This window comes from Pagrus pagrus, assembly GCF_965226575.1.
Source record: "Pagrus pagrus genome assembly, chromosome: 8".
NCBI classification, from domain to species: domain Eukaryota; kingdom Metazoa; phylum Chordata; class Actinopteri; order Spariformes; family Sparidae; genus Pagrus; species Pagrus pagrus.
In genome coordinates, this window is record NC_140192.1 from 28,791,630 (window position 1) to 28,935,808 (window position 144,179).

Here is a 144,179-nt window from a genome sequence, read left to right on the forward strand (position 1 = left end):
GTGTTAAGCCCTGTTGACACTATGCACAAAAAGCTGTACAAATATTTACAAGTATGACATTAATGTCAAGGAAAATAGCTTTTTCAGTCATTTTCATTCACAGCTCAGGTATGGTGAGCTATAGTAATATAGGAATGCACACAAATAGAAATGCCTCTCTGGGAAGATTGACTCCTGAAAGGAAACACAATCTATAAGATTATTCCTCTAAAGCCTGATTATCAGAGTGTTAGTATAAGACAAGTTTGTAAGTGCACATTCTAGGGAGAAAATAAAAAAAACTTTCTCGTAGTGACTGTCTCAAATAAAGGCCTGTTTCTCTTTGTGGTCCTGTTAAATAAAGGCACCAGCAACTGAAATACTACACAAGACTACACTTGAAAACAGCTTACAGTGACTACAATACTAAATCTGCAGTGTTGTACAAAATTACAAAAAACAAGGGAATAATAGCTCAGGATCTGATGGCAGCCAAGGACAGGCATTTGGAATTAAAGGGCAAATCCCATGAAAAGACCAAAGCCAACAGTGTGCTAGTCTGTCTCTCTCTATACCTTCTGATTTCTTTTAAAAACACTGCGGCTCATTGATGCATTTTTCATAGTTTTTGGACAACAGTGGAGTTCTATGGCAGAGAAAAAAGATGTATCAGGTTTTGGATACACACACATTACTTGTTTTTAAGGAGATCTTTTGACATGAAGAGAAATATAGAACATGTCCTATAGCTGATCCTATATGGCACACATGATTTTCAGTCAGAAACTCATGAATTGGATGTTTGATGACTTGATTCCATCCCAAAGAGGGACACATAAAAGCAACTTAAAAGATGGACAACTTCTTAGCTCAGGGAGGTCATGGCTCATCCTCATTGGGCTTTAAGAGTGAGAACTGGAAAACTGTTATGGAATTAAAAAGGGTGAAACAAATATTTTTTGCACTTTGGTGCACAGTGGCACTGGGCCTTGAGTAGTTTGTTGGGAGGAAACAAAATACACAAAGCACACATGGACACAACACCATGAAAACATTAAGAATCTGCAATATGGGTGAGCGATCTCGCCAAAAGACTAATGTCACTATCTACTTAATCATAATCACAATTAAACATTTAAACTGCAATCTTTTTTTCACAATTTTGAATTTCCCTATAGACTTCAGCCATCTGCACCATTCAAACACAATATTGTATTAAAAGGGGTTTTTTCCCCCTTGTTGTGATACGTCACTCAAGAAAGAGCCGCATGAAGTCATTTGTCCAACCAGCCATCTAGTCGGCTGAATCACTCACTATTATTATTAGATTATTCATATAGCACAGATGAGCTTGTCAATAAAATTATGTGAGGTTTGGAAACAGAAGCGTACATTAAATATCAAGATCTCTGAGTCATCTGAAAAGTAGATTGTGAAAAGTTTCAATGACACGACTGCAAAATAATCCTTTGGGACAATTCCGTCGGTCATAGTTATGTTCCCTAAAAGTGCTTGTTTTTGCCACCGACAGGCTGAGGTTGTTATTCTAAGTGTCTGAGAATGTGACGGAAATGATTTCAAAGTCTCGCCCTGAAATCTCAAAGTGAGTGATTACAGTTGTTGCCTCATTTAGATCAAAATCAGTTGAATAGTCAGCCATGTAATAATTCCTGCTGGCAGTTGCTCTGGGTAAACTTCAAACTCCTCTCTCCAACTCTGACTCACATTTCCGCCGTCTCGGCTCACCGGTGCCAGCAACAATGATAGTGTGCCCGTACACACCACAAATATAGTACGACCAAACATAAGCGGCAAACATATTCGTCATTATAGTCATCTTCCTGCAACATCTCACACGTCGTGAGACTTGTGTTTCTGGTTACAAACGGGAGCTTATATTGAACTAAAAGGTCTCTGTAGGAATCGTTGCCTTAGTGTTGACACTAGAATTAGAATCAGCCTGTCAGTGGCAAAAACATGCATTTTAGTGAATGGAGCTGCCCCTCATGTTTACATTTGCAGCCGCATCGTGGTCGCCAGCTTTGGCGATCTACTGGACTGATTACAAAACTTTTGGTCAGCATGTCAATATAGGGTTTAAAAATACCAGAATTTCCCTTTAAGAAATAAGCTCTTAAAGGTCTTGAAACCCTGTGTTTGTAATAATTCTGTAACTTAGGCTTTCACTGTTGCACTGTTTGTTCATTAGTTCTGTTCTGTATATATTTGTTTCTTGTATGAGATATTTGAATTAGAAATGCTTTAAGAGATGGAGATGCTTCACTATGGACAGGTTTCAAGTTTGAATGCCAATACATACGCTTCTGCTGATATTTCTTACACATCTCATCTCAGAATATAACCAAGGTTGTTTTAGTTATTTTTGATCAGATCTCACATAATAATTTCACCACCCCTGATCAAAGCTCATATAGATTTTGGTCACTTTTTTTGAGGAATCCTGTGTCATTTGTACATTGGTGTGTTTTCAAGGCTTGGATTCAGTAAGGTGCTGGAAACCTTCCCTAAAAGGTTGGATCCATGCAGACACATTAGCATCATATAGTTCTAGCAGTTTCTTTTAGCTACACATGTTAAATATATGAGTGCTCAGCTGTGCATATACTTTAGATGTACACCATTGTTGAGCTTTCATTCTACCCTGGTCTTCCTGTTTAGCCTGATAACAAACTGAGTTACCATTTTGATTCAATTCCTGAGAAAATCAGATATTAGGGCAAGGATTCAGAGGCAGCTTCTCTACTGGCCTCTTGATTCAGATTTTCTTGTTTATGTCACTATTCTGTTAACTCTGGACACTATAGTGCATGAACCTGTCATGACTGTTTCTGGAGCCTCCATGTTAGACAATAAACATAAATCACTGTTGCCATTTAAATAATCATTTCCAGTTACTACAGCTTGTCATAAGTTATTATCTGTATGATAGCCATGATCATGTTCACCTAAATGGGAACACAGTAACTTGGCCTTAACAGTTTTGGTAATAATATTAACATTCACCTTCTCTTTCTCTTACATTTGTTGTTGTTGTTGTTTTGTTTTTGTTTCATAGTAAGTAGGTCATCATTAATGGCTACAAATAGTGTAGAGTTTTTTTTTTTATTACCCTCAAATGAACACAATAATTATTCCAAAATGTTTTGTAATTTACTCCAATATTATTACATAATAATATTCTGTACCTCAATGTACTGATCTGAAGAAGTTGGACAGAAACTACTTAGAAATTAAGCTGCAACAACTCACTTCAGTTTAGTGGCCCGCCGGGGGGAAGTTAGACAGAAACTAGTGAAAAATTAAAATTGTATGATCAGCAGAAGGTTAGTAGAAACCAGTTGAAAGTTTCCTGGAAATCTATTAGACAGAGTATTATTATGAATTAAAGTTGGGGTAATTTTCAGTCAATTTTGATGTAATTATTGTGCTATTTTTGGAGTAATTTCACAGAAATTTTAAAAATACATTGCATGGTAATTACCACCTCACCATGAAATTTGCAGACCTGTAACATGTAGTGTGCAAGATGCAGCATATTAAGTGCTTTTCAAATCATTTAACAGCCCTCCCCACATAAGTCGAAAATTTTCACTGTATTCGAGGCATATTACAGACTTTTAAAAAACAAACACATCTGGGTTCATGGAATGATTAGGGTTAGGACTTTGGCTTTACTAAATTCCTTAAAAGTCGTTGGCGGAAGTATACAAGCATGAGGTGGAAGCATTACCGACTGTATCACTATAAATCTGTTAAAGGGGCCCTGTGGAAGGTCTGTGTTGTGGCCAATGATAAGGACCTCAGTCTTATCTGAGTTTAGTTGTAGGAAGTTATTTGCCATCCGGTCCTTCACAGCCATCAGACAATTATTCAAAATGATGAGTCTCATTAGGTTTGAAAGAGACATACAGTACAACTGTATATCCTCAGCATAGCAGTGGTAGGAAATGTCTTTAAATTTGCCAATAACATCTGAAAAACAGGAGGAGAACCAGTCCAGAGTGCTACTAAAGACACCTACCCACTGCCTAAGTCTCTCAAGCAAAATGCTGTGATCCACAATGTAAAAAGCTGGGGTAAGATCCAGCAAAACCAAAACAGACATGAGGACGACATTATGTCATTAGTTACTCTGAGTAGAGCTGTTTCAAGATCCTATGTTCAGTTGAGACATTGGTAAACTGTTTGGCAACTATTTGTTCAAGAATCTTTGATAAAAATGGCAGGTTAGATATTGGCCTGTGGTTATCGAGAAGTGATGGATCAAGAATACTTTTCTTTAAAGGCAGATGAACAACGGCCTGTTCAAAATGAGCAGGGACACAACCAGATTTCAGGGACATAATAATAATGGAAACCAGGCTTGGTCCAATGGCCCCAAGTAATATCTACAAGGCTTGAGGAGGGCTTCATACTGCCCACCAGATTAATGAGGTCTTGCAATGAGACTAGGGTCTGATGGCTGAGATGGACAGTCACACATGGAAGTGGAGGATGGGACTTTGCTAGTCCTGACATTTCCAATCTTCTCCAGAAAGAAGTAGAGGAATGTACACGTTTCCTCGGCAGAGAATCTAAATTAAAAGACAAGTTGAACAAAACCTATTTATGGTCAATGACATGGAGCTCTTCAGAGCTAATATTTAAACCCAGCGTAAAAACAAGGTCCAAAGTATGTCCCCTGTTGTGTGTGGGACCAGATACATGTTGAATAAAACTGAAAGACTGAAAAACATTCTGCAGCAAAAGGTGTAGGAATAATCATCAACATGAATATTAAAATCACCAATTATGATGGCTCTGTCCAACTTTATAATTGAGTATAAAAATGCACTAAAATCAGACCTAGAAGAACTGTTAAAACCAGGGGGTTGATAAATTAATATAGAATAAGATTGATTTGAACAACCAACTTTGATTATTTGCAGTTCGAACGAGAAAGTCACTCTGTTTGAAAAGCAGCTCCTATAAAGTTGGGTGGACGTACACAACTGTATCATGCAAAATGAAAGACTTATTTGCGATGGACCGAGCATTTGACAGTGCCATCCAAAGAGGCACGGACCCCCACTAATAACAGCTGTGGTCCATGCCAAGGAGCCCCAGTAACAGGATCTTCTCCAGGATGGATGAGGCCGTGGTGCCAGGAAAACGGTGTGTGACTGTGTTGCAGAAACGCACATTCCTGATTATGGAATCACCAACAATCACTGTTGTGGGGGAGAAAAGCAGCCAAGGGGACAACACACTATCAGCTTCAGTGAGGTGGCAGCTTCCTCCCTAGCATCGGGGTTCCCTGCTGTCTCGGGACAAATGGGACATCCAGAGCTTCTCATCATCATGGCCTCCCTCAGCAACCAGAGGAAACTGTTTGACTGGATGTCAAACTGGTTGGCCAGCAGGAGTTCCCAAGGTGGAGCAGGTGGAGATGGGCGCTTTGCACCCTTGCAGGCAACAGACCACTGCTCTGGTTGACATGGAGTTGAACTCACCAGAACCTTCCATCTACCTCCGCTGATGAGGGACCATGTGACATGGAGAGGGTTGCTCCCATTGTGATCCACTACTCTTCAGGCTAAAACACTGTCAGACTCTGCAACTCCTGAGATGGTGTAAACAGGCCATGGAAGAGTGGTGTCATTGTCCACGCCTGGAAATGGGCAGTCCAGCGAATGAGATAAGCCGGTAGTACCCAGGTAGCCACAACCAGAGAAATGCAGGGCTGCGGTGGGTTTTGCCTGGGTCGTTGCGGCAGTGGAAAACTCCAGGATGAGCTTGTCTTTCTCCCTGGGCTCGGCTTTTAAGCCAGCGATGCTTTCCTTCAGCTTTGAAACAATAAGGTGGCAAGATTCACACTGTAAACCACACACAGCCATAACAGCTGCTTTTAGTCCATAAAAGAAAAGCTTAAAATCAGTAAGTAAAAGCCTGCTTAAGACTTAAAATCAGTCCAGAAAGCCTCATCAGTTGGCCGTACCAAGATGGTGGCCAACTTATAACATAAAACTAAAGATCTACTAAAGAGGTCTGATTGCAAAAAACCTTTATCTGATTAAAACATATACACTCACCGGCCACTTTATTAGGTACACCTTGCTAGTACCGGGTTGGACCCCCTTTTGCCTTCAGAACTGCTTTAATCCTTCGTGGCATAGATTCAACAAGGTACTGGAAACATTCCTCAGAGAGTTTGGTCCATATTGACATGATAGCATCACGCAGTTGCTGCAGATTTGTCGGCTGCACATCCATGATGCGAATCTCCCGTTCCACCACATCCCAAAGGTGCTCTATTGGATTGAGATCTGGTGACTGTGGAGGCCATTTGAGTACAGTGAACTCATTGTCATGTTCATCAAACCAGTCTGAGATGATTCGCGCTTTATGACATGGCGCGTTATCCTGCTGGAAGTAGCCATCAGAAGATGGGTACACTGTGGTCATAAAGGGATGGACATGGTCAGCAACAATACTCAGGTAGGCTGTGGCGTTGACACGATGCTCAATTGGTACTAATGGGCCCAAAGTGTGCCAAGAAAATATCCCCCACACCATTACACCACCACCACCAGCCTGAACCGTTGATACAAGGCAGGATGGATCCATGCTCTCATGTTGTTGACGCCAAATTCTGACCCTACCATCCGAATGTCGCAGCAGAAATCGAGACTCATCAGACCAGGCAACGTTTTTCCAATCTTCTATTGTCCAATTTTGGTGAGCCTGTGCGAATTGTAGCCTCAGTTTCCTGTTCTTAGCTGACAGGAGTGGCACCCGGTGTGGTCTTCTGCTGCTGTAGCCCATCCGCCTCAAGGTTCGACGTGTTGTGCGTTCAGAGATGCTCTTCTGCATACCTCGGTTGTAACGAGTGGTTATTTGAGTTACTGTTGCCTTTCTATCAGCTCGAACCAGTCTGGCCATTCTCCTCTGACCTCTGGCATCAACAAGGCATTTGCGCCCACAGAACTGCCGCTCACTGGATATTTTCTCTTTTTCGGACCATTCTCTGTAAACCCTAGAGATGGTTGTGCGTGAAAATCCCAGTAGATCAGCAGTTTCTGAAATACTCAGACCAGCCCGTCTGGCACCAACAACCATGCCACGTTCAAAGTCACTTAAATCACCTTTCTTCCCCATTCTGATGCTCGGTTTGAACTGCAGCAGATCATCTTGACCATGTCTACATGCCTAAATGCATTGAGTTGCTGCCATGTGATTGGCTGATTAGAAATTTGCGTTAACGAGCAGTTGGACAGGTGTACCTAATAAAGTGGCCGGTGAGTGTAGGTAAAACAACCAGGGTCTAAAAGTGAGGCAAAAAATGATGGCTTAAAAACTGATAAAAATGTCAGTTCAAGACAGTTTAAGACAGAGCTTCTAGCAGACAGGCTAGATGCCAACGCATGCGCCGGGGACCGAATGTCTGAAAGTGTGCACTGTTATCCCCTTTTGTACAATTCATCATGTCTTTCTCCTCTCTATGATGGCAGGCTTTTCAACCTCCCTCTGAGTGTGGCTGTTTGGGACAGCTATAAACACTGTTGGCGGTTCATTTGAAGCTTAAACATAAGTATGTCATTTCTGTTCCTAGTTGGTGTTTTGTGGGGATGGAGCCCTGCTCAGAGCCAGCTAGAGAGTTGGGGCAAGGCCAGACATGAGGAATAAACACATTGAGTCACATCTGATTCTGTCCGGATCCACAGCCGTTGAGATTAAGTTTTAACTTTTGGTATTAAAAGGAGTTTTCATCTTAACTCCTGTCTACCAACCACAAGCTACGATCCGTGGAGGAGACCTCCTTTGTTGGGTGTTTAATTTCTGTCATGTTGGCTGCTGACTGAAGCTGGATGGGTGACTTAACTTCATGAAGACACTCGAGTATTTGCATTATCTGAAGAAACTGCGTGAGATTGCAGGTGATCTGCTCTGATCTGCTGCCATCGCTTGACATCCTGTAGATGAATGTGTCACAAAATTCTGCACTCAGACAGATTTGCTACCAAAGTCAACCAAATTTGTGCTGCAGCATCATCTAGAGCTGAATGACATCATCTTTCACAGCAGTGTTGGTGATAGATGTCGGGGGGTACCACCTGAATTTGGTTCTAATTCAATCATGTGCAAAAAAAACCCACATGGTGGCGCTGTTATTTATGCACATGCTCAGGGAGAACTTGTGTACCAAGTTTCATCTTCTCAAAGGCAACAGAACTGCAGGAATATCATGTTATGTTGTTACTGTAGTGTTCCTTGAGGGTAGAATTATAAGAAATAGAACAGACTGATGCAATGTGGCTCTGTGTGCGACATTCACCGATCTGCTCCTAATCAGATTAAGCATTGAAGAGTTACAGCCTGTCAAGTGCAACATGCCGTGCCCTCTAACATTTGATAACTCAATATAGACAAACGGTGATATCAAAAAACAGGTGCACGTTTTGTTTCAGCTCATGTATATATGATATGAACCAACCAGCAAAAAAACAAGTTTCCCAAAAAAATTAAAATGCTGAGAAATTTCCCGTGTCCAAATGGGTGTGGCCTATATCAATGGTTTATCCAGGGAACCGAATGTACAATAATGTTTTCTTTTTTTGTTTTTCTTTTAAAAGTAACTCATTATGTTACAAGATTACTGCCATTAAAAAGTAACTTGTTACGTTACTGTTATCTACTGAGAAAAGTTGTGTTAGAGTACTTTAGAGTTACTAAAAAGACAGTTAAACCCCTTTGTGACTCGTTGTGTATGTCGGTTATATTGTCCAGACTGTGTGTAGCCAACTGTACATGTACCTCTGAATGTATTGACTCTACCAACATTATGTAGCCTTCTTTACGGCCCACAATCAGTAACCTAATAATAGGAATGAAAGACACAATATAACATTTACAGCTCTGTACTTTGCTAACAGTCTGACTGTGAACTGGGCAGAGACATTCAGTGTTAGGCACAGCTGTTTACATGAAAACAATACAACAGAGGCTCTTATAGCCGAGTATATGATGTTTAAAAATGCAACTAATGAACCTGTAAACTGTGAGAGCTTACATAGAAACGATCAAAGCACAAATACGATGAAAGTGCATCTGCATTTTTTTTTTTCCGAAACACATACCTACATACAAATGATGAAACCATGATGTTGTTCTTGGGAATATTTCTACAAAGTTGAAGCTGTCCTTTCTTCCATCTCACTACATTGAATTAGTGAGCTACACATGCACACAGACATAACTGTAGGTTTACCTTCTGCTGGCACGCAGCCAACCGGACAGACAGAGACAGAGACAGAGACAATGCTTCAGGGAGTTTATTTTATTTTCTGGACCAAAGGAAAGGACAAGACAGAAATGTTCTTCCAGTAACAGATTACTTTTATGAAAAACTAACTAAATAACAGATTACTTGAATTGCAGAAAGAATCCATTACGTTACTCATTACAACACAAATGTAATCCGAGTACTCTATTACTAAAACTGGTGCCAAGTATGATGAGTTGAGCACATAGAGTACACGCACTTTGAGATATTTATGACTTAACACCACTCCCACCGAAATCCATCCAAAAAGTCCATATCTAAATGACTGTAACAAAGATTGCCATGTAAAGTTATGGCCGCTATGAGACAATTTTCCTACATACTGTGAAATAAATTGGCTGAAATATCATTAAACTAAAATGCATGGCGCCACACAGCTGACAGATCTAAAAGTCAAAAGTCGAACTACATTAGCTCGTACCTGCATTAGCTGGAAGGTAAGAGATGAACAAGCATAGCTAGAAAAGCTGGGAGGTAACTGTTATACTGTCAAAACTGTAAGTTATTCAATACTGTAATGAAGAAAGACAACAAGTTAAGCTTCATATTCTAAAGAACATAAAAGGTAGAACAAGGTGTAGAAGCTAGGTGCCCTTAAGAGCATGTTCAACATTTGAATGTTTTCTTTAAAATACTTTCTATGTGGAGTAGGTTTATAGTTTAAACAGTACAAAACCATGAATGTTCTTAAAGAGCTGAACGTGAATGTGTTTCTAATCTCAAAATACAAAAAATAGACAGCAAGTTTAAATCTGTATCTAATGTGATTCAGAACTTTTGTGTTCCCTCACCGCGTTACTATGGATCTGCCACATCGACTACAGCCTCTCGGACTCACTCATCCTCTGGAGCTGCTTTTCACTGACCCGGTCTGCTATACCTGGGTTCAGCAGGTCAGGTAGAGCAAACTGGGGTGGCAGAGCAGTGGGAGGAGCCAAAGTGCAGCTGTGTTCTAGTCTGCTTCTGGATCTGAGGGATTTTTAAACGACATCTAAAGACATATCTTTTTAGCCTGGCTTTTACTTAGGGTGCCTCGTTATTTAGTTTTTTTTATGTTATTTATTTTATGTCACTCAGTTCTTATGTCCTGACTCTTAGCTTTATATATATTTATTTCTTACTCCATGCTTGTACTTACTTAATTCATTATTTTATTTTTTATTTAGCCACTAGCCTTTTCTATCACTTTTATAGTTGCTGTTATTTCTATGCATTTGTATTTATTAATCTGTGCTTTTTTTCGACACACCCCATTGACCCATTGAATTATTGTTGTCTATCTGTTTTATTTTATTGTTTATAATTTTGCTCTGTGAAGCACTTTGGGCTGCATTCATGTATGAAAGGTGCTGTATAAATGAATAAAGTTGAAGTTGAAGTTGTTCACCGCCTGGGCAACGGCTCACGGCCCGGCATCAGCTCAGGCTGGTTTTTACAAACCAACCGCAGGAAAACCACAAGCGACAACCACTAACACCAGACAAGGACGCAGCTGGAAACAGCACGCTTGTCTCTTTTATGGTGTGATTGAACAGTAAATCCATCATGGCTCTCCTCTCTCTCCATCTGCTTGCACAGCGGGACTATGAGGTAACGCAAAAGTATTTCGAAAAAAAAATAAATTCTCGCTGTGACCCAAAGGGGGCTCAGATATATTGTTGCTCTCCGAGCCTCAGCCCTTCTCCTTTCAGTCAGGCTGCTAACTTCTGCTGTCATGTATGAGAAGCCGTCTAGGCTAAAAATACATACTTCACTTGCACATCCATATATACTGCTACTAAGCACTTGCACATACATGCATATTGTCAGTAGTGTATATGTGTAGGAGAATGCATATATGTGCAAGTTGAGTATTGATATATATTTGAGTGAGAATGTATGTATGTTCGAACTGATTAGGCTCCAAGTCCATCTCTTAATGCCAACAGAGATGCTGTTATTACGTTTGATGGTGTTCAGAACAGAAGACGCAGCCAGCACGTAGCTATCTTTAAATCCACCAGCTGAGGCCGACCTAAAAGGATCTTTACGTTCCAAGTCATCGTGATGCCAATACAAGATAATGTGACTATAGAAGGAAGGAGAGGGGGTTTGACCTCAGCTAGTTGGAATTCGCGTGACTTGAGTTATCCGATAAAGAGAGGGACAGTTTTTGCTCATCATAATCTTAATCACTGGATATAATATTTTTTACAAGAAACTTATTGAAAAACTGACTCTCATATCAGACTGAGATGGAAATTGACAGGAAATATTTGTCATTCATCCTCCCAATCCTAGATAACTTAGGACAGCTGTCTTTGTGTATACTTTATGTGTATACCCCTATTGTAAGCAACTTTATTATTATGCTTTATTATTGATCTTGTTACTATTTCCACAATATTTAATATTACCTTATTTCCCACGACAATGAAATGCGGTTTTATGAGCTATGGGTTGTGGTTAGTATGGAGGGGGGAGTGTTGTTGATGACATGTATGTTTGTATGTTCTTATGTGTGTTCCTGAATTAGAAAACAAAAAAATAACAAATTTGAAAATAACCTTGCTTTTATTCCTACAATTGTCACTCTACATACATAAGTTATAAATCAAAATGCAGTATAATTTGTGCTGGTCGCAGACATGCAACTACAGAAGGAAACAGACTCACACATCAGGCTCCTTGAACTTCCAACCTCCAACTGCCACCACCCTGCTTTCCATTTAACTGAGAGGTCACATTTCAGGAGGGTAAATAAATACACACTTAACTGCTCCAGTTCTGCTCTCTCGTATAAAGGAAAATATGTTCACCTGCTCCACCTGAGCCCCACCTCAGCGCCACTGATGGAGACAGGTGTGTGTGTCTCCTTCTTTCTAAAATCAACAATCAGCTCCTTGGTTTTATTGATGTTAAACAGTAGGTTGGTCCTCTTTGTCCCTCTGTGTGCCTGCAAGATTGTTAATTTCCTCCTGATATGAACTCTCATCACTGTTTGGTATCAGGCTGATGATGTTTTTTTTCGTCTGCATACTACACTATGGAGTTCTCTCCATGTCTGGGACTGCAGTCATGGGTGTGGAAGCATTACATGGAGGGGGCTGCAGCCACAAAGAGAACATTGTGTAGGCCTTGTAATGTCATATAATGTCCTTAGCACAATTATTGAGGTAAGTAAATGGAGGTCAATTGTGTATTGTAAAAGATATTCTGAAAATGTATTTAAAACATCAGTTATCACATCAAAACAATAAAAGTCACTTGCTCGAACACTATATCTGAGTCCTTAAGGGGAATTATAACTGGCTAATAATTTAATAATAAATGTTTATTATAATAATATTCATACTGAAATAGTCTTAGTAATGTTAATAAGCATCTTATGAGGACTCATAAGGGTCTTATTACCAATTAACTACGCTTATTACAAGGACCTTAAAATAAAGTCTTACTGAATGGGTTAAGTTAGCTGAGCATGATTTAGTTTATTGTTGCTTTCCCATGAAATGAAATACAGCACAGTCCACCACAAAGTCATTGTTTTTGCTGATATTGAGCTTCTTGTGATTGTCGTTGCACCATGTGATGAAGCACTTCACTCAGTTCTATCAGATTAGTGTTCACAGAGACCATACATGTCAATATACTGATAACTTCCATTTTGCCAAAAAGTACACTTCATACTTTAAATTACATTTCTTGAAAGTCTTTCCTACATTTATGACTCTGCACAGAAATGGACGTACGTAAACTGCTACTTGACTGGTTAGCATAGGTATCCTTGAGGTCGTAGCTTCACTTACGGAACAAAACGAGAAATTGGACTTCACTGTGGTTCCCTGCAGTATGGCATACATACATACATGTTTGTCTTTTTTAGACGTCAGTAGTCAGTCAGAGGTCTTTGAAGGCACAGAGCTGCACACTTTTCTGGCTGTAGAGTGCCAGCAGGGATGGGTCTCTGAGCATGGTCAGCTCATGCTGTCTGTCAGCTGACTGGGAGAAGTCGTCAGGGCCCTCTCCACAGCCTCCCACCTGGGGATGACTGGGGTAACCTGGGTGGACCATGAGCTCTCCTGTAATCACAGGCTGATTACAGTTTGATGCACTGCTGGAGGTAGTGCCTGACGGCCATGAAGCCAAGGCATGACTGAGGGCTCTCTGCAGGTTGGGGACGGACATGTTCTGGCCCATGGTGGTAAGTCCCAGGTACACATCAGGCCACCTGTGGAAATGGTTTAGACCTTGATTAGTGTTTGTCAGCCATTCATTATAGCAGCTGACTGACAAGCAATAACATAGTAGATGAACATTTAATAAAACACATACCAAAACACTGACGCACTATCACACTAAATCACAGTCAGAATCCTGTTTCATTTATTTTTCATTTTTACAGCAAACACACTTCCTAAAACAGCACTACAAAAATATACACGTTCCATAAATGTGAATATCACACATTATAAAACAACACAATACATAGAAGTCCACCACTATAAAAAAGTATAATCAGTATAATAGACAATATAGGCAATACAATCATTGGTAATTTTTGTTGCTATGGCATCAAAATAAGGGGGCACATGAAGATTATGCTACAATTTTGTTTTTTTAACTGCAATTTTTAGTGTTTCCCAGGTGTTGAACTTTTGATATGAAGATGCAGAACACATTATGCACTATGTGTTTATGTATTGCTGTATTAATAAAGTATAAAGCTGTATATATGTTCTGTAATTTGTGTAGCATGAAGGCGTTTACAAACTTTCACTTTGTTATACAACCCTGTGTTGTATGAACACGAATAATTAACTTGTAGCTTTTGTGTTGATTTCAGCAGTTAGTTTTAAAACTCGAGCCTGGTTTTAAACGCTGCAGAACATCCCAAGTCTCTGATGTTTGTAGGTATGGAGATCCAATTCCGACCACTGTATTTGAAAAAGCAGATTGACCAGAGTCTGTCCTTCTGAACTGTAATACCCTGACAACCTAGTAGATGCTCTAGTCCTACTAACTCTGCTGCAGCTTATTTAAGTAGGATTCACACCAGGTCAAGGCATTGACGGATAAATTAAAGATTTTTTAAAAGTAAATATGATGGTTCACAACAGTGGCAGCTGATCAATAGAAGATAATGGTGCACTGACACACCTGTCTTCAAATGAAGAAGGATCACTTAGATCTTCATTGAATAAGACCTTAAAAAATTGGTATATGTGAATTAAAAAATGTTCTACGTTATCTAAAGTTAGTGATATACCACATCGTTCCGGCCCTTGGAGCAAATACCTTTGCCCATTGACTCTTGTTGTAAGTTGTACTTGTACCAGACAATACAATACACTCTGTCTTTTTCAAACAGGTGGTTTAACAAGTCTTAGCTGCATGCATCAACTGCATGCAGTGATGCCACAGTTTTATTTTGCTTTCCCTGCCTCCTTTTTCAAACATCCGGATCACAAAAGGTATGACTTAAAGCATTTTTCATAAAAAGTATCACACTAAAGGTTGTTTTCAGTCCTGGTCCAGTACTCAACTTACACAGCAATCCAAACACCAGAATAAATGTTGGCTAATGTCTCTGCAAACCATGGATATGTTGAAACTTGACAAACACTTAGTGAGGGGTAGGAAACCATGATGTTTTGACTTAAAATACCTGTTTTGGTCGAAACAAACATGGCTGGAGGTTTCCCAACGACTTGCTGAAAACACCTTGTTTTGTCGCCACAAACACGCAAGAGATGTTCCCAACCTCCCTAAAAAATAGACATTTGTCTTCGCAACCTCAGCTCGAATTATGGGTTTTAAGGGCCAAAACTAAACATATAAAAATATATGTAAACAGTGTTGTTAAAAAAAAATGCATCAGATTACTTTTTTGTTGTAATGAGTAATGTAACACTTTAGTCCTGCAATTCAAGTAATCTGTTATTTAGTTAGTTTTTCATAAAAAAAAAAGTCTTGTCCTTTCCTTTGGTCGCCACAAAAATAAAATAAACTCTGTGAAGCATTGTCTCTGTCTCTGTCTCTGTCCAGTTGGCTGCGTGCCAGCAGAAGGTAAACCGACTGTGTGCATGTGTAGCTCGCTAATTCAATGTAGTGAGATGGAAGAAAGGACAGCTTCAACTTTGTAGAAATATTCCCAAGAACAACATCATGGTTTCATCATTTGTATGTAGGTATGTGTTTTGGAAAAAAAAACATGCCCATGCACTTTCATCGTATTTGTGCTTTGATCGTTTCTATGTAAGCTCTCACAGTTTACAGGTTCATTAGTTGCATTTTTAAACTTCATATACTCGGCTATAAGAGCCTCTGTTGTATTGTTTTCATGTAAACAGCTGTGCCTAACACTGAATGACTCTGCCCAGTTCACAGTCAGATTGTTAGCAAACTACAGAGCTGTAAATGTTATATTGTGTCTTTCATTCCTATTATTAGGTTACTGATTGTGGGCTGTAAAGAAGGCTACATAATGTTGGTAGAGTCAATACATTCAGAGGTACATGTACAGTTGGCTACACAAAGTCTGGACAATATAACCGACATACACAACGAGTCACAAAGGGGTTTAACTGTCATTTTTGGCAACTCTGAAGTACTCTAACATAACTTTTCTCAGTAGATAACAGTAACACAACAAGTTTATTTATTTATTTTTTCCTGGCAGCTGGGCTGTGCACAGGTGTGATGAAGAAACCTGAAGAAGCTGAGAAGACTGACTGAAGGGTTTACAAAAACCAAACTATGGTTGAGTTCTTTTGTGTTACATCTTATCTCAGAAAATGTGTTGGAGTGTTGATGATGAACTGAGGAGTCTCAGCCTGGGGAGTGGAGCTGCTCTGCAGTCTGGTGGTATGGCAGCAGATATCCCTGTATCTTTTTCCAGATGGCAGCAGGATGAACAGACTGTGGCTGGGTGGGTGTTGTCTTTCACTGTCCTTTGGGCTCTGTGAAGACATCTCACTTTACTGATTCCACTGATGCTCTGTAGATGGTACCAGTGATGTTCTAGGCAGTTTTAATCACCTACTGTAGAGCCTTCCTGTCAGTGGCCATGATGAACCATGCCAGTTTGTGAGATTTACATTCAGGATGCTTTCTATTGCTCCTCTGTAAAAGCTGTCCAGAATCTTGCTCAGGAATTTATCTTCGATCCCGTCCTGCGGACTCTTGCTGCATGTCATCACCCTGGCTCCCGTCATCTCCCAAGCCACTCCAAAAGAACTGAAACATTCTCCCCTCACGGGCTTGTTTTGCAGTTTCATCAGTTTCTTTTAGCCCCCGTTTTCATAGTACATAAACGAAATGGCAGGGACTTCCGGTTCACAGGCTTTTTCTATTTCAGCTAAGTTGTACAAAAGATAATCAAACTCCCCCACAGCAATGGTGGCTGTGGGGGAGCCAGTAATTCATAAGAACTACTGGCTTATGATTCTGACCGTGGGTTCGTTTCCCCACACCGGCAACAGTCAAGTCAGGATAGCCACAGTCAGCTAATCCTTTATTTCATAAGTACTACAGGAAAACTGTTCCTCATAGCATATTAGGGGATGAATAGGCAGGTTAGTAACAGATTCTTGCTTTATGTGTTATCATCACAGCCAGGATTATACAGTTTGATCAGAGTTTAGAGAGCGTGTGCGGCAGCTCTCACTCGCCAGATCTGTCTGAGCTCTTTGTGTCTGTGGATGGATGCTGACAAAATGTGGGACAAAATTCTCTGGTTGATTCAACAGCCCTGCAGCCACCAGATGAGTGTTGGGGCTGGGAGACCTGTTGGGGTGTCCACTGAACAAGAACAAAGAGATGCACTGTAATTCTATTGATGTTGATGATGGTTCTCAGTCATCCAGGTCATGGTAAATCTAGGTGCTGTATCGTAGGCAGCTGGACTTGTTTCAGTTTCTTATTTTTTTGCAAGTCACGTTTTTATTGCCTTTTGAATTTAACATTTACAACAACAACACAAACATCCACAAAGACACACAAAATAAAACAAACAAACAAGCTAAGATAAGACAATACAAAACAAATAAAAATAAAAGTAAACACAGGTAAGCATTTTTAATGTCCATCCATCTCAATCACTCATACAGTATTATGACAGTGTCCCCTTCATCCTAGTTAGCCACTCAGCACTGTGTTCATGTAGGGCCCCCACATTTTCCAAAACACATTTTGTTTGTTGTTCACTTTAAAAATCAACTGTTCATAATTGGCTATCTTGGTCATCTCTGTTAACCATTTATTAAATGGGATAATGTTTTTTGTTTTCTAGTGTCTTAGTACAAACCTGCAACCTGTGGAAAGGGCCAGTGTGCACCGTAGAGTCTGTTGAGCTGGTAGATCCACCCCCTCTGTTAATATACCTAATATGCGGAGTGCAGGGCTCTGTAGTAACTCTGTCCTGACTACATTATTTAGAAATGTTATTATATTTTCCCATAAATTCCATGTCATCTGGCATTCATATAGCATATGTATGAGTGTGCCTCTGCTCCTATCACATCTCCAGCCTATATCTGAGTCCCATATTTTCAATCGTGCCATCTTACAGGGAGGGATGTCTTATACCAGCACCCAACAATTTCCTCCCATGTCTCCATAGCTTTTCCCCCTCCTGTATCCTCCTCCCAAGCTCTCCTGAGACCGTCAAGTTGTGGTGGGTGAGATCGTCTCATAAGACTGTAAAATCTAGATGCACGGCCCTTAACCAACTGGCTACCTTGAAATAGTTCCTGTATCGCTGTTTGAGACATAAGTGGAAGGTTCTTCTTTGTAAACATTATACAGTTTCTTAATTGAAGATATTTCCAAAAGTCCTTTTTTGGAACTTTGTATTTGGCCAATATCTGTTCAAAAAACATAAAAACATCGCCCTCAAAAACATCCTCAATAAAGACAATTCCCACCTCCACCCATGTCTTCCAATAGACAATTTTTTTTACCCACTTTCAAGAGCATATTATGCCAAAGACATGTCTTAGTAAAAGAGGGCTTCAGCCCAATATAGTACTATGCAATATAGTTGATCTGTGGAATGGTTATCATTTTAAGGATGTTAATTTTACCCGACAGAGATAACCCTAATTCAGACCAGTTTTGTAACGTGCTCTCGAGTTTCTGTATAGTGGCGAGGAGGTTTTCTGTCATCATGTTTTTAAGGTCTGGGGTAAGCTTGATGCCCAAATACACTAAACCTGAAGGAAGCCAATTAAACTGCCAGTTTTTTCTAATATCTGGTGGACACATCCTTGACAAGGGCATTGCCTCTGATTTTCCCCAATTTACTTCGTACCCTGAGATAACAGAGAATGCGTCAATCGATGCCAGAATATGAGGTACAGCTCTTTCTGGATTTGTGGTCAGTATTAATAAGTCGTCGGCGTATAACAATAGTTTGTGTTCTGTTTTTCCTGCTTGAATGCCCTTGATGTTTCCATTATTTCTAATAGCAGCTGCTAAAAGCTCCAGGGCCAATGCAAAAATTAGTGGACTCCAGGGGACATCCCTGCTTTGTGCCCCTATAAAGAGAAAAACACGAGGATAACCTGCCATTTGTTAACACTGAGCCCCGGGTTACAATACAACAATTTGACCCAATTAATAAATGGGGAGCCTAATCCAAACCTGTGTAGCGTCCTGAACAAATATCCCCAATCTACTCTATCAATCGTTTCTCAGCGAGAGAGAAAGCGATCATGGGTTCAGTGCTATTTCTAGTCTGCCAGATCAAATGTAATAACCTACGTACATTATCTGCCGAGGACCTTCCTTTAATAAAACCCACTTGGTCCGGATGAATAAGACTGGGTAAATGTGCCTCCAGCCTTGTAGCCAAAACCTTGGCCAATATTTTGGCATCCACGTTTATTAAAGAGACCGGGGTGATAATTTCCACACTGCTGTGGGTTCTTGCCTTTTTTATGTATAAGTGTTATAACAGCAGATTGCATGCTTTCTGGCAGCCAACCCCTCTCCAGTGCATCCCAAAAGACTATAAGTAATCTTGGTGCTATTATATCAGAGAACTCTTTATAAAAATCTGTAGGGAAACCATCATCTCCTGGTGACTTCCAGAGCTCAATCTTTTTATAGCTTGCTGGACCTCCTCTAATGTGATATCACCCCCAATCTCCTTTTGTTTTTCCTCGGACAAATCCGCTGCAATCCAAGTGTCCTGAAGTGGACACTCGCACTACGGAAGCCGCGCCAGACAAGATCAACGAGAACTCGCGAAAGATACATACCGGTATTTACATCCAGCTGTGAGCGACCGAGCGACACACACACACACACACGAAGGATCTGCCTGCACTAGTGATTTGAAACTTTGAAAGCAGAAAGAAAAATGTCCGAGGACTACGGCTTCCGTAGTGCGAGCGGCTGTGAGGGAGCGAACGAGCAGTATGGAGGAATATTACAAAGTTCTTGTGTAGTTTTATGGACCTTTCGTCTCGGGCACCATTGACGCCCGTTATATAGATTTTTGCTGCAGGAGGGTATCCCCGTGGGTCTCCAGCTGCACTTTGTGGAATAAAATACTACACCGGATTACTCATCAGCATGTGGGTGAGTCGATAACGTTTGCTCTCAGACTCCTGCACACACCTGACGGCGTGGTCCAACAGTAATCTAACAGCATGAGAAATTACAATTATGAAACTACAATAACAAACAATAAAACGGCTCTTACACTATAACAGTTTGTCCCGGTACCACTGCAGATGCAGTTTTTTCCTTCCTGTTAAATCACTAATTCCCCATATTACTTTCACTTTCATGCAGTACTGTTGAAAAACAAAAAGCTGGAGCATAATATTGATGACCTCATCATATGGTAGCCTAATTATCATTACATATGCTCTGTGTGGGAATCACACACTCTCACACACGTCAAATACTGTAGCCCATGATACAGTAAGAACAGCTGATTTCAGCTTAAGTAATGCTTCAGCTTCCATCATCACTGCTCCTCCTGGTGGATAGATAAACCACTGCAACTGGTTTCCACACATGGCAGGGGCGTTACGATTTGGCCCTGCGTTCACTATGTCATCGCAGGGATCTCATTACGGTCCCTCTCAAGTCTCTGCTGATGTCTTCTCTTTGCCTCCTTGATTGCCAAAGAGCGCATACATGCATCCTTGTCACCTGATCAAGAGGCAGCTTTTTGGCTCTGGATAGAGTCCTCACCTGGCATTCTGGCTGGGGAATGATCTTACTGTGATCACCCGTCATCAACACATTTGCTGATACATGATGTCACTGAAGATGTATCTTCCTCAAGACTGATGTTGTTATCCTGAGCATCTCTGAACATTTGCCGGTCTGTGCACTCAAAACAGTCCTGTAGGGCTGCTGTACCTACATCTTTCTACACTTTAACAGTTTAAACTGATGGTTTGACCCTCTTTATCAGATGGGAGTAAGTAGGCAGAAGAAGCAGAGAAATATGATCTGATAGGCCAAAGTGAGGACGTGGGAGGGTTTTGTAGCTGCCAGGAATATTTGTATGTACCTTCCTCCGGTGGGGATGTGAACATGTTGGTGAAATTCAGGTCAAACAGTTCTGAGGTGTGATTAAAATCACCAGCTACTATGAAAATTCCATCTGGTTGTTTGTTTGTCATCTGGTGAACACTGGCCATCCACTTTAACTGCGTCTGAGCACCAGGCATTATTGATGTAGACCCAGAGCCGTCCTTTTGGCCTCCTACTGGAGTTCTGTGTCCTGTTGGCTCTGAACAAGGCCCGCCCATCAAGTGCAATAGCTCGATCCAGGATGTTGGGGGGTAAAGGAGCTATTTGTAATTTCCAGCCACCTGCCTCAAACAAAGAGGGTGCAGTATTGTGCAATGTCTACTTGCGCAACGCAAATAAAAAAAACGTGTGGCACCCAGCTCGGTGAATTTCAGCGTCTGGAGCTGTGTGCGGATGACTGCAGCTTCCAGCGCTACCTGAGGCTGACCGGTGCCCAGTTCTTAGCTGCAGAGCGTCTGTCCATCTGTCTCCAGTGAGGGGCAGTTTCTTAATTGGTGTTATAAAATCAATGAATAGTAACTGTGACCAGCAAGTAGACATAGACTGAATTAATCTGTTTTACAGTATTTGTATGAACCTAGAACAAAGAGATTTCTCTGTGATCCGACTCAATAAATGGATCAAAAGGACGCCGAAATAACAACATCATAGTGTCGCCTTGTAAAATGGCTGAATTCAAGCTTCGTCAGGTCGACGAGCAAACAATTTTTAAAAAGCTTGTTCCCTGAATGGATCAGAGCTGTGCTGTGCTGTGCTGTGCTGAGTCATATCTCCAAAACGTACCAGGTAGTGTTATCGTACAGCTCTGGGTCGGTCACGATTAGTGATTATTATCTTCTTCTCCATTGTTGTTCATGTTCAATGTCTGGACATCAGTGGCGCAAACGTCATGACTTCAGTGTGAACGTTCATGGCAATAGGGTTTTGCGACACAGCGTCACATGAAAATTTCGCCTGTGTTCAATATTTTCAGCTCCCGCGATGGCACGCTTGAAGCGATTTTCGCATCACCGCCTCAATTGCGTGGCATCATTCGAGCTGCCCAGAGCAATTGGACGTGAATTTGTTTAAATCTATATCACAATCGGCTCCAGTGGATATTTGACATTAGCTAATGTTAGCTGTGGTTGCTCACAGATAGTTAACGTCAAACCTTGTTCCCGCAGACCAGAGTAATACTTGTAATGGCCTCAATGTTAATAAAAAAAGAATGATGAATCATGATGAAAAATGTAAATGTAAAAAAAAAACATGTCATCATTTTACTGTTTTTTTTTAAACACACACACACACACACACACACACACACACACACACACACGCGCGCGCGCGCACACACACACACACACACACACACACACACAAACATAAACACGACACACACATACCTGATTCCATAGCGTGTGAAGACAGGGATGGAGTCAGTAGCATCCTTCTCCACCTGTGTGTAGAACCTTTGAAGGTGTGCTGGCAGCCATGGGCAGCTGTGTAAACCTGCTTCCATTGGAACACGAGTATATGGAATCCTGAGATCTGACATGACTTGTGCAAACACCTCACGCACCTCTGCAACACACAGTAAAACAATGTCAATTCTCCCACCTCACCACAAGTCATGATTTTGATGTTAAATATAGATGTCAAAATAATCAGTCAACCAATGGAAAATGATATTATACACAGTCATGGTCAAAAGTCTACATACACTTGTAAAGAACATGTTCATCATGTCAGTCTTCAGTTCCAATGATTTCTACAGCTCTACTTTGTCACAAAAACATTCATGAAGTTTGGTTCAATAATGAATTTATTATAGGTCTTCTGAAAATGAGACCAGATCTGCTGGGTCAAAAATATACATACAGTAATTCTAATATTTGGTTAAATGTCCCTTGGCCATTTTCACTTCAATTAGGTGCTTTTGATAGCCACCCACAAGCTTCTGGTAGTCCTCTGGCTGAACTTCCTGGTATGGATTATTTTCTTCAGCACAGTCCACATGTGCTCAATGTTATTCAAGTCAGGACTATGGGAGGGCTATTTCAAAACCTCAATTTTAGTCTGATTTAGCCATTCCTTGGATGTCAGAAAACTTCCTGATCCTGAATTCGGATAAAACTGAGATGCTGACAGAGACACCACTTTGATCAGGTGACGGTAACCCACAACTGTGATATTTCTCAAAGTTCAACTGTCAAGATTCTTGGTGTTACATTTGATTCTACCCTCTCTTTTCATCAGCACATCAAAAAAATTACCAAGATCGCTTTTTACCACCTGCGCAACATAGTTAAAATTAGGTCCTTCCTGTCCACGGCTGACGCAGAGATCCTGATTCATGCCTCTGTTTCGTCTAGGCCAGATTATTGCAATGCATTATTTATATATATTTATATTTCTTCCCCATGACAGCACTGAAAGTCTTCAGATGGTTCAGAATGCTGCAGCTAGAGTCTTAACATGTACAAGAAAAGATTTTAAGATCAGACTTTAAGGTGCTGCTGATGACATACAAAACTGTACACGGCCTCGCCCTGTTATACATGTCAGATCTTATTATACCATATATTCCACCTTGTGCATTATGCTCTCAGACTTCAGGGCTCCTGACTGTTCCCAGAAGAAATCTGAAAATCAGACAATCTGGCTCTACTGATGCCTTTAAATCTAAACTCAAAACTCACTTCTTTGACTTGACCTTTAATCAGTCCTTGACTTGGATTGCTAGCTTCTTCAGTGGGTCGGTCTCAGTCTCAATGAGTTACTAATAGTATTAGAATTGACATCATGTCCTGCCGGCGAGAAACAATCTGTTTATTCTGATTAACATCAGATTTCTATAACTTTTCTTTTTGTTTTCTGTCCCCACAAGCTGCAAGCTGTGTCGCTCTCTCACTCTCCATAACTTCCTCCTCCTCTTCCTCTTTCTCCTCCTCCTCTCTTTTCATTCAGGCTCCCTTCTGATGGACCACGGGGCCCCTGGGACCATCTACTTCTCCTGGCTCCTGCTGCCTCACATCATTCAGCTCTGCTGGATCATTGCTCTTCTTTGTTTTACTATCTCCTTATATCTGTATTTCTATACAATGTGATGCCTCTTCACTGTGATCTTTTCTGTTTTACTGCTAATTATCTTGTGTGTCCTGCCCTCTTCCAGGTCATCATGGTAGAGAGGAGGTCATGTGGCTCGGGAACCACTTGGTGATGCCTCATCTTGCATTGATTTGATATACATACAAGTGTATGTAAAGTTTTGACCGTGACTGTGTAAAAACTTAACCATATTACAGGATTACCAGCCACATGCAAATTTGGATTTGACTGGGAAACCTCAGCCCCGTGTCTTCAGGACACTCAGGGAGAGTCTTAAAATGACTCCAAGTACACCAGGACATGGTCATCAAAGAAGTTTCTCTGATAAACTGTCACCAATTCCACCTCTTCAGACATGGCCCAGATTTTACAAAGAAGTGTGAACTGTTCTCTCAGGACCACAGGACCCCGGACCCCAGGGTGCCTTGGCCTGTGGAGATGCTTATTGACATGCCTCTAATGCCTGTTAACTCACACTACAGCCTTTCTCATCCAAGAGAAGAAGGAACAATCACTGGACAACAGTACCCCATATGTACCCGCTGACTTTTTATAATCATATGGATGCTGTTATAATGTGTTGTGATTGAGATCCTGACCCACCAAACATCCTGGAAAGTGACAAATTTATGTTTTTCGCTCTAAATTACATAATTGCCATCAGTAAACAGGACGCTGTCTGACTCCCTCACTCGCGGGGAGGGATGCTGTTTTCTGGGGGAAAGTTCACTGAAGTCTCGGTCGGGAGGGCTGACTGTCACAGTGATTTTTCTTTTCAATACAAGTTTCCAGAGACAGTTACTACAACAACACAACAGTGGAAGGTGAGTTAAAGTTTTTTGCTCTGAATCACTTCACATAATCACCGCCATTCAACTGTGGGAGCCGCCTGGCTCTGCTGCCGTGGACAGACGCTGTTTTTTGGGCAGAAATGTGACAAAAAGTCGATAGGACAGACAGGATGACAGACAGGATGACAGACAGGATGACAGAGGCTTTTCCACGTAAAACTGTGGTATTTTTTCCCTCATAAGAGGCCAAAGACACTACCAGTTACCACATTTGGTCCTGTAACATTGCTTTGTGGGACATTTCTCTTTTATTTGATGAGTGAAGGATCTGTTTATCTGTCAGACTGTAAACACCAACAGATCGACAAGCCCCTGATCCACACCTCCGGCTTTTTAATTCACACAGATGCCAGGTCGCCTCTTCTGCAGCTCTGATACTACCTCTGGAGGCGCATCAGAGCCGCAGCGAAACTGTCCCCCCTCTTGGCGCATGATTCCCTCACTGAAAGGGCAGTGTGAATGGGGCTAGTGTGTTGATTTTATTTCCCAGTTCATTTCACTGTGCCCGTTTAAAGATGTCAATGTCTCAATATACTGTACAGCGGGGAAAATAAGTATTGAACGCATCAACATTTATCTCAGAAAATGTATTTTTCATGTGGCTATTGACATGAAATTGTCACAAGATGTCGGTAACAGCCAAAGTAATCCACACATACAAAGAAATCAAAACATATATGTGCATAATTTAAGTTATGTGTAATAAAGTGAAATGACACAGGGAAAAAGTATTGAACACATGAAGAAAAGGAGATGCAAAAAGGCATGGAAAGCCAAGAAACCAGCTGAAAATCTGTATTTCACAGTACAGTACAGTACAGTACAGTCAGTATTTAGAAAGCAATCCTGCCCCCTATCGGGAAAATTTATATCAGCTGGTTTAGTCCTAATTGATGGCCTATAAAAAGGTTTCTCATTACCAAGGTGTCACACAATGGGCATCTCATGATGGGTAGAAGCAAAGAGCTTTCTCAAGCCCTTGCAACCTTATCGTTGCAAAACATACTGATGACATTGGTTACACGTATTTCTAAACTTCTGAATGTTCCAGTGAGTATTGTTGGGGCCATTATCCAGAAGTGGAAAGAAAATCATTTCACCATAAACCGACCACGACCAGGTGCTCCTTGCAAGATTTCTGACAGAGGAATCAAAAGAATAATCAGAAGAGTCGTCCAAGAGCCAAGACCTGGAATAAGCAGTACAGTTGTTTCAAAGAAAACAATAAGTATTGCACTCAACCGCCTTGGCCTCTATGCACGCTCACTGTGCAAGACTCCATTGTTGAAGAAAAAGCATGTTGAAGCTTGTTTAAAGTTTGCTGCACAACATTTGGACAAGCCTATGAAATACTGTCAAAAACACTATACCAACAGTGAGGGTTTGGAGGTGGGAACATCATGGTGTGGGGCTGTTTTTCAGCATATGGTACTGGCAGACTTCATATAGTTGAAGAAAGGATGAATGGATGTACCGAGACATTCTTGATAAGAATCTGCTGCTATCTACCAGGATGCTGAAGATGAAACAAGGCTGGACATTTCAGCAAGACAATGATCCCAAACACACAGCCAAGGAAACTCAATTGGTTTCAGAGAAAGAAAATAAAGCTGCTAGAATAGCCCAGTCAATCACCCGATTGAATCCAATTGAAAATCTATGGATAGAACTGAAGATCAGAGTTCATAGAAGAGACCCCCGGAACCTTCAAGATTTGAAGACAGTTTGTGTGGAAGAATGGGCAAAAAATCACACCTGAGCAATGCATGCAACTAGTTTCTCATTACCAACAAAGGCTTTTCTACTAAGTATTAAATACATTTCAGTAAACGTGTTCAATACTTTTTCCCTGTGTCATTCCACTTTATTATACAAAACTTAATTTATGGACTTATATGTTTTGATTTCTTTGTATGTGTGGATAACTTGGGTTGTTACCAACATCTGGTGACAATTTCATGTCAATAGCCCCATCAGAAATATATTTACTGAAAAAAATGTTGACACGGTCAATACTTATTTTCCTCGCTGTACAGTATGTAATGCTTTTGAGATGATCGCCACTGGCACTGGCCCCCGCCCGGACCTTGGCTGAATGCTGGCAACTGAAGAATACTTGGAAAAAAGCCAGAGGCCTGCTACACATAAGTCAGGGCTGAAGAAACTGAAGATGGCCAGCGCACTTTCCCAAAAGGTGCATGACATGAGGAGAAAGAGAGATATGCAGGACCCTTCGCCAAACAAAGCCCTATTAGAGGATTGACGCAACGCCTTCCCCTGCAGCCTCGTCAGGTATAACAAACTTTCCAAGGGTTGAATAATATGGTCCATGGTTTACAGGTTCAGTAAGTATAGGCTACGATAATAAAACATTAAGTTCAAACTTAGATTTCCTGGTTTCTTTCAGATTACTCTGAACACCCTCAGCTTTGAACGATGCAAGCACAGTCTGTTCTAAGGTTCCTCCATTCAGAGTTCTATCGTGTTGCTGAATACAGCTCCATTTACACCTACCTGGTCAAAACTCCCGAACCCCTTTGTTCTCTGTTAAATGTCTTGTCACCATAGTTTAGTTTGTGTTTTGTTGTTGTCACTTCTTTGTAGATTAGTGAATAAATATTTGAGTATAAAGTCCTTGTTAATGGTTTCTGTACACTAGACAGTTCAATCACTGAACACAATTTTGCTAATGCTTTACTTTGAATTACAATGAATTATTTCCCCTAAATTAAAATGCATGTTAATAGACCCAGTCTTGCCTAATCTGGAACAGGCTTCACTGTGTTACTGTACTGACTATAAAGTCATATCGCTGGTCGAGAGAATAACAGTAGTCTGTATAATAACTTTCATTAACACCATATTATTAGCAATATTTTGAGCTATAATTTTAATCTTACAGTATATAGACAGAAATAACTAATTACACGTCAAAGGACTAAACACATTGTTTCAATTCATAAAACAGATAATAACTTGGTATATTTCAGAGAAAAAACATGGGATCCCTAATCCCTGTTGAGATTTGAAATCATAATGGCATTCTGTAATGGCGAGTATCATAGATCTATTTAATATGAAAAACACATTTAACCCTACATACATCATTCTTGGAAAGTCACCCCCAGGGCTAACGCGGGAAACAGACAAGTACCTTTATAGAATACTCAAAATTGCAGCCATGAGGCAAATAACAGTATTTGGCTGAAACCGACCAGTCCATCCGTTCAAAGATGGAAAATAATGACACAGAAAATAATAAAAATAGAGAGAATAACCTTATAAAGTTAGAAAGGAGAAGACCAATCACAAAAAACGTTAAGCAGTTGAGATGAGGCCATGACCTAATTTATGATACTACTTATACTCGAACAGTTCTTAGTTTATCTGTACATAGACATGAATGCAAACATGTAACGTAACGTATGGTGTTGTAGAAGTTAGAATGCAGTCTAAGTATTATCAACTGGGCTTGATTGTTGACAGATCCCACACACATTACATGACAACAACATTTAAAAACCTTAAACATTTCAACTTTTCTAGCATTGTCTTTGTCATTGAAAAAGTGTAGCTAGTTGGGTCATGTACGGGGCATCTGTGGTTGAGTACAATAGCAGTTAAAGTTCACTTTTTGTTTGTTTGTTTGCTTTCATCATGGACTTTTCATACCTGGCAGTACATGGACATGTTGATGTCCGTCCATGTGGTGGGGCAGCTGACCTGTGAGTTCCCTGAACAGCCTGACCTGGGCTCTCAACTCCAACTCCACCTGGTAAGGAAAAACACACCTGGTGGTTAGGTAGTAGAAAAAAGTCGGTTCTAAGTTGGGTGTGCATTTATGGACAATACAGCAAGGGACTTTTACTATTATGACTATGATTCTAATGAAGCTACAGATCAAATACACAATCAAGTGAACACGGCTCACATATGTAGCAGAGATCCAACCTCAAACACAGTGCTAATTTCATATGACTGAAGGCTGTTTATCCACTCAATAATTGAGCAATTACCCGGTCTTTCAGTGGCGAAATACAAACCTATGTTTGGTGGTTGGTAATGGGATGTGCCCATAGAGTTCCAGTTAAATTTTTTGCATTTTTATTTAGCATTGTTTGGCAGCACAGATGCACTGGGATCATTTTGTGGCAGCCCAGGCACAAAGGCAAATACAACGTTTGTTTCTTTGCATTTCACAAGTATTTATACGACATTTCTAAATTAATCCAGCTATCACAATACAAAAATAACAGGATATAACAGGATTCCAAAGAGGAAGCAAAACAATTCCACAACCTCGGTCCAGCAGATAAACTGGAACGAGTTGTTATTGGGAATTAATCTGGAACAAGATTGTCTGACTTTCTCAAGCAAAATACAGAACATTATCACACAATTTACCCGCAAAATTAAACAAAGGGCTGAAAAGAATAGTCCAGCTTGGTTAAATGATAACATCTTGAAATTGATGGAAAAAGCACAAGCTTGCTCTACAAACTGCCATGAAAACAAAACTACAACATGATAAGTATCACTATGCCATGTTAAGGAAAAGGTAGTGAAGGAGATTAAAAAAGATAAGGCAAACTTTACATTAACATGTATTCATTTATGTATTTGCATTATTTTTTATTGTTAACAACTTGCTTCTAAGCACTTGGCTTGTATATAGACTTTTACTTGTGTTGTTAAGTCATTGGCAAGTTGTGATTTTTCCTTATATACTTTTGTACATTACAGTTACATTGTACATTACAATTCTTTAATCTTTACCATTCTTTACCTTTATTTGTTTAGCTTTGAACCTTTAGCTCCTTGTTCATAGCTGTATGTCTATTCCTGTGTAAGTACAATGAGAGCAGTGAAAAACCAGAGTCAATTTCCCTGCATGTATAAAGATATTTGGTCAATGAAGTTGATTCTGAAGCAATCAGTTAAGTAATGTAGTTATCTTTAATGAGATAACTAACTGCAACAAATTACTATTTTTCAGTAAGTAGGCACCACACTGGTCAGCACACATATGTCCTCACAAAAGCTGATATGTCAGGACATGCACAATGTATCAAGCCTATTTGTGGCTTGGGAAGCTAAATATGAAGACATCAGTCACAAACTTGTCTTATAGTGTGTGAACCTGTGTCATTAACCTAACCAAGTACTTACTGGTCTGTTGAGAATGGGGCAAACAACACTTTGGGATCAAAGGTTTCAAGATGTTCTATCTGTCTGATACCTGTTGAGCCTGTTTTTCATTGGGTTTGAAAATATGCAAGTGACATCTTGTAATGGTTTGGTTTGTTGCATACTAGATGATGTCATCTTGTTCTGTGTGTCTGGATACATATTAATCTTAACTCCTTACATAAACAATACCCACAATACACACATAGTATTTCACAATTTTAAACTCTGAGCTAATTTCTAAATTCAAGTTGCATTGAAACCAATAAAGCAGATCGGGCATAATCCCACCTCAAACAGGTTTGTGTGGGTTACTGCAAAATGGATTGCAATAAAACCAGAATTATTTAGAAAGGACAATCATCATTTATTTCATCATTAAGCAGTTTGATGTTATAGTGAGATCATGGAGCCCTGCTGAACTGGAAAATCCTAGAGGCAGAAGCCAACTGGAGAAGTTGATTTTTTGAAGTTTGGCCAGACATACAGAACAGGATGACACCTGGTATGCAATGAACGCTGGTATGCAATGATTGGTATGCATTTCCAGCTATAACGTGAACATTTCCAGAACCCAATGAAAAACAGGCTCAACACCTATCAGAGACAGATAGAAAACCTTGAAGTCAACACAGTACAGATATCTACTGATGAAATAAAAACACTTGATGTAATATTACAGGCAGTGAAAAGTACAAAAGAATAGCTCATTTAAAAAAAATAATGAAGGAGTAATATAACATCTTTGAATTTATATATGTATGCAATGAACATCAACACTTTAATATACTAAAGTTAGGATATTAGAATAATCCTTCTTGGGAAAATCTACAATCAAAACCTGACTTCCTGTTATTAACTTGATTACTGTAACCATTCAGCAACAACTATTTAAATTAATGAATGTTGTCAAGTTTGCTCACAGTCTCTTGGAAGTTCAGATTTCAACTCAATCCAGTGAAAACAGAGCAATTGGTGAGGTTTACAATAATCATACTAGGAATCACTAAAATGCAGAAATTTAGCTCAGAGGGCCAAACTTCAAAAATTCAAAACTTAAAAAGTATTTGGAGTACAGCTATAGACATAGAAGTTTCAAGTTTTTTAAGAAAATCCATGACATGCACTGGGAAAAGTTGTGGATTTTGAGTGAGTTCCAAAACACACAAATAATCCAAAATGATTACTACTGTAGTTACATTATTATAACTGTAAATAAAACTGCACCTTACTCTCTTGAACCTTATGTTCCACTTTACTCCTCGATACCTCAGCATTTTATTTTATTTACCTCAGAATTTTATTCTATTTAAACATTTTATTGTATATAGTACTTCATTGTTTTTTTGTATATTGTATATAGTACTTGTATTTGTATTGTTATTGTATTTGTACTTGAATGTACCAGCTGCTATGATAACCCAATTTCCCCTCGGGGAGTAATAAAGTTATCTACCTATCTATGGAATTACCCATATTTGTAGATTATACTAATTTCTGTTTTTTTTGTTTATTGTAATATTTCTGTTGCATTTCTTTACAAATAAACATAAGCATAAACATTTTTTTTTTCAGAATCTGGATGAATCAGGTGTAGCTCTATGGCCTCATTTAATACATGCACACAACACGACTAAGACTTTGGATTAGTATACCTGTTTCATGCTGAGCTGACCCCTCTCCAGGGCCTGACGGAAGCCCATCTTCCCTTGGAAGACGCCTCGCTGGTTTATCAGTGTAGAAACTTGCTGGAGGCTTTGACATACTGGAACGCCCTCTGACAGGTTGGCATGGAGGCCAATGGGGATGTCGTGCCTGACAGGGGAAAAAAAGTTTCTGTAATATCATGTGATGGTGGCTGAAAATGTCTGGGTTTTTTTTTTGTGAAAAACCCTGGGAAGCCTTTGCAACCACCTCAAACTACTTTTCAACCAAATAATAATGCTTTAACAAACACCTAGAACAATTTTAGCAATTGCCAAGCACACATTTTCATTGTTTAATAACAGTCAGAAAATACTTAAATAAACAACCAAGGAGAGTAATTCCATTATCAGCAAAGTCATACTTGTTCAAGGTATTGCACGTCTTTAGTGACTTGCTACTAACTGTTCCATCATTTCAGTTATCCAAGATATTTTCCCAGGTTTTTTAAAAACTTTTATACTTCTGATTACTTTATTAAGCATTTCAGGATTTTTCCATAAAAAATATAGATTTCCATTGAGTAAAATGCTGTTCTTTGTCACATTTAAGCTGGGACCAACAGTAGAATTTAATAGAAATCATCAAACCCTCCAAGCAGAGCATCCACAACCACTTTATATTCTTTATGTGTAATTACAAAATCACATTTTATGTAAAGTAACTGTCTGCAATCAAAAGCAGCTCAACTGGTGCAATTCCAAATAATGTTTAAGACCAAATTAAAATTAAGACCAAGGGTTAGAAAATATGGGTCAATGTTAAATCTGTCCCGGGGTAACGTTAGACATTGGAACAGCTGATTTTACCCGAGGCTGTCAAGTGTGGCATTCAAGTCATATCTATTCTCCCCTTGCCAGACCTCTCTCATCTGACCCATTTTCAGTTTATCAGTCTCAAATTTATAACGCAACACCATCACCCTTTCCAAGATAGGAACAGGACACTGAAGGCAGCCAGGCAGGCAGGCAGGAACAGAAACCATTCTGTTGATGTTACGTTACTTAATACTGTACTTACCAACATGGCGTTCTCTCTTTCAAATAATCCATCCACGCAACTATCCATCAATTCATGAATAAATAAAATCGCACACTTCAGGATCCTTCTTACCCCGGGGAAATGCATGAACGTTAATGAGTAAGAGGGGCATTTAACAATGTAACAGGACGTGCAACAGTAATCCTGGTCAGTTCAGCCACAGAACATACACACGTTTTAGGCAGTTGATCAAAATGAAAATAATGAAAAGTGTCTTAACTTAAATACATATCGATTTTGAATCAACACTTACCTTTTCTTAACAATAGAAAACGATTGAGTTCGCGCAACTTGTCTATCTACTGAGAGGTACTAACTGTATCAGCACACAGAATTAGTTTTCACAAACTAAAATTAAAGTTGTAGCTTGTCCTAAGCTAATTCACTGAGTTCGAGAGTTTGCATAGTTTAAGCTAACTAACGTCTTAAGAGCACCATGTTTCAGAGCAGTCTTTTGTATCTTTTGTTTGCAGTGGTAGCTGAACACTGTTAATTGGCACTGAACCTCTGTAGCGGTAGTTGTGACACTGCAACGGTAAGAGAAAACGTGTTTTGTTCTGTACTAATTCAAAGTTGGCACTACGTCGATGAAGATTTGGTCAGCAAGAGCTGCATGGGTGGGCCGCTTGACATTCACTACTTTACCTGTGACAAATGTTGAGTTACTGCAAATATTTTGCTTTTAAATCCATGGATGTTGATGTTTAAGCACTATGCTTACTTTTGAGTGAGATTTAAGTTGGTTAATTGAGCCACAGCAAAAGAAAATTCTGTCCAAGTGGAATTTGCAAACGTGGACTGTGGAACCAACACCACATATCCTTATATAGGAAAAGACTAGTTATTTTAATCACATTACATAACATAAGCACATAAAATATACTCATATTGCCATTGTTTGTGTGCCATTTCTATCTGCTGATACTTAAGTTTTCACAAAATGGGAAAAATGGGTCTGTAGTCACCACAACATTGATCATTATTGATCATAATGTTACTGTACTTTGTGCTACTCTTGATTTTAAATATGATGACTAAAACACTGACATTGATTCTGACTTAGTTATGCCAGGATGGTGGGGATATTGTCAATGAAGTGATGAAGATTGTCATATCCAGAGGTGCCACCATGTCTGATCCAACCAGCGCGAGTATCTTGAGTGAGGGAACAGAAGTCCTGCAAGACCTGGACGTACCCAGAGCCTGTGCCTTGCTAATAGGGCTGATATACAGACTCAACCTCAGTTACCCAAAAGAACTGAAAAATACTTTCATAGTATTTCAAAAGATATTCCCTGAGCTGGATGGTCTGACAGCCAGTCCGAAGGTAATGTCTTTAAAAAATAAACTAGCTGTGCTAAAAATGTGTTAGACTGTCCTCAAATTCAACAGGATATGTTGCACTGTTATGTTTGTCAAGTTTTTTTGTGCAACAAACAGCACCTGTACTGTTGACAGTTGGCAGTCGTCTTTAACATGCACAGAGAATAAAGCACTGGATTCAGCGGATTGGTCCTACAAAATTTACATGAATAGTTTGCATGTTCCTTTTTTAAGGGCAACTTCCTTGTAAAAGCCGGCGGCCGAAAAACAAGCTAAAACGTAGTTCTTGTGTGAAGGGTAAGAGAAACGCTTTCCATATTGTTGTCAGGACTTAGAGTAACCACCTGAGCCTGTCGGAGGGAAAAAAGAGTACTCCTTGTGAACACACTTTGACGGTGCGCATTTGCGCCTAAGAACTACGTTTTAGCTTGTTTTGCGGCCGCTGGCTGATGCGCTCTCCCTCAATACTGGACCAATTAAAGATATTCTTCTCTCCATCAGTCTCGCACACACACATCGGGAATTAGGGCCCAGGTTGAAAAATACTGCAGTTCCCCTTTAAAACTGATTTGGGTGTGAATTTATTTATTAATTTTTTGTCTAAGTAGGCATTGTTTATTTTGTTTATAAGTTCTAAAATAGTAATTTAATAATATAGTTGATAAGTTTACTTTGGTTTTACCATAAAAGGTTTGATCACAAAAAAGGAATTGCTATGTGTAATTCATTCTGGCTAAAGTGAATTAAGTTACTAATACAAAGTAAAAAATATACTGGCTCAACTTAAAAAAATTAAGGTAACAATTTGCATGGACATTTCTGAGTAGAATGGAAGTAAAATAAATAAGTTAAAATAGCTTAAATTAAGTAATTTGACAAGTTAATATTACCTAAACTTTTTCATGAAAATTAAGTAGGTTTACTTTAATAACAATGGGATTTACTCAATAATGGCTGAGTTGAAACTACTTTAAAAGATCCATGCAAATTGTTACCTTAATTTTTTTAAGTTGAGCCAGTATTTTTTTTTTAGATTGTAGTTTTTCAACTCAAATTAGACTAACTACTAGAGAGAGAAAGAGAGAGAGAGAGAGAGAGACAGAGAGAGAGAGAGGGCCCTAATGTTCAGTTCAACAGTTCTAATGAAGTTAATACCAAAGATTGTTTAATTTTTTAATTTCGATTCAATTTCAGTTATTTAAAATAAGAAATTATATATATATATATTATACACACATATACATACATATACTATATATACATATATATATATATAGGTCCCGAGCACCAATGGTGCCAGGGCCACCGGTACCGGTTATGTAGAAATGATTACTGTTGTTGTTGTTGAAGATGAACCTGATCAGGTTGGGTCAGTGCTCTGTGGCCAGCTCGACATCCTCTCCTGTGTACACTACACAATCACCTCTCGCAGCAGGTGCTGGTATATTAAGAACGGACGGCTTGTCCTGGCTGCTTTGCAGTGGATTCTCTGCAATAAAATACATGGGCATTTTGGGCAGAACTGTTACTTCTTCATAGTCTGTTGATAAGATTAGTTCATTTTCTGAATGTTTTAAATTAAAATTCTGTCCAGATCTTTCAAAATACATCTTAACTGCTTTTTAGTTTCTCAATATTTTGGCATAAGATCACTATAAGCCGTACGATTCAGTGGGCGTTTGTGCTGTGAAATGATGAATGAGTTGCGCATCTCTGATGTGGTCCATAGAACTAAAATATATTGAAGGCGATCCATCAGACAGACGGACAGACAGACAGACCATGTCACTTAGTTTGGTTTCTTAGCCTGCTGCTTTTTTGTCGTTGTTAATAGATCTTTCTGACCTAATTCCATTTCCCTCCATTGTAGTAGTCCACGAACAGAGGGGAGACGAGTTGACAGGGCGGTGAAGGGACAGTCAAGAAGAGAGAGAGAGGAAAAGAGGGGAGAGAGTGTCTGCTAAGAGTAGCGTTAAACAGCTGTTATTACACACCTCTCCCTGCAGGTTTTTAGTGATTATTGTGAATGCTCTGCTCAATAAATGTGTTGTGATGATAGTTTTATTTTTTTTATCTTGTTTTCTTTGCTAGCCCTCGAGCTTTGTCTGCTGTGCCCCCGGCACATTTGACTTGGGATTTCTGAAGTGTTCTGTGACTTTTTGCTCCCCCTGACCTGCTGGAGTAGCACCCTGGCTGTGCTCTGGGACCTCCTGATTTACAAATTAAGCACTGGCTGGAGGTGTCTAAATGTCACATCAAATGAGACATCGTGCTACAGCTGTTTTGCTAGTTATGTTAGGGAGTAAGAAAAATACCAAACAACCAATGCACACAGATTCAGGTATATCACTACTACCTTTTTAAGGAGATCTGAAGTGTGTCAGGATTTTACATCGGAAGTACAACAGCATTTTATGAGAACCTGCACTACCTTTTAGCCAGATCTGCTGCCTCTTTTGCAGCAGATGCGTTAACCAGGAGTGACACATTGGAAATGCCTCCAGCCTGGAAGCACTCCACAATCCCCTGGTTCCTTCTGGGACAGTAGCCGAAATCATCTCCCGTCACCACCAGCATCATTCTGGGCTGTGGCATTCTTGCTGTTCTCTGTGGAGGACACACAGAAGATGGAACACTAATCATAAGGGCGGCAATGGCTCAGAAGGTAGTGTGGGTTATCCATTAATCAATAAATGAATACGTGGTATGATCCCCAGCTCCTCCTGTCCACATGTCGAAGTGTCCTTGCTCAAGTAGCTTGCTGCTATCAGTGTGTTTGTGTGAATGAGAGGCATACTGTATGGGGCTTTGGATAAAAGCACAGTATAAATCAATAACGTTCCATTCATTACTACAGAAAACACCAACCGACATATGGGGCATACGCACATCCAACAACATATCAAAATGTTGGCCACAGCTAATCAACAAAATCAGTACAATTGTATTAAAATCAGCCAAAAATGTGATGAAATAAGCTGCTGCCTCAGCTGGTAACACATGCACCATACATTTGAATCACTCCACACTGCACACTGGATTGTTACAAGAATGATACAGAACTATGACAGAAATATGTCATACTGTAGCTGTTTTTCCACTATGTGAATTATGTATATAATATTTTTTTGATACAAGCCATCTTAAATTTGCACCAAATATTGTCACTTTTCTTCAATATTCAAAATTATAATCGATATCTGCCTAGACTTTTATTTCTACCTAACATTTCAATGTGGCCTATTGAAGGTGAAACAGTTCATTGTCAAAATAATTCTTTATTAATACACACATTATTTACAAACATCATAACATTATAACAGCAGCAATCAACTGTGATAATAATCAACAGATTTTTGGTACCTAGAACAAAGTGGCTGATATGCAGTAGCTTAGGTCATTCTCCATCAATAATAACTAGGGCTGTCAATCCATTAAAACATGTAATCGCATTTAATCGCATCATGGTCCATAGTTAACTCGTGATTAATCACAAATTAATGGCACATTTTTTATCTGTTCTAGATGTACCTTAAAGGGATATTTTTCAAGTTTGTAATACTCTTCAACATGGGAGTAGACAAATATGCTTTATGCAAATGTGTGTTTATTATTATGCAGCAATCCAAAACACTGACAGATACTGTCCAGAATATTCTCCAGAATAACCAAAGAGGTACTGCATGCTCCAAAAATATGCTGAAAGTAAGACATGACTAACTCAAGTCCAACAAGCAACAACAGATGGACACACTGACCTGAATGTAACACTCCTCAGTAATACTAACACAATGTAGTGTCCAACTGTACACTGGTAAAGGTTCACTGGACGATGTTAATCAACCTGCAAGCTGCAGCCACACATTTAGCGATCACTGTTGACAGTTTCTCTCATGTAGAGCTGTTCAGGCGTCTCTGTTGCAAACTATCAGCGTGGTTGGCACTTGCATTTCATCCTTCCGAAGACTTGCTCAACTAGCACCCTACCGTCAAGGAGTTCTGCAGCTCGTCTGCTTCTGTGAGAACCCCACTGTCACGTTTGGGAGTGATGACAAATGAAAAGGCCTGCCCAATGTAGGCACTGTCACCCAGCATGCTGTACTTGCCTATTTTCTCCTTCCAAGTGGTGTAAAAGTTGGAGGCTCACAACATGAACCCTGCCTGGTGGTCCAGCCGAAATGTCGATAAATCCCTCTCACCGACAATCCCCTGAAGAAGGATGGAGTAGAATGACTTTCTGTTCAAGTAGTCTACTTCTCTTATGTGCAGCCTCTGCACCCTGATGTGACACCCATCAACTGCAACGATGACGCCACTGAGGCCAGAGAGCCAGTGGAAAGCAGCAGCAGAAGCGGCGTTCTCACAGTGATTAGGCCAGGGGGTGAAGTACGGGTAACTGGGGGATTGTGATCTAATGAGGCAGGTCTGACCAAATGTTGCTGCTGAGGCTGCAGTTACTGCCAACAGGAGCCTTAAACAAACCAAATCAACAACCAACAACATGTCGATACTAAAAAACAAAAGAAGCTGTTAACCTAGAGAACTTGAAGAAATCTGTTCCTTCATTTTCTGGAGGCATTTCTTCATCAGGAGTCATATGACATGTATAAGTTTGGTGTTAGTGAGACTGACCCAGCTGTCACCAGTCAGTCACAAAGCAACTTCCTCTGGTACATTGAACGCACCATCACCGCCTTGATGTGATGAACACAGTAATGAGACATGGTTAGTTGGTTGTTTAGTATTGGACTGTTTCTATTGTAAAGTTTAAAGACACGGAGGAATGAGTGTGACAGACAGCGAAGTAATAATAATGGAACCACAGCACCAAAGCCTCCGGGAGGACCGGTACCACACTGCCTGCGGGAGGACCGGTACCACACTGCCTCCAGGAGGACCGGTATATGTACAACACTGGCGAATATTCACGTCCCGTTCACTTCCACATTATGTGAGCGGGGGGGGGGGGGGCAAACAGAACCGCCTCCCGGCTGTTCGGAGTTCAACTTGTTGAACCGGTGAAGTCTCAGTCACGACCTTCAGCACCGGACAACACCGAACACACGGACTACATCCCAGCACGCTGACTTCCGTGTCGCTCATCCTGCTCTGACACACTCAGCGCTGATGGTCACCCGCTCACATTCCGGTATGTGACCGAGCCGTTCATCAGAAACTTCTGAGTCAGGCCGACAGCCCGGTTCGGCTCAGTCCGCCTCCTGTTGTTCCGTGTCTGAGTCGGCCGACCCACAGTAACACATCAGACAGCGTCACAGACCCGCACATATCTTTTCAAATAGAATTCAAGCTTACCCATTATATCACACGCGTCCGTCCATGTACGTCAAGAACCTCTTACAAGTAATCCTCCTCCTCCTCCTCCTCTTCTTCTTCTTCGCTCACTGGCAGATCGTAAAACAACTTTAAAAGTGCTTATGCTGCCGCCACCTACTGTCTTGGATAAATACTGTCTTGTCAGTACTGATCGGTCCATACCAACTTTCAGACCCATCTGCTTTGCAGCCTTTCCGGTGTTCCGTCCAGAACCTCTCAGTAACGTTAGTATTCTCACTCACAGCTTCCTCTCCACATCACTTCAGTCAGAGCCAGTGATTGTTCTGATGGTTTCTGGTGTCTGTGATGTAATGACAACTTAATAACTTCTAGCACGGCATTCATTAGGTCCCGAGCACCAATGGTGCCAGGGCCACCGGTACCGGTTATGTAGAAATGATTACTGTTGTTGTTGAAGATGAACCTGATCAGGTTGGGTCAGTGCTCCGTGAACACCTGAACAATGGAAAGGTTTTTAAACCTTCGAGGCTTCAACATTAAACTGCTGGTGAAAATAAGACTGCTGTTTAATAATCTTTACGTGTGGTGTTTGTGCTCAAGTTTGCATTAGCGCTTACTGAGCTCAGTTTAACACCTCCACAATAACAAGAAGGTGGCAGCCATTCCCTCCAGCAGCTGGACATCCTTCCTGTGGTACACTAGAGTTTGTTGTTAAGATTAGTTCATTTTTTGAATGATTTAAATTAAAATTCTGCCCAGATCTTTCAAAATACATCTTAACTGCTTTTTAGTTTCTCAATATTTTGGCATATGATCACTGTAAGCCCTACGATTCAGTGGGCGTTTGTGCTGTGAAATGATGAATGAGCTGCACATCTCTGATGCTGTCCATAGAACTGACTAGACAGACCATGTCACTTAGTTTGGTTTCTTAGCCTGCTGCTTTTTTGTCATTGTTAATAGATCTTTCTGACCTAATTCCATTTTCCATTGTAGTAGTCCACGAACAGAGGGGAGACGAGTTGACAGGGTGGTGAAGGGACAGCCAAGAAGAGAGAGAGAGGAATAGAGGGGAGAGAGTGTCTGCTAAGAGTAGCGTTAAACAGCTGTTATTACACACCTCTCCCTGTGGATCATTACTCCACCTGCTTTGGGACTGGTCCAGCAGTTAAAACACTCTGATTAGCAGTAATATCCCTAATGTCGAACTTTATTTATTGTTAATTTCTCAGTTTGTCCCATTGCAGGCCTGCTGGGTCAAAACCAGATGCTGTGGCCACTCGAGGCTGTGGACTTTGGGTTGCTTATCAACTAAAAGATTCATTCCTCTAAACTGGAAGGTAGTAAACCAGCCTGCTTCTCTCGAGACTCTTGGCTTGAGGAATAGCTGGATCTGTTGAACATGGAATGGTCAGCCTGCCTGTTGAAAGACTTTGATAAGAGGTGGTGGTGGCACTGCTCCACATGTATTATCAGACCTGGATACTGTACCCACAGTCAAAGTGTGATGTAATTAACACTAAGACATGGTAGTCATTTATTTATAAAATATCATGACATGAGTGCAGCACTGCACATGCTTTGACTTGACCCAAATGTTGTATTAGGTTAAAACAATTTGATGCAGAACTAGAGGCAGGTAGAACAGCTCCATGAAGAAAGTGATTATACTTCAAACATCTTAAAAAAAAAATCTATGAAAATAAATGCAGATTTCAAAAAATAACCACAATGCATTTTTATTTATACAAAAACCTTTAGTTGACAGTCTTGCCAGTGGAACCCTGCCGGCAGGGTTCAGGTTCTAGTTATGGTCCTTCATCCACTGCTCAGTCCACTGTGCTATCTGCTCCAGGTTTTTCTCAAGGTCCTCAGGAGTGTTGCTGGGCAGCTGGTGGACTATATCCTCATTGTACGCCTCCATGGCCTCCTCATAGATGGTCTGGAAGATTTCACACTGCACGTTGTCCTGCAGCTTCTTCCCTGTGTAACCTCTGTCAGTCACACAGGACAGGAGGAGGGAGACAGACAAACAACAAAACAACTTAACCATGCAGCCTTCTTAACAGCAGTAGAAGCACAAAAATCAAGGAAAAATGACAAAATACACACAATCTGAGCAAGTCAACAATAGCAGGTAGGCATGATGCTCTGCTCCTGACACGCTCCTGCTTTGGAGTATGAAGCCACGTGGAAGACGACAAAACACTTCAGTAACAGACCTGCCCAGTGGAATCACGGGGTTAAACATTTACCATGTAAAACTAGCTTAAAATGTAACACTGGAAGATAACCACTTGTTGGGGCAGCACTTCCTGATGAACACTGATAGAGAGGTGAAGTCTTGTGTGCCTCATGGGAAAAAATGGGTACAGCAGTCATTGACGAGACACAATTATTTTGATCCCCTTTGAATTGTGCCATGAATTACAGAACTGACATCAATTGTCAATTTAAAAGATACATTGTGCAAGTCAAGTAAGTCGCAGTTTGTTCTGAAGATAGTAAAATGCATTTTAGTTTTGTGTCAAATTGCTCAGTGATCTACATTGTCTTGCTCAATATAAGTCACCAACATGGCTGTCACCTCAGCACAGAAAAATGATTGAAAAAGGTGAAAATCACAATAAAACAATATTGACAGCTGCAGTTATGTAAAAGGAGAGTTAGTCAGTTCTGTGAGCTAACTAATACACAGACCAACTCCACATGGTTTGAGTTTTGGTGACTTGGGTGTGTCGTCTTTCTAATTATGTACTTTCACAGTCTTACATTGATCAGTTTTATGACAAACTGAGCTGAGAGTGGCATACCATTAGCCACTTTTTGATCTTGGCTTCTGCACAAGGTTTGAATTGTTCAAAAGATGTAAACCAAAATCTGAAATTCACTAGCTCAATGGTCCATGGACTTAAAGTCAAGTAGCCATAGCCATACATGTATTGAGGTTCAGCATACATGAGAAATGTAGTGTTAATTACCTGCTCTCTAACCGTGTGTACAGCTGGGTGTTGTCTGTGCGGAGGACGAAGACGATGTGAAACCAGCGTTTAGGGAACAGGTCACAGCCATGATAGTCAACAATTGCACCACCTTCTGTCATCTTTTCTTCCAGCTCATCCACCACCTGCACAATCACATCAAGTCACAATATTGACATTCAACCAACCTAATACAATCTCTAGTGATGGTTTACTTCATATTGGTTCAACAGTTTCAAATTAAAACACTCCTCAGCTCACAGAATGACTAAGATTCCCCTACAATCCCTCAAATGTGGTGATAATTTAGCCTATAATTTGTCTTCATATAGTAAGAGATTTCCTCTGTGCAGTAAGTAAACACATGGCACCGTCTTAACCAACATTGAAAAGCTTCAACTATATAACTGAAAGCTATAATAAACTGGAGTTTATTATGTTTATGTTTATTTAAGGATCCCCATTAGAAGCACATGGATATGCCTCTAGACTTCCTGGGGTCCCAAACATAAAAATACAATACAGACATGCAATAAGAAGTACTGAGTAGACTGTACTGTACTGCTGTTCATTCTGCACTGGTTGTTCTAAATTTTGACACGAAGATTTTCATTTTTTTTTATTACTGGGAATGAATATCGTTACAAATATCAGATATTGGTCTTCTTGATTTCTAATAACCAGTATTGGCCTTTCAAAAGCCATATTGTTCGACCCCTAGCAATACAAGCAATGCAATTATTTATAGGATCAGAAAAAACAAAACTAACAGAAATATAACAGGGTATATGCAGGAAGTTGCATTGTATACCTTTTGAGACCTTTTTTAAGACCCTTTCATACATTCTAAGAGCCATCGCCACTTCGAGGTCTAACTGGTTACATCAGCGATACACTTTAACTTACATTTACCATATATTGATCGTAAGATAGCACAACTAAACAGTCATAGTTTGTGGTAATTCCTCATCAAAACAACATCATTTAAATAGACTGCGTGGGAACAAAGCACAAGAGAATGAACTGAGTGACTAACCCAATGCAAGGTTTATTAGAAAGAAACCATTAGAAACCAGTATTTGACCAATAAACAAAATAATTGACAAAACTAAAAATGAAATAGATTAAACTTTGGTGAGCTTCAGGAGGGTCAGGCCATGTAGGAACTCCCTCACAAATACCCAGTGGTGGAAGAAGTATTAAAATCCTTTACTCAAGTCAAAGTAGCAATACAACAATGTACAAATACTCAACAGGTAAAAATCCTGCATACTACTTTAATAAAAGTACAGTATTATGAGCTAAAGGAATCAAAAGTAAAACTTGTTCTGTAGAAAAATGGCCCTGTAACTGATATGTTATTAGATCATTTATAATATTAACAACATTTATATTATATTGTAATTACTTTATATACTATTAGGTATTTTCATCCAGTGGTTCCCAACCTAGGGGACAGGCCCCTCCAAAGGTTCACAAGATAAATCTAAAGGGGTGCTGAGATTATTAATAGGGTAAAAAATATCATTTACTTGAATGAGGAAAAATGGAAATATTTATAAAAATTAAATATTTTGGTAGTATGAATGATAGGAATGAGAAATGCTGTTGCGAAACATTCCAGACTGAGCTGAGTATTTTAAAGTAGTAAACTGCAAAAAAAAGTAGGCTGACGAATAATAAGAAAGAACATGTCAATTAACGTTGAGGATATTTTGACCTCTGCTGCTTCCATTTCAAATTGTTCGCTGATCTAACACAGGGAATCAAAGTGTAACACCGACGAACATTAAGGAAGCAGAGTTTTGCAGTGGTTCCAAATCAGTTGTTTTGTGCAGTATAGACCGGCAGGTCATAACCAGGCTCAAAGCTTGCATGTGGAATTTAGCTCACCCTGTCCTCATCCAAGATGGGGCACTGATACTCCTCGTCGTAGCCATCATAAAGTTGTCCTGAGGAAAGAGCATCAGGATAATTAGAACAGCCTCAGAATGACTCTGCCATCATATTGCATTTACTTTCTTATATGTTGTTTGTCCACTTCCGTGTTTAAGTACAGTTGCTTTCACACCTGATACGAACTGTACTCAAGACCACCTTTTCAAGCAGACCCGGGCAAGGGTACAGTACACTTGTAATCAAATGACCTGGCCTTTGAGGTCAAGTGTACTTGGATCCAGGCCCAGGTCCCTGATGTCAAACCCTAAGGTCGCACAATGACAATGCAACAAAAGGAGGAAGGATGCTCCATGCTCTAAGAATTTCGTTCAGTGTCAGGTTTTGTTTCAGTCTTTGGTATCCATTTGTTGTGAAAGTTGGTTAAGGTTCTTACCTTCCTGGGCCAGGTCTCCAATGTTAACATAGGTCAGCCCTGTCCGCTGGGCCAGTTCCTTTCCTAAAGTGGTCTTTCCAACACCAGGGGTTCCTGTCAGAGAGACGATTAACATTTGAGATTTCATTGATCAAACATGGCGCTGACGAGATTGCCAGCCTCTCCGGTAGCTCGATCTGTTTAATGTGTATTTTTGCTCTTTTTTCCAACTTTGTTACACTTGTTAACTTGTTCTACAGCAGGTATTGTGTTAATATATCTATCTCCTATGGATATGGCTTTTTCCTTTTCTGCAAGAAGGAGGGTGTTGGGACCTTCACCACATGGTAACGTGTTCTCTCTCTGTCTCTCTCTCTCTATCAGGTGATGTAACTGAAGGAGACAAGATGCAGATGTGACATTGAGCTGCTAGTGGTGAGTCTCTGATGATATTACATGCCCTCCATGTGTGCATGCAGAGACGGTGTGTGACGTCATCCACATCACTATTGTGAGGCTACAAACACAACACCCTGAAGCCTTCATCGTTATTTCTGGAGACTTTAATCAAGTCACACTATGCCCCACCAGGAAGAACAGGACAATACACCTTCTGTATACTAATATGAGAGATGCATACAGTGCCGCCCCGGCCTGTTGCAGGACTTTGTGTCATAGTGCAGGTCAAACAGTCTACTGCTGGACACCTTCAAGACCATAGAAATGGTGATGGATTTCCAGAGACACAGACCCCATTTGCTACCGGTGCATGTTAAGGGGGTCAATGTGGAGGTGGTCAGCACCTACAGGTACCTGGGGCTGCAGCTGGAAGACAAACTGGACTGGTCAGCAAACACTGACATTATTCACAGAAGAGGGCAGAGTCGGCTCCATTTCCTGAGGAGGCTTGGCTCATTTAACATCTGTAAGAAACTGCTGCTGATTTTCTACCAGTCTGTTTTTGCTAGCATTCTCTTCTATGCTGTGGTGTGCGGGGGAAGCAGCATTAAGAAGAGGCCTGCTAAGCAGCTGGACAGGCTGGTGAGGAGAGCTGGCTCCGTGGTTGGGATGGAGCTGGACTTACTTATGTCAGTGGCAGAGAGACGGGCTCTCGACAAACTGTTGGTCAATCATGGAGAATGCCACCCTCTACTAAAGTATGTGTGCATCCATCTACCTATCTATCTATCTGAAAATGTTCACATTCACTGGTGTGCAGTTTTAAAGTGAGGTCATTCATACCACATTATCTGGTGAGATGTGATCAGGTTGTTAAAGTGGACCAATGACTTTATTAACTCGTCAATCAACCGACTAATGATTTCACCGAATGTAGTAAGTTACTTTAAATACATTGGGCGGGTGGTTACAGTAACTGTATATCTAACGACGACATGTAGAGAGGGAGACACGTCCATCCATTGATACATGTTGAATATACCCTCATTGAATAAACTCTCCTGTACAAACCGCTATAGCACACTTCTGTAGTTTAAACAAAGTCCACAAAAGTCCCAATGACTGAGCGCAACTCTAACATGGTTTTAAGTTTCATTTAATAGACTCATGTTATCTAAACTGAACGTGTCTAGCCAACAGAAACGTTTTATCACCGACCTGTTAACAGAATATTTGGTTGCTTCCTCATCTTCATCGCTTGCTAGAAGCCAACACGTGTTTTGATGACGGTAACCTGAAAGACAGAACAGTCCTGTTATCTCTTCATGCGGAGAGAAATCATTCTCTTCGTGCAATTCTGGACACATGAGTTCATCTCTACGCTATGTGTCAAGACAGACACCTGAAAAAGGCGAAGCAGGCCGAGTGGAAGTCGTCGGTAGCTAGCTTGCTGGATGTTTCTTCTCCTGGCAGCCTGGCTGCTTCTTTTTCTTCTTCGGTGTTTGTTGTTGTTCTTCTTCTTCTCTAATTTAATGGGGGATCGCACACCAACGTGTAAGGGTGCACACCGCCACCTACTGTACCGGAGTGTGTAGCCTCAGGGCTTCATGTATTTCAGGTTACATTCTGCAAATAAATGATTGATAATAATAGTACTCCCCCTAAAATAAAACAAACATGCACATACACATATACATGTTATTATATCTTACAATTTAAACCTGTATCTTTCAGAAAAATAATGAGAACCTTGTAACATTCCCTCATTTTGTCACTAATCCCTAAACTCCCTTCCAAACTCCATCTCCGCCCTAGTTCATATATCCTACTACGTAACTCACTGCGCTCTACATCATATTTGCTACATTTCATAACAACATTTTCAGCAACCTTACCAACATCACATTTATTCTTTGTTGTTTCATAGCAGTTAGCACCCTTTGTATTCCATTACTGCCTCCCTCTGACTGAGTTCATCCCTGGATCTTCACTTGTTCTATATTCTTTTTATTAGTCCAGTTGTTTTCAGAAAGCCAATGGTCGCTTTTCTTACATGTCTCCATATCCAAGCAGATCCCTAACCCCTGTCCCTGTTCTCCCCAATCTCTGTGAGCTGATGTACATATTTCCTACACGAAATCAGGACATGCTCCACTGTTTTTGCTTCCTTACATGGCTCACTATGTCCAGTTGGGTTCTTTCCTATAATAAAAATAGGAATTCTTAAATCATTTCGCTCATAATAAATTGTTCTCGTCAGTTGGCTCCACTGTATCTTGTTGGCCCTACTTTGTTCTGTATTTGGTGTACATGTCTGCCCTTAGTTGCACTATCCCAGTATTGTTGTCATTGTTTAATTACTCCTTGTTTTGTTGTGTACTTGTTTTGAAGAAGCAGGCTTTTCCCCTCTGATTTTTAAAGTTTAACTCTGATGTCTATATTTTCCTTCTTGATTGCTTCCTTTGCCGGTTGCTCTTGTTCCTGAGTGCGCTGGTATCCACATGAACTTTATGTTTCCCCCTTCCTGATAATCCATGAATTAAAGAAGATAACTCATACTGTATATCTTGATGGTTATTGCTTGATCCCGTTTTATTTCTGGTTAATGCAGAAACTGAGTCACTGCTGGTTAGTATAGTTTGCTGTTATATGTTCTGCCCACTTCAGTGCTAATGCAATAAACTCAGTTGCGTATACACAGAGATAGTCTGAGATTCTCAGTGTATATACCACGACAGCCCCTGTCTTCAAAAGACATATGTGGATATGGAAATACTAACAGGCTAGTATTTCCATATCCACATATGTCTTTTGAAGAGTCCAGACTGGTTTCATGGTCCACAACTCAGTGGGTCCAAAGTTTATTTTGTCAACTTTGTTCTGCTATGTTCTCTCCTCCCCATCCGAAGCTTTATTTCTATGCTTTCTTTCCCAACTTTCTTCCAAGACCCTCTTAGCTGGTTGACTTTCTTTATGACCCTTTAGATGAAGCCAGTAATTTACCATCAGGTGTTTCCTGCGGATCCACCGTGCTGCCCCTCAAAGCTCGGCTCTATCAACAGCCTCAACACACTTCCGTAAACAAACACTGCAGAGAACTGAGGCCTCACGTCAGTTTTACGTCATTGGACAATCAGTTTACGGCACTCCGTACACTCGTTTTGAATCGTGTCTCCATGCGCAGCTCCTTCGCCTTTAACTCTGTCGTAACACAAACGTTAACCCTGTGTGACTCTGAAAGTAGTTCACATCATCTCTGAACAACAGCCCGAGGTGACGGAAACACCGAAGTCTGCTCAGGACACATGAAATGGTCAAACAAGGTAAGTGTAAGTGTGCAGAGTTATCATATTAGCTTAACATAAACTTACGGCAGTTTACGTTAACCCAAACTTCAAAATGTTGGGGGAACGTTAGCAGCAATCAAGCTAAATAAAATGCAGTGTTAAATGTCCACTGACCCTTTGTTTCTGCAGGATACGATGTTTGTTTTATATACTTGGAGAACTGTGCTCTTGTGTTAGTTACATCCATCACCAGTAACTTTTCCAAATGCTTTCCGGGTTGCCAGTTTTTCCTTGAATCCATGTGAAGCACCGCGGTGAGGGATGAGCAGGCTCTCTGTGGGAGATAAAGCTGCTTCAAGCAGGGTGAGTTCTTCAAGAGGTCTACATGACAAGTGCATTAGCAGTATGGTTTGTGTGTGTGTGTGTGTGTGTGTGTGTGTGTGTGTGTGTGTGTGTGTGTGTGTGTGTATCTTTGTGCTTAGATTTGTAGAGGCAATATGTCATCAACTATCTGATGTTTGAAAAGTATTTATGAATGCATACAAAGTATATTTGCTAAAGTTGGATTGTATTTATGTACAATTATTATGGTGGTATTTAAGGGTAACTATTTATACTCATGTACTCATGATAACCATTCATATGCATACTCATTCACCAATGGAACAGCCAATGGGAGCATTTTGGGGTTCACTGTAGACTGCAGGGGCTGGGGATTAAACGACTGACCTTCTGATTAGTGGGAGACCACTAGACCTCCTGAGCAGCAGCTCAGCCCATATGTGGTAATACAGTTTGTAAAAGGCCTTATCTAGAATAATTTGCTTTAATTTGATTAAAAAGTAATTTAATACTCTACCATTGATCTACCTTAATATTTTTTTTTCTTATGCTCCTCAATTTTCTTTTTTTCTCAGTCATAGTACACATTTTATCACGTATAATATATGCGCCACATTCCTTTTATTTCTGCCGACATCATTTGGCAGTGGTAAGGTCCCAGCTCTTCAGGACCTCAGCCTCGTCATGTAAATTATTTTTGGCTGCTGGTTCTGTCTAGTAGTTGTTTTTTGGCTGTAATTTATAAACATTGACTTATTGTAGTTAACCTCTTTCAGTTATTCCTTATGAATCTATAATCATTTTTGCTTGACTGTATTTCTAATAGCTGAACCGCTGGGTGGACCCTTCCTTCACTGATTTTCCTGGGGAAAACTTTTCTCTCTCTGGAATGGGTAAGGGCAGCCAGGTTTTGTGTTCCAAGGCTGAGCCCAAGAGGTCTGGGAAGAGAAAAGTAAAGGTTGGCAGCTCAGACCCTCTCACGCCCTACCTGCTAAATAAGTCAGCCCAGAGGGACCAGGATGAACCCTGGGTGGACAAATACTCCCCACGTTCACAGGTGAGCTTCATCTTCATCGGTATCTATTAATAGATTTGCATTCAGCCAACGACTGGCTCAGACTGAGTTTGTCTGTCATAAGTTCAAAAGTACTGTGATGTGTCTGCAGTGTTCTCTCATCACATTAAGGCATTGAGGGCCTGATGTTTAATGCAAAACATTGCATGCATTAGCCTAATACATCCAGAAATATTAATGCATGGCTATCTTGGTATGACAAAGTCTCTGATTGTTGATGCATTCCTGTTGTCTTAGCGCATATATATCATCAATCACCCAACGGCATTTCGAATAAATCTAGTTCATTTGTATATTTCACTTTTGTCGTCTGTGCACAATAGTTTGCCACATTTTATTATTACTGGCCGTGAAGTGATACCTTTTGTAGCACAACTCTAATGTAAGAGATGTGGTCAAAATCAACATCTCTAATTCTAATCTCTAAATTCTGCTTTAGCCAAAGTGGGCCAGCAATCACTTAGTCAAATTAAACAGGTATCCTTCAATGTTTATAGCCTTTAAGTTTGTAGTTTCCTCATTAGAATTGCACTGAGGGACTTACTTTATTGCCAGTGTAGCAAGGAATATTGATGGCCACTGCCACTAACTCAGTGTACATATTAGGCATGCAAGTGTTTTTTGAGACGGACTTGGAAAAAATCTGAACCTGTCCTTCAGGGTACCGCATGCATTTATGCGGTGGCCACAGAAATGGGAAGTAATCCCCCACCCACCTCCAGTGACCAGGGCTGTAAGTGTATTTGATTTGAAAACTGAACCTTCTATTCTCTTGTTTAATGGTAACTGTGTGTGTTTGTGTAGGCTGAGCTAGCTGTCCACAAGAAGAAGATAGAAGAAGTGGAGAACTGGATAAGAGTTCACACAAACACACCACAGGTACATGAACTTTAATTTTTGATTCTGATCATTCATGACTTCAATGACTAAACCTTGGCTCCCATCTTTGTACCCTAATATTGTCTATGAGTGACTGTTGCCTCTGACATTTTCTTTAGTGATGTAACAGGACATCCAATGAGCTTTGCTGTCAGGAGTGGTAGTCATACAAGACGTACTGTTTTGAGACCAAGATATGTGAAGAAGAACTGATCCTGTAGTGTGTTATGATCTTAAACTATTATAATGTTGTCTGTGGAGGTTTTAAGTGAAGCTGGCGGTTCAGGTTTAGCCATGCTTTTGTCATCTTCAGAGTGGCATCTTGCTGCTGACGGGACCATCCGGCTGTGGAAAGACTGCCACAGTCCAGGTTTTGTCTAAGGAGTTGGGCCTCAGGGTCCACGAGTGGACCAACCCCACCAACCATGAGCCATACAGTAACAGCCAGCATGGTGAGGATAAATCCTTAATGCCCTACCTGCTATCAGTGCTTCTGTCAAACTGAGAATAAGCGTAACGTTATTATTAATACAAATGAAAATGACCTTGTTCATGTTCACATGCTTTTGTTTAGACTAGGGATTCACAATATTGGAACACTAAATTATCAGCCTGATACCGGAAAATGTATATTATAGGCTATTTATCGTATCAATGAAATTCTAGCTGACAAAGTCGTGGTCAAAAGTTTACATACACTCGTAAAGAACATGTTCATCATGTCAGCCTTCAGCTCCAATGATTCTACGGCTCTCATGTTTCTGTGATGAATGAGTGAAACACAAACTACTTTGTCACAAAAACATTCATGAAGTTTAGTTCAATAATGAATTTATTATAGGTCTTCTGAACATGTGAACAAATCTGCTGGATCTTTATTTCGAGGTATCCTGTCAACAGTTTGACAGAAGACTCTATCATGGTGGTCTATGGGAAAATTATTTTTGGGCTGCAGGGAATTGTTTTACTGCAGTACCACAAGGGGCCACAAGGCAGCAATGGAAGCAATGCTGATTGGCACCACCAGATCCATACCTTTGTTATTATAGAATGGAATAACATGCATGATAAAATGTAGTAAATGGCACTGGCAAATAGGCTGAGGCGGACAATAAGGACAGTCTGCCCTGTGTGGTTGAACTCATGGATATTACAGCAACAGGCTTAAGTGGCTTTCCCTTTATTTTTTCTGTTTCTCTTCTTGTGCACTGATTCACTGAGCTGAACTGCCAATCATAATGATTTCTTTCATGGAAAGGGGTCGGTATGCTCAGTTGGCCAAAAAGCCGCCGACAAGGCCTCACTAGTGTAAATACACCGCTACAGATGGGCCACAGATGCTCACTGATGGCCAGTTCATTGACCGATGCCTACCGTCAGCCTACTGTGTCAGGGCCCTTGCAGTTGCAATGTGATAAATAATCACTGATACCTACACTACTTTCATGTGTCAGTACACAGGCTTCTCAATGCTGTTTCTGTCATTGCATGTGTTATTCTCTGTCTTTTGTTAGAGTGGAGGACAAACGGCTTCTCCTGCAGCTCCCAGTTAGCCCAGTTTCAGGACTTCCTGCTTAGAGCCAATAAGTACAACTGTCTGAAAATGGTGGGTGATGGAGGAGCAACAGACAGGAAGCTCATACTGGTGGAGGTATGTACTACACCTTCAGCTGAAACTGTAGTCCCAGTTATTACTCCATTATATGACTATTAATTTCAGTAGCCCGGTACAATGGTAAGGAAGATTGTCATGATGTATGACTGCGCAGCTGTGTTGTTCTCATATTTCGTTTGATCTCAGTAACATATAGTAAGATTTATTCAACAGATTGGCGTAGTGCCCATGTCTGTACGATTGCTTGACCTCTGGTATTGCTGCTTGTAGCTTTCTTGAGAACTGCTTATCCAAAATACTTCACACTCCACTCTTAATGTAGGATTATCAAAACAAACCTAAACCACCTAACAATAATAATTTTTTTCTATCAGTTAGTCTCATTATTTTTTTTCCGACTAGTTGATTAATCTATCAGCTAAGTTATCGATTATTGTTAAGATTGTTTTTGAATTGCTGACCTTTAGTTTACCCACAATAAATATCAAAAACGTTCCTCATTAATATTTCAATATTTTATTTAATCACCTGTTCATCATCTCCTAATTTCCACATCACTGCTATGTTATGATATTAATAATAACCATAGACCCTCTGTGCCAGATGCCCAATCAGAAAAGTACTGAACATCATATTAAAAAGATTGCACATACACATAAATTAATTGAATCACTGAATGTCATAGAAACCCTTTCCCTGAACTAGAGAATTAGTTTTTTTGCTAAAGTACTTGACTTAAGCTTGAAATGGTTATGACATGAATCTATTTCAACACAGGAGATTAGATGGAGCAAGGTGTGACATCAACCTTGCATTACCAACAGCAGCGATGCAGAAATTAATTTAACATGGGGGTAGTGGCAGTGGCTTTGGGTTTAACAATTGGGACACAAAAATGTTGCTAATGTTAAATGACATCCCGTCATGAGGAAACAGCATGCCCCAGCATTGTTTGGGCTGTTTTGAGTAGTTGTTATAGTAGCCAGCAGGTGCAGGAAGGTTTTGTTGTTTTGCAACACGAGAAAAATATAATCACAAAAGAAACCAACATATTCTGTGATCAATTATCTGTTCCAATGATTAACATGATTGCATGTTACCTCTCCAGAGCCGGAGCTCTGAACAGTAATCGGTAGACCTCTAGTTTTACACAGTTGTAGCCTGGCTCAGAACTGCAAACTCAGTTTCACTTTCAGCTGTTTTGGGAGTCTTGTTAAGTTACTGCTGGTGAAAACACGACGTTTGCTGATTTGGCTGCTTCAAAATAAAATCTTTTAGATAACTACATAAAGGGGAACTTTAATCTTGAGGGATTTATTGGATAGTGTATCCAGACCAACTCTGCTATGAAGACTGCTGGAAAATGTCGTAGTAATAGGGACTTTTAATTTCTCTTCTCAGTAACTACACACTGTTTCCCATAAAAGTTTTATGAGACTATGGTGGGATGACCTCAGACCTCTAGGGGGTTCTGGGGACATGCTCCACTGGAAGAAATCTGGTACATTTTAAAGTTAAATGCATCAATCTGGTTCACTTTGAGGGCAACATTTTTTTTTCTTCATATATCTTCTCTGCTTATGTCATTGTATTTGTCACATTTTAAAAGGAAGTGCGTCTTGATCTCTACCTTACCTGTCATGCAGTGACCACAGACTCTTTGTTGCTAGCTAGGACTTCTTCTGCCATCTGTTCTCTATGGCTAAAGTGTGGTCACCACATGGTTGATTGATTACACATTTAGCAGTGTCTGATTGGTTTTAACATGTGTTAAGCTATTAGAACTTATCTTCTTTATAACTGCTAATTTTTATATTTTGCAGGGTGAGTGGTAGTTGCGTCTTTAGAGTACAGGTTGTGACACTTACTACACTTGTGGCTGTGTGGTTCGAGAATATAACCCATCCACTTTGTTTGGACAGCAAGTTTTCCAGTTCCAATCCTGATGATCAACCGTGAAATGCATTAAGGCATTCAGGCAATTCATTTCACCGTGATTGATTTCACCTGTGTGATTATAAACACGTTTTCATTAGTAACAATGATTTCACCACTGCTGTGCTGCTTTGTTTAGATACATTTGGATACACACTTAAGTTAACGCTTGATCATCACTTGTCCCTTCTCAGGATTTCCCAAACCAATTCTACAGGCAGCCTGGCAGCCTGCATGATATTCTGAGGTGAGATCACATTGGCCTTCACACTACATTTCCTATCATACTTAGGAAAACAGGATAAGTTGCTATCATGACAAATGGCTCTGAAACCACTATGTAAAACTGACCAGTACAGCACTGATGGTTTCATTTTGTAACTTTCAGTCTCTCTTTTTTAAGCCCAGCATCAGTAATTGAGATTGTCATTCTACAATGTATTGATGAGATTCATTATTATATGTAAAATGGCTATAAAAAGTATTCACCCCCTTGGATGTTTTCCCATTTTATTGCTTTTATAAATAGAATCATGGTCAATATAATTTGGCTTTTTTGAGAAAAAATTTACAAAAGAAAACTATTTAATGTCAAAGTGAAAACAGATTTCTACAAAGTAATGTCGATTAATTAAAAATACATAATGTAAAAAAAAAGTGATTGCATAAGTATTCACCCCCTTTAAAGTGACTGACCTAATTCAACAGAGGTCCAGCCAATTGGTGCTAGTAGTCTTACAATTAGTGAAATGGAGATCACCTGAGTTCAGTGAATGTGTCTCAAGTGATTGTAGTGTAAAGACACCTGTGTCTGAAGGTCCAGTCACTGGTTGATCAGTACTCCTGGAGACAATTACACCATGAAGACAAAAGAACAACAAGGAACTCTGTGAAAAGGTTGTTGAAAAGTATAAGTCAGGGGATGGATACAAAAACATGTTTAAGTCACTGAACATCCCCTGGAGTTCAGTTAAATCCATCATTAAGAAATGGAAGGAATATGGCACATATGTAAATCTGCCGGCAGGCCGTTCTCACAAACTGAGTGACCATGGGAGAAGGAGACCAGTGAGGGAGGCCACCAAGACACCTATGACTACTCTGAAGGAGTTAAATGCTTCAGCAGCTGAGAGTGGCAAACAGGAAAAAGAGAGACTGTTGAAGAAAGCTCATTAAATCTGAACTAGAGTTCACCCAAAGGCATGTGGGAGACTCCAGGGTCAACTGGAAGAAGGTTCTTTGGTCTGATGAGGCCAGAATGGAGCTTTTTGGCCATCAGACTAGACGCTATGTTTGGTGGATACAAACACTGCACATCACCACACAACACACTATCCCCACTGTGAAGCATGGTGGTGACAGCATCATGCTGCGGGGATGCTTCTCCGCAGCAGGCCCTGGAAGGCTTGTAAAGGTAGAGGGTAAAATGAATGCAGCAATATATAGGGAAATCCTGGAGGACAACCTGATTCAGTCTGCAAGAGAACTACGACTTGGGAGAAGATTTATTTTCCAGCAAGACAATGGTTCTAAGCATAGAGCGAAAACTACATTACACACAAATGTTAAAAAACAACAAGATGAATGTTCTGGATTGGCTGGGTCAAAGCCCAGACCTCAATCCAATAGAGAATTTATGTCTGGACTTGAAAAGGGCTGTTGCGGCCAAAGGTGCATCTACTAAATATTGACTTGAAGAGGTGAATACTTACGCAATCACTTATTTTACATTGCATATTTTTTATTAATTGACATTACTTTGTAAAAAAAAATCAGATTTCACTTTGATATTAAAGAGGTTTTTTTGTACATTTTAAGGGGGGGTGAATACTTTTTTATAGGAACTGTATCTAATCTGTACCACCTGTGTATTTTCCTCCTCCGTGAGATTGTGTCCTGCTGTGTGTTTTCCAGGCGCTTTGTGAAAACCAGTCGATGTCCTCTGGTGTTCATAGTGTCAGACAGTATGCGTGGAGACAGCGGCTCGGGTTATCTTTTCCCCAAAGACATCCAGGAGGAGCTGGACATCAACAGCATCAGGTTACAAGCGATGCACACTCCTGACTATGACAGGGATGTTAGACCTTTATGATAACCCCAATCAGACCCCACAGACCCATGTGCAATACAGTTCAGTCCCCACTGTGGACTGATGAGAGAAAATTGTTCCCAGACATTCCTGGCCATATTTACTTGGCTTGGACAGTAATACGGTATTTAGAAATGGCAACTGTGTCCCTTTTCATTGCTTCCAGCAGCACCACTGTCTGTTTGGAGATGCAATAAAAGTGATGAAAGAACTTTTTGTTAATAATGTAATTTGTTAAATAAGGCAGCCTTAGCACATGCCCTCATTCAAATGAATGGGAAGACCTGTGTTTTCACCGCAACACCAGATTTGGTCTGAATGCAGCCTAACACATTTTATGCTCGATTTTATCTCCTCAACAAAGAATAAGCTGTAAAGTCTACTCCTCTTCCAGAGGACCAGCCACTGTCGGTATCTACAGCGGATGTAAGAAAAATCCTGATAAGAGTCATTTGCAAAGGCTGCCGGCTGCAGATAATAAACTTGGCTGCGGACTACAAAACATGTGCCAATCAGGTAGCTGATGTCATCACTGACATTTTTAACAACTCACTCTCACAGGAGACTATTCACACCTGTTTCAAGACAGCCATCATCACCCTTGTACCTAAGAAGTCTATAGTGTCTTAATGACTACCGTGTGGCACTCAGCCCCGTGTTGATGAAGTGGTTGGAGAACTAGATCCCAGCACATCAAAGACCTGAACACATCAAGACATAGTTGTGCACAGAGAACTATCTCCTGCTAAATATCAACAAAACCAAGGAGCTTATTGTTGCTTTTAGAAAAAAGGAGGGAAAGACACACTCCCCTGTCTGCATCAAACAATACAGAAGTATCCGTTGCCATACCACCAGACTATGGAGCAGCTTCTTTGCTCAGGCTGTGAGACTCCTGAACTCTTTGTCTGCACTGCACTCTATAAAATAGTTTGATCTGTTTAGTTTATGTTTATGTAGCATAAATGACTTAAACTCAGTTTTGTTTTACAACCCTGGTGTTGCAAAATGACAAATAAATCAAACTTATTGGTTTACCATGCATGCTTTATAGTACTGGTAATTTCATCACCACTTAATGCCTCGGCCTGAATTTGTTCATGCTGATATGATGAGTGTCTTAAGAGGATAGATGATTTGAAAACCAGCCTTTATTTGGCAATTCTAGGTAATCAAATGCAGATTAGCAGGATATTAAATAAAAATATTCATCTACTACGTCAAAGGGTGCTTCTGGATTCCTCTGAACATTGTTTTGTGTTTTGTCTGCTCCAGTTTTAATCCAGTGGCTCCAACCACAATGATGAAGGTCCTGAGTCGAATTTCAACTCTGGAGGCAGGAAAGGTGAAAGGAAGCCTTGCAATTGTCAACACATTTTGGTATGAGTATTTACGTGTTTTTGATGATATTTTTTTCCATAATTCTAAGCAGAGCTGTGGGACGATGCGCATCTCAGACCAGGCATTGTTAGAAACACTGTGTTCAGGAAGCTCAGGAGATATTCGCAGTGCCGTCAACAGCCTCCAGTTTTCCACACTCCCAGGTCAGGAGTAAATCCACACTACACTGCACCACACCAGACCACAGGGGTAGTCCAGAGTGTGCACATGCACACAATGAAAATTGCCATAAATCCCTTTTGATTTTTAATGACCCCGTGGCCCTCCAGACATATCATTGGAAAAGGGGCTGTGGAGGATGAAGACGGACAAACCTGTGACTTCACTGGGTAGAGCGGTTTCCAGAAGAAAACAGAGGAAGAAGTCCAAAGAGACAAAGGAGCAGGAAGAGGAGCAGGCTATCGGAGGGAAAGATGCTTCTCTGTTCCTGTTCCGAGCACTGGGGAAGATCCTGCATTGCAAACGTGAGTCGTATCTCCAAGGTTACATATAAGCCTTTCCTCTTTTTTTGTTCCTTGTAAGATTTCTGCAATGGAAAGACCCAAGTATGGTCTGTGTATCTAAAGCCTGATATGTTATTAAAATCTCACACCACAAAAGTGGTGTTCATCTGTGAAGATTATCTTGCTGAGCAAAATGTGCAAGTATGATAAACTTGTGTTTGCCACACAGCTTATTTTTGGCGATATTCCAAAATCCAATGCAAAAATCCCGTAGGCTTTTTGACAAGGGAACCAGGGTGATGCTAACTTCAGGGTTAGCCTACAAAAATGCGTCATCCCTTCACCACACTATGTCAAAGACAGGGAAATAAGCCACATTAAAACCACATTAATCCGTGCACGTAATCGCTGTAACACGAACTATACTGGTTATTCAACGTCATTGTCATTCAACAATTTATAGATAATAGATACTGTTCGGTTCTGATGCGGACCGAAGTCCACACTTTGATAAGCCCTGCAATAAAGGATGTCTGAATCTCTGATTCTCTGAATGACCTTTTGTACCAGTTGCTTGTTTGTCTTCCTGCACACAGGATAAGTGTCTGGGAGTGTGGCTGCAGGCTACCAATCAGCTCGCCGTGTCCACTGTGTTTTTGAAGTGTTTTTCTTTTCCTTTGGATGCATGCAGAGTGCATTTGATTTCTATTGTCAAAATGAAAGGCTCAAGTTGAGCGGTTTCGATTTGTGACACCCCTAGTGACCACACTAATAAGAAACAACATTGACTAGTATCACAACCTGAAGATAAGGAGTATGAAATGCCAAAGACTGGAAATGAGACTGTATTTAAAGAGCTATGCAATCCAAATTAATAAAGGAAGATATACATAAATGGAAAACGGTTATCACAAACCATGTTTAAAAAAAAATTGTCATTATGTACATAAGTTCTCATTGTATATGTCCTCTATTGTGGAAGAATAACAATAGAATAAGTCTATGCTTAAACCTGTCCAAAATGCTGTACATAAAGTAATAGTGCTTAAACTACCCAGGTAATGGAATAATTTAGTGCAGTTTTTTGCCATTTAAAGGTGTTCTTAAGCTCCTCCTAGAAGGTTAATCCACCTCAAACTTAGTCAGTTTTGGTTAGTGCCACCTACTGGCAACAGGAACTGTTTGATACTTTTGTTTATTCCTTGTAGCCTTTTAGGTCCACCTCAGATCAGAGCTGCACTGTGGCTTTGGTTGATCAAACATGACAGTTCTTCAGTAATTTCAAGCGAAACGGATGCAAATACTTTGCATGCTTAGTTCTTTGTCATCAACAGGAAGGAGTGATGAAGGTGATGCAGCTGAGTGTGGTTCTGGAGCTGGTCTACCATCTCACCTGTCTCATCATCACAGAGCAGAATTACGATTAAACCCGGAGGTACAAATGTGCTTTTTGTAGCTCTAACGTGTAACAACATGCCTGAATGTCCTTTTAAGTCTTTGGGAACAATTAGAACTCATCCGTCTGCTTCTTTTAGTTGGTTGTTGAGCGTTCGCACATATCTGGAGAGTTCTTCAACCTGTACCTCCAGCAAAATTACCTGGACTTCTTCTCTGAGGTGGACGATGTGGACCGAGCCAGCGAGTATCTGTCTGATGCTGACCTCCTCACTGCTGATTGGACGGTCAGTCTTTCCCTAGACATGAATAACAAATAGGAATAGTTTGATGATTGAATCTGGACCAAAGTGCTCCTGTTGTTTGCATACATATTATTGCATACATATTTAAGGAGCCGTTTTCACATGATTGTAGCATACCACCAGTTTCATGCCCCTACCTACCAAAGCTCATCAGAAACCACAGCACAGGTTCGTGATACAGTCGGACAGGATTTTACACCTCTGAAAACACCTTACACCTCTTCCTGTGTAGTAGGTAGTACTACGATGGAGGATTACAAGTAGCAATAGGTAGTAGAGAGTGAGAACTTGAATGTATTAGTTTATTATTGATATGTTGCCCATATGTTTCCAATACAGCCCATGTTGTATTGACTTTTAACAGTTATCTGTAGTGTCTGTTTAATGGGCTGTGCTGTTCTCAGAGTCGCAGCACCATGGGGGATTATGGATCTTCACTCGCCACCAGGGGGCTCCTTCACTCCAACTTGCGACAAGTGTCTGTTGGCTTCAGACCGCTGCACAAACCCAACTGGCTGCTGGTCAACAAGAATGTAAGACACTTTTGGGCTGCTGCTCTGTTATTAGCTCAGCTGTGGTTGAAGGTTTAACACTGTTTTAAACGTATTGTCTTGAACAACAATTTTTTAACAGTTTAAAAAAAAATAATTGTAAACAAATTTACAGTTCTGTGTTCAGGAAACATGTAAGCAACCTATAAATAACAACAAACAAACAAACAATTAAACGAAGCTGTCAAACATTCTCTGTATACATTATAACTTATCTATAGTTATTTTTGTCAGATCAGTGGGCTAGGTACCTCAACTGGGGGTTGCCAAATAATGGGACAGAGTGGAGTGGTACTGTTGGTACCATGCATACATTCTTTACAATAGAAACACAAAAATGACTTTTTTAAGGTGTACAAACAACAAACACACTGACTTGGACTGCTTGGTGGAATGAGGCGTAAGGGCTTGCTAACTAACCAGTCCATGAACATATAAAAACTACCAGTCCACTGGTTGTGTGGGCACCAACCAGTGAGTGCGTGCAATCGAAAAGCAAATTTGTCTCGGAGTAAATTTGTCCTTCTGAATCACACTGCAAGTCAATAACCTAGAGTTGGATGTCAGCTGGCAGATCTGAAGCCTTGACTGTGAACGGCAAGCAGAAACCTGTGAACTCTTGCCATTTTTCCATCACATCTGCCGGCCTGGCTCTGCTCGGCTTGACTGGGTTTTGGATTTTGCATTTCCACCACAACTGAGCTTCCTGCTTGAAGGTGTGTCCCAGTCCCCACAGTACCATCTAAGAATTACCGCTAACAAAGTGGCCAGTGTTTCCAACACTTTTTAGGACAGCAACATCCAGTGGACAGACATGGGAAGTGCACTTCATTGTGAAATAGAATTTTTTTTCTTTTTCCTCAATATTCACTCTCAAAATCATCCAAAAGCTGGACTGGACCCCCGGGCCGTATGTTTGACCCCCCTACCCCAGATCTTCCTGGCCTCACCTAAAATTGGCACTCCATGTAGGGCTGATAACTTCACTGCACAGCAGCTGCTTGTATAGGCACTAAGGTCTGGAACACTTGTAATTCATTATTTGTTGAATTAACCACTTGTTTCCCTCTGGAACATGTTAGGGACAGGACAAATCAGGTTGTATTTTACCTTAAGCTGACAGTGAACGTCATTTCAGAAACTTGATATGTAAATATTTTTCAGCTATTCATTTGAAAAATATATATATATATTTTGGTGAATATTTTAACTTCAGCTGCATGAATTCCCAAAGACCTATCTTGTATTAAACTTTAAGGTTAATAATCAAGTCAAATCACCTTACTGCTTTTTGTGTAAAAGTAAGACCAAATAAATGGTCAAAAAAAAACCAAAAGAAAAAACAGGTGGACCAAGCCAAAAGAGAACGGTTTCTTTGTTAAAGAAAGATAAAATGACCCTCACTAACAACATCCTTAAACACACACAAACTTTCTCAGATCACAGTTTAATTTGACAACTGGACAGTGTTGTTCAGCTTTTTCTAATGTGTATATGGCCTGTAGGAGTGGACTGTATATGGTGAAGTTAATCAGACTGTAATGAGACCGATGTTGTCTCCGTCAGCACCGGGAAAACTGCCTGGCTGCCCAGTCTCTATTCAGAAGCTTCTGTCTGACACCAGTCAGCCTGCAGACTGAACTGCTGCCTTACCTGGCAAAGCTCAACAACCCTATGAGGAACCAAGGTACAACACACACACACGCACACACGCACACACACACACACACACACACACACACACACACACACACACACACACACACACACACACACACATTTTTATGTGTTTCTTTTCCAGTTGAAGTACAAATGTTTTTTCAGCTGCTGTGATGACCTGCCACATTCTCAGCATGCCTTATTACAGCATGCCAAGAATGTTCACCACTGGACATCTAAACAATATAGCAAAGCCTATATTGTCTAACTTTAAATGCTTCCAGATAATTGCTGTATGGTATTTTTAGGTGACACTTGTTGTCATGTTGCTCTGTGGTTGCCAGTTCACACAATGTGTTGATAAATCATATATTCTTTGACTGTCAGCAAAGTAAAGTAATGTGCTACAATGACCCTTAAATCCTATTTGCTTTGATAATTTGGTGTCTTACCATAATCAACAGCACTTTTTAGACTCATTTGAATATGAATGTCTGTTGATAGAGTTTCTGATGTTTCATTAATAGAAGTGTGCTCCACTGTCTCCCAGCTCAGATAGCTTTTATCCAGGACGTGGGTCAGATGTCACTGAGGAGGTTCCCTGGCAGGTACAGATTCTGTCTTCCATTAATGTTGTTAGATTCAAATGTATCTGTGAGTCACGATGACTCCTGATGAAGCCGGAGGGGTGACTTGCAATCCAAAGATGCAACCAGCCTTTACAGCAGCAGTCCATACTGAGGCGGCACCATTCTCCTAATCCATGATTCAATGTGTTTTTTAGTTATCACAATTTGATTCAGTTTTCTGTTTTTTTTGGTTTTTTTTCTGTCTCAGTATGGATGGCTATGCTATTGTTAGGGTCACATCTGTATTTGTTAAGATTAACAGATCATTGGTATTAAACACTGACAACTGTTTTTCGAATTCTTCTTCTGAACAGATAGAAATATTTTACAACAACAGTAAAAAGAAAATTAATTAAAAAAATCTCTGAGAACGGTTTCAATCATGAAACTGAACTGAACCGAGCTAACCTGGTAACATTCCCAAAGAAGTCCATACTGTCCTCCTGACAGAAGAGAATGGTAGAAAATCTGAAATGATATGAGGACCACAGCTGGGATGAAACCAGGAATGTCACCAGTACACAGTGTACAGCTAAAATAGTACTGAATGTTTCTTGTCAAAATAATCTCACAAAAATAATTGTAATAACAATAACTAACAGTACTGATGAATTACATAATCATAATAGTAGTTCATAGAAAACAAACACTATAATTACCACAGAATTCAGTGTACATTTATCTTTATTGTTCTGGACTTTATGTTGTGTGTGTGTACAGATCCAAACTGGAGGCTCTGACAGACAAAGAGCCGGGCCAGCTGAACACAGACACTGAAGAGGAGGAGGAGGAGAAAGATGAAGGTAAGGGTGGGACTGAGGAGCATCTGCCAGCCAGTCAGCCCCAACCGACCACAAGCCAAGTCCTTTCTGATGAGGAGGAGCTTCTCATAGAGGAATACACCAGTGACTAAAACACTCTGCTCTGCTGCACTGTTTCACTTTTTCATCATCACGTTGTTTTGTTGTGTGTGTTTGTGTGTACATAATTAACAAAATGAGTTCTGGGATCAGTCTTTGACATGAGTAAAAGTGCACATGTTACTGTTACAAAGTTGGTACACTTTTTTTCATTAGTGTGACTTGCAGCCCTTCTTCATGTCGTGATGACTGTGACAATAATTCTGATGTTACGAGTTCTTTTTGCTTCATTAAAGTGTCATTTGTTTTTGTTTTTATGATCATTTTTCAACCCTGTTGTCCCTGTATCTTATTACAAGTTCTACCAGCTGAAATGTCTGGTGTGATGTGTACATGTATGTTCAGCACTTGTGTTTTGTTCTGCTGAGTGACGTCTGAGCCTGTAACCTGTAACGGTGAACTGACCAAGAATCAGCCTGATCTTTAACCGACATACTTTCTTATAGACAGAATACAAGTAATATTACATTAATGCTTATTGAGAGAGATGTTGTTCAAACCCAAAAAAGCTTGCTAATAAAAAACAATGTGTGAATGACTGATCATGGGACTCTTTACTTGAACATTATCCTGTTCCTGCACTCTCCCCTCACACACCCATTCATCCAATATTGACTCAACAGTTTCTCATGAAGCTCTTTAAATATCCCCTGGTGCTGGTGACTGGCTGACTGACTGCCTGACTGGAACTCACTCTGAAAATCAAGAAATTCTGTCATCAAGTATTTTTAACAAGTATATTTTGAAAATGGCATTTTATTCATAATGCAGACACGTTTTAAATGAGACACTGTTTCTGTCATACATTACATGCGGTGTTTAATTTGATGTATCTTTACAAGAAAACGTTTATAGGGAGTCATTTCTTAATTGAGTAAGGAAGCTGGATATTACTTGGTTTTTGGCCGAAAAATATTGAGATCGTTTTGGAGATATTGACCGGAAGGAGTCGGTGGTATAGCTGTGAGCCTGAGGCTGCTGCAGGTGAGCAGTGCACGCGGCAGGTGGACGGTGTTTTCGTCACGCGGCTCTGAGTGGATCAATATGTGGAACCTGTTCCTGCTCTCACTTCGTCGGTAAAACTTGGATAACATTTACTGAACTTTGTTTTTATCCAGGTGTCGGTGGAGGCGCTAAAGATTCAAGGAATATAAAGTTCGCGTCGAAGTTTCAGGTAAGAGGAAGTAATTCATGTAAAGCGAACAGGCCTGATCACTGACATTAACATCTGCGGGCTGTAGTGACGTCATCTGGAGCCGATATGATCCATACTGACACACAGATTTCACTATTGATTAGAATTAGTTCTATAAATGATCAAACTACCAGCAGTCATACATCACGTGACGAGCGTTTTTCTGTTGTCTCGTTCACAACTTTCAACAGTGAGTTTTTCTATATATAATACACAGTCAGTAATATATCGTCAGTAATATACAGTCAGTAATAATATTACTGACTATATGTTACTGACTGTATATTACTGACTGTGTATTACTGAGTATATATTACTGACTATATGTTACTGACTGTGTATTACTGAGTATATGTTACTGACTGTATATTACTGATTATATATTACTGACTGTATATTACTGACTATATGTTACTGACTATATATTACTGACTGTATATTGCTGACTATATATTACTGACTATATATCACTGACCATATATTACTGACCATATATTACTGACTATATATTACTGACTGTATATTACTGACTATATATTACTGACTATATGTTACTGACTGTGTATTACTGAGTATATGTTACTGACTGTATATTCCTGATTATATATGACTGACTGTATATTACTGACTATATATTACAGACCATATATTACTGACTATATGTTACTGACTATATATTACTGACTGTATATTGCTGACTATATATTACTGACTGTATATTGCTGACTATATATTACTGACTATATGTTACTGATTGTGTATTACTGAGTATATGTTACTGACTGTATATTCCTGATTATATATTCCTGACTGTATATTACTGACTATATATTACAGACCATATATTACTGACCATATATTACTGACTATATGTTACTGACTATATATTACTGACTGTATATTGCTGACTATATATTACTGACTATATGTTACTGACTGTGTATTACTGAGTATATATTACTGACTGTATATTACTGACTATATGTTACTGACTATATATTACTGACTGTATATTGCTGACTATATATTACTGACTGTATATTGCTGACTATATATTACTGACTATATGTTACTGACTGTGTATTACTGAGTATATGTTACTGACTGTATATTCCTGATTATATATTACTGACTGTATATTACTGACTATATATTACAGACCATATATTACTGACCATATATTACTGACTATATGTTACTGACTATATATTACTGACTGTATATTGCTGACTATATATTACTGACTGTATATTGCTGACTATATATTACTGACTATATGTTACTGACTGTGTATTACTGAGTATATATCACTGACTGTATATTACTGACTATATGTTACTGACTATATATTACTGACTGTATATTGCTGACTATATATTACTGACTATATGTTACTGACTGTGTATTACTGAGTATATGTTACTGACTGTATATTCCTGATTAAATATTACTGACTGTATATTACTGACTATATATTACAGACCATATATTACTGACTATATATTACAGACCATATATTACTGACTATATATTACTGACCATATATTACTGACCATATATTACTGAATGTATATTACTGACTATATATTACAGACCATATATTACTGAATGTATATTACTGAATATATATTACTGACCATATATTACTGAATGTATATTACTGACTATATGTTACTGACTATATATTACTGACTGTATATTGCTGACTGTATATTACTGACTATACTGACTGTATATTACTGACTATATATTACTGAATGTATATTACTGACTATATATTACTGACCATATATTACTGAATGTATACTACTGACTATATATTACTTACTGTATATTACTGACCATATATAACTGACTATATATTACTGAATGTATATTACTGACTATATGTTACTAACTGTATATTACTGACTATATATTACTGACTGATTACTGACTATATGTTACTGACTGTATATTACTGACCATATATTACTGAGTCTATATTACTGACCGTATATGACTGACCATATATTACTGACTATAATAACATGACATAACATTGTTCACAATAAAAACTGAAGCGATGTTGTCAAACTTTTAATGAATACATCAGCGACAGTAATATGAAGGTGGCTGAGTGGACCGATGAACTAATAACGTTCACTGATGACCGGCAGTTGTCATCAGAGGTGTGGAAATGACCTGTTGGAGCTGCAGCTCTGTGCGTACTTGAAGATGCTGCTCGGCTCTGTGCCCTCTCAATGAGCCTCTTCGTGTTCTGCTCTTGTTGGCCCTCTCTGACCACTACACTTGCTTTGGTCTCCTCATACTGACTACTAGCAACAGATGTTCAACATGTCCTTTCTGGGTCCCTAGTGCTTTGAATTAAGTGGCTTTGTATTTAGTAATTACAATAAGCTTTAGTGTGTGTTTTCCACAGGCCCTCGCACAAACAGCTGTTGCATATGTTTTGAGACGTCAGCAGGAACTAGATTCCAATAGATGGGGATTAAGGTTGAAAATTGGCAAAGTTACCCTTTAAAGGAGCAATGTTGCTTTTATAAACCCTCTTGGAGGATGACGTATGACTCCCAGATTCTACTATTGTCATATGTCATATTCCATATTAGCAACAGCTTAAATTTAATGACTTTGAGCATCAAATTAAGTTAGTTGTCTAATATTTGGTGAACAGTGTGGCTCATCAACCTCCATTTGCTTGGAAAGGACTCACTGGAGGGGGGCTTAAAGGGATAGTTACCTGGGTGTAAATGGTTGAAATATTTATAATCTCTGATAGTTGATTATTTATATCATCTCATGGCAAGCAATATACTGTATATGATTGTTTCTTTTGGGTTAACTAATTTGAGCAAATCGATATGTACATAATTCATTCACAGTATGGTGAATGTAATGCGACGTTTGACCCGGTGCAGATGCAGGTCAGTGAGGCCTGCCGCTTGGATGATGACATGGCGGATGGAGACCTGGGTGACGGAATGGGCTTCAGATCAGCACCCAACTCCACAAAGAAGAAGAGCCAAAGCTTTGCTGGTATCACAGAGATCCAGATGCCAGCAGCAGAGAGGCGCAGGTGCGGGAGCCAGACAGGAGAGGTAGCTTGGATCCCTGGACTGATGACTGCAGAGACACAGCAGAGATCCTTTAGGAAGCTGTCACACTTCGGTAAGGACGTCTGTCTGTCTGTCTATGGTATATATATGTGTAAAAGTATGTATGTACTGTATATATATATTGTGTACAAATGTACGTACACTAAAAAGATATTTTGATCTATAAAACCTTGTGTCTGCCAGGAAGTGTAAAATGTTCCCAACTTGGAAATGTGCGCACATGGATCAGCCTCAAATCCGGCCCTCTCCACACCCACATGAAACCATAAATGGTCAATGCAAAGGGCCTTATGAATGTTAATGCATGGGTATTAGGCTGCAGATCTATGGTTCTTTACAGTGAATCATGGCCACAACCTAAACAAAGACAGAAAAGGAGTAATGTGTTGGTTAGGTGGAGGTTAAATAACACATACATTCTTTCATTCTCTTCCTCTAGCGGTGTGAGGACAGTGAAAGTCCTTGCATCCATCAGCAATAGGCAGAGATGGCACCGAAATAATGATATGTTTACAGTGATCAGACTGACTGCTTCACTTGGCAAAATGATTGAGACAATCAGTGTCCACCATGAGATATCAAACTTCGTCTTGGTCCTATTATAACTTTTCGTCCATGAGTATGCAGAAAGCAAAAAGAGATCCAGGCATAACTCAAAAGTAGAACCCTGACCCTAACACAGCCCAATCACTCATAATCAGTCCCTTCTCTCAGGTGCTGACCCACTTTTATCTCTGATATGAAGGTGAAGGTGTTCATGTTCTAGGAGACATCTGTAATAGTACTGGTCTACGTCCTTTTAATGGCTTGTGTTCAAAGATACTAAATGTCCTTGTCCACCTATTATTTTGCTTAGGAAGGGATAAGAATGATGGATGGGGTGGACAGGTATATACAGTCATATATAGAATATTTTGTGATGGAATGAGTTGAACACAAACTACTTTGTCACAAAAAACATTCATGAAGTTTGGTTCAGTAATGAATTTTAATATAGTTCTTCTGAAATTGTGACCAAATCGACAGGGTCAAAAACATACAAACAACAAACTGAATGATCAATTTTACTGATTATAGAAATGTTGTGTGAATCAAATGTTATAATAAATATAACTGTATATTCAGCGGTTATCTGGGGTTAATGCTTGTATTTTGCTTGCCGGTTAACATACTGACCATATAGGCTGTCACAGCTGCAGGGTCTCTGGGCTTATCAGGGAGGATGTGTTTACTTAATGACTGTAAGAGTCAATAAAGCCATGATAAATAATTTTGAATTCTGAATTGAATATCAAATGAACAAATAATACACTGACCTGAAATCATATTAACAATGTAACTCATTGATGATGTAAATATAAAAATATGCTGTCTGACCACAGAAAATGTTTAGATTTGATAGCAAAAACAAGAAAACACACACAGATACAGTACAGACCAAAAGTTTGGACACACCTTCTCATTCAAAGAGTTTTCTTTATTTTCATGACTATGAAAATTGTAGATTCACACTGAAGGCATCAAAACTATGAATTAACACATGTGGAATTATATACTTAACAAATAAGTGTGAAACAACTGAAAATATGTCTTATATTCTAGGTTCTTCAAAGTAGCCACCTTTTGCTTTGATTACTGCTTCGCACACTCTTGGCATTCTCTTGATGAGCTTCAAGAGGTAGTCACCTGAAATGGTCTTCCAACAGTCTTGAAGGAGTTCCCAGAGATGCTTAGCACTTGTTGGCCCTTTTGCCTTCACTCTGCGGTCCAGCTCACCCCAAACCATCTCGATTGGGTTCAGGTCCGGTGACTGTGGAGGCCAGGTCATCTGGCGCAGCACCCCATCACTCTCCTTCTTGGTCAAATAGCCCTTACACAGACTGGAGGTGTGTTTGGGGTCATTGTCCTGTTGAAAAATAAATGATGGTCTAACTAAACGCAAACCGGATGGAATAGCATGCCGCTGCAAGATGCTGTGGTAGCCATGCTGGTTCAGTATGCCTTCAATTTTGAATAAATCCCCAACAGTGTCACCAGCAAAGCACCCCCACACCATCACACCTCCTCCTCCACGCTTCACGGTGGGAACCAGGCATGTAGAGTCCATCCGTTCACCTTTTCTGCGTCGCACAAAGACACGGTGGTTGGAACCAAAGATCTCAAATTTGGACTCATCAGACCAAAGCACAGATTTCCACTGGTCTAATGTCCATTCCTTGTGTTCTTTAGCCCAAACAAGTCTCTTCTGCTTGTTGCCTGTCCTTAGCAGTGGTTTCCTAGCAGCTATTCTACCATGAAGGCCTGATTCACACAGTCTCCTCTTAACAGTTGTTCTAGAGATGTGTCTGCTGCTAGAACTCTGTGTGGCATTGACCTGGTCTCTAATCTGAGCTGCTGTTAACCTGCGATTTCTGAGGCTGGTGACTCGGATGAACTTATCCTCCGCAGCAGAGGTGACTCTTGGTCTTCCTTTCCTGGGGCGGTCCTCATGTGAGCCAGTTTCTTTGTAGCGCTTGATGGTTTTTGCGACTGCACTTGGGGACACTTTCAAAGTTTTCCCAATTTTTCGGACTGACTGACCTTCATTTCTTAAAGTAATGATGGCCACTCGTTTTTCTTTACTTAGCTGCTTTTTTCTTGCCATAATACAAATTCTAACAGTCTATTCAGTAGGACTATCAGCTGTGTATCCACCTGACTTCTGCACAACACAACTGATGGTCCCAACCCCATTTATAAGGCAAGAAATCCCACTTATTAAACCTGACAGGGCACACCTGTGAAGTGAAAACCATTTCAGGTGACTACCTCTTAAAGCTCATCAAGAGAATGCAGAGTGTGTGCAAAGCAGTAATCAGAGCAAAAGGTGGCTACTTTGAAGAAACTAGAATATAAGGCGTATATTCAGTTGTTTTACACTTTTTTGTTAAGTACATATTTCCACATGTGTTAATTCATAGTTTTGATGCCTTCAGTGTGAATCTACAATGTCAATAGTCATGAAAAGAAAGGAAACTCATTGAATGAGAAGGTGTGTCCAAACTTTTGGTCTGTACTGTACATTTACTGTATATGACAACTAAATCACAAGTACACTTTCTGTGAATCAGCAGACCCCCTGGTTGAGCTGTCCAAAGATGAGCTGAAAGACAGACTGCAGGAAGCAACTGAGGTAGGTAAAGTGAAGATAAACTATAGTTGATATGACTTTGTCCACTTGACTCCATCGTGGCAATCAGTAACTGATGGATCTGCTGTGCTGACAGGTGATTGACGTCTTGGGTTGTGAGCTGGAGGTGGCACATCGTTACTTTGAAGGCAAATATGAAGCTCTGAGGATCTTACAAGGGAAGGTAAAGTAAAACACTGACTACTGCATCACACAAGGGTGGCTAAATAAATAAATATGTAAAACAAAACTAAAAACTGCTCTTTTTAACACAGGCCATTCTTGACAAAGCCACGGGTCACACTCAAAGTCTTCTGCAGAAAAGTGAGGAGAAGGCCAAAGCTCTGGAGAAGGTGAGTGTCAATTCAGGCTGCTCAATTAAAGCTTAGATAGATAGATAGATAGATAGATAGATAGATAGATAGATAGATAGATAGGCAGGCAGGCAGGCAGGCAGGCAGGCAGGCAGGCAGGCAGGCAGTTAACTGCTTTCCTTTTTATCAAAGACAAAAAGCAGCACAGCTGCATGCCACAAGAAATGGTGGTACAAAGAGACATTTCTCTGTTTACAGTTGCATTCTGACTGAATGCAATCTGCTAACTAAGTAAATGCTATAACTCTAAGAGTTTATTTTTTAAGTCTATCAGTCTTTTAGCTTTAATTTTTTTAATGAAGGAAGTCGTTGCTATAATTTTACCTCTAAGGACAGCCTTTGCAGTGTCTCACAATATCACCGGAGCCACCTGTCCATAATTGTTGTTCTCCAGGTAAGTCTGTAGTTCGATTTTTAATCTTTTCTTTGAATCCTCGATTATTCATCATACTTGTGTTAAGTCTCCATACTGTGTTTTGGGGTTTGCTATCCATGTGTAGTTTTAAGTACAAGCCAGAATGATCTGAAAGGTCTCTCGCGCCAGTCTTGCATTCTTTTAATCCATGTTTTTCGCAGTTGTATGTAAGGAAATAGTCAATCCTTGAGTGGACATGGATGACAGGCGGAATAGAAGGTGAATTCCCTGTCCTTTGTATGAAAATTGCCATATATCTATCAACCCTAGGTCCTGCAATATCTTCTTTACCCAAATATCTAAGTTAGTTATTTTCCTTTTTTGACCAGTTATATCCAATTCTGGGTAAATAATCATAGATTCCCTACACGAATGAGAACACCAAAGTTTCGCATTTAATACGAATGCAGTCGCCTCTTTACGGTCCAATTTTCCTTTGAAAATTATGAATCTGCCATTCTTTTCCTTAATCTCTGATATAAATTGGAACATAATTGACTTTGAGATCAAAATTGCAACCCCGTGTTTGTGGGCACTTTTGTAAGAGGAGTAACGTGTTTCTGAATCCCATTTTCTTTAGTTTTTCATGCTCAGAAGGAAGAAAGGTGTGTTTCTTGCCAAAATATAATATGTGATTTCTCTTTTTTTGCCTTAGCTATCATCTTTGCCCTTTTGATGAGGCTGGGAAGCCCATTTACATTGAGCCTGACAACTTGAAATTCCTTGCTACACATTGCTTACATTTATAAGACATTTCAACCCCTGTGCTTCTCCTTTCTCAGACCTCAAAGTACAGCAAGAACAAGACTATGGATCTTGGTGTTGCATTATCTAGGGGCTAGCCCCCAAAGCCCTGTGTGCCTGCTCAATGCCCAGGTCCACATTGGGTCTGATTTCCTCACTCAACTCAGTCCTAATGAGGTTCTCCACAAAGTCAATCATGGAGGTGCCCTCTGCTGCTTCTCTCACACCATATAGTCTGATATTATTCCTGCGTGAGTGTCCTTCTAGATCCATTACTTTAGCTCGTAGAGTGTGTTGCATCTTTAGAAGCGAGGTCACCATGTCTCCATATCTGTGTTGAGTTGTTCAGCTTCGTCCAGCCTTTCGGTTGTGAGCTCGATTTTCCCTGCCGTCTCCTCGGTTCTCTGGTTAATGTCAACCCTCAACTTGTTCACTTGTTTCTCAATGTCCGCCCGGATGTTGTTTTGAAAGTCGGATAGCTGTTTTGTGATATTGCTCTCAGTACTGCAGTCTCTCTAGCTAGCTTATTAGCCTGTGCTTCCTCGCTGCCATCTTCGTCTGTGTTAGTATTATGTGTGGGTCTTCCCTATCCAAATCACCCCTTTTGCCTCGCCCTTGCGACTTATGACGACCGTTATCCTTTCCCCCTTTCATCTTCCACGTTGTTTAGGTGAATACTTGTTGTAATAACTTACTGAATTAGGGGGATGTAACTGACCAGTAGACAGCTAACTTTTCATGCGTCCACCAGTGAATCGGCGCCAAAGAAGACCACTCTTGTGCATCTTGATAGAAAAAAATATATAATTTTATCTACCTGGGCGCATCTCAATTAACCTGGGCAGGCCGTCTTAGTAAAGCTACTATATGGGAAACACTGTTCAGGTTTATTCTCCTTCTATGTTCACTAACTTTAAAACGTCTCTCCAGTTACTCTTAAAAAACTAAATAACCATTTCCAGTCCACCCAACTTTTTGTAACTTTATTATCATTTCTTGTCTTTCTTTGTGTACATTTTTCTGTGTGATTTGAGAATTTGCTCTACTGTCACAGCCTGTTGGCAATGGTCACAAAGTGACACAGTTGGATGTTTTCTGAGGATAACAAGTATGCTGTAAAGGTTGTTGTGCCCGATTCAACTTATCTACTACTACTTATCACCATGCCTACTCTGTTCTGGATTGAATATAAATGTCTCCCCTTTGTTGAGTTATCCCAATGCTGTTTCCACTGTTGATCGATCTTTTTCCACACAATGCTTTTCTCCTCTGATTTTGCTAGCTTAATACTGACATCAACAATTCCTTTCTTGTGTGCTTCTTTTGCCAACTTGTCAGCGCTTTCATTTCCCAACACACCAGAGTGTACCGGGACCCACATGAATGACACATTCTTCCCTTGTCTGACTATTATTGTGTTAGTGAACAAGATTTCATATAGCAGAAATTTCTGGCTGTAAAAAACATAATACTTGTAAAGGCTGGCACAGAACTTCTACTGCCATCAACATGGCATACAATTCAACAATGTACACACTTGTAAACACAATCTGTTGATCTTCTGTCAAATCCCACATGGTAACTGCAGATCCTGTATTTGTTTATGGGTCCTTTGATCCATCTGTGAAAATCTCAATACTTTCCTTATATTTCCTGTCCTTATAACGATAGTTACCATCATTCTTATTACTCTCTTTTATTCTAAGCAATTGCAGGTCTACAATTGGTCGTATTGTTTGTAATGCCCAGACTGGTCAAACAGGTGTATTAAACTCCCTCTCATATATAATTTCATCTCCTGTCCAACCAAATCTTTTTTTTTTAGTCCTTTCCTTCTCCCAACAGGCCTGCAGCACCCTTTTCATAGGATGATTTTCCCCATGCCCTCTTAGGTTGACCCAGTAATTGGCGACCAGTTCCTTCCTTCGTACCCACAATGGTATTTCACCTGCTTTGACTTGTAGTGCACAAACTGGGGAGGATCTTACTACTCCTAAGCTGTGTCCCAATTCAGGGGCTGCATCCTTCGAAAGCCGTGTCAACCGTTGTTAAATGGGATGGTCTAGCCTTCGGGGTATTTCCTGGTTGCATCATTTCTGCCGCCCAGGCCCGCAAAAGTGAAAATACAAGTAGAGAGTTTGACTGAAAAAAGTTGGAGGTTTTAAGGTCCCTTGAAGTTTAACATATCTGGCGTTGGATGTTCAAATGAGTAAAAATCGAGTATAAACCCAATACTTACATTTAAATGTCAGATCTGCGCCACTTGATGTCGCCATTTTCTTTCTTTCTTCTTTTTCGGGACTGAGCAGCGGCGCGCAAAGAATCTTGGGATATGGGAGGCCGCGAAGGATAGTAGAGGTGCGTCCTCCAAAAAGAGGGAAAAGAAGGCTGCATTTGTGGGGTGCATTTGAAGGAGCCTTCGAATTGGGACAGCCGTCGCGCGGCATTGTGATGTAATTGGCCTTCAAATGCATCCTTCGAAGATGCAGCCCCTGAATCGGGACACAGCTCTAGACAAACTCTCTCAGAACTCTATGTTATCCACATTTCTCCCTGTTTTCCACAGAGCCCCATCATCTGCAAACAGTGACCTTCCCTTATCAACTGCTATATTTAAAAATACATAATTTATCATGATAGATGTTGGACCCGGTACATTACCTTGAAGAATAGTTATTCCATTTAAAAAGTCCATTATTAAATTAAACATTTTCCCTCCCATTAGTGCAGTTTAATTAGGAGCGCCTCTTTCCATAACATATCATAAGCTTTTCCAACATCAAAGAATACTACAACCACTGTTTATTTGTGCTTTCCTTATTTTATCTTCTAAGCACACCACTGGATCCTCCTTTCCTGAATCCACTTTGATATGTAGCCATCGTTCCTTTACTTTCCAATAAATACATTAACCTCTCATCATTCATTTACAAATGTGTCATGTCAAGGCAATCAGTCTGTAGTTTCCAGGCCTACTGGCAACTTTCCCAGGTTTCCAAATTCTTTCCAGCTCCCTGGCATTTTGTTATACAGCATCAATAATTTCTCCAGCCTACCTACAATTAGATGTTTTAACATGCTATAACATATTTAATCTCTACCAGGTGCCTGTTCTTGCCTTCCTCTGTCTCGTCGGTTATCTTCATTTCACCCACACTCCACACCTGTTGCCTGTTTGCTGATTACAGCTTGGGGTTTGTCAGTGTGTCCTTTAGGGGCAGTCAGAAAAACACTGTGGCATGCAACAAAACAAACTATAAAAGCACAAATATCGGGGGCAACTGATTAAAAGATTATTAAGAAACGGTCAAGGTAAAAACAGTCAGTAATCTTAAACATGCAGCAAAAGGATTTGTACAAATCATGCAACAAAAACTAAATTAAAACATGCATAAAACCCCAACACTGACCTTGTCACAGAAGAATAGATAAATAGATTTTTGTCAGGATCAGCATCAAATTGTACTCACTCTAAAGCTTAAGATCCATGCTTTATTCCCTGAGAAATAAACAATAATGTCACATGTTCAAAAAAAGTGAGAACATCCTGGATCTGTCCCTTTATTCTGATTTACACCAGAAGTTAATGGGGTCTATTGAGGGCCAAGACCCATCCTGAACTGAAGGTTCATGGAAATCAGTAGTCAGTTTTTGTGTAATGTTATTCAAGAGAACTTCATTTAATATTAAAATGAGTCCTCTGTTTTCTGCATGTGAAGATTCAAGCTTGCTGCATTAGACCACATTAACAGGATGCTTCTCGATAGACAATACAAAGTTAGTCTGGACAGGAGCCACGACGGCCACGAAAACATGTTGTCAAGGAAAAGTCATGGGAGTTTACACCTAATATAAAACCAGATGCATGTGAACATGATTTATAAACCTGTAAAACAAATAAAAATATGCTAATCATGATGTGTGGCCTATGTCTCTCACAGGAGGTGAACAGCTTGCAGTGGGAACTCAGCTTCAACCAGGTCCAGATGAAGAGGTCTCAGCAGTCCTGGGAGCAGAAATACAGCAGGTTGGATTTACTTCACATACATTCATATGTCTGTTGTATTTCCATTGGTTTGTATTGTAACATTATTGTTGTCGTTGTAATCAGAATTTCGAATGAGAACAAGACTCTGACTGATAACCTGGAAGGAAGAGAGAGTGAGATCCAGCAGCTTCGAGCAGAAAATTCTGGTAAATAATGTAGAATCATTTTGAGGTGACCTAAACATGTCTGCACATATTATCTCCATCTGTGAAGTGAAGTGGAAAAGTCTTGAAGGCAGTGACTCACAAAACCTTACTGTGTGACCCAATGTCAACCACAGTCAACAGACTTGACTAAATATTCTTAACCCAAGGTCCATTTACAACCTTTTCCAGAGCTTTCAACCACAGTGTCATGATGCGTGTGTTTTCAGCTTTAAGTCGGCAGTGCATGGAGCTTCTCTCCATGTTGGATGTGAAGGAGCAGAGAGCTTACCATGGAACCAAACCTCAGTTCAGCCCGGAGAGGGATGCAAGTGTGCTGGAGGTGAGAGAGCACCAATCAATATCACAGAGAGAGAGAGAGAGAGAAAGAAGGATATTTAAAATCATGAGAATTAAGTCAGAATTGAGACAAAGGCAATTCAGTTACCTCACACACATTTAGCTGAATACATTTCCATACCACAGAATATAACTCTGGGAACACAAAAATAAGCTGTACCCTACTGAGCCCTTCATTTCTTCCAGGGTTTTGAGTATTTTGACCAACCAAAAATTTTGGAATTTGCATGATGTAAGCACAATATTAACTGAAATAATGATATCTTTAAAAAACTAGATTTTACACCCTTTACAAGTCAGGGCCTTTATACCAGGTAATAACACAGGAGTCATTGACACCCACTATTATATCAGGTTTTGTGACACCCATTGCTTTTAATTGGATGTAACCATTCCTTATTCATAATTTCATGATAACAGGTTATCTCAAAATCTCAAGGTTATCTCAAAAGAGCAGCTTTTAAACACAGAGTCCACTTCCCTTTGTCCCATTGTAGTCCTGTGCTCTGTCAGCATGGAACACAGTCCACTCTTCAAGTGGAACAGCTTGATCCAGGATGTTGTCCTAGAGACAGTCTCTACAGGGATGTGGGCACAACAGTTTCTGATTCCCCATTGCTTGGCCTGCTGAGTCCATTCGTCCATTTCCTTTTCCTGACTGGACATCAGCCAGGAGCAGCCTTAAATCCAGGCTGGATTAGCATGGCTCTTATGCTAACTCTCTTCCTCCTTGGTGCGGTCCAGTTGGTCAGGTTGGATGGTCGAAAGATGCCATGGGCAGTGCTGGTTTCAAAGTCTACTGCTCTTAATCCAAACCTGCGCTTTTTTCTCCAATGCTGATGAATGTATTTCTTCAATAGGCAATCAGCAATAAAGCTGAAGGAATTATGTGAAATTTGAAAGAGTTACCAGCCACTGCGTTTTCAGGGATTCAAGATGTTCTTTTCCTTATGTGTACCTTGGTTTTCCTTACACATTTCTTATGAACTTTTTGTAACACATTTTTTCCTCATGATTCCTCTGACAAATGTCATCCAAATGTTGCCATTTATATCTGATATGCCATGTTTTTCTGAACCAGGCCTCATATGCTGATTGTCAATCAGTTGGCAACACTGAAAGTGAAATTATGCTGAAGTAGCAGAACATCAGTGTTTCAGCTGTTTCATATATCTCAGATTGAAAACTGGCATGAGGTGATGTACATAAGGTATGCCTTAGTATCACTTGAATAATTTAGAACACGTACATAGAAGTAAATTGATCCTCTCTCTGTTTTCCAGCTGGCAGTGTTGGGGGCCTGTCGGTGCCTTGGTGCTGCTGAGGCTTGTCCATGCAGTCGGACTGCTGCTGCCAGCAGAAAGCAGCTCATCCAGCTACAACAGGAGGTAAACTACATCTACTACGTCTGTGCCAAAAATCTTTTTTTCTTTGCTCTGAAACCATTGTTGATGTTCATGAGATGTTAACACCAATCCTTGTTGTTTTTATATCTGCTAGTCTTTATCTTGCTTCGTCAGGTATAACGAAAACAATTTTGTCCTTACTTAAGTGTTCGAACCAACTACCGTGCAACTACAGCTTGATCTATGCATCTGCATTGAATCAATGCCGCACGTAAGGCAAAGCCTCTGTGTAGGTGCATGGCCTATGCCATAGCCGACGACATGCACCTCCCCAGAAATGTAACTTGGGGCCAGACTCTGGTGACAGCTGTATTGAAGTCAATGGGAGATGAATGAACAATAGATATATATCTATATGTATAATATTTATATAAATATACATTTGTAGGCTTTTGCATGGCTTTGTTAATTGATATATGTTAAAACAGGCGTGTGTGTGTGGTTTTGTGTTTTCCAGCTAGATGCTCAGTGTTCAAGGAGGGAGGAGGCGTTGATGGTGGCAGATGCTTTTCGCATTGCCTTTGAACAGCAGCTGAGGAAACGAAGCGAGCACTTCCTACTGCTGGCTGAGGCCAACACTCTGAAATTCCATCATTACAAGGGTGAAGGCAAGTCTGCTATCAGCACGAGGTCTTGCCCTTGATCTATGAATTTTTAAACCTGGTGCACGTACCTATAGTCGTACTGTCCTTAATTAGAGGTGTAGACCAGTTTAGTAATCATATGGTGCTTGCTGTAGTGAATTTGGAATTCCTCAAGAATTAGAAAGTTAGTCAACTAAGTTAAAGTTAAAAAAGTTTCATCTTAATTTAAACATGGATTTACTACCATATGATACACAGTTGGAACTCAAGTTGTTAAGATTAAATTGAATTTGAATCTGCAGACAGCACAGACATTCTCTGGCTCCCAAATGTGAATGGATCATGTAGAAAATATACACAGGAAGAGGGATTTAGATGATCTTAAATGAAAAATATGTAACTTCTGCCACTAGGGGGCTCTCTATCTATCTGTCTATGGAGGGCCGGGCAGAGTGGGGGGAAGAGGTGACCTCCATTGTTGGGTGTTTACGCACAGTAGTGACTAACGACAATAGCTGGAAGGGACATATACTTTACTTCATGAACAAACGTAACAAACGGCTAACGTAGGCCACAGTAAAGTAAGCTGGCTGTTGGAGGTGGATAAAAATTCCCTGGAATAAACGGAGATGATTGCTTCACTTGTGGTGAATACACCACTAAACGGCCACCACTGCTGATGAAAATCTACTGTATCTGATAACGTGACTCAGGCCCAAATGTTTCAGACAAGGTTATGTTTCAAAGTTTATTCATGTTGAGTTTAGTCTTATTTACCAATTTCCCCCAATCCCCAAAGTCACAACGGGGGACCAAATGAAACACACCACTACCTTGAGTAAACTCGTGTATTTCTCTAGGTTTGAACATTATTGGAAACATTTGGATAATATAAGTCAACATTATATATAACAAAGGTCTAGTCATTTTAATGCAGAATTCTTACATATCATATCTTCATATCTTTATTAATGGATTTAGGTGCTTCTCAAACAGAAATCCAGATTCCCCCGGTCAAAGCCTGGAATGTATTTGTTCAACAGTGTCACTGATTTCCCCATAATAATACACATTAATTCGAGATACTCATAATTCCCATTTATTGGAACCCTAAAAAAAAATGTTGTTTCCTTCCAGGTGTTAGCAGGAGTCCTCTAGTCAGTGTAAGCCAAAAGCTGAGAGGATTGCTGCCTTCCAGTTTGGATGTGAAGATGCCTGATGATCTTCTGGAGACTCTCTACAGACTGTTGGACTTGGTTAGTATATCCTCTAACCTAATCGGTTGGCCTGGTCACAGTAGAGACTGTATGCCATTTATTTTGGATGTCCTTATTGGCAAAGTTACCCTTTAAGCATAATTACTGTTCTGCAGCTGTTGGTGGAACTAAATCTAGGTTATCAAGTACAGCATGAATTCCAGAGTTTGTCTCCAGAGAGAATGTTTCTCCTTAGTAACTGATGGTATATTTCCTGCTGTAGCTGAATGACAAGGAGGAGGCCCTGGCGCACCAGAGGAAGGTGAGCATCATGTTAGCGCACAGTGCTGAGAAGCTGCAGAAAAAGTTGCATCTGGATTCACATTGCCAGCCATCAGACCCATCATGGTCCAGGACCCCATCAAAGCAACCACAAGACCCATCAGAGAACCAGAACCAGTCTCAGCGACCATCTGATACATCAGAGTCACTAGAACTACCAGATTCCCAACTTCAGCCAGGAACACCACACTACCCAGGAAAGAACAGGATTAATAGTGAGCCACAGGAGCTGTCAGAACCATCACAGACTACCATCCAGTCAATGTCTAACCAGGGCCATAAATCTTCCTGATGCTCACAGCTGACCCAGCAGCTACCGGAAACAAAACAGCCAAATGTGGTCTTCAGCGAGAAAGGGAAGTAGAGCTGAGGTGGGACAATAAAGTGGCAACCACTTACAAACTGGACATCCAGCCCCACAAACATATTTACTGCATCTAACAAACACAGCTTTTACTACTAGGTTCAAATCTGCAAGATACACTGCCTGGACAAAAGAAGAGTCATCACTTGGATTTAACTAAGCAAATTGGTAAGAGCCTTCCATTGGATAATTACTGCTGTGATTAATGTGTTTCAGCTGGCAACAAGTTGTTTAACCCTAACTGATGCAGTGAGTAGCTTCTCATTTCTTGAACAACCATGTCTGAAGACATATCCTGTGGTCCTGGAAAAGATGTTACTCTGTTTCAGAAGGGTCAAATTATTGGCCTGCAGCAAAGAAAACAATTGAGGAGATTACTGAGATTATTAAAATTGGGTTAAGAACTGTCCAACGTTCAACATTATTAAAACCTGGAAGGATAGAGGTGAACCGTCATCTTTTAGGAAGATATGTGGACGGAAAAAAATTAGAGGTCACATAAACGTTGTATAATAGTGAAAGTAAGAGCACAATGTGAAGAGAACTCAAGGGATTGGGACTAAACAGCTGTGTAGCCTTAAGAAAACCACTTATCAATGAGACTTATCTGAAAAAAGGCTTCAGTTTGTTAGGGAGCATAAAGATTGGACTCTGGAAAAAGGTCATGTGGTCTGATGAGTCCAGATTTACCCTGTTCCAGAGTGGCGCATCAGGGTAAGAAGAGAGGCAGATGAAGTCAGTGATGAAGTCATCACCCAACATATGAAGATACGAGTGTCAAATATCAGTTTCCCTAAAGAACTTCTTAAACTGGGTGTCACTGACCAAGTTTTTCTTTAAAATGAGAAAAAAAAACATTTTAGTGGAATAGTTTTCAACATTTTTCAACAGTCCCAATGTTTCTTTTTTTCTTTCTTTCTTTGAAAATTGAAAACTTTAAGACCAGTATAATAAACTTATATATTAATGCCTACATAATGAAATTCATTTTTGCTGTTTGATTCAAGAGGAAAACTCACATTGTTCTCATTTTCCATGATTAATCTACAAGGCAATCTGTCTGATAGTTTACTCTGATTTTTAAGTGGCAGCAGGCAACATGAACGTTGTCAACAGTGTATATGAAGTGTGACATGCAGACATGCATGAACAAAAACAAAATGGACCATTGACCAAGTGGACTGAACACACTGGAACAACTCTTTCTCACACCAATATGGCATTTAGTTGTGGTTCATTTGTTTATACAGTGCTGGTTTTCGGACACGTGTATTTCATTGCTACTTGCTTTTAGTTTAATTGTTTTGTACGGTGTGAAGGAGCTATTTTATGTCTATTTCATAACATTGTTTAATGTCTACATTTTTTTACTGTATAAAATATGTATATGTATATATGTATATGTATTGTATTATTGTTCCACAGCATTATTTTATGCTGTGGAAAAGAAAAATTTTGCAATTCATTGCGTCATTTTTTTCCAATATCATGCAGCTCAAGTGTGCAAACACTAACAAGAGCAACCAAACAGAATAATTGGTGTGTGTGTTCTAAAAGTGTAATGATATTAAAAAAGGCATCTACCTTATTGTATTTGTGAGTCATTGAAGTCAAAGTTGTATTTACACATCAAACATATTTGCAAGGAAAGTGAACTGATAACATTTCTTTTTTTGAATTAGCTTTTTAAATGACTTAATGATGAAAATATAGATGGTCACAATGAAATGAAAAGCAACTTAGCACATAGACTTAGATGCTACATTTGGCAAGACACCATCTTGCAAGGGTGTAGGTTTGCATATGGATGGTGGGGACACATCTCTACCAATATTTTGGGTATGATCCCAATCAATATTTGAGCAAACTTGAAGCATTAGCTTTGGAGTTTGGAGTTTGGAGGTCATATTTGATCATTCTGATGTACCTTCCCAGAGGTTTCCAAGACTTGCTGCGGCTATTGTTCCTGAACCGTGACAGCACAGAGAGGAGAGCGAGATGCAAACAGCTGTGTCACCGTGCTCTATGGACACACACCCTTATAATAATAATAATAATAATAATAATAATAATAATGATAATATAGCACCTTTCTAAACACAGTTATGGTAATTTACAATACATTTAAAACACATACAGAGTAAAACAAAATAAAGGTCCTAAAACTAAACAGTAAAATGTAAATGAATTCACTATAAAGCAATTTGTGGGATTTTAAAAGTGATTTAAAAGACAAAACAGAGTTTGGAGGCCTGATCTCCTGAGGCAGGTCTTTCCAAAGTCTAGTAGTCCTGATTTCAAAAGCGTCCTGTAAAGGCTGAATGACAGCATGCTTCACACAGAACTGACCAGTGGAGGGCAGTGTTTGTTCACACATGTCAGAGTCAGAAACATGAGGTTTAATTCATCACAGTGCTCATGACTCTGATCTATTCATGTCGCTTTGTATTTTTCAGCTTCCAGCATCAATAAAGTAATAATATTAATGAATATTATTATATCATTAATATTAATAATGTGTGTGTATATATATATATATATTTATTTTCTGGTTGCACTATTTTTTTGCACAGTAAACGGAGTGGTTGCAATTTCGCAATTTCATTTCACTGCTGCTGTACTTGTACAATTGCATGTGACAAATAAATCTTTGAATAACATTTGGAACAAACCATGATGGCTGGATGGTTTAAGTGCAGGGCTCTTGCTCATTAGACTGGTTTGTATCCAATTTGTAACATATTATTATACTTTTCACTTCTGTACATGCTTTACTCTTCCCTATGTTTTTGGTATGTTTTGCCTCTTTTTCCCCTTGTAGCCTACTGAAGCATGCATGGCCTACAATAGAGAAACACTTATCAACATCAGAAAAAGAAGATTCTTTTTCTATTCTACTTTCTCCTGAGCAGCCAGCCAGACCAGCAGGACAAAACATCACAGAGAGCCAAGCAACAGCCCACGGAAGAGAAAAAAGACAGTTGGGATCTGAGAGCTGCTCCTCTACCAAGCCCTCTGCTGGTTCTCGTTCAGTAGCAGACCAATACAGTTGCTGAGGTTTGACTCAGGGTCACTCAGCAGGGAAATCAGAAACTGCTGTGCCCACATCTTTGCAGAGACGTGGTTAACCCGTAACATCCTAGATCAAGTTATTGTACTGGATGGGAGGACCTTGCTCAGAGCTGACGGGACGCAGGACTCTGTCTACAAAAATACTTCTTAGTGCTCAAACACTGTCAGAGTTGATGGACAGTGTTAACAAGACGTAAAATTCTGATGATGTTGACCATATTATCTGCCTAGAGAATTCACCAGTGTTTTATTGTTGCTGTGTACATTCGTCCAGATGCAAACTCAAAAAGTGCACCACAGCAATTGTATGATGTCATCAGCAGCAACATGACTAAAAGACTGCATGGATTTTTTTATAATCGCTGGTGATTTTAATCAAACAATCCTCAGAACGGTTTTACATAAATTTCACCAGCATGTTCAGATCCCCACCAGAGGAAGGTATATTCAAATATTCCTGGCAGCTACAAAGCCCTCCTGTGTCCTCACTTTGGCCTATCAGATCATACTTCTCTGCTTCTTCTGCCTACTTACTCCCATCTGATAAAGAGGGTCAAACCATCAGTTAAAAGAGTGTGGACAGATGAAGCTACAGCCACCCTACAGGACTTTGAGTGTACAGACTGGCAAATGTTTGTGTTGATGACGTGGTGATCACAAAGACAGTAAGATCATTCCCCAGTCAGAAGGCCTGGATGGATGGAGAGGTGAGGGCTCTATCTACAGCCAAAAAGCTGCCTTTCAGTCAGGTGACAAGGAAGCATACATCACCACAGAGGATGCCATATCTACTGCCCATCACCAGAGCAAGACTGAAAACTGTCATCAAGGAGGCAAAGAGGAGACATCAACAGATACTGGAGAGAGACCTCAACACCAACAGCACTAGGATATGTGGCAGGCCATTCAAAATGGAGCGCCAGACGTGCTGAACACATTTCATACTTGCTTTGATTTCCTCCACAAAGACTCAGCTGTGAAGTCTACTCTGCCTCCAGAGGACTGGACACTGTCAGTAACCACAGCGGATGTGAGAAAAATCCTGCTGAGAGTGAATATAAATAAGGCTGCTGGTCCAGATAATATACCTGGCTGTGTACTAAAAACATGTGCTGATCAGCTAGCTGATGTTATCACTGATCATTTTGAACATCTCACTGTCACAGGAGACGCACCTGTTCCCACCTGCCTCAAGAAAGCCATCATCTTCTCAGTGCCTAAAATGTGTGCTGTGTCTAGTCATAATGACGACTGCCCTGTGCCACCCTCAGAGTACGGCAGTTTTCCTGCTATGATGAAATCCAAGGCTGCTCTGTTTTGCATTCATGCATTTCAGCACTCAAATCTGGAATTTTTGAGTGGTAAGATCAGTAAGAGCTAGAAGTTTTTCATGAATGCAGTTTCCTTAGCAATTTACCTATTCTGTTCCTCAAAAGATAATACTCCTGTGAGAAATGTGTCAGACTCTGGTCCTACATGTGCCTCTGTTCAGTCATCTGCATCACATTTACTTCTGTTGTTTCTTCGAATGAAAAAAAAATCCATATTGGGGTCTTGAGTCAGAATACAAGGTGGTTTCATTCATTTTACTATTACAACTACTACTACTACTACAAATAATAATAATAATGAAATGTATCTGTGCAGCACTTTTCAAAGATGGTTACAAAAAGTTTTTACAGGTGAAAAAAACAGCATACACACCATAAATAAAAACAATAAAATTGATTAAATAATAAAACCACATTAAATAACAGTAAGACAAGAGGGATAGAAGCCAGACCAACAACAGATATAATCTACAAAATGTCTTCTATGTTTTTAGGTGAGATGTAAAGTAGGCAGCTGACTTGCCAGCCTAAGTTCTCCAGGCATGGAGTTCCTAAATTGTGTAAGCCTAACAGAAAACACCCTGTTTCCTTTTGTGGCGAGGCTGAGGGGAAGAGTCAAGAGGGTCTTGCCTGAGGATTGAAGTCAGCGACTCGGCTCATAGGGCACAAGTAAATCTATAATGTTGGCAGGAGCAAGGCCATGTAGAGCTTTAAAAGTGACTAGTAAAAGTTTAAAATCAATTCTGTATTGAATGGGTCAATGAAGCATTGCGAGGATGGTGTAATATGGTCATATCTCTTAGAATCTGTTAAATGTCTGGCAGCAGAGGTTTGCGTGAGCTGGCCTTGTGGCTGAGCCCTGAATACAAGGAGCTGCAGTTCTCCAGACGTGATGAAATTGACTCATGTATGACTTTTACAATGTAAAAGGTAAAGGTACAGTTTTTAATTTTAGCAATGTCCCTGAGTTGGAGAAAACATAATTGCACTACCTTGATGGATGTAAATGTCAAAACAGAGCTCAGAGTCAGAGATCACACCCAAACAGAGGAGCCGAACCAAGCACAGGGCAGTGTCCTTACCAGTTCAGTTTTCCAAATGATTTATAGGGATGTAGTGGTCGATTGTATCAAATGCTGAGGTGAGACCAAGCAGGATTAAAACTGAGCAAAGTCCAGCATCATCAGTGGGCAGTAAATCATGAATAACTTTAATAAGAGCAGTTTCTCTCCTGTGCTGGGCGTGAAAACCTGATTGATAGTTCTCTAAAATACTGTTCTTATTCATGTGAGTGATTAATTGAGAGCCAACAGACTTTTCTAAAATTTTTGATAGAAAAGATAATTTTGAAATTGATCTACAATTGTTTCAAATCAGAAGGTTGAGTGTAGGGTTTCTCCAGGAAAAGTCAAACCACTTTCAGAACTAGATGGAACAGAGCCAATAGACAGAGAGCAGTTTATAATGGAAAACATTTGTGGGCCAACAGCGTGGAATACCTCTTTTAGAAATCTCGTGAATATGATGTCTAGTTGACAGGTGGAGGAATTTAAATGAGAGATTTACTCCTCTAACTCTATCATTGTCATCTGTATACAGTGAGACATGCTGGCACAGGGTTGAATGCAGATTTAGAGATCTCTGGTGATGGATGTAATATATAACTAATATTAATATTAACTATTAATGATCTCACTGGAACTATCTATTTGCTGGCTAGGTGGTGAGTCCACAGACTTTATTACCTGAAAGAAAACCCTGGAGTTGTGGCAGCTGTTACTCATTAAACTTGAGAAATACGTGTAGCTTCTTTAACTGCATGTTGAGGCAATCATCACACCTTTCAGTGTGTCAAGCGATACCTTGCATTTGTCTTTTTTCCATTTTTGTTCAGCTTCCCTCCACTGCCTCTTAAACTCTCTTGTATGGTCATTAAGCCAGGTTAATGGCTTAATGACCATACTAGTATGATATTATCTAGTTAGTCTAGTAGGATATTGACAGAGTTATCTTTCTGATTAAAAATATTACGCCAGGAACTTTTCAAGATCATCAAAAGCTCGAGAGCACTTACAGGTGGGTGGTCTTCCAGCAGAGAGTGGGAGCAAAGAACAGAAAATCACAGCCTTGTGTTTAGAGACATTGAAATCCAACACTTCAGCATTATTTAGAAAGACACCACAAGACACACACCATCTAGCTTTTGTGTCCCTTTATAACCTAGATATGACGCACTCAAATGTTTGTTGATTTTGGTGTCAAGCAAGCATTCACATGAGTAGAAATTATTGAACACAAGCGAAATATACTCGTGACACTGTGTTGCGGCTTTGACGTTAAAACTGACGTCATGACTTTCACGTCGCTGATGTCCAGACATTCATGAACAACAATGGAGGAGAAGATAATTGTCACTAATCATGGCCATTTTCAGACATGCAGTGCTACGATAACACTTCTACTCCTACCAAGACAGGACAAATACAGAGCTGCCGTGGAAGGAAGTGAGCTACAAAGTAAGACTACCTGGTAAGTTTTGGAAATACATCTCAGCACCCTCTCTTTGACCTGACAAAGCATGAATTCAGGCTTTTTATAAGGCGGCATTATGATGTTGTTATTTCAGCTTCCTTTTGATCCGATTATTGCAGTCAGATCACAGAGAAATCTCTTTGTTTTGGGTTCATGTTGATGTAGTTCACTGTTATTGTATTTGTGAAAGAATGGGTCGTTCTAAAGAGCTCACTGAATTTTAGTGTGTTACAGAGTGGGTTCACCAGGTACCGAGGCACACTGTGTAAAAGTTGCCAACGCTCTGCTGACTCAATAAATGCAGAGTTTCAAACCACCTCTGGCGTTAACATCAGCACCAAGACTGTGTGCCAGGAGCTTCATGGCTTGGGTTTCCATGGCCGAGCAGCTGTATGCAAGCCTTACATCACCAAGCACAATACCAAGTATGGGATGGAGTATGTAAAGCACACTGCCACTGAAACTGTGGAGCTGTGGAAACGTGTTCTGTGGAGTGACCAATCATGCTTCTCTATCTGCCGGTCTGATGGATGAGTCTGGGTTTGGCGAATGCCCGGAAAATGTTACCTGCCTGCATTGTGCCAACTGTAAAGTTTGGTGGAGGAGGGATGTTCAGTCCCAAGAGACCAGGAATTGGGTCAGATGGGTCCTGGCACTTGGTCCAACATTTCACCAATAAGTAGTCTCTTCAGTGTAGGCTGGAGTCAAGAAATAGCCTCAAAGAAGATCACTGGAGAGGAGCAGAGTCTGGTACAAAGGAGTTTATTGGGTTCTACAAGGCAGCAACACCAACAAACAGTGAGTTCAGACCTGGAAGCAAACTAAACAAGTTCTCTCTGCGCTCCTGCTTTTATGCTGAAGGGTCTCCACCTATTTCTTAAACACCCGCTCCTGAGGGCCAATTCTAACAGTGGATGACATAGCTTGATTTGTTTATGGCCCTTCTCTTTGGTTGACCTTTCTATCACACCCAACGTCTGCCTCCATTAGCTTCGTACATTAGCCAATAGTATCTTTTTTCTAAAAAGTATAAAAGGTCTAGTTAGTGTATGATTCCAGTGAAGTTCCAGTGAAGGGAAAATCTTAAAGGATAAGTACCGTTTTTTACAACCTGGACCTTATTTCTGGCAAAACATATGGTCATTTACTCACCCAGATAACTTTGGTGTCATTTGGCGTCGTTCGGACGAAATTAGATCCAGTGTAGCGGCGATATATCCATATAATGGGAGAGACGGGGCAGCGTCTCTATATAACGCATTATCTGCCACGAAACTAGTTAATTTCATCAATATTTTGTTATGAAATGCTAGCGCTATTAGCCTCTGAGTCCGGGCTCGTCCGTTATCAACATCCGGGGTCAAACTAGCAGCAGCAGCTACAGGTAAACAAGGCGCGCTGTCGCGGGTGCGCGTGCAGCTCAGAGACGACATCTTCCAGGTCAGAGGTAGTAGATCAGCCTACAGACCCCGGATGTTGACAATAGACGAGCCCGGACTCAGAGGCTAATAGCGCTAGCATTTCATAACAAAATATTGATGAAATTAACTAGTTTCGTGGCAGATAATGCGTTATATAGAGGCTGTGTGTCGCTGCCCCGTCTCTCCCATTATATGGATATATCGCCGCTACACTGGATCTAATTTCGTCCGAACGACGCCGAATGACACCAAAGTTATCTGGGTGAGTAAATGACCATATGTTTTGCCAGAAATAAGGTCCAGGTTGTAAAAAACGGTACTTATCCTTTAATGCTTCAGCTTAACAAGACATTTTGTACAATTTTATGCTTCCAACTTTGTGGGAACAGTTCAAAAGTCCCTTTTCTGTTCCAGCATTGGCGTGGATGAACTTGACTGGCCCACACAGAGCCCTAACCTCAACCCCATCGAACACCTTTGGGATGAACTAGAACAGAGATTGTGAGCCAGGTCCTCTTGTCCAACATCAGTGTCTGACCTCACACATGCTCTTCTGGATGAATGGGCAGAAATTCCCACAGACACACTCAAAAAGCTTGTAGAAAGCCTTCCCAGAAGAGTGGAAGCTGTTATAGCTGCAAAGGGGGGACCAACTCCATATTAATGCCTATGGATTTAGAATGGGATGTCATAAAAGCTTCTGTAGGTGTAATGTGTGGGTGGTCCAATACTTTTGTCCATATAGTGTATGTGGATAGAGGGCATGAACATACTGGAAATTTACTGCCAGACCAGGACCCTGGCAAGAAACATAAAAAAGACCAAAATAAAGATATTTAAAAAAAGATCAAGATGTCAAGGAAAAAAAATATCACTTTACAATTGGAAAACAGTTTGGAATACAATTATTTAGGCCTGAAAATAAGTTCCACTGGAAGTTTCAATCCAGCATTCAATGTTTGACAGGTTTTAAATTGGCTTGTGTTGCATGGTTTTATTCACATGGCTTTTATACACTTTTCATGCCCTTCGATTTTATCACGTTTTATTGATTGCTGTTTTTAATTGCTTTTTTACCATTAACTGTAAAATCCCTCACACAAATCTTACACACAAAGATGACAAATAAAACAAGGCAGCAACTCAGTAAATGTTGTAGAACATAACAATCAGTAACATTTGTGGAATGAATTTGTGTGTGGACAAATGAACTCTATTGACCCATTAGACCCATTGGAGATCCCCCACCTCATCCTGAAGAGCGACATGTGGGGGGCCGCAAACAATTGGCCAAGCCTGATTTCTAACAGCAGGAGTATAGAGCCTGCAGTTCGCAGCAGCTTGTGGTAGCTGAGGAGACGATACAGTGTGAAGGTCATTGCAGAGATGAGAAGCAGCAGCCGAGCAAGCAGCAAGTGTTTGCCCAAGCCACCAGCTACCAGCAGAGAAGGAGTTTCCATGTCCAGCAGCCGGTGTCCACCCATGCAGTTTCACTTGGGCCTGGGTCAGCCAGGAGTAATTTTGTGGTGGCACAGAGGCAGGCCAGGAGGGTCGCACTGGCGTAAGTGTCGCTAACTTAGCAGTGGAGAACACACTTCTCACCCTGGTCTCTTCACTCTTCCACAGATCTTCCGACGGTGGTGGAGTGTCGGGCAACTTGTGTGGGTGCGACATTGGAGCCACGGAGGTCGGAACCTGTTCACAGGGAGAATAAGCTGGAACTGGACATGGACTTTTATTGTGATTTTACACCCTGCTAAGTAGCATTTCTAACTTTGTTTTAGGCATCTATCATTGTTTATTTGGGTGGTACCTGCGTTTATTATCATTTAAATGCTAATAAGTCCTAACTCTAGGTCGCATTGTCAGCCCTTTTATTAGACTCTCCTGTTTTTTTTTTACCCCATTTTAATCACTGTTTTTAAGACCCAGCTTTTTTAGAATCCAGGCCTGGCCACAAGTGAACTGAAAGAGAAAGCATGCAGGGCATTTTAGACATTCAACAGACAAATTCACGTTCAGATTCAAATTTGGCTCTAATTACTTAATGGAATTATAGAAACCATTGTGCTTTATGGAAGTGGGAAAAAAAAGGACTCACAAACAAACCTAAACTTTGACCAATGGCAAAAGCATTCAATTGAAAATGCACACACTGTATTTTGTTAAAGCATCCTGCAGCTGCACAGAACCACAACAAACAATGCCTGAAGAGATAAATTAGGCCAATTTTCACTTTTATTAAAAATCCAAAAATGATCAATTAGCTATTGGCTTCATCTTAAAGTAAGTAATCCCCACTCCTAACACCGCAAAGTCCTGCAGTGCCAAGAGAGAAGCAAAGACAAAAGTCTCCTCACTCAGCTCGTCCTGATGCTTTGTTCCCAAAACATTTCAAGCAGTGTGCTTCCTCAAGAGCGCTCTGAACCCAGAACGATTAGTCAACCAAATTATAAAACAACAGAAACAAAACTGTTATCTGGCCCTAAAAAGACACTCTGGCAACCGACCAGATTAGTGACTGATGTTAAACACAAACACAGAGTGCTCACTGCCTGGGAGGAGAAGCAGGCAGATATAGTGTAAGAACACATGGCTACCAAAAGAAGAGTGTGGAGGAGCTGTGGTAGAAACAGAGCAGCACTTCCTCATACATTTACTGAAATTTAAACAAATCCAGGGACAGTACTTCGGGAAACTCAGGATTAAGTATCCACATTTAATTCAATCAGAAACTGATAAGCTATGAAATGTTCATTTTCTGATTCTGTTGAATAAAATGTGGGTCTGTGGGTTGTTACAGCTGTACTCAGGTGATAGTTTATTGACTGAAATAATATTGATTATCAATCAGTATTGCTTATGTTAAAAAAAAAAGATAATATAATAATAACGTATTATTATTATATTATCTTCTTCACTTTATCATTATATTTTATTTTGCCTTGTTCTTCTTTGATATATATTTCTTTTATCTATAACTCAGTGACTGTTGTTCTTTCCCTTCTGCCTTTGACTCTTGTAACACGTGTATTCCCTGCTGAGGGATTAATGAAGTCTTACCTTAAATTCTGTTCTACAGGACACTGCAGTTGTCTATGATTATTATTATCTATGGTCAGTGCTTGGATTCACTCCTTTACTGTACGGCTTTAAATGTTAAATATTTAATAAATATTGATATTTTTAAGTTCACATCCCTCTTTTGAGACTGTATCTATTGTTCGATTGGTCCATATGATTATTAATTTATTGAAATGTATTTATTCTAATAATTAAAGTTGGTAATTATTAAACTGCTGATAATCTAAACTGCCTCTAGCAGTGTCCCTGCATTATTATTATTATTATTATTATTATTATTATTATTATTATTTAATTTATTTATGTAATTTTTTTTCCCTGCTACAGAAGCTCAAATTGTTATGGGCTGGAATGAGCTAGAAACCCTAAACTTGGCACAAATGATTTGTAGATGCCTCCCACTCTATAATTTTTCAGGGTTGAATCCCTGGGTGTCCAGTCCTAGTTGCCAAAACTGTGACAATTAGTGACTGAAAACCCCTCGTTACTTCTTACAGCTTTAATTTTTAGCGCAAAATGCATATACACACACACCGTCTCCTTGCTGTCAAGTATGGGGCTGTCAATAGTCATATCAGCTGTTCTCATCAGCTGATCTCATCTATCCAATAGCACAACATTCCTACGTTGTTAGCCTACCATCTTGCTGCTGCCCCTTTTTAAATCATTCCCTCTCTGCCTGTAGTTCATTCATGCTGCTCCCCATCACCGTCTTATCTTCACAGATGTATCTGCTTCATCTTTCCTCAGCCTCATCAGCCTACCAGTCTCAGCAGCGTCATCAGCCACCACTGCCACAAGTCTGGACTCCATGGAGGGATTCTTCTGGTTGCTGCTTGGGGCTGATGGACCTTGATGACAAAATCTCCTGTTGAGTCTAAGCACCAAACATTTTGGTTAAGACTTTGTCATCCCATCCTCTGTCTCAATAAACATTTTCCTTACTTCATTCACTTGTCTTGTATTGAACTGGCTTAATGTGGACTTGTGAGAGAAGTTCATGCCCTGCCTAAGTGTACTCCTCCACACCTGCAAGTTAATCTCCAAGCAAAATCAATGAAAAATCCCTAAAATTGGAGAGGTGTAGCAGGTTTTGAGCCACTGTTCGACCAACTGGTCAACTGGTTTGAAGCATATTAAGATCACGTGCTTTCGCACCCATCAGTCCACCCCAGCCTCCTCCATACAAAGTGTGCACACATTGTTTGCACTTCATAATAACCATCATTAATTAATGATAGATCTATAGTTACTTAAACCTTAGTAAATGTTGACTTCAGTGTTAACAAACAATGAAATTCTTTGCAAACCATTATTAAGCAGCTGTTTTTTTGTTAAGTTGCAACTGATGTTTATAAGACGTGGAAGATGGGTAATAAATACTGTGTAGTTCATCTTAAAGCATTATTTAGATGGCCATTACAAAGTTGCAACTGATGTTTATAAACCTTTACAATTGCTTGATGAATGGTTTATAAAGCATGTCATTGTTTGTTAACCATGAAGTAACTATTAACTACAATTCAATCAACACATTTACCATTTATTAATGATGGATATTATAATGTGCTATCCATTGTTTTTAGACATTTGAATGAATGACGTATGTATTTTTTTTTGGGGGGGGGGTTCTGCTTGTCAAGATTCAAACTACTTGGTCAAAGTACTGATGTAAATTTTATCAAGATATGTGTTTTACTCCACTGTCACAGCTGTTGCCATGGCAAGGGAAGTAAATAAGACAAATATCAGTCATCTCAGTTCACCAGTCACAATGACTGGATTCCTTTAATCAGCTTGAGGCCACATAGTTCCCTAACTGATACCCAGGAATTGAACTGTATCACCAGAGCCACTGTATCATTTCCATGGCCCACATCTGCTCCATTAGCTTTAGATAATGGCAAAGCTTTTCACACATGGGATGACCCACGAGCCATCTGAGTCATTTGCATCTTTAGGCCTTGAAGCGCTAACCATCACTGATTGCAGGCATTTGGGGAATTGGACTGACAGTAGGCAAATAGACGGAATGTGAATTGAATAGCAATAGGGTTAGGCCTATGCCAATGACCAAACACATCCTAAAATGGCAATTTATACTCAGAGCAAGTCCAATGGAAAAGGGGTGAGCGTGTGGCAGCATTTAGTAAAAACGCAAGACAAAAATCCATTGCAAAACATAACCCATACTGACACAGCATGTGACAGTACCACAGTCAGGTTCTAAATATGCTTGTACCAACCCCACATTGAATATACATATGTTTACACACAGTGAAATATTCAAACCCAAAACTTCCAGGTCTTTCTGACACATGCACAACATGTAAATGGATTTTGTGTGTTTTGTTGTCCAAAATTGTATACATTTTTGACAAACGCTGAAATGCCGAGATGCTGTGGATGGTAGCTCCTCCAAATTATGCTACACTCTTGTTTTTTTAACCGTTATTTTATTTGGCTTTATTGGTGATACACGTATTGTTGATGGAATAAACAAGTTAGAACATTGCTTGTCCACACAACTTTTCTTTTTAATGATGGACTGGTTGGTGTGGAAGGATCTAGGAGCTGAAAACTGTGTGTTGAAACATGACTGTATGTTTTCCAATGACTGAGAGATTAAACTGCTTCGAACTTCTTATAAAAGTTGAATCATCCCATGTCATTAAATGAAAGGAAATATCTGTGTTTTAATGTGTTTTCTGCCATGTTCTTTGTGTCAAATGAAATGTGCCATGGGTGCACACTGAATGGCATGCCACAGGCAGACGCGACCCAGCACTGTGGATCACAGCCCCTCTGCTTCTCCTCACCCAACTGACAAAAACAAAAGAGGAGTGTGGCATGGTGTAGACGCAGACTGAAGTCAGGGGCTTTTAGGGCCGCCTGCATCCCCAGGGCACTTTATTTGGGGCAGCCCGAGCCTTCAGGACTTTTATCTTTTGACTTTGGAAAATATTGACACACCCTGAGCTCTTGACCCTGTGCTATTGATTGGAGCTTAAGCTACACAGCTGGACTCTGACCAAAGCTGCTCCATTGTATTGGAGTGATTAATTAAAATGAAAATGGTTTTTAGTATGGCTGGCTGCATGAAGAGTCGCAGCAGCAGTGAGACAGAGGGGGAGGGACAGTACACATAGACCCATAGATGCGTTTACACACACACACACGCACACATGCATGCACACATGCACACAAAAGCTGATTGGCACGCTGCAGTGACTGCTGGGTGAGGGGAGGTGTATGAAAAACATTAACCCACAATGCACTGCTGAGTTTTGACAGATCCCTGCTCCAGGGCTGCTGAATTTATGAGCCATTACTCCTGCCAGCCCGGGATCTAGTTGGTGCATTATGTTCCATGTCATCTGCCATTAGTGGAGCAGTGACTGACATCCATTGAGAAAGCGAGTGCTCTCTGACACTGGCCAGCTGATAGGGCCAGCCTGCATGCTTGGACTCTGGATATAGCCACATTGTTGTCTTGTTCCCATGTCTCCATTCTCTTTTTCTTGTGCATCCAGTTGAGTTCATGCCTGCAGTAATCAGGCGACAATACTACAACCTCCAAGCCCTCACAGCAGCCATTGTGCTCTACAGTAAGCTCCAGCTGGCCTGTTTCCACTTTGTTTATTTAGGACACTATGGACTTGGGTTACCTCCATGAGAAGGATTTACTGTTTATGCCATTTATTATATTATGAGCATTAGTATTATGAGCTGTATTACATTACACTTTCTAAGACAAATGATATGACAGAAAGAAAAGGAAGTTCAGACTTGTCAATCAAGAACATATCTTACTGCGAAAAGAAATGAGGCCACATATATATGCACAGCCTCTAACTGGGTTTTAGTTTTCAGCAGTGCTTTCAATGGAATTGGTCTGAAATCAACAACTATACAAACTCAAAACTCTGATAAATTGGTACTTACTGTGTTCTATCTCAGAACATGATGTATATTTTGATTATAATTAGTTGCATACTGCATAGTACATAATAAGAAGAGCAGTGCCCCAAATACAGAGCTTTGGGGTACAATCAGAAAAGACATTATAAAAATGTAAAGATTAGATAAGGGACCTGTGTGTGGGTTAGAGTCTGTCCTTGTATGTTCATGAACAAAAAAACAAACAAACAAACAAAAAATAAAACCTGGCAAACAACTGAGGAACACTAACTTTGCCCAGTGTTTACTTTTGACAAATGGTTTTCCATATTCACAGAACAACAGCAGCAGCACAGCAGTGGAGCAGCAACCCCCCCCCCCCCCCCCAACCAGTCTGTCCTCATTAGCTTACGCCTAAATAGCTCTTAAATGTGATAACGGAGGTTAATAATGGCATTCAGTCCTGTCTGTTCTTGTTTACACACTTCTAAGGGAAGGTCAATGTATTGACCTATCTGGATACGGGGGCATGCATGACAAAATGGTGACAAATAATCTGTGTGGCCTTGATGTTCCATTAAATGATCGATTCAGCTGGTTTGGAGGGGGTGAGGTTGGGGGTGGTGGGGTTGCTCGGGGACTATGAAAAGGTCAGTAGCTGTTAGTTCATTATTAGAGTGATTAAGAAGAGAGCTGGAGAGAGGCCCAGTGGACCAAACAACTCCACAGAGTCCTGACTTCTCCTGAGAACCTTCTGAGAGGTGGGTGCATGACAGGAGAGGTTGCCACCACATTCAGCTCTGCTTGATTTGAAATGGAACAGCTCTGATACTCCAATCACAGAATTTTAATCTGATTTGACTCTTTTTTACTTTGATTTGACTTTAGTTTGATTGATGGGCCTTTAACACAGGAGCCCACAGAAGACAAAACACCTGAGAAATCAAAAGAATGCTTTTTTTTCATCTATGATTTCAAAATCTTCAAGTTCATTACATAGTCAAACATGACTGAGTTGACATTTAACTGAGCTGACTACACTGTAAAAAAACAACTGCTTAATGACCCACATGTTGTTGTTGCCGCTGCTGATGCCAGGCCAGACACAAACACATTAAAATCTGCTGCATCTGATTCAAAATGAAAACAGAGGTTCCAGGTTAAAGCCTGTACCCGGGAGTGCTTCTACCTTATAGGTCCACTTCTTCGTTGATGTCATCAGTTTGTGTCCTTGGAGGAGGGCCACAAGGTTTAAAGCACTGCATGAGACTTGGGCCCTAATAAACCAGTGGCCACTTATATTCCATATGTGAGCGCTTTTTCTCCAAAATCCTTCTGATTCTGTTTTTCTTTGTCATCTTTTGTGGCATGCTACTAGTCCTGCATGATTGCAACGAGATATTTATTGGCAATACAAACAGCAGACTGACAGACTTTCTCCTGAGCTAATCAATTCTTCAACTTGCAATATTTCCAGCAATGAGCATTTCAGCATTCACTCTGCATTTTCAGCAGGAAATGCATTTTCTAGTTGACTTTAGCTGTTCAATATAGTGTGTTACACAGATTATATACATATACATGTTTAGAAGGAGATGGAATTAAATTCAGTGTATAAAATAAAACTGGAGAACAAGAACAACATTATTGTCTAAAAAATATCCAGTAAAACTACAATTAATGACTCAATTAAACTAAAGCTGATCCCCAAGTAATGCCTTCAATTTTAGAAGCAAATGGCCCTTCAGATTCAGATTCAGATTCACTTTATTGTCTTTTCCCTGAGTAGTTACATACACAAAATGGAATGAAATACCGTTTCTGCCAGCTCTGATATGTATCAATGCTTTCACCTGTAAAAAAATATATATAAAAAGTTTAAAACAAGCTAAAACACATTTAGAAAAGAAAAAAGTTAAGCAGCATTCAGCACAGAATGACAGCAATTCAGAGCAGTCTCAACTCAACAGAGGACATGATAAAGTGCTGATTTTGTCACTTTGACAACAAAAATATAAACGGTATAACGGTCACATTCAGGCAGTTTTATACTCTCTGATGCTCAAAAAAGTGAATGGACTGTTCAGGATATAGACCTATTGCCCTTCCAAACCAAGATGTTAAACTATTAACTTAGATATTAGCACTATGATTGGAGAAAGTTTTGCCTTCTATAATCAGGGAAGATTAGACAGGCTTTATCAAAAATCAGAAATATTAAAAAATTCTTGTCTCAGTGTCAGGATATTATTAATACCTGCCAAACACAAGAAATTTATAGCACGGTCATTTCGATGCAGACAAGGCCTTCAACTGTGTCAAATGGCTTCACCTGTCCTGTATTTTGCACAATTATGTTGTACAGATGTGGCAGAATGTCCTTGGCGTGAATATTGTTCAGGATAAATGGGATGTTATATGTTATATATAAACTTCACCTTTGTGCCTACAATGGAAAAGTATCAACTTCCACTCATTGTATCTGGTTCTGTCCTAACGCATACTGGGTGGACATTTTGCAAGGTATAGAAAAATAATTTCGTGTAGCTTTGCGTATGAACCCTCTCTCTTTACTCCTGGGTATCCCCAGTCAAGATGCCATGTATTAGAAAAGCACTGTATTTGTTTTAGTTTTGTTTTTTTATATTTCTATTGCTGTTGTCCATGACGATTGTGCAGACCAATGTTGTGCTGAGCTGTTCATTGTTGTTTGTAGACAAAAGTCAGTAAACTTACCTTGGAAAAAAAAAACGTTTTATGTAAAAAAAATACCCATACTGTACATGTTTATGCAAGAGAAATGCACATTTAGCCTTTGATGAACCTATAAAACAATCCATATTTGTTGTGAACACACAAAAGATTACATTGTTTGAACAGACACACCTCCACAGTTCACCTCAAAAAGTGAAAAGACCATCAATAAACTAAGAGTGCACACACACAGACACACACACACACACACACACAGACACACACACACACACACACACACACACACACACACACACACACGCCCCCCTGCATATACCTGTGTCCCTCATTACTGAGCTCAGACGCTCCGTTGGTCATTCATTTAATGGAGTTGGTGTTTTGCAATTGGGCTGTGCCTTCCTTGACATGTTGTGCTGTTGATGAAGCTTTCAGATGAGCTGAAGCAGGCAAACTAATAAACAGAGTAATTAGAGAAACCAAGTGTCACATGTCAATGGGGAAGCTGCAATTTGCAAGCATGCTGTTTGTTCATCAGCAAATTGCTCACCTCTGCAGCAGGTGTTCCGCCTTTAGCCAAGGGGGGGCAGTAGCACCCCACGCATCAGTGGGCATTGTGTTAAAGTGTGTGTATCAGGGTGAGGGAACAGAGATGGTTGCCATGTGTTTATCAACTAATGTATCAGAGTATGTTTGAGTGGACTTCAAACATATTCCATGGAGTCATCTCTCTTTTGAATGTCCTCCTCCATCTCCATGTAGAGAAAGGAAGAGATGATTCCTCCCTGCAAAGCTTCTGGAGTAATGACACACACACACAGACACACACAGACACACAGACACACGCACACGCACGCACGCACACACACACACACACACACACACACACACACACACACACACACACACACACACAAACAGTGACTTCAAGCTACAAATTGATTTAAATAGACAATGTTGCATCTCTAATTTTAAAAACTGATTCCGATTCATATCATAGAATCTTTAAATCCCTTATTACATATCATATCATCAACCTTGATCTTAAAATCTCACTACTAGATGTTTGCATGCTGGCATCAGTCGAGACTCTACTCCTCGGACTGAACCACTTTACTGAATGCTTCACTTAAAAAACAGATACACATAAAAGCCAACAATTATTTTACTGGATGTGACTTTGACAGTACAGATCGAGGTTATTTCCACCGTCAATCACAAACACAACAGCAAATAGTGTAGTTCAGTGTAAAAGTGGTGAAATTGTCAGCAACATCCTTTTTAAATCACCTGCAGTGATGGTAATATTTTACACCAGATAAGAATTGGAATTTTGATGAAGAGGAAAATACACTGAAAAGAAAAAGATAATATAATAAATTTGACATAATTAATGAAGTAGAACTGAACTAAAAATAGAGGTGATAAAAATGCATGTGAATTGAAAAATAGATTCAGAAAGTGATTCAATTTATTTAAAGCAGAATTTATTTAAAAAGTTGTGATATGATGAAAACAGAGTCATGTTTTATCATTTAATGTGCCTCATATTCATCATTCACAACCCAAAAAATGTCACTTATCATTTAAGGAAGGTGGCCTCAAGGGTGAAGGGAACAACACATAACTAACAATAATAAAAGTTATTAATTAATTTATTATAATAAACATAAGAAACTAAACAATAAACTGCAAGATGAGATGTGTGTGTCAGTGGCATCAGTGGTGTAAATGTGGATGTGTGGAGAGATGGTGTGGTGGAGGTGTCTGTGGAGCAAAACAAGAGTTAAGCAATGACAGAGAGAGAGAGCCGGCCCAGCTGAAGGCCGGACTGGTATCTCTTCAGGTCCTGGGCCCAGGTGCTCCTGATATGGCTGAAGAGGTTGATGTGGAAACTTAGCGGAGAAACAACAGGTCACAATCAGTTTTACAAGCCCACCTCATGAAAGACAGATACCTGCCATTAACACCAGACACCCACACAGGCCTACAGTTCTGTAACAGCGCACTAGCTAGCTAATTGTTTTATGCAATCTGATGAAACAATAAAGTGTGCTGGATGTTTTGTAAGATACGGTTCTTGCAATAAATGCAGTGGGATCCATAATGAGTGTTGAGCGGATGGCAGAGTGGGCGTGGTCTTTCTTTTTGCTGCTTGCTGTGAACGATAAATGTTGTGAATGATGAATATTAGCCAAGTTGATTATCAGAGAAATAACATTTGAAATTAAATGTCAATCAGATTTACCAAATTGACTGACAGTTCATTACTCCTCTTTTCAACTTCAATTTCAACATCAATTCATAATTTTTATAACTTCCATTTTTTTAATTATTTTTTGTCAACTTCCTTAAACGATTAATTATTTTTTTTTGTTGTGAATGATATATGATAATGTAAGACTTAAATGATAAAACATGTTTCATCATATCACTACTTTTTTAATCAAATCAGCTTTAAATTAATCAAATAGCTTGATAATTTATCAATCCATTTTTCAATTCACATTCATTTATACCACCTCAGGTACATTTGTACCTAATTCGAAGAAATTTCCTCAAGGCGTTTTTGAGATATTGCATTCACAAGAATGGGACAGACATATGTATAGGCATACGTATGGACGTACGGACAACCTCAAAACATAATGCCTCCAGCCACGGCTGTCACTGGCACAGAAGCATAAAAAGACGCAATCTGTCTTTTACTTTAGCATCACAGACAGCACCATTGAGTTATCTACGGAGGCCCTCAGGGGCAAATGAGATTTTTTTTTCTGTTGCTCCGTTTTGTAAGTTCAAAAAAACATTTCACAACGAAAAAAAAAAAAAATTCTGTGTGTGTGAAACCCAGTGAAATATTTTTTCAAGAGGAAATTAAGCTTCAATTTTCTGAGTATTTTCAAACATAAGATGCATCAATTATAGTATATGTTAACAGGTTATGTAACATGACCGTCATGTTTCTTTTGGTGAGGAATACGTCATACATGGCGCTAATCTGCCGTTAGTGTCACATGTGGAATACTGTGTATTATCAGCCTTCTCATCAATGGGTGTCTCCAGTGAACAGTGAATCACGTCCATCACTCTGTTACACAATGAAAAAATATATATTTTAGAACTTAGAAAATGGAGCACCAAAAAAAAAGTTAAAAATTCTTGCTTGCCCCTCTGGGCTTCCATAGTTATCAGTACACAACACAGTTAGGCTACTAATATTTGATAGCCATGCTTAGGGCCATACTGTATATTCTAACTTACACAAAGTTCAGCCAGTTAAGGGCCAATGAGTCAGGCAGACTAGACTAACACGCTCAACTAAAGAACCCCTCTGTCCTGCACTCTCTCTCTGACTTGGACATGGAGACGGTGGAGGATGAAGGTCAACATGGGTTGCTGTCATGGATTTGGTTTTCAGTTTAGATGCTTCATGTTTGTTTTTGTAGCATTCATCCTCATGTATCTTGTTGTGACTTTCCACTTCCTGTCTTTCTCTTTTTCCTGCCCTTTTTGTCTACACCTTTGTTTCATTTATTCATGAGCCCTTATGTACTTAAGTTTTTTCCCTCTCTCTTTGTCAGTTTGCCTGTTTTATAACAATTCAAGGCAAGTATATTTTATTCATATAGCCCAAAATCACAATTACATTGGCTCAGTAGGCTTTACAATCATACAGGAAACAATGTCCTACTTGAGTAAGGAAAAACTATGCAAAAAACCCTTGTAGCAGGGGAAAAAAGATAAACCTCAGGACGAGCCACAGAGAAGGGATCCCTCTCCAAGGATAGACAGGCATGCAATAGATGACGCGTGTACAACAAAATCCTAGAGAGTATTTGATTTTATTAAAGCTCACCTTCTGTTTTTTCATCCATCTGTCTTGTGTTTGATCATTTTCTGATAAACCACAACAGTTCCATTTTGATCATTTTGCTAACATAATTGGACTTTACTGTAGAGTAGCTTCTGAAATGAATAAAGTTTAAGGATACAATTTCAAACCTGTGTGCTAATAACCACGTGCTGGTTAGCAATGACAACACTCACTAACATAGCAGATAATATCTGATCTGATAAATCTGATAAAGTTTATACCAGAAAAATCTCATTTTCTTCACTCTGTTAAACATCACATTAATGTTTTTATAGGAATAAGAATGGTGTCCTTGTTTGTTGCCTAATTTATGAGAAAACTAATTTGCTGACATGTTAACTTTTGCAAATATTATAGAAATATTAGGTGTTAGCACGAGAAAGGATCAAATACATTGATAAAACAAACAATGTAATAATGAAGGAAATCAATAATGATGATAATAATGGGCTTTGAACCTGCCAATGCAAACAGGGTGGTAGGATAAAATATTTATAAAGGATAAAGGATAAATATTTATTCAAAATACAGAAAACATACAGTAAATATAACACATTGACACAATATTAATGTCGAAGTTACCACATATTAGAACTTAAAAGTCCAGTGTGTTGAATATAGAGACAGAAATTGAATATAATTAAGAACATTTAAGTCCGTTAAGTACAGCATGAGCATTATCGTGCAGCATATATTTAATGGTATTCTTTTACATGCAGTATGTTTAATTCAATTTCAATTGTCAAGTCAGTTTTATTTATACAGTCCCAATTTAAAATAAAAGAGACACTTTTTAATAAGAGCAGGTCTAGACAATGACCTGCTCTAATTAATAATAATTAATAATAATAATCTAATTAATCCAATAATTATTGGAGAGAATCGACCATTTACACAGAAGAACTTCCTGCTTCATGGTAAATGTTTCCTTGCCATTGCAGCGCTGTCTAATGAGAACTTGGAATCTTCACTATATATAATTAACAAGGCAGGACGAGACATGAAGGCATCTGATTGGCTCTTTCAACTCGGACCGAGAGGGAGGGCTTGGTCAGAGTTTTTACAGGCCTGCAGCTGCCACAGAGGTCTGATTTATTTCGTTCCTTTTTCTGAACACATTATGTATGGACTACTCTCAGGGTGGGAAGACCATTTCACCCAGTATAACAAAAAGTGTTTCTGAACAGGATTACCAACTATACCTTTAATGAAAATGTCGCAATGTCAAAGAAAGTGAGGAAAAATCCCTGGAGCCATCCCTTTATCTGGATCCTCACCAGAAGTCGATGGGGTCTACCCTACCGAGAACCATCCTCTGTCCAAGTTTCATGGAAATCAGTTCAGTAGTTTTTGTGTAATCCTGCTGACGCACCAACCAACCAACCAACCAATCAACCAACCAACCAACCAACCAACCAACCAACCAACCAACCAACCAACCAAACAATCAACTAACCAACCAACCAACCAACCAACCAACCAACAAACGGACATGGGCAAAAAACACAACCTACTTGGGGGTGCTAAAAATGTCTGAATATGCTCCCATAACATGCCTAAATGTTGTCTGGAAAGACAACATCTCTCTGGAGTTTCTGTTTCTGGGAGGGCACACTGGAAAAATATGACTTCAGTCCAAAGATAATGCCAATTGGTTTGCGTCGACATTGTTAGGCACAATTATATCCAACCAAAATATTGGTATGGACATACTAATACTTAAACCTATGCCTCTTAATGACATGTAAGACAAATAATAAGACAGAAACACCCATTTGTTGGAGCAGATCAGCCGTACACTAAATGTATCGTCGAGTGTTGTGCTTTATTCCTCGGCACTGTAAGCTTGTTGTTATCTGAGTTGTCAACCCTCTGTTAATGTAGCGTTAAATTAGCTCACTACCTAATGTAAATCAAACCCCACATGCACCATTTCTTTCTGTCACCACACAAGTGCTTCATCCCAGCACTCCCCAGCGCCCTGTCGGTGCTTTTCTGCCAGAAAAAAAACTACAACAAAAAACGGTTATGGACATGGGCCCTAAAAAGCTAAAAAAGCTGAAGTTCTTTGTTTAACTGAAACCCAAGACAGAAATTCCATCTGCAAATTGCCAAGGTAACTCTGAACACAAAAATCTTGGTAGGTCAAGTAAGAGCTGTCACCTCTGAATTGTATTCTTGAGACTTGGCATTTTGTATCCTTCGACATAGATGTATATGTGTTGAATTGAGCGCATTACTCCATATTTTGGAAAGTTTTAATACTGATTCATGATTGGCATTTAACTTCATTGGTTCACTCAAATTGTAACATGTTCTCTCTTTCTTTAGTGGCTTGCATTTAATTTAAATTTTACATGTCCAAATTCCATTCGAAGATTGGAAGACGCCTGGCTCCGACCCAACATAATAGAGGAGGGTGAAATTTAGTTTTGTTTGTTTTGTAATTTCAGTATCTGACCATCACCTTTGCTGTAGTTTATTTTTTACAAGGTTTCAACTAGGACCAATGCTGTTGTTCTTCTGAAAGGAGAACCTTGAAAAATAAAAATACATTTTGTGGTTTTGGCCACATTCATGAAGAGCAATTATTGAAGCGTAACTCTTAAACCAAAAAACCCCCCCATGCATATGTGACTGATGTTCACCATTCACCATGGGAATAATTGTAGTGCGCTAACCAGTGTCTGTGAATTTTAGATTAAGATTAAATTGAAATGACAAGTTAGTCAAGGCAGTCTGAAGCCCTGACTGAATATGACATGAGTGAATTTTCCAGCTGGATGGATGTGATTATTGATCCAACTAGCAGACACTCAAAGCACTGCGCTAATATGGAAGCTGTGGCTTTGTTAAATGCTTCATGCCGGACAGTCAAGTTTTACATTCTGACAAGTTGGAGGTTGCTGTCTGACAGCACTGACTGGAGAAGTCTGGATATTTTTGCATATATAATGTATGCAATGAATAATTTAGGTTTTTTTTGTTAGTAATAATTCAGAAGTGTTTTTGCCTCACTGATCAGGCCATCATTCTGTCTGTCTAATATTTTGGTCCAGCGTGATATATCTTCCCACCTAGCAGCCATACAATTTGGTATGGCTACATTATCATCATTACATGATAGCTGTCTTTTAGTGCCATTGTCAGGCCAAAACTTACCCATAATTGTCTACGATAATCTCCTCTAAGCCTCTGAAGTCTTATTTCCATGGTTTCCATGGCCATAGCCCGGGTTTAGAAATTAGTGAGGTCCTTTTTTTTTCAGGCAGCCGTATCTGTTGATATCTGACTCTGTTGTCTCGTTCTTTTGTGAAACAGTCAAGTTTTCCTACATTCTTTTCTCCTAATCTCTTTTCTTCATTCAGACTCTCCCACACAGTTAGCTGTCAAATTGAGAGCTGTCAGTTTCATATGCACAGACAGTAGGGGAAGAGGTTGGTCGAGTAGCCAAAACCTGTAATCAAATACAAGTACTTTGCAAAATCAAGTTGGCAAAGGGTAAAAAAAGGTAGTGATAAAAATAACTACTTGACGTAGAGTAAGAAAGTACTGTATGAAAAAAATACCTGAGTAGAGTAACTTTAGAAATAAGTAAAAAGAAAAAAACACCAGCACACCACTGTTTTTGTTAATGTAGGTTTGTTGGGACCACAGATGGCTCTCCTCAGGTCAGGGTAAAGAGGTGAACATACATCTGTATTTTCTGTGATGAAATGACAAGTCATCATCATCTCCTGATTAGATAACCTGCCACATATAAACTAGGACATTATAAACAACATTTCCAGCTTGTATCTCTCAACATACAAATTGATTCCTATATTACATCATTATTATTATTAAGTACACAGATGAGTACATTTTTAATTGATGTTTGCTGGTTGTCTCTCTATATTATGATACGGCCAAATAATTGCTAATTGTGTGTATGTGCATGACAGACCATGCCTGCTATGCCAAAAAGTAAATGTAAAGATATATCTACAATTTACAGTGTCCTTAAACTCAGATAAACCCAGTACAGATATCCCAAGCCCCAGTTGTGATCACAGACAGACACAGAACTGTAGCCAAATCATTCTGTTATGTTTCTGAAAATGTCTCATATCAGATAACTCATTAGACTTCATGACTTCACTGACTGGCATGACTAATTTGGTCTCCACTTTGGTCTGCATCAGTGTGACTATTTAAATGAACACATTAGCTTGAATATTTAGCGAGATTATGGCAGGAAGCATGAGTAATATTAGTTTTGAAGCATGTGGTGTGTATTATTAAACATTAACACAACAGACACACTTACTGCTCTCTGTCAGTGTCATCCCTCTTCTCTGATGACTTCACAGCTACAGCCTACTACACTGTGTGCTGTTAATTAATCTGTAAATATCACATTTTAGCGTAAGTGTAATTTGAAAGCCATACTCCAGCTGCAGCTTCTGCCAGCATAATGCTGCTTTGAACAATCATGCGGAGGCGTGGCTGTGGTAGAATAACAGAGCAACAGACCTGAGACCAGCTGACCGACAGCCTCTGGACGTAATGTGCATGAATATATAAAATAATGGATTGGCTTGACTATATGTTTTAACTTCTAATTATACAGTCATACATATTATACAGTTTTTATTCAAATTTTATATTTTAAAACATATAGGCCTTTTCTTTTTTCAGAAATAATCACTGAGGTCTGGACCTCAGTGACCTTGTTACTGGCTATGGCCATGTCTACTGTGACTATTCATTGTTCCCAGTGGATTTTGCCTTGGGTTGCATTCACACTTTAGCAGAAAGATGGTCCTTTGCAAGTCACACCAACTTTCCCACACTGGGCTGCCCTCACACACTCCAGGAGGGACTGTGCAATGTAAGTGAGTCCTAGTATTAATATGATGCACATTTTTATATCTATCTATCAGCAACGTTTGATGAGTATCTGTAACAGACAGTGTCCCTGAGGAATGGTGTGTGTAGCTCTCATTATTACAGATACATTATATATACAGTACTCTGCACAGAGAAACACAGGGTTGTTCTGTCAGGCCATTCAAGCAGCTACCAGGGAGTCATCCATCACAGGAGAAATCTGCCTGTGACAATACGGTTGCGGTGATACACACCGCTGTTGGTCACTGTCCAGGACTTATCTCTGTGCAAGATCGACTTCAAGGAAACGGCAGCATTCCCAGTGCACTGCTGCCCACAGGCAACATCTGTGCTCTACCTCCATCCCCTAAATCCGGAATCTGGTCACAACGACAGGTTGTTTTTAATCTTATTTGATATCTCTATGGATTACATCAAGATTTACACGATGTATAACAGTGATCACAGAGTGCCACAATGTTTTTCTTTTACATGTGTATGGGTGGACAAAGATTCTACTTATCGGCAAACAGCATTTTTACAATGCTGTTAACAGTAAAGTAGCAGAATTACAGTAAAGAGCCAACTATGTCACCACCTCAGAGATAATGACAATAATACTATGCTCTACAAATCCAAACTACAAAATTCAAAATAATTGAAGAAACATGTGACATGGATACATACAAAGAGTTAAAGGCCACGTTGATAACATTTTATGTAGACAAATCATTTAAAAAAAATAATACACCTGCAGAGCTTGTAGAAATGTGCAGATATTAAGTCTATCTTTAACTGAAAACATTTATGATTGTGAATCAATAATTCCAAAATGTTTGTCAGTGCTATCTGTGTTTTGTCAGAGATCAACAGTCTTTGCAGTTGCCAGTTTGTGGAAAAAATCTAATGGTTAAGTTCTAGCTAGCAATTTTAGCTAACATTTGTTAGCTAGTGTTAGCAACATAAGCTAGTGCACACACTGGCAACCACTTGGGGACAGATGATTCTAACAGCGGCGTTGTAACGTGAATGCAATGGAAGGGGGAGATGGAAAGCCACAATTATTCACTGAATGTTGTTAATAACACCTTTAAGTCAAGTCAGTCTTATTTATACAGTGCAAAATCACAACAGAAGTTATCTTGTGACACTTTCCAATTAGAGCAGGTCTAGATCATACTCACTAACTAATTCACTAACAGAGCCCCACATTCCCCCATGAGTAAGCACTTGGCAACTGAGAAAAAACTGCTTTACTGCCAAACGTTCTGTCTGCTCCAGTGGCTAACAGCTGTCTGCTCTGAGCTCAGCCCCCGACTGTCACTCTCCACTCACTCACTACAAACTGCCCTGTTCCTAAAGGAGCCATGCCACTCTTAAACACCAGAAACCAAGCTTGGTGGTTGACACAAAAGTCCCAGATTCTACAGTAGTCCATTCCATTTTAGTGACTTTTTTTGAAGTGTAAGCACAAAAGTTCTGTCAAAAATTATAAAACATTTGCAGGAAAGAATACCAAAACACACTGGCGTGGGGCTTCAAAAAACGCCCAGATGGAACAGTTATGCAGCAAAGACTTTTGCACTATCAGAGTACTTCCAGCTTGAAATATTTCCTCCTTCTAAAGTTTAGAATGTCCAGTTATTCATTGATTCACTCATTTACCAAAATGTTTTTGCATTGAAATATTTTTTAAAGCTTATGGCAGATATTGGTATGTGCGATTAGATTTGATGAATTAATTTCAACGCTTGTAATTAACTAGATTAGATTTTTTAAATCGCTTGACAGCCCTGGTTTTTTTTAAAAATGTGAACACATCTTTAAGACTTCTGAGATTAATAAAGGCATGAACCATATGCAGTCAGACGATCAGACAGGTTGGAGAAAAAATCTCCAGGTTATTTGAAGAGAAAACAAAGTTGAATAGTAAAATTATCCTCCAATAGTTTTCTGTTGTAAAAGTAGAAGAAAAATAATACAAGTCCAGTTCAGAGGTTTGCTCTGGTGGTTTGACCTTTATTAAAAGTCTGCCAGCAAACTGGTGAGCTGGCTGACAAAGAGCAAGTCTGTGTATGTGAGCTGACCCACAGCAAATGAAATGCAAGCATTTATATACAGTAAAGCAGTAGGTCATACTAAGCAAAAGGAACGCACTGATCAGTTGGAATGCAAATAAAGGGGGCATCTGCCTGATCGGACATAATGAAATTAAAGGAAACACAAGGGAAGGAAGGGGGGCATTTGTATCAGACACAAGTTGACCCAATCAAGGGGTCAAATTAGGAGAGGGGGAGGAAGGGCGCATAACTTGCAAAGAAAGGATCAAGGTGGTTGAAAGCTAGTTACTTGAATAACAAGTCTCAAGCCCAAATGTGTAGTTGTTCATCATAAACACCCATCAGTTTACAGACTCATTTCCTGATTTGAGCTTGACATGATCTACTTACTGTAGAGTTGTGTGCATACAGTTTTATAGGTAACATTTCAGGTGACTCAATCTCAGAATGACCTTAAACACTTGAAGGTGATTTAGATACTGTTGGTTTGTTTCCGACCTGTCTGATCATCTGACTGCTTGTGTTTCTCGACCCCTTACGTGATGCTGCTCTATCTAGATTTCAGCTATTACTATATTATTATCAATGATAACGATGATGGTCAAACTACAAAAATAAGATTCAAGTTGTAATGAACTGGAATTATCCCTTAAGTACAACCCATGCAGCCATTTTCCACAGCAGACCACAGGTTTGTGTTTTCAATTTTGAGTCCTGAGTCAGAATAATTTGTATGATTTCTTTTTTAAATCCACAAGTTGAAAAAATGTGCTACACATAGTTGGGCACTGAGTTCAAGGTGACAAGATTACATTTATTTGTCAGCTTAACAGCTGAGTCTTTGTTGAGGAGATCAAAGCGAGCATAAAATGTGTCCAGCTCATCTGGCAGCGTGGCCTCACAAATGATGGGGGCACCCCTGCTTCAGTAGCCTCTGACATTTGAATCGCCTGCCACAAATCTTTAGTGCTGCTGCTGTTGAGGTCTCTCTCCAGTCTCTGCTGATGTCTCCTCTTTGCCTCCTTGCTGCCAGCTTTCAGTCTTGCTCTGGCAGTGATGTATGCTTACTTGTCACCTGACTGAAAGGCAGCTTTTTGGCTGTGGATAGAGCCCTCACCTCTCCATTCATACAGGCCTTCTGGTTTGGGAATGATCTTACTGTCTATGTGATCACCATGTCATCAACACATTTGCTGATATATGATGTCACTGAAGATGTATATTCTTCAAGACTGATGTTGTTATTCTGAGTGGCAGCATCTCTGAACATTTGCCCGCCTGTACACTCAAAGTCCTGTAGGGCTGCTGTAGCTTCATCTGTCCACACTTTAACAGTTTTAACTGATGGTCTGACCCTCTTTATCAACTATGAGTAAGTAGGCAGAAGAAGCAGAGAAGTATGATCTGATAGGCCAAAGTGAGGACACAGGAGGGCTTTGTAGCTGCCAGGAATATTTGAATATACCTTCCTCTGGTGGGGATCTGAACATGCTGGTGAAATTTATGTAAAACCGTTCTGGGGATTGTTTGATTAAAATCACCAGCGATTATAAAAAAAATCCATGCAGTCTTTTAGTCATGTTGCTGCTGATGACATCATACAGTGGTGCACTTTTTGAGTTTGCATCTGGACGAATGTACACAGCAACAATAAAACACTGCTGAATTCTTATCTGCCCAGACATCTTAGCATCAGAAATGTAACATCTGGTGAACACTGTCCATCCACTCTGACAGTGTTCGAGCACCAAGCATTATTTATATAGACACAGAGCCCTCCTCCTCTCCTCCTACCAGGGTCCTGTGTCCCGTCCACCCATCCAATGCAGTAACTTGATCTGGGATGTTAAGGGTTGACCATGTCGCTGCAAAGATGTGGGAACAGCAGTCTCTGATTTCCCGTTGTTGAATGACCCATCCAGTTTTTTGACCCACTATCAGACATTAGCCAGAAGAGGGCTTGGTAGAGGAACAGCTCTTGGTCCAAGTTGGGTCAGTTTAGCTCTGATGCCGCAATCCCATCGCTTTTGATTATGTTTTGTCCCGTTGGTGTGGCTGCCACTGATGGAAATCCTTTGGTGGTCTGATGCACTCAATCCATCCCCAAACTTCCTTTTCCGATGTCATCGTAGGCAAACCACACTTCAGTGTTTAAAGGACCTACTGGCCACCACATCTTAATGTGCTGCTGTCGTCATAGCAATTTAGTTAAATGTATTTAATCAAAAGAACCATTGTGAAAATTTGCACTACAAATCAAAGTGCAGCCGTCAATGATGATCATGATGATCCTCTCACTTCCGAAGAGAAAAGAGTTAGCTATGGCAAGAATACAGTTAATCCTGAAGAGCAGCACACACTACATCAATATCAGCTACATCAGCATTACAACTAGGTACCAACACAGACTCACAGGAAGGTGGTCAGGCTTTTCTGGAAGTTTACATCCAGACTCTGTCTGTGGTGAGGCTTCTGCAACAAGAGCACTTTGGTTGAGGTTGGTAAACATGTATCTCAAGTCATTGCAGATGTTTTATGTATTAACCATACAAAGTTAAAAATGACACTGCTAGTGGACATTGTATTGAAAGATTGGGTATTTTGGTTAAAAACATGAAACACACCATCAGTAACATTTTGCTGATTTGCTCTATATCGAAATTTTTGTGACTTTTCAGATATGTTAATTTACATATTTTGTGTCATTATGTTAATTATATGTTGCTCTAACACAAATAACAGGCAATTAACATACTGGTCCATAGCAATTTGTGTTGTTTTCTATCTGATCGTAAAAACATCTTATAATAGAATATTACATATACCAGTGATAAAAGACTTTATTCTTATCATCCATTCTTATAGCAATAGAAGAAAAGCTTAGTTTTAATAACTGTCCTTGTTCATTCAGATTTTAGAAGACTTAGAAATGTTATTTTTATTTTCAGCCCATGGTATTCAGAATAAAAACGGAAAAAAAAGAAAAATTCTCATACATAAACATTAATAGTATGGTCTTAATCCTTTGGTGAGTGGACCTCTGAAAGCAGATCAGTCAGTAGCCACTATGACCCTGGCTGAGGTTTTGTCATCTGGCCCCCTGCCATATGGGGGTGGTATGTGTGTGTGGAGTCTTGTTCCACAAGCAGCTGTTCAACTATTAACACCCCCACCCCCACCATACATACACGCACGCACACACACACACACACACACACACACACGCACACGCACACGCACGCACGCACACACACACACACACACACACACACACACACACACACACACACACACATTGTGGTCCAACCCCCTGTTGCCTCGCAGCATGCTGCTCCTCAGATCGAGGTCCTCTGCTGCTGCTAAATGGCTGAGCTGCTGGTGGATTAGCAGCCTGAGACGAAGAGAAAATGTTTATCCCCGGCTCATAGCAAGCTGCATGGAAAGCTCCTCAAAACTAACCCCAATCCCTCAGATCTCAGATGGCTCCACGAGGACCACTTTGGACATGACAAATGTTGTCACAATCAAAAACACACTTTCATTTTTTTTTTCAACAAGCTAGTCTTGTGTTGTTCGCAAACATTTCATTCAAATGGATAAGTCTTTTGGTTGAACAAATGGAAGTGAATGACTTCCTGAAATCAGTCCTCTTGAACTCTCAGTCGAATGTGAATGAATGTGCAGGTAACACTCACTGGGCGATTGATTCAAGTCATCTGTTTGTATGGATGCATTCACCCACTCACAGTCAAGTCATCCATTTGTGTGTAGGTTAAAAAAAAAAACACAACTGATTTGTGTTGCTAACATTTAGCTTAGCTTTTTACTAACATTTTAATTTTATCATCATTAATTTTAATGATGATATCATCATTAATTTTAATGATGATAAAGCATAAAAAAACATAGACATAATGGACAAATATACAGACAATAGAATAAACCAGTTACAGTGAGATGTGATCATTTGATAAAAGCACCAGAGTAGAGATTATTTTTGGACTATAAGAAGGGTGTGTGTGTGTGTGTGTGTGTGTGTGTGTGTGTGTGTGTGTGTGTGTGTGTGTAGCCCTAGAGGGAGGCAGTCAGCATAGGTCAGCAAAAGGAAGAGCCCATCTTCTCCCTAGGTTTTATTAACTAATTCATTATTTATTTATCTATTTATGGCCTTGGTGGTGCCCAGACCCAGAGAAGGGCACTTGCCCATCGCAGGTTTTGTGTCCTGTCTTTGGACCATTCCCAGACCATTAAGTGGGGGTCTATCCACTGAGGACTGAAATTCATTAGTTTATTTGTTAATTCATTTTCAATACATGTCTTTTCTTTCCTTCCTTCTCTTTTCCCTAACCCTTTAAGAGCGAGGGACATTTAGCTGCTATGATTCGCCAACATTGGTCTTGGACTACAATCCAGAAATATGACATTATCTAGGTTGATATTTTATGCAAAGGCCAACATTTTAATGTTATTGCGCACCAAGCAATGCTTCGCAGAAGTGCCTGTCTGTGCACAAATACTTTACAATACACTAACAATATATATATATATATTTTAAAACAGAAAAAACAATGACAACTCTGTACTATGTTAAATGTCTTCAGGGGTCTACATAGTGAGAGTCCTGTACTTAACTGCAGTAGCCATGACAGCTTGCTTCAGAATAGGACATGTACACGTGTACTCCCATTTGGCCAAAGAAAGACAGCCCTGAACCTAAAGAATGAACTGCTCAAGCAATTGGGTAAATAAAAGCAGGCCTACACATCTAGTTACGCTTCTAAAGACTTAAACTGCAATGATACACTAAGGTCCCCTCTCCTCCCTCTCCATTCATACACATTCATGTCCCAGTAATGCATGTTACTAAGATGGCTTCTTCCCTAGTGTTTCATGCATTCTTGTCTCGCAGGTTGGCCCTACTGCTGTGGTCCTGCTGGGCAGCCAATGATACTATTATAATCAAATAGCAGGGTACTCAGGATACTCAGTCCTAAGTTTACCAATCAATACGCAACATTATAATATACAATATCAAGGCTAGTTGGGATGTTGACTTTGATGTGCTGAAAAAAAAGTTTGGTGATCAAAAGCGAGCATAAAACACATTTGGATGTGTGTGGTTTAGTAAACTTTTGTATTTAAAGTATGTGATGTACATAAAAAGAGTAATACTTTGCTATGGCAGATTTCAGTTTGCAAACATTATTTCTTCACTACTACACAACTAAATTCTCAGTTCACTGACTTGCAATACTGTATAATATTATACACACAGTATTATTAGTATCAATATTATATACTTATTTATTGTATAAAATATACCATACATTATATTGTATATACCAAATATTTCATTAAATACACACTACACATTCACATTTACGGTGTAATTATACTTTATATATAGTTCATCATTCATTCATAGTATCATTATTTATTTAGATACTGTATATTTTATTCATGTTATATGTAGCAGTTTCAATATATATCCTTATATCCTTCATGCAATCAAGTCTCTGTGAATAACATTGATATAGTTTTACAGTGTTTTTGTATATTACTACAACCATGTGTGTATTACAATTATGGGTGCCATTATCCTGTGAAATAAAGCAAATTGGTGAACATGAATAGAGTGTATATAGTCTTTTGTAAACCCCATATTTATTTTACTTTTGTATTATCCTATGTTTGTCTTGCTTTGTCTTGTTTAATTTTTATCTATCATTCAAACACCTGCCCTCAGCTTCTGACTCTTGAAAAAAGTCTTCTCTTTTATTGATGCAATACCTCCTTTTACCACTGCATCGTCCTGTGCTGCTGTTGCCATAGCACAAGGAAAGAACACACAGGCCAACACACAGATATACTGTACAGTATATACTCAGTTGAAAGTATACTAGTAAACTAACTAAAACTAATGAACTAAAGCCATTTTAATTGTCCATCCCACATCCCTACTAGAGTAGGCTAAACAACATACACCTCTGTTCAATGCACATCACAAATCTCTAGAACCATCATACAGTTGAGTCAACGCATCACTAAAACAGTATCAACACAAACTGAATATTTTTTCTTGGCTAGGTGGGCCTCATACACTGGCACTTGGGTGTACAGTATATACTGTAAAATCAAGCCAGAAGGTTTGCAATAGTGTATAAAACTATGAATAAAAATGATATATATGAAAAATAGAAGCTTCAAATCTCATGCATCTTTATGCTATAAAAAAACTTCTTAAATATTTTTTTCCTTTCTCTGTCCGATGTAGAAATGAGATACGATATCAAGGTTCAAGGTTAATTTATTAGTCATTTTACAAACCAGGTTGCAAAACAAAATTAACTTTCAGCTCCTTGGGAACACAGGAGAATCAATACAAAACAAAATTATTTTATGGATATAATGTAATATATGATAGATATTCTTTATTTTTTAATTTCAATTCATGTCTTTTAATAGATTTTCTTCATCTCCACTACAACAGATGTTTCAACTGATGCACAACTGCTCTGCTATGAGCACACCTGTATAAATGAAGTTGTTTTACATGTTTCCTCTACACGAGGGTAGGCTAATCATTTTGTTTGCTTTTTGTTGTTCTTGTTTGCCATCAGGTCGAACATCTCAGCTGACGCATGACATAATACTCAGATGAAGTCAGGGGTTGAGTGACTTCATCCCAAATTATTTAGACATGGTTGCAAATGGCAGATGTCTGTACTATAAATTTACCTGAAAATTAACATTATATTGCAGTCAGACACAATTCCTTTCAGTGCAGACTGCTTGGGTGGAGAAAAGGGTCATTTTCTAAAAGCATTTAGTTGTTCTTGCTTGATATGATTCAGATTTCCATCTGTGAAGAAACCACTGTGGAGGGCAAAGATGTGGATTTTTTTCTTTTAATGGAATAAACACCCCAGATCTAAACAATCACCATGAAAAGGAAAGGTACCATACTCATAATAAAAAAAGGACCAAATCCAAAAAGAAAGGGAGATAAAATAAGATAACATCAATGCAAAGTGTATCTGGCATCTGCTGGGAGGCTTGATGCTCACTGGGAGTGAAAGGAGATTATGTTAAAGCCTAAATGAGGCTTTTACATTTTGTCAAATCCTGCAGGCATAATCTAATCTTATCCGTCTCAATCCAATTTTTAATGCTGGCTACACACAGGATTAAAGTAGTGCAGTTTGCTTTGTAGGCCATTTGACAGTGGAGCAGCATCTGTTGCTGATGGCTGGAAGACGTGCAGGTTAAAGTGGAAAAGATCAGGAGCAGAGGAAAGCTCAAGCCTGGTTTGATGTTTACAGTGGAAGATCTGCAGGATTCATGGACACAGAGAAAAAAATATTACTATTATTATGTATTAATATCGTGCTGAGGAGAGGGATGGTTGTTTTTCCTTTATGCTTGTCATTATTTTGTCATTCATTATGGGAGTGTATAATATTAAAACCACGAAAAGTGCTCCACTGCTTCCATCTTCAATGTTTATATACATTATTTTCTACCCCAATTTTTATATGAAAGGTATCCATGTAGCACTATATTCTCCTCATTATTCATTCTGACATGGTGTTCAAGTTAGCTGTTTTATGTTTGGGAGTGGGTGGGTGGGGCAATATAGTGATGTGTTTTAGAGGCATGGAACCAATGGAAGGTATTTCTGGGTTGGCGTGTTTACCTACAACACCGGCATTCCATCTTTCCATCTCCCCATCAACACTAGTCAATAGTTTGGGACTGTAGGCGCGGTAACAAAATGATAGTTATCCTGAAGGTCAGTTCATTATTGTGGGACGTCTTTCATATGTATGAATGAAAAACTGCCCTGATTCAAACCATATGGTACAAACTGTAGTGACAAATGACGGCCTTGTTTATAAACATCCAAGGCCTCAACATTTTGCAACCGTCTGTTTATGAAGCTATATAGAAAATATATTTAGCATCTTCTAATGTTAATATTTGTTGGACTATAAAGCAATCATAAATCAAAACTCTGTTAAGCCAATACATGGCATCTGATACTGCAATCATGTCATCTTAGCTTAATCATAAATATGACCTGCTTCATGCTAAACACGACACAGTTAATTACAACAAGGAAATGCAATCAATTTACTAAAAGTTTAAATTTGAAATGTTTGGAAAGTCATCATCCTTTTTCTCTTTTAAGAATATTAAATCAATCTCTGGGTAAAAAAAAATCATAGCAGAAGATATGTTCTGTAAGAAAAAACAAGATAACATGCCATATTTCCACAACCTATTTTTCTGCCACTGACAAGCAAGCCTCTGTGATTCAAAAGTATTAGATTCTTTCAGTTTTCCAATGAATGGAATAAGTCAGATTATGAGGAATCAATCATGATATGCTCTCCTTCTGAGTGATTTAAAAAACCAAGAAAGAATAGAAAAACCAAAGAATAGAATAACAATAGAATAACGAAGAACATCCCCTATTTTTTATTGTTGCTATAAATTAGTTTTGGAGTATGAAGGCAGCTTTGAGTCATGACTCCAGGGACTAGGTTACCAGGTCATCTTGTTGAGGTCAGATTTCTTTGGAACAGATGGCTGCTCACCTATCTGCAGAGCTTTTGCTGTGCAGATGATATGGGATTAAAGCTGAACTGATTTTAATCAGGTAAACTTCTTATATCATCTGCAGATTTGGTTCAAAAGGTGTGCAACAAAATATTGAGTTTAAAAGCTGCTCTGTTGTTAGATGTTACAGAAGACCTTACTGTTATATCTTTTGCCAGACAGCAGTAGGGTGGACAGTTTTTGACAGGGGTGCTGTTGTCTTTTAGTATCCTTCTGGTGGATGCCTGGTAGATGGGCGCCAACAATATTCTGGGCAGTTTTAATCACCTGCTGCATAGCCTTCCTATCCTAGCAAAGAGATAAGTGCATAAACCCTATAGATTGTTTAGAAAAAAAAAGAATAAGAGCGCAAAGAGTAAAGGAAAATTAATGATTATTGGTTTTACTTGCAAGCATTACAAATCCCTGAGTGAGTAAGTAGGTGTTGAGGCTGCAGGAAGGAAACTGTGCAGTGAAATATCAGACATATGTTGAGGTGAGGGTACGCAGTGTGGTATGGCGACTATTTACTGCCAGAACTTGTGCACATGAAAGAACAGTATCCACAAGCAGATATTATATATTATATCATAAGATAAGATTGTTTGCTCAGTCAACCACCACTACTGCTGATGGCTTTCTGCTGGTGGATACTGTTCTTTCAACATCACATCACATATACTTGATGTAGGCATTCCATGACAATCAAATTATATCTGATATAATCTTATCTTTAAAGGTAAAGACTGATGTTTTGTCCAGTAATTGTTGGAGGAGAGGGCATGTGGCTATGATAGGGCAGGTAGAGCAGCTGGTGTGGAGGTGATTGAGAAAAGGAGCACATATTGATGGTTAAGACTATGTAAATATGTAAAAACAAACAAACAAAACCCAACCAATTTGCAAAATGTTGGCCATACCATTTCTACACATCCTTATATCCTCATTTACAATGGAGTTGAGCTCCAAAACAGTTAAACAACATGACAATATTTTGTATAGCTAATAATAAAATACAGGGTTAGTATGCTCAGAAGTACAAACAGGGTTAAAACAATGTGGTATAAAGCATATTAAAAACTTAAAACAGATAAATTTACAGCAGCTAATAATTAAACACATTTACAATCAAATACAACAGGATCAGAGATGAGGCCTTTGAACTGCCTTACCCGCAGATTCCACTGGATACGGTACTGCTACGGTACGGCTGCGTTACGGCTCCGGTACGATTGTGCTCCATCGTCCTCAACCCCCACCAGTTGCGTTTTGAGTCTGCTACGGCGCAGCTCCGCCGATCAGCTGGAGAAACGAAACCGAGGAATTCCCGCGATAATTACATTATCACACACGAACGCAGTTATATGTATGTGCTATAAACACAACAACACGAAGTGTTCCCGACCGACGGATTAGAAGAAGAGCGCGTATTTGTCTCTTTTTTGAGGTTTTTGTGTTTGTATCAACACGGAGTGTTTTATTTTGAAAATCAACCGGATTTCTTGTTGTTGTTTCGTGTCTGACTTCCTGTCTGCTCTGTGCTAAATTCGGCTGAATTGCTGCGTTGTGTTGCGGCGTCCGCCAGAATAGAAGTCCTGCGTATCTGCTCCGCAGGGCTGCGGACTGCCGGAGCTGGCACGCAGCAGACACGCAGCGCAGCGGACCTGGTGGAAGTTAACACATAGACTAAAGTGCTACGGATCAGCTCCGCCGCCGTGGCGGAGCCGTAACGCAGCCGTACCGTATCCAGTGGAATCTGCGGGTTAGTGGCAGTTAAGAGTTTAAGTTTAAGGCCCTTTGCAGATTATACAAGTGTCCTGTTATAAAATGACATTTTACCTAATTCTGTTCTGACAAACGGAGTGTGGAGCAACAACCTATTCTGTGAGTAAGAACCACAATTATGTGAGTTCAAAGTTAAAAAGGATATAATGAAAGGTGAATGTAACTGTATTAAAGACTTATAGATGAATAAAATACAATGCTGATCCAGTCTAGCCACCAAAGACGGCCAGTCAACATTTTGCGGCCAATAACGCTCAGGTTTAAATTGCAGAAAAAAAACCCAACAAAAAACCTTTGAAGTATAGGCTTCCTTAGAGTCATTCCTGTGTTGGGGCCCTCAGTTATTAGTTCCACTATTCCCCACACTATAATGCCCCTGCTGGAACTACAAAAAAGGCTAAAGGGGTCCCCAGAAAAAAACCCAGATTCATACTTTTGATCAGAGTATCAGTGGAGGAAGTCTGCACATTACTTATCCAGTCATGGAGTGCATTTTCAGTCATGGGGCATTTTGTCTGTGGCATTAGAGGAAAGGTAAAAGGGTCACCATCCATCCATCCATCCATCCATTTGTTGTCAGTGTCCACTGTGTACTCTGTGTGACTGTCATGAGTTAATGGTGCTATCCGACCTGACCACGTGGTGTTAAAAGAACTGGCCCCATTAAGCTTCTACGCATGGAACAGCTCATTCTCAATGGCCTGGTCAGCTTGGGGGTCATGCTAAAGTTGTTTATATAAGCTGTTTGAACAATGATAAGGGGAAATGATGGCAGATAGCAAGAATGAACAAATATTTGACGGAGGACAAGCAGCTGTTTGTCAGGATGACATTAAGCCAGTAGGTTGCATAGCACCTGTAAGTGCTTCAGTGTGTCCCTTCTGACAACAGTCTCACAACTAAGCCATTACATGTGCAAATATGACAGAGACATGTAAAACAAATATGCACTAAAGGTGCCAAAAGGCAAGAATGACAAAAAAAAACATGTTGAACGCTAGAAAGGCCAGTAGAACCTGGACATTTTAATCTCTTGTGTGCAGGGAGATTGGGCAGTCTCTCCTAAACCTCATCTCAAAGAAGATCATGACCTGGTGTAAAATAGTACATCAGACTATCAGTGGCTACGGTCCCCCAGATCAGCTTTATTATCTAGTTAAGGAACAGTTTATCAGGAGACATACTTTTACTAAAGTTTAAATGAAGCTTTATTATTTGAGGAGTTTCTGGGTTTATGAGTGTGTTAGACATGCACATGTTGAACAAATAAGAATTGTGGCTATATTATGGAGTATATGTACAGTATATAGTTTATTGGCAGTATTCATTTGGTTTAGTGCTTTGTATTTATCTGCCACTTACATCTGTTGAGACTCATTTTAGTTAAATTGTGATTTTATCAGCATAGAAAAACAATAGTTACAGTAATTTAAAGTTTTCATTGCAGTTAAACCATATTCCCACATACTTCCACATCCAAAACTGTACAGGAAAGTCGTTCAGAAATAACCTGCGAAAACCAGGTCTTGGTGCATTCTCACAATGTGATTAATTAACTGGCTATCAAGACTAGATTTTGGAGGCCTTGTAACAAAGTAGTCCTTTAGTAGAATTAGTAGTAGAAAAAGACCCAGCAGTTGCAGAGCATGTCAGGAAGGCAAGTTAGTCGGGCAGACATACAGGAGTGGTCACGAGGGGCACCGCTCCAGAGGTTACCGACAGAGTAGAATGGAAACTGGATGCACCCATAGCACCCATGCAGCACCCAAAGTCAGAGACCATCCAAAAAGTGTGTAGCATTCAAAACACCACAGACATTACTTAAGATAATCCAGACCACAGACGGTGATGAAGATGTAGGCATTGTGCAAACAGTGAAGGCAACGATCGGGATGTCTGTGTTAAAGGCAATGCTGGAGTTTAGTTCAAAGGTCAGGACCTTCTTTTGGTTCCAAGCAAAGAGCCTACTCTACCAGAGGGTGTCACTATTGAGGAGAATCGCATCACTGTCCCCAGTGATAGGTCAGGCTATGTTCCAATCCCAACACAAATTATTTCTTTTGGGAGTTGAACAGAAAATCAGTCCCTGTTGGCCACGTCATCCCGCATTCCAAAACATGCTTGAGTTTCTCACATGTAGCTTGTGGTTCTCTGTTACCCCTTTTTGACCAAGGTGGTTCAGGTAGAATCCTATTTGGCTTGAGTACAGCAGAGTTCCTGGGAAATTTGGAGGAGTACTGAGTTGGCTTGAGTGATGTCATTTGTCAACAGTACCTGGATGATAACCTGGTCCACAGCCCAAGCTTCAAGAACCATGTCTGCCACTTGAGGTTTGTGTTCCAAGGGTATTAGAAACACAAGATGACGCTCATTCCACACAAGTGCGAAGTGTTCAAAAAGAAGATATGGTTTCTGGGGTGTCTGATGTCTGGTGAAGGCTACACAATGGAACCAGATGAAGTGGCTCCATTTCAAGCATGAAAGGTGGAGATTTGAGAAAAATGCTTGGATTTCTCTCTCATTATTGAGCATACAAACCAAATTTCTCCAGAATAGCAAAGCCTCTCTAGCAGCTGCTCTCAGCACCTCTTATGAAAGCACCACCTGAGGGGCTCAAGAACAAGGAAAAAGTAATCACCATCAGAAATAAAGGCAACCTTCTACCTAACACTACTATGCCAACAACCATGGCCGTGAAGGAACCCAGGCTGGCTGACGTGCTTACCGGAAGCAGATCAAACTTAGCCGGCCTTTTCTTTGGGCCTGGGCCGGTAAGTCTCGCTTCACTGACCTACGGTGGCATATACAAGTCTATTTTCCGCTGTGGGCTCCTATTATAGAGCCCTCGCGAGTAAGTCCTGCCCTGCGCCATTGCCTGCATATCCCACCTGTGACAACAACATTTACCCCGTGTTACGATCACCTTTACTGGCCACAACTGTTTGTCTTTCCCAGCGATCACCGCCTACACCCTACAACCAGTAGGGCTGTGTCGTTCACCCCATCTACAAACCATGGCTCCACTCACCTCACCACCCAGCTGTGTCAGCTTAGCCCGCTTGGTCGATAAGATAACAGAGCTGGAAGGACAAATCTCCACCTTGTAAGGGATCCGTGAAGCGGAGCAGCTCGTGGACACCATCACCTTCGGCCCAGCGGCGACTAGCACAGCCTTCTCCTGTGAACCTGACACCAGCCCCCCCGCCTCTCCTCCAGGTTCTGGTGTTACCACTCACCAGTTTCCTGCTGATACCCCCCCTCCAGCCACCATCCCTGATGACTCCTGGCTACGGCTCGGGGCCAAGCCCAAAGACCTGGTCAACTCCACACCATCCCCCAAAGCAAACTCAGCTTTTATCCAGGAGTTTGCAGAGCTTCTATCTCATTTTATGTCAAAATATGACAAAGTTCTTATTTTAAGTGATTTTAACATACATGTCTGTTGGAGTCTTTTAACCTCACTCAGGCAGTATAAGAGCCCACACACTCAAAGGGTCACATCCTTGACCTGGTTCTGTTCAGTGGCCTCAGCCCAGATAACTTCTCTACCAAGCATATTTGTGTGTCGGATCACAAAGCTGTTTTATTTAATATGATTTTATCCCAAACACCTTTTAATCACAGTCACCAGTACACGGCCGAGTTTTTAATACAAATTCTGCTAAGTTTTCTGAGCTTTTTACTTCTTCTTTAACTGCCTTTAATTCCAATTCTAACACAGAGGAGCTGTTCTCCTTTTTTAACCACACCTGTCAGTCTGTCCTGGACTCAACTGCCTCCTACAAAGACAAAAAAACATATAGAGCACTGCAGCCCTGACTAAATAGCTCCACCCAATCATTGAAAAGAGACTGCAGGAGAAATGAAAGGAAATGGAAAAGACAGCCTTACACATGTTTTATGAGACTTGGAAAGATGCCATGCTAAAGTACCAAAACACAGTTAAGGAAGCAAGAACAACCTTCTTCTCCAACTTTATTTTAGCAAATCACTCCAACCCCAGAATTTCATTTAAAGTCATAGTCAGTAACCATCCCTTCCTCCCCTCCTCTTATTGATGCCTCTCAAGAAAGGTGTGAAGACTTCTTGAACTATTTTAGAAACAGAGTCAACAATATTAGGCAAAACATTACCCCCTCGGACCGAATTTTACAGACCAGTAGGGACATCCATAGTTATTTTAGCTGTTTTGAACCGGTTTTAATGCCCTTTTTAACTAAACTCATATCACACATGAAACCAACTACTTGCAGCCTTGATTTTATCCCTACCAAGTTTCTTAAAGAGGTTATTGACACTGTTAGACCCAGTATTTTATTAACAGCTCCCTAAAAAGTGGCATTTTCTCAGACTCCTTTAAACATGCTGCGGTCCAACCCCTTTTAAGAAAACCAAACCTTGACCCTTTGGTTCTTAACAATTTTAGGCCAATTTCTAAACCATGTTTTTATCCAAGTTTTTAGAGAAAGTAGTTTCTACTCAACTTTCAGCTTTTATGTCCCACAACAATATTTTTGAGAAGTTCCAGTCTGGTTTTAGAGCTCTACACAGCACAGTAACTGCCCTCCTCAAGGTCACAAACAACCTTCTTTTAGCAGCCGTCAGGGGAGAGAGCGCAATTTAAATCCTTTTAGATTTAAGTGCAGCTTTTGACACTGTTGATCATGCCATTTTACTAGACCGCCTGAAAACCTGGGTTGGCATCAAGGGTATTGCTTTTAGTTGGTTTTATTCTTGCCTTTTAGACAGAACCTTCTTGGTCACCACTCTTCAACTACAACGCCCATTACCTGTGGTGTACCGCAAGGTTCTATTTTAAGGCCAGATTATCGAACATCATAATGTTTCGTTCCACTGCTATGCAGACAACACACAAATATACCTTCCGCTGAGGCCCGGTGACCCAGGATGCCTAGCTGCTGTCTTAGACTGTCATACAGATATCAAACATTGGATGGCTCTAAATTTCCTACAACTCAATAGCTCAAAAACTGAAATCATACTGTTCAGCCCCCCAAACCATATCAGCCTCTCTCAGCAAGCCCTTGGTCCCCTGTCCGTCAACATAAAACCCACTGCACAAAACTTTGTAAAACTCTGTTTTTAAAAAGTGCTATAAAAATAAAGTTTATTATTATTATTATTGTTATTATGCACTTGATACAAAGCCACAAGGAGACCCTGAACTCTCTTCTTGACAAACTGATCAAGCCTCACATCCTAGGGTATCCAGATATCATGCAACCTTTCATCCTCCATTGTGATGCCTCCTAGGAAGGATTGGGAAAGGTAATTTATCAAAGGCAGAACAACAACACGGTACTAATCAGATATGGCTCCAGAACACTGATAGGACTACTTCATTACACTTATTGCTAGAACTACCTTTGGTACATAAGTACATTTAATATCAGATAAGACATTTTGTCAAGTACTAGTCATATAGCTGACTTTCACCAAATATGTATTTATTTTTTGATATTTTGACTTCCCCACAGTCAACAAATTGACGGTCTGAGGTCTCATTCATAAACATTGTGCACGCACAAAATGGTGCCTGAACGAGGCGTACACATTCCCACGCAAAAGTTATGATCTATAAAAAACAACTTGACGGGAGAGTGTGTGTACCTGTGAGCCATGTGTACTAACATTTTGAAAGCAGGGGTAACCGGTGACAGATGGCGAGGTGTTGAAACAAAGCCATACTACAGTATAAACTAATGCCTCTCACTCATTTCATTCCACTTAGTATAAAATGTTACCATATGTTATCATATATACACGTGATGATAATCAATCAAACCAGCCGGGCTATGTGTACTTTAGTTTTTCTTGAACCATATTTATTCCATGAACACCTTTAAATTGTAAGAGATATAAGCAAAGCAAAATCTCAAATCAAAGTCTGCTAGATATTTCATCAGTGCTCTCACACCATCACTTTCCCCCCCGGGTGCAGCGGAGGCCGGATGAGGGTGACGCTGGTGGTCAGTTGTGGAGCTCCACAGCTGTTGAAATGCAGGATATGTCAGGTGGAGGGATTTGGAAAAGTCTGGCCTGCCTTTCCCTGATATTAAGCGTGAACATATGATATACTGTATATATATCATATAAGGCAAGTTAACAAGATACAAGATCAAGTTAACGAGATGGAGTCTATGGCCAAAACAGTGGAATCTTTGCCAGTCATTAAGCTCCACAGCCTTTATGACGTTACTAGCGTTGTCTGTAGTTATGGTAACCAGCCGCCGAGCTGCCAAAGCCTCCTTCAGACCCGATGCAATGTTCTCTCCCGTGTGGTCCTGGGGAAACTATGATGTTTGCAGGCACCGGCTTTTTAGCTCAAAGTCATCGTCAATAAAATGGACGGTCAAGCTTAGATAGGGTTCCATGGTCCTGCTTGACCACAAGTCTGTTGTTGTTGAAAAAAACTTGACTGTAGCCATTTCCATTTCAACCTCACTCCGGCATTTGTTGTAGAGCTTGGAGATGGCGGTGTGGGAGAAAAAGTTCCGCGAGGGTAGCTCATATCTCCTGTCCAGCGTGCGGATAATTTTTTGAAATCCCTCCTTATTAACTGTATAAATCGGCACCATGTCTCATGCCAAATAGTGTGTTATGGAGTCAGTGATTTCCTTGTGTCTTTTTGAGGTATTTTCGTATGGTGTGACACTTGCAAATGTATCCGTAATTGTGCGTTGTTGTGGTCGTTTCAGGCGTTTTTCAGTTGTATCTTTCACGTTACTTTGTTGGGCTTTCATTTGAATGCATTCTTCGTATTTTTCTTTGTGGTGTTTCAAGTGTTGATATAGATTGGTCGTATTGCCGTGGGACGTAGTGACTTTAGCTTTGCATGTTTTACACAGCACATCTTGCTGTTCAGTGTCATCGTACCTGAATCCAAAGTATCGGCATATAATAGAAGTTGCATTTTTTTTGACCACCAACTGAGCTTGTCCCTCCTCGACTTCCTCTTCGGCGTCCATATCGGCTGTTCTGCTCTACTGAAAGCCGGGTAGTCACGTGACTATACCTGCAGCTGAGGCTGCACACAGTGTGGATGTGGCGTCACCTTGCTCCACACCGCACGGGAGATATTCCCGTTCATTGTAATATTTGTACTGATATGACTCTATTTTCATGTAGGCCACATGTTGAATGTCTGTATTTTTCAAAATGTTAGATAAAGATTTTCATTAAAAAAGAGAGAGAGAGTCCTGTTCACAGGCACAGACATGCACGCTTGTTTACATTAAATCACAAATCGCAGTCTTTTATGTGATTACATAATTGCACAGCATGACATCGTGATTGAGATTGCGATTCGATTAATCGTGCAGCACTAATACATACGACAGCAACATAAGGAGTTAACGCTAGCTACGTTGACTAATGCAGAGTAATAATACATTTCCCCAACCAAAACAAACCAGCTCATTACCTGTCCAACAGAGACACAGCTACCATGGCACCCGTTTTCAGGCCTTTGACTCTATCAGTTGTCTCAATTGTTGAACAGCCATTCCAATGTTGACTCTTGTTTCACCTCTTGAGCTAGCCAACTTCTTTTTATTTGTAGCCTTCTTTTCTTGCTCTGTTTCTGTACTTTCTCTGCCATTCTTGTCCGTAAATAACGAGCTCACTGCGCCACAGCTCCAGCAGTGTGTTGTGTACACTCCAGTCACGCGCAATGAGTGATGGGCGGAGTCAGCACAGGGTGGGCAGGTTAGGACAGATTGATAGACAGGTAGGCTGTTCATGTGGGAGATTCTCCCAGGTCATTCTGTCCTCATACAATAGGACGTCATACGTATCCTGTACAGATGTTAAAGTCTGGATAAGGATAGTGAAGACTGCTGTAGATATGTCTACAGAACAGATGTCTGATGAACCAAGCCAAGGCAAAGCTGACTGTTTGCGTAAAACTCATAAGGAGGCCTTCAACCTATCTACAGGTATGTTAGCTGACCTAGTATCTGTGACCTAATTACATCCTACTCCTCTGGCTCCTCTGAGTTTGGAACTCTGCACTCACCCCCCTTATATATGTTGTTAAACAGATAACCATGTATGGGAGGGACACTTCCTGAAACTGTAGATATCATTTGAGCATTTGGGAAGACTTGTTAGGATTAACATGATGATTGCTCTGTGCAGACAGATGTACTGTTCCTCCTTGATCAAGTTTGTATAAACTATCTCAACCTAAGTCACCTGTGTCTGTGAGTCTTCTTCATCTCTCCTGAATGGTCATGCGAGCTGAAATTCCACAACAATCCATACAATATCTTTGGGCTGTTAAAATTGATTGGAAGAATTTTATATTTTGATTGCTGTCTGGATGTTGTTCTCTACAAATATAATAACAAATGCTTCTGAAAAGAATTACCAACCCCAGCTTTAATATGGTGCCAATAAAAGTTATCAAAGGTCCCATATTATAGTGTTTTTCATCAATTTCACACAGCTGTCAGAGGTCCAACAACACTGTATTCGAAATGTATTGCCCCAAACCCATCCGTGGTCCTGAATATAAGCTGTCTAAAAGTTGCTCTACTGAGCTCTGCTGAGAGCAGCTGTTTCTGTGCCTGCAGCTTTAATGCTAATGAGCTCCGTCCTGCTACACGCCCCTCTCAGGGAGAGGATGACGCTTACGTTAGCGGTAGCATGCGCTAATGTTTACGTGGATGTATCGCTATGGCTCGCCGAGATGCTGTCGTTCAACCACACCAGTTTGACCCAGAATCGGACCCAGAAGGAGAGGCTCAGAAAAATACAGACTCTGCGGCTGCAGCAGGACTCCCCAACACAACCACCCGGCTCCCATCCCCCACTGACCTGCAACAGGTAACATCTAAAAACAGCTAGCGAAAGCTGTGTTTGTCTCCAACACAGTCTCCAAACTCTTGGACACTGTCCGCATAGTCTCTGTCTCCAGTCTGCACATGTTTCCAGACTTTTTACTGTGACAACCAAGCTCCCTCGTAATATTATTAACATTAAACTCACTTCAAATGCCGTTGCATAGCGGACCGTAGCTGAGCTAACTAGTTAGCCAATTTCAAGCTGACTTCACCAAACTCGTAGGCAACTGTAAATACTATCAACACGTGGCGACACTCACCTGTGGCTCGGGTGCAGCTGCTGGGTCCTGTATGGTTGGGACTGATCCTTTTACGAGGGTCAGTGTCGAGGCAAAGCCAGCTTTGTACTGACCCTCGTTACTGAAGCAGTCCGATGTGAAGTGGTTAGCACACACAAACAGACTCACAAGAACCGTAGCCAGTACGTTGTCGTTAAAAATGAAATGCAACCACTGTCTCTTCTGTTCTTCTGTAGCTGGGACAGAGTATAGGCACTTATGTTGATTTTTACAAACAAAAACAGAGCACTTCTCGTTGCGCTTCGACATGGTGCTTTTGATAGCGTAATGGCGGATCTCCGAGACGGTAGTGCTGTACCTGGTGGGTGGACACTGTGGGTGGGATTATTCAAATGACCGTCGACGACCGGTCGAAATTTGACTCGCTCATCTGGAAACCGCAGGCAAGACACCGTCAGAAATCTGTATCTCACTCAAAAAAGCACGGATGGTCTTTTTTCAAAGTTTGTATGCGTGTGGCAGCACCATAGACCCAAAATAACACCCCAAATCCCAGAAAAAGAGATTTTTTCATAATATGGGACCTTTAAGCAACCTGCTAATTATTCCTCCACCAAGATAACAGTCAAGTGTACTCAATAATACCAATAAACCAAGAATAGGCCCATTAACACACACATTAATTTAGGGGAAATGATTCATTGTAATTAAAACAAAGCATTAGCAAAATCAGAGTGTGTACAGTGATCAAACTGTAAACACAAGGTTCGGGGCTTTGGACCAAATAGATGTGCGAGCTGTGTTCAGCAACACACTAGAACTCTGATGGAGGAACCCTAAAACAGACTATACGCGTATCATTCAAAACTGTGAGTACTGAGAGTTACCGGGAAGACTCCAGGAAGTCTACGTTTGTATGTCGTATTTCCTTATCATAGGCTACATCAACAATATTATTCAACCATTGGAAAGTTGTCCCTTGTCACACCCTGGGCTCTGCTGCATCATTGCTCTCCTTTGTTTAACTACTTCCTTATATCTGTATTTCTATAAAATGTGATGCCTCTTCACTCTGATCTTTTCTGTTTTACTGCTAATTATCTTGTGTGGCCTGTCCTCTTCCAGGTCATCATAGTGGAGAGGAGATCATGTGGCTCAGGCACCACTTGGTGATGAATCGTCCTTCTTAGTCGTCTGCTGGATCCACACACTTTTCATATATTATAATTTGTATCAGATATTCTGTCAATGCAATTTGTAAACTGTGATTTTGTTGTTTTGTTCTGTACGTGTCATCTATTGCACGTCTGTCCATCCTGGGAGAGGGATCCTCCTCTGTGGCTCTTCCTGAGGTTTCTTCCATCTTTTTTTTCCCCTCAATATGGGAATAAGTATTTCCTCACTTGAATCCAGGGTCTAAGGACAGAGGATGCCATTCACTGTACAAATTGTAAAGCCCACTCAGGCAAAGTGATGGTGATTTTGGTCTATATACATAAAATGTATTTAAAAGTCTGGTATACCTGACGAGGCTGTAGGGGGAGGAGGAGACACTGCGTCTGATGAGAATGAAGAGGGAGGAGGTGTTGCGTCAAACCTCCAGTCGGCCTGAGCTGCCATGGGGTCCTGCATCTCTCTCTCTCTTTAAAACACCCTTTGGGAAGGTGCGCAGGTCATTTTCACTTTCTTCAGTCCTGACTTTTTGTGGGTCAGGACACAAAGATTTGCCAGGCCTCTGGCCTCAAAGTTCTTTTCTTCTAGCATGCTTGAGTTGCCAGTGTGTGGTCTGAGCCCCCGAACCTTGTGGGGGTCAAGCCAGCAGAGGTGTGTCCTGGGTGGCGTCCAGCGGTGAAAAGAAACTACTGTTGTAGGCTGTAGTCTTCATGAGTAATCATCATCCTTTCTTTAAAGGAGTCTTGAGACTGGGAGGTGACATGTGATGTCAGCAGAGGTGACACTTCACTCCCCCCTGTGTCCCTCTCAGTTATCAAACTTTCATTTAACTTAAATCTTATGAAATCGTTATCAATGTCTGTTAAGAGGTTGTGTCATAGTTTGAGTTTGTGCTTTTATTTTGTAGTGCTATCCTCATGTGTCTTGTCTCACTTTCCTTTTCCTCCCCTTGTCTGTGTTTTCCCTCCAGTGTGATTGTCTGCCCCTCCCCGATGTGTTTCACCGGTGTCTAATTATCCCTATCAGCTGCTGTGTATATAGTCTGTGTGCTCCCTGCTGTTTTTGTCAGATCGTCTGTTCAGCTTCCTGATGTCTGTTCCTGTGTCTCCCAGACACTTTTTAACACTATTTTTCTACACATAAAAGTAAAAAGTATGAGCTGACCAAAACACGTGGACCCAGCAGCACCAGCGCTCAACTGGAGGCTATGAGGAACAGTCTGTGTCATTGTGTAAATAATAGCACAGACATTTTGGAGAAGGTAATGGCCATTGCCGTTTTTGAAATGAAGGTGGACAATAGGCCTTGGTTGCGGGAAGCTCCAGGCACGGCTGAACTCTTAGAGAGACTTTGTTCGCCATGCTAAACTCCAGCGGCTGCCATACTGGACTTAACATGGAGCTTGCTAAGCCCCAGCCCTGTGCACCCAGCTCTGAGCCCCAGGTTACTAGCTACAAGCCCAGGCCGCAGCCTCCAGCCAAACCCGCTGCAAACCAGGCTGCTCTCCCTTCTGTAAGGCTCAGGTTTATTTAGTCTCCAGCCCGCTCCTGTGTCTAGCCTACAAGGGGGCCTCAAGGTACCACAAGTAACCCTGCATCCTGGAGCTCAGGGTTTAAGTGGAGTAATAGGGGTCAATGAGCTCTTTAAGATACGATGGTGCCACACCATTAAGGGCTTTGAGGATCTGCAGGAACCCTTGACCCTTTAAATGATTTCAAATTCTATTTCAGATTTTACAGGAAGCCAGTACAGAGAGGCTAATATGGAAGAAATTTGATCTCTTATGCTACTTGTCAGTACATTGCATGAGGTACCTGAGGGACTTGTTGGGGCAGCCTGATGGTAGGGATTATTAATGGGGGAAAGCATGGACTAATTTTTCGGGATCATTTTGAGACAGAATGTTCCTGATTTTTGCAATGTTAGAATTGCCAGTTGAGGCTGCAGTGCTGCAAAAATTGAACAGGTAGAAGTAGATGACACTGCATCTTTTAGCTCAATACCTGCCTTGCTGTGTCATCCAAGTGGTTTCTTTAAAATAAATACAGTGGTAACAGTCTGACATTACACAACCTTGTAAGGGCTTAGATAAGGGAACAAAAGATTCTTTAAAACACAAAGATTTTGTGAAAGATTGTAACATCATTGACCACACCACTGCTTTAGGAGACAGACACTGATCCATGTTTGTGGCTATTTTGAATAGGTGAGATGCTGGCACAGTGAGAAGTCTGTTTCTGCCAAACAACTGTCACAAGTCACTCTCTTTGTTATGAGCAAAAAGACTATAGTAAATTACATCTTGACAGTATGCTAAACTTCATAAAAAATATTTTGAGAAATAACTACATTTCATCAAATGGAAATTACTGTAAATGTCAGTAAACTAAAATCAGAATATTCACCTAGCAATGTGCAAAAACTGAATGTTTTTAGTACTATCTATCTATCTATCTATCTATCTGGTGCTCTAAGAAATCAGTACAGAATGCATGAGTAATACTGACTGAACACATTTCTTAAAGACTGGTTGTTTCTTTATCAAAGTCCCACCACTGAAAAATGAAGGCAATCGTAAGCCTTGGAAAATGCTGTTTTTTTCTTTCTCAAACCAAGCTGTATTCCCTCTAAACTCACAAATGGCTGACCTTTGAAAATTGCAGTGTTTAAGCCTTTGCTTTTTAGCCCTCTGTAAATGTCACTTAATGTTATTGGGCCCTGGCAGCATAGGATCATTAATCTTTCCTGTGCCGGCTGGCAGAGAGAAATGCAGCGGGTAGATCCGCTGTATCACTAAGTAGGGACATCAGAGCAGAAGTGTAAACATCATTTGGACACTGCAGTTTTTTCTGCTCAAATGGGTTTGATGTTGATGAAGGGAGACCTTCTTTTCAGAGTGCAGTGATGCACGGTGTTTGATCGATATTGTCAGGAAGGTTGGTAGTTATTCCACCACTGGAAAGGTGGAAAAGGTGGTATCCTTCTCTTCAACTGAGATAGAGAACAAAGTTATCTTCTTTACTCCATTTTTCCACTCCAGCAGATAATGCAGCTGGTAATCAGTATGCTGAAGCAGAAAGCAGGGATTCTCTGGCTGAACTATTGGTTCTGTAACATACCAGCTTTGATTTACTCCCTACAGTTTATGGCAGCAATTCTAAACACTTTCAAGAAAAGAAGTTAATAAATAAAATCAATAATTAGTGTGTCTGCTGTTAGGCAGCATGTTATGTTGGGCTAACTCAAACTGTCTTTTGTGCTTTTTGTTCAACTACAACTCCAACACATTTGAAGCAACAAATCCCTGTTACCCTGTATGAATTTTAAAAAACAATTCCATAGATCTGTATTATATTAAATCTTAGCAATTCTATATACAAATTCAACTCGTAATTATATTGAATATAAAATAATCGTGTTATGATGACATTTACAGTGGAAGTGGCAGCTTGCAGTTGTGGTCAGAAGATGGTTGGTGCCTGTCATGTACTAAAGGCTGTGACTGGTAGCAAAGTTTTGCTGGTCTTTTATGTTATATTTGAGATTCTGCTCAAGCCCTTTAGTAATATTGGCATGTTATAAATTAAGTGTATTTGCCGTGTTGGAGGCATAGTTTAGTGAATTGGAAGTGCAGCTTTGTACCTCTAAATGACCTCTGAATAATATTATCGTTATCATTGTTATTATTATTATTATTACAGTTGATTATATGCTCCATATTATGACAGTGGTTATTGTAGCAACCACTACTATTATTGGTAGTATTTAGGGCCCGAGCACAAACTGTGCGAGGAGCTGATTGAAACTGAAGGAATTATTATTTTTTTTCTTCTTCTTCTTCTTCTGCCAATTCAATCACATTTTTTAGGGGCTAAACATGCTTGAAAACTCACCAAACTTGGCTTACTGGCTTGAAGATGCCCAGTAGTCCCTGAGGCCCTTTTGACCTACCTGCATGAAAATTGGTAGGGACATGAATCACAGACAAACAAAAAAGCCTCCTGGAGCCATTGCATAAGTCCCAATTGACTTCAAATTTTATCAGGACAATATTAACATCTTTTGGGATGCAAAGTTATCTGAATTTTCAACTTTCGTTGAACAATGTTGCCGTGGCCAATTTTTGATGATTCGTCATGTAACAAGAAGCTGCTGAAGACACTGTACATGGTTGAATCTGTATCAAACTTCACACATTTACATTTACATTTAAGGCATTTAGCAGACGCTTTTGTCCAAAGCGACTTACAATAAGTACATTTGTCACAAACTTCACACATTTGGTAAAGCCTGCCCTGAACACATTAGTATGGAAATTTTGAGTGACAATCATAGTACCCCCTATTTTAAACAGTGATGTATTTCTCCGAGCCAGATAATCCATTCTGCATCAAACACAGTGAGTAAACACTTAAGTCCTTGATGATACTGTATTGTGAAAAGTGTGAGCTTTCGTTGAACGTGGATGTGGCGCTGCGGTGAAAGCAATGTTTTGCAAAGAAAAAGGAAATTGTGAGAACTCCACTGTACATGGTCGAACCTACACCAAACTTCACATGTTTCGTCCCGGCCTGAAGACACACCAAAATTCTGTTCTACACTTTTAACATCAGCCCCTGCGGCTACTTTGGCATACATGCATGAAATTCGGAAGGCATATCTATTGCACCAACATCTACAACAAAGTCTCTTGGTGCCACTTCTTCAACCCAACAGAAAGTCAGCAATTTTGAAGATTTACACATGCTGTATTTAAACAAACTCCTCCTACAGCTTTACCTGATCGGCTTCAAAATGTTTACAGGCCAATCTAAACAGCATTTTGCTGAAAAGTTTTTAAAAGCTTTCATGTGACCATGGTGGCATGGTGAAGGTCAATGATTTGCTATAAAACAGGAAGTTGTTGTAACTCCACCAATAGTTGTGGGCAAAAGTATACATACACTTGTAAAGAGCATGTGTATCATGGCAGTCTTGCATTCCAACAATTTCTACAACTCTACAATAAATTATGAATTCATTATAGGTCTTCTGAATATGTGACCAAATTTGCTGGGTCAAAAATATACATACAGCAGCTTGAACGATCAATTTTGGTGATTAAAGAAAACTGTGTGAATCAAATTTGCTTTGCTTTCTGGGCCCATTTTAATAGGACTTGTTAGTTTGTTAGACTCAGCGATGAACACTACAATGGTAAAGTCTCAGGAGCTCAGCATTGATCTGAAGGAGCACATTATTGCAGTTTCAGGTCTAGAGATCAACTGTTCAAACAACCGTTTGTAAGTATAAAGTGCATGGCACAGTTGTGTCACTGCCATGATCAGGAAGAAAACACAAGCGATCACCTGCTGCTGAGAGAGAACTGGTCAGGATGGTCAGGAGTCAACCAAAAACCACCAAAAAGCAAGTCTGCAATGAATTAGACGCTGCCGGACGACAGGTGACGGTGTCCACAGTCAAGTGTGTTTTGCATCGCCATGGGCTGAAAGAAGCCCTTTCTCCTGATGCAGCACCTTAAAGCTTGACGGAAGTTTGCTGCTGATTATATGGATGAAGACAATACCTTCTGGAGGAAAAGTCTGTGGTCAGACCAAACAAAAATGTAGTTGTTAGGCCACAATGACTAGCAATATGTTTGGAGTAGATAACTTGCGGCCTTTAACCCGAAGAATGCCATAGCTACTGTCAAGCATGTTGGTGGTGGTGTTATGCTGTGGGGCTGTATTGCTGTCAGTGGATCTGCTGCTCTAAAGACTAAAGACTATTAAGTGCTGTATCGTAGGAAACTAAACTCTGCTTGGGAGTGTCCTTACAGAGTTGTTAAGGCCTCTAACTGTCCTTCAAGAAACTGAAACACGTCCAATTGCCTTTGATACAGCACTTAGAATTACCATTACCTGGATGACTGAGAACCTTCATCAACATTTATAGAAAGTAAATGGAATAATGAAGAAGGAGGATTGTCTCCAAATTCTTCAGGAAAACCTAAAAGCATCAGCCAGAAGACTGGGGTGCAGTTGGGTCTTCCAACAGGACAATGATCCTAAACACACATCAAACACAGGAATGGCTAAATCAGGCTAGAATTTAGGTTTTGGAATGGCCTTCCTAAAGTCCTGACTTAAACCCCATCATGCCAGGAAGCCAACAAATTTAGTTGTACTTTCTGTCGATAAAACTTCTTGTAAAAGTTGATAAAGGGCCCGGCTTGAATAGATTAATAAACCAATATACCAATATATCAGAAGTTAAAATTGACCTCCTTTGTGTAAAAACACATGAAAATTAGAAGGTGCGTCAAACAAAGTCAGTCAACAATCTTATTGAAAAATGTTTTATATACTGTATATGTGTGTGTGTGTGTGGACATGGACAGACACACACATATAGACACACACACACACACATATAACCCTGTCAGGTTCTGCTCACAGTTTCTGCCTGCCAAAAGGCAGTTTTTTCCCACCATTATGTCAAGCTTGCTCATGTGGAAATGGTGGGGTGCTTTAAAAGAGTATGGTCTATGCCTGCTTTATATGAAAAGTGACAGGTGATAACTTCTGTTGTAATTTGGTGCTATACAAAGAAAATTGACTTGAACTGGCAACCCAAGAACCTGCTGGTTCAAGCAGAAAACTTGACTATTCTTTCTTCCTTACAATGTGGTAAACAGGAAAAAGTGTTGCCTATCTTAGTCACCTTGATCCCTTGTGGGGATTTTCTAGCAGCTAACATAATCAGAGTAATGCATTCCTGCTCAGTGTCAGTGTAAACAAAAATGCTCAGCATGGTGCTCATTGACCATGCTGTGGTGAGCACCTGCACCTTGTTGTTAGACCAGTTTGTTGTGGACTGTGCTTGACCATGCTAGCAAGCAGGACCACAGCAGTGTGGCTAGGTGCTAACAACCCTTGCTGTGAGGCTGTAGAGGAAATACGTGACATCAAGGCTTGTCTTTTCATGGCACAGCTAAAGTGGTCTGACTCAGCCCAATCAAAAAATGGACCACATTTCTTATTTTGGCTATTAGAAGGGAGCTCCATCCACCACCATTCCTCTATGTGCAAGAAAGCACAACGCAAAGATAAACATGTTGACCAGAATATTGCACATCCTCTCCATTCTGCCTCATGTCTGCTGTTTCCACTGGCCCTGAGGCTTTTTAACAACAAGCCATGACAGATGCGAAATTTTCCCGAACTACTATATTTACAAAATGAACAAATATGCGTACATGCTTATGTAAGCACATACACGTGCACACAGAATCTGAAGACGGAGTGTCACACAAGAATGCTCCAGTGCTCAATCAGGTTACTGAAAAGAAACTTTCGCTGTGCTGCCAGCAGGCTTTGTTTGGAAATTCACATGGATATGGCAGGTTGTGACAAACTGTTGTTTTCTGCTTCACAACACCAGCAGCCCAAAGCACTTTCAGACTATCATCAAGTAGCCACCACACATACTCAAGCACATACACTCACATCACACGCCCTTCACCAATACAAGAGAATATGCAGTCATTCATGCACAAGTGGGTGTACACATGCATGCACATGCACACACTTTGCACTAATTTAGTCTCTTTTAAACGCACACACAGACACACGCACACACACACACATCCCAGAGTTTCTCAAGTATGTCATAATGTCATCTTAGCCCTGTGGATTCACTTTATTATAAAATGTAAAAATCCATTCAATGTTATTTAATCAGATGAAAAGAAAAGGCATTTCCAGGTCATTAACCACATAGACCCTTTCAGAGGGGGCCCTGTCTACCTCCAAACAGCCCTCTCACATTTTGTCATTTAGGAGAAGGAAAGCAGACAAAGGCGATAGGCTGGATCCACAGGGACAGCAGCAGCCTCTATCCCTCATGGAATAAAGAAAACACCCTATGTTCATGAGACAACCCTATACAATACTGATAGAGCTTCTGGTCAGATCTTTTTCCCATGATGCCATGCTGTTTTCCCTCCAGAGGTTTTTGCCATTGTTGTTAATAGATATGCATAGTAGTAATAGTGACATAAGAAGGCCAAGGGAAAGCCACGGGGTTCTAGAAAAACAAAAAATAAAAAAACTTTGTGCCAACAACAGAACAAAAGAAGAAATGATTTTATTTTGATTCAAATTCTAAGGTTAGTATTATTGCAAAAGCATGGGGAAGGAGGAAAGGATTGTTTGTGTGAAAACAGTTATTAATCGTGTGGAAATGGCCATCCAAGGGTCATTCATAGGACTCTTACTGGAGACCCAGGTTTGCATCCCTTTAGTAACCAAGAGTCAAGAGTGATTTGTTTTTAATTCATGTAATGTTAAGTAAAGGCTGAGTTATGGTTGCACATGGACTCTATGCAGTGCTGACACTGTAACCTACACAAGTGGCCTGCGCCCTAGTGAGCATTTATGCATGTGCGCTGGTGTGTCTGCGTTGCTGGCAGTGGTGAGCAGATTGCCAGCTGTACTTTCCCCTTTAAACACACTGACCCCAGCGGCTCATAGCTGTGTTGCTGGGCTAGGACAAGTGGACAGGCAGGGTGCCTGCAGGGAGGGCTGCCTCTCCCAAGTGAAATCTGAAATCACAGGGATCAAATACACAGATGTATAATCAGGGACAGGTGAAACTAATCAAGACAGGAAACAATAACTAAACCAAAAACCCAAGCCAATACACATCTTGTCACTAAAAAATCAAAACTGTTTTAGTAGCCACAAACACGGCTGCAGATGGCAGACTTTCCGTCAAAGATATCAGTTTTTGTTCACTACAAAAACAACTGGAAGTTGTTCTGATGTCTCCTCAAAAATATCCAGTGGTGTCATGGCATAGCGTCACCTCATCTGACTTGGGAATACCTTTACAGGGTTCACTTCTATAATCTGGGTGAAGACCTTAGACACCAGGAAGGTGCTCTGATTAGAACCATCGCTTCATCTTATGAAAGGAGCCAGCTGACATGATTGGGCCTAGACACCTTCCTCTAGAGGTATTCCTTGTGTGTACAACTGGGACGTGACCCTGAGGTAAACCCAGGACATGCTGTAGATATGGTTCATCCGCTGTGGTCTGGGTATGCCTTGGGATCCCTCAGGAAGATACTTTGTTTAGCCCTCCTGCTCTCACAATCTGGACAATGAAAAGCAGCAGAAAATGGTTGAATGGATGGGCAGGAACTTTGCTTAAACCAAAGTGGCCCTGTATAATTTAGCTTATTGGTTTTGTTACATCTAAATATAGTTGGTCCACCCACTGCTATTTTATGGCCATCTAAAATGACTGGTAGAATTAAAAATCACTCCAGTGCCAAGAGATGACATAGGCAGTCTTTATTTCAGGGAGAAGCTAGAATTGGCATTACACTTAGCTCGCCAGCTAACTGGCGAGTCAAGTAGTGCAGGCTGACCAAAAATTTGAATGCATCCCAAGCTGCAGACAAGGTCAGAGCCAGTGAGTGTGTAATAAATCGGGAGGGAGTGTGCTGAAGCCATTATCTTTCCCTCTCTGCTAGCAGAGCAGTGCAGTGACCTGACATTATAACAAATGGAGGGGAAAAGTCTGCCATGAGATCTGACATGACAGGAATGGAAGGATTAGACAGATGGAGGTATGCCGGTGGAGAGAGGTGGGGGAGGGCAGAACCCGCTTCAGGGAAGGCTATGTGAAAGAGAATTATGATTGCAGAGGATAAATTAGATGTTATGTCAAATGGACTTCTGTCATTCTCTATACAGTAAGTGGCTGGCAGTGGTCAAGGTAGTGTTTGTGTGTGTGTGTTCATGTGTGTGGGTGGGTGGGGGAGTTGGATGTAAGCCTTCTTTGAAGAGACAAGGTGGGCTCTCAGGTTATCTATCCTTTTATAAAAAAAAATTGTAAAATTTGTTAAAGTGTGTTTGTATATATATATACATATATATATATATATATATATACATATGTTCTGTATTTGGGACTTCCCCCTATTAACTACAATGATAGCATGCACTGACCTGACACAGGCGGAAGTCTCAATCAGGTCAAAAAGTTTATCAGAAATTGTGCCTGCTGTTTCAGGTCATAATGTTAGGTTCAGCACAAAAGACAAAAATCAAAAAGTGAGCTTTAATAAAATACAGGCAAGGCAATTTTATTTATGTAGCACCTTATCACACAGAGAAGTGCTTCACAAACAAAATAATACTAAAAATGAACAGATAAAAATACAGATTAAAATACAGACAAGTTCAAAAAAATACAGGCAAAATTAAAATCAGTGTAATCACCATAGAACTGGTTCGTTAAAAGTGATATAAAAAAAGTCAAAATCAGTCTTTAGTTTAGTTTCAAAAATGGCTCAGTTGGAGCAAATCTTTGTTCCAAGGGTAGCTGGTTCCAGTGGTGGGCAACATAATGGCTTAAAGCTGTTTCACCATGCTTGGTCTTTACTCTGGCCACCACTAACTGACAAGTTCCTGCAGATCTTAGCGACCTGCCTGGCTTGTATTCTGTAAACTACATTATACTGCATTTGGGGCCCAGAACATTGAGGGATTTGTAGAGAATAAGTAGGGCCTTGAAGTTGATTCATTGTTTAACCGGAAGCCAGTGCAAGGATCTAAGAATTAGAGAAATGTGTTCTCTCTTCTTGGTGTTTGTTAATAGTCTAGCAACAGCATTTTGGAGGAGCTGCAACTGTCTAATGGTCTTACTGGGGAAGCCAGTTAGGAGCGCATTACAGTAGTCCAGCCTGCAGGAGATAAACACATGGACGATTTTTGCTAAATCATGTTTGGAGACTAGGTTTCTTATTTCAGATATGTTTTTGAGATGGTAGAATGATGATTTTATTTTTATTACAGATTTAATATGAGAACTGAAATTTAAATCCTTGTCAGGGAATATACAAAATGTTTTGACATGAGTGTTTTTAAAGCTCTAGAATCAACGTAGGCACAGGCATAGGTAGAATATAGAGGCTGCAAAGGAGGGTCCCCAGAATGGACTACCCACATCATTTCTCAGGTGAATATCATGAAGAATCTTTATGAGGGCAGTTTCTGTGCTATAGTGCAGTTGGAAACCTGATTAAAAGCAATCAAGAATGTTATTGCCTGCAATCTATGTCTATGTAAACCTAAAACCTGTGCATTTGATAAATGTACAGTCATATGTGACTCCAACATGCTCCTAACAAATTTGGTAGTGCGATGGCCTGGCACATAACTCTTTATCCTGAAGCACAGCAGTGTGGGAAACCGACTACAGGCAGGCGCTGCGCGTGATGGCTGGCTTCTTGGTAAGTTACTGAACAACATATTGTAAGATGGTGTATAATTACTTCTTCATTATAACCTGCAGGTGACAGTGGTTACCCCCTCAGGTGCTGGCTCCTCACCCCATTCCCAGACCCTCAGAATGCAGATGAAATGCGCTATATTGGTGCCCACGCTCATGCATGCTCCACAACTGAGCATACCACCCTGTGTGTAGTGTGTAAAAAAGTCAGGGCATGTGGTGTTCTACACAATGTGGCACAGAGGCTTGGTCTTCCTCTCCCTCCCGGACCATCTCCCCCCCAGCATGAGGACCCTAGCCCACAGCCCCCTCCCTGGCAAGAAGGCTTTCAACAGGGAGTGAGGATACCTGAGAATGTGATGCAGCATTTGTAAAGAAAGCAATTAAGGTTCATTTTTTCACAAGATCTTTTAATGTTGCTGATATTTCACATATTGCAGTTGCACTCTCTCAGCTCACCGAGGGACTAAAGGAGACAACATATTATTGTCACATTTCTAAATGGTTTTACACAGCCATGTAATTTAACATTCTTACCGGTTTCATCTGCGTCAGCCAAGTCTGTCTCGCCATCCTTTTCCGACACGATGCCACACACACTCGCTTACCCATGTATCTTTGCAATTTTGGTCTTTAGAGGTGTGAGCGCAGGTGTGCCCTTGCCCCCACCACTGGCAGAAAGAAGCACCATTCACACTGCCCTTTCAAGGCGGGAATCTTGCGCCGATATTCCGCCTCGCCATCTGTGTGAAAGTTACAGAGGCGGAGAGGGGGGCAGTTTAGTTCCGCCTCTGATCCTCAAGCAGAGGGAGTGCCAGAGCCACAACAGAGGCAACACGGCATCTGTGTGAATGGAAGTGCCAGCAGTACGAGAGGGGAGTGTTTCGGTCTAATGGCTTCACAGTCTGACAGCTAAACAGATCCTTCACTCATCAAATAAAAGAGAAATGTCCCACACTTCAGCCCACAAAGCAACGTTACAAGACCAAACAACAGTAATGTGGTAGCAGGTAGTGTCTTCAGCATCTTATGAGGAAAAAAATACTGCATTTATACGTGGAAAAGTGTCTGTCATCTCGTCTGTCATCCTGTCTGTCCTACTGACTCTGTCCGCCCGCTATTCCGACATGTCTCCGACTATGACAAAACAAAATGTCGAAATAGTGGGACGCTTGAAAAATAACTTTAATGCCGCTATTCCGACAATTACAGGTCACTGTCTAAATAGCGGCATGTCGGAATAGCAGCATGAAACCCTTAAAAACAGTGTCTGCCCCTGGAAACTGGGGGAAACGCATTGAAAAAAACACACAGATCGCTGGGGGCGCTGTAAAATCTGGCCTACTTCTGAGAGACTTTTTACTGTGTTTTGGCTGACTCTGATACTCAGACAGGATACTTATTCAAGTAAAGAGTAAACAGCTGAAGACATCAAGGAACAAGGAACAAGGAAATATGACCACTGAGTATTTTGTCGTCTGACACAATGTTTTAAATATATTTAGAAAATATGTAGGCGTACAATAACAGCTTGTTGTTGAAGGTTCTCAGTCATCCAGGTCATAGTAATTCTAGGTGCTGTATCATAGGCAGCTGGACTTGTTTCAGTTTCTTGAAGACGTTTCACCTCTCATCCAAGAGGCTTCTTCAGTTCTAACTAACCGATGGGGAGTTGCAAGCTTTTAAACTCTGTGTGGGGGTGTCCTTACAGAAGCTTTAACTCAGGGAACTCAGTACTGCATTGTAGGTGGGTGATAAGTAATGTCTTAGGCCACAGTTTCAGGCATGGTCCTCTCTGCCACGCTGACTTGGTTAACAGCAGCAGCAACGTGTTGCCACTCAATGCATTTTTTTTTGTTTGTCACCCCGCTGCTGTCGCTACCAAACAATATGTTTTTTCCCTCCTCCACTTCACTGACAAGCACCTCGACCTCAGTGTGACAAAAGTTTGGTTTTTTTGGTCTTTTTCTCAGTTGTTGCCATGATCCAACTACCACTGATCAGTGGGAACATTTATATGCATTAACATTAATGAGATGCTTTGCATTGAACATTTATGGTTGAATGTGCGTGTGTTTACGGCACGATATCAGGCTGATCAACATGCGCACATTTCAAGGACGACTGTGATTTATAAAGGGAACATTGACTGCAGGTGTGCCTGGGCACAGTTTTATAAAATGGTACACCATTTTTGGCTTTTGGGCGCACATACATTTTTAGTATGGCTCCTATACAATGTTTTATAATCATTGGGCAGTGCATCTCTTCTCTGTCTGTAAATGCTCTCTGTGTTATGTGAGTTTGTGCCTTACAGTAGTGAGAGTGAAATACACTTATT

At 40.1% G+C, this 144,179-nt stretch overlaps 5 protein-coding genes across 8 annotated transcripts in view; 3 read left to right on the forward strand and 2 right to left on the reverse strand.

Moving 5' to 3' along the window:
* Positions 1 to 2,872, forward strand: part of mamdc2a (MAM domain containing 2a) — a 40,556-nt gene extending 37,684 nt beyond the window's left edge. For both annotated transcript variants that reach the window (XM_084360340.1, XM_084360341.1), the window contains one exon: positions 1 to 2,872. This exon is cut by the window's left edge and continues 391 nt beyond it. The gene's annotated coding sequence lies outside the window, so the exon portion shown is untranslated.
* A 6,452-nt stretch (positions 2,873 to 9,324) lies between these two features.
* Positions 9,325 to 39,533, reverse strand: ydjc (YdjC chitooligosaccharide deacetylase homolog). Its single transcript, XM_084359062.1, has 6 exons — positions 39,373 to 39,533; positions 36,491 to 36,666; positions 31,647 to 31,806; positions 28,477 to 28,576; positions 22,249 to 22,426; positions 9,325 to 13,532 (listed from the first exon to the last, which is right to left on the reverse strand). Exons 2-6 carry the CDS (start codon positions 36,652 to 36,654, stop codon positions 13,202 to 13,204), a joined length of 933 nt encoding a protein of 310 aa, XP_084215188.1. The 5' UTR covers positions 36,655 to 36,666; positions 39,373 to 39,533; the 3' UTR covers positions 9,325 to 13,201.
* A 1,334-nt stretch (positions 39,534 to 40,867) lies between these two features.
* Positions 40,868 to 48,124, reverse strand: ak6 (adenylate kinase 6). Of its 2 annotated transcripts, none has more exons than XM_084359695.1 (6): positions 48,049 to 48,124; positions 46,264 to 46,339; positions 44,668 to 44,760; positions 44,229 to 44,287; positions 42,336 to 42,481; positions 40,868 to 41,348 (listed from the first exon to the last, which is right to left on the reverse strand). In XM_084359695.1, the coding sequence occupies exons 2-6, from the start codon at positions 46,298 to 46,300 to the stop codon at positions 41,159 to 41,161; spliced, it is 525 nt and encodes a 174-aa protein (XP_084215821.1). In that variant the 5' UTR covers positions 46,301 to 46,339; positions 48,049 to 48,124; the 3' UTR covers positions 40,868 to 41,158. The 2 variants fall into 2 exon arrangements, with proteins under 2 accessions (XP_084215821.1, XP_084215820.1); XM_084359694.1 differs by lacking the exon at positions 48,049 to 48,124 and adding an exon at positions 46,448 to 46,575.
* Positions 48,125 to 48,183: 59 nt separating this feature from the next.
* On the forward strand, positions 48,184 to 64,113 carry rad17 (RAD17 checkpoint clamp loader component). Of its 2 annotated transcripts, none has more exons than XM_084360203.1 (17): positions 48,184 to 48,368; positions 48,617 to 48,695; positions 49,501 to 49,731; positions 50,554 to 50,628; positions 50,942 to 51,080; positions 52,143 to 52,279; positions 54,373 to 54,425; positions 56,093 to 56,218; positions 57,543 to 57,612; positions 57,697 to 57,811; positions 57,938 to 58,132; positions 59,446 to 59,546; positions 59,647 to 59,793; positions 60,216 to 60,344; positions 61,929 to 62,049; positions 62,572 to 62,629; positions 63,371 to 64,113. In XM_084360203.1, the coding sequence occupies exons 2-17, from the start codon at positions 48,654 to 48,656 to the stop codon at positions 63,561 to 63,563; spliced, it is 1,932 nt and encodes a 643-aa protein (XP_084216329.1). In that variant the 5' UTR covers positions 48,184 to 48,368; positions 48,617 to 48,653; the 3' UTR covers positions 63,564 to 64,113. The 2 variants fall into 2 exon arrangements, with proteins under 2 accessions (XP_084216329.1, XP_084216330.1); XM_084360204.1 differs by having other exon boundaries at positions 57,700 to 57,811.
* Positions 64,114 to 64,673: 560 nt separating this feature from the next.
* On the forward strand, positions 64,674 to 81,830 carry ccdc125 (coiled-coil domain containing 125). Its single transcript, XM_084360932.1, has 12 exons — positions 64,674 to 64,744; positions 67,687 to 67,936; positions 70,995 to 71,056; positions 71,151 to 71,237; positions 71,329 to 71,406; positions 76,528 to 76,613; positions 76,698 to 76,780; positions 77,008 to 77,120; positions 78,421 to 78,525; positions 79,001 to 79,145; positions 80,265 to 80,383; positions 80,607 to 81,830. The coding sequence occupies exons 2-12, from the start codon at positions 67,687 to 67,689 to the stop codon at positions 80,955 to 80,957; spliced, it is 1,479 nt and encodes a 492-aa protein (XP_084217058.1). The 5' UTR covers positions 64,674 to 64,744; the 3' UTR covers positions 80,958 to 81,830.
* Positions 81,831 to 144,179: the final 62,349 nt, after the last annotated feature.

What these genes read in the sequence shown, in the direction of transcription:
- rad17 (XM_084360203.1), top strand. Translation starts at nt 48,654, where the DNA reads ATGAGCAGGCTCTCTGTGGGAGATAAAGCTGCTTCAAGCAGG. An exon ending in ATACAGTAACAGCCAGCATG is followed by an intron (nt 51,081 to 52,142) that starts GTGAGGATAAAT and finishes GTCTTTTGTTAG; the next exon opens with AGTGGAGGACAAACGGCTTC. An exon ending in CAACTCTGGAGGCAGGAAAG is followed by an intron (nt 57,613 to 57,696) that starts GTGAAAGGAAGC and finishes CATAATTCTAAG; the next exon opens with CAGAGCTGTGGGACGATGCG.
- ydjc (XM_084359062.1), bottom strand. Translation starts at nt 36,654, where the DNA reads ATGCCACAGCCCAGAATGATGCTGGTGGTGACGGGAGATGATTTCGGC. An exon ending in ACATGTCCATGTACTGCCAG is followed by an intron (nt 22,427 to 28,476) that starts GTATGAAAAGTC and finishes TGTGTGTTGCAG; the next exon opens with AGGTGCGTGAGGTGTTTGCA. An exon ending in TTCACACGCTATGGAATCAG is followed by an intron (nt 13,533 to 22,248) that starts GTATGTGTGTGT and finishes CCATTTCCACAG; the next exon opens with GTGGCCTGATGTGTACCTGG.
- ak6 (XM_084359695.1), bottom strand. Translation starts at nt 46,300, where the DNA reads ATGAAGATGAGGAAGCAACCAAATATTCTGTTAACAG. An exon ending in TGGAGACCTGGCCCAGGAAG is followed by an intron (nt 44,288 to 44,667) that starts GTAAGAACCTTA and finishes CTCTTTCCTCAG; the next exon opens with GACAACTTTATGATGGCTAC. An exon ending in CCATCTTGGATGAGGACAGG is followed by an intron (nt 42,482 to 44,228) that starts GTGAGCTAAATT and finishes GTGATTGTGCAG; the next exon opens with GTGGTGGATGAGCTGGAAGA.
- ccdc125 (XM_084360932.1), top strand. Translation starts at nt 67,687, where the DNA reads ATGCAGGTCAGTGAGGCCTGCCGCTTGGATGATGACATGGCGGATGGA. An exon ending in GGGATGCAAGTGTGCTGGAG is followed by an intron (nt 77,121 to 78,420) that starts GTGAGAGAGCAC and finishes TCTGTTTTCCAG; the next exon opens with CTGGCAGTGTTGGGGGCCTG. An exon ending in GAAATTCCATCATTACAAGG is followed by an intron (nt 79,146 to 80,264) that starts GTGAAGGCAAGT and finishes GTTTCCTTCCAG; the next exon opens with GTGTTAGCAGGAGTCCTCTA.